The sequence below is a fragment of the Labrus bergylta genome, chromosome 1, assembly GCF_963930695.1.
Source record: "Labrus bergylta chromosome 1, fLabBer1.1, whole genome shotgun sequence".
Taxonomy (NCBI): Eukaryota; Metazoa; Chordata; class Actinopteri; order Labriformes; family Labridae; genus Labrus; species Labrus bergylta.
The window spans coordinates 34,251,910-34,396,088 of NC_089195.1; the positions used below are offsets into that span (position 1 = coordinate 34,251,910).

The 144,179-nt window shown below is 41.0% G+C and overlaps 7 protein-coding genes and 2 long non-coding RNA genes across 9 annotated transcripts; 5 read left to right on the forward strand and 4 right to left on the reverse strand.

Annotated features, from left to right (window-relative positions):
* Positions 1 to 21,128: 21,128 nt before the first annotated feature.
* On the forward strand, positions 21,129 to 24,519 carry LOC110005551 (mitochondrial glycine transporter B-like). Its single transcript, XM_065959772.1, has 4 exons — positions 21,129 to 21,356; positions 21,548 to 21,716; positions 22,572 to 22,735; positions 22,822 to 24,519. Exons 1-4 carry the CDS (start codon positions 21,144 to 21,146, stop codon positions 22,942 to 22,944), a joined length of 669 nt encoding a protein of 222 aa, XP_065815844.1. The 5' UTR covers positions 21,129 to 21,143; the 3' UTR covers positions 22,945 to 24,519.
* A 36,714-nt stretch (positions 24,520 to 61,233) lies between these two features.
* LOC136179136 (snaclec VP12 subunit B-like) lies at positions 61,234 to 61,749 on the reverse strand. Its single transcript, XM_065954499.1, has one exon. The coding sequence runs from the start codon at positions 61,747 to 61,749 to the stop codon at positions 61,234 to 61,236; it is 516 nt and encodes a 171-aa protein (XP_065810571.1).
* Positions 61,750 to 67,000: 5,251 nt separating this feature from the next.
* On the reverse strand, positions 67,001 to 67,516 carry LOC136179196 (snaclec VP12 subunit B-like). Its single transcript, XM_065954523.1, has one exon. It carries the CDS (start codon positions 67,514 to 67,516, stop codon positions 67,001 to 67,003), a length of 516 nt encoding a protein of 171 aa, XP_065810595.1.
* A 9,705-nt stretch (positions 67,517 to 77,221) lies between these two features.
* Positions 77,222 to 78,866, forward strand: LOC136179919 (uncharacterized). Its single transcript, XR_010666843.1, has 3 exons — positions 77,222 to 77,768; positions 77,944 to 77,993; positions 78,794 to 78,866. It is a non-coding gene; the product is annotated as an uncharacterized lncRNA (long non-coding RNA).
* A 12,348-nt stretch (positions 78,867 to 91,214) lies between these two features.
* LOC136180396 (mitochondrial glycine transporter B-like) lies at positions 91,215 to 94,587 on the forward strand. The gene is made up of 4 exons (XM_065959774.1): positions 91,215 to 91,442; positions 91,634 to 91,802; positions 92,658 to 92,821; positions 92,908 to 94,587. Exons 1-4 carry the CDS (start codon positions 91,230 to 91,232, stop codon positions 93,028 to 93,030), a joined length of 669 nt encoding a protein of 222 aa, XP_065815846.1. The 5' UTR covers positions 91,215 to 91,229; the 3' UTR covers positions 93,031 to 94,587.
* Positions 94,588 to 122,575: 27,988 nt separating this feature from the next.
* LOC136179922 (uncharacterized) lies at positions 122,576 to 124,540 on the forward strand. The gene is made up of 3 exons (XR_010666847.1): positions 122,576 to 123,380; positions 123,556 to 123,605; positions 124,406 to 124,540. It is a non-coding gene; the product is annotated as an uncharacterized lncRNA (long non-coding RNA).
* A 4,425-nt stretch (positions 124,541 to 128,965) lies between these two features.
* On the forward strand, positions 128,966 to 129,866 carry LOC109979553 (mitochondrial glycine transporter B-like). Its single transcript, XM_065958559.1, has 2 exons — positions 128,966 to 129,217; positions 129,409 to 129,866. The coding sequence occupies exons 1-2, from the start codon at positions 129,005 to 129,007 to the stop codon at positions 129,661 to 129,663; spliced, it is 468 nt and encodes a 155-aa protein (XP_065814631.1). The 5' UTR covers positions 128,966 to 129,004; the 3' UTR covers positions 129,664 to 129,866.
* Positions 129,867 to 137,916: 8,050 nt separating this feature from the next.
* On the reverse strand, positions 137,917 to 138,249 carry LOC136179201 (snaclec 5-like). Its single transcript, XM_065954568.1, has one exon. It carries the CDS (start codon positions 138,247 to 138,249, stop codon positions 137,917 to 137,919), a length of 333 nt encoding a protein of 110 aa, XP_065810640.1.
* A 3,326-nt stretch (positions 138,250 to 141,575) lies between these two features.
* LOC136179202 (snaclec VP12 subunit B-like) lies at positions 141,576 to 141,908 on the reverse strand. Its single transcript, XM_065954614.1, has one exon. It carries the CDS (start codon positions 141,906 to 141,908, stop codon positions 141,576 to 141,578), a length of 333 nt encoding a protein of 110 aa, XP_065810686.1.
* Between the last annotated feature and the right edge of the window lie 2,271 nt (positions 141,909 to 144,179).

The following is a 144,179-nucleotide window of genomic DNA, read 5'->3' on the forward strand; positions in this document are numbered from 1 at the left end:
TAAATAACTTTACTGAACTAAGAGACAGCTCACTCGTCGTCCTGTACTGCTTCTGACCAACTAAGATGATGCACAACCCACGTCTGCCGGGGAAGGATTGATTGAGAGGTGATTCGGCCAACAGCAATTCAGAGTAGGCGGGACTTAGCATCTGAAAGTCTGAACTAAACTAAGGCATATGTTAGAGCAATATAAAAAAACAGAAGTGGAGATACATGAAAGGATGTGAGATCTTCTTCACAGTAGCATATCTATAACTTTATATAATAATATATACACTTTGAGAGTAAGAAGTTGTACAAAAACAGTTGTTTACCTGGTTGCATAAAGACACAGATTGTCTTGTAAACAGGGGCGTGTCCAGACTTTTTTGACTGGGGTGGCCCGACTGGGACACTGACATATTTATTTTACAATTTGAAGTCCAAACAAAAGAAAATAAATTGCATTGATTTGAAACAATTACTACTAAAAGTCTTTGCAAAAAAGACCTAGAAGTTGGTGTTAAGATAAGCCCCGCCCCAAATAGCCAATTACAGTTTAGGATGTTTGAGGTGGCACCTGGGATGGCCTGTCAGATTTCTAAGGGGGGGGGGGGGGGGGCATGCCACTTCTGGCCGCCCCTCTACTTGTAAAGCAGTTTACATTGGCAGCATTTCTTATTTTATAACCTCTGATTGTCTGAGAAACAGAAACAGGCTAACGCGGATGAGTTTCCTTAAAGAGGCTTTTCACAAGAAAGGAACCTGAACTGTATTTTTAAAGTATGATCCTTTATTTAAATCACTAGGTCTGATTGATGTCATCTTCATAACCCATCAACATTGTCATCCTACTCTCACTGTTATTGACTTATCAGACTTTAACCAAAAAAACAACACATCACATCTGATTACATGATAGCGCTAAAGATATCATATTTGAGTATGTTAACGATATAAAGCTGGAAAACCAATCTGGAAAGTTTGAATCATTGAGGACATATCATTTTCTGAGATAGTATGTTTCAGCAATGACTTCCATAGACTTCCTTATTAAAAAAATAAAAAAAAAGTAATAACACACATTTTCAGTTCAATTTGATGTTGGAACCAAATTTCTACAAATCATTTGGGATAAGAAAAACACCAACAAAATAAAGAAAGAATATAATGAGTGAAGATAAGAGCTGTTTCTGGCTATGACGCTAATGACTGAGATTCAATAGCAGATGAAGTGGAGTTTTTCCTCACAGTCCCAGTTCTCCCAGTGTCCCTCTTTGGTTAGAGCTCCGCAGCGTTTCCTGAGAGGACACTGGTGCTCCTGGTCTCCTTCGGGCCAGGCCTCGTACACCAGAGGGTCACCGTCCACCCACAGCCAGCGATCACCAAGGAAACGCAGGCCGATCCACACCCGCTTGGTGATGCGGTCATGCTGGATCTCGCTCAGGGCCAGGAGCCGCTCGGTCTCAGAGTTCAGGCTGGTGAGGTTAGTGTGAGTCTCTCTGCAGTGCTCCAGAGCCTCCTCCCAGGTCTTCTTCACCTCATCCACCATCAGGTTGAAGCAGAAGAAACCGTAATCGAGAAGGGAAGAGTATAATCCATTTTCTTTCCAAATCATGTATCTGCCCACTGATGGGTTGAATGAGACATAATCTATTCTGGTAGCATTTGCTCCGCCTGACCACGACCACTGAGAAGGACTTTTCACATTCAGGTACAGGCCGATCCATCCCATGTTCAATCCTGGATTCTTCAAAAAATAAACGTCTGAACATTTGATACTCCACCTCATTGGAGATGGGAGACAGGTCGGTGTGGTGTTTCCTGCAGTATGTCTGAGCGTCCGGCCAGGTTTTGGAAAGATCTATGAAAACATGTTTTGCTGACAAACTGCTCACACTGATCAGAATGAGCGCTGTGAAGAGAATCCTCTCCATCCTGGTTCGGTGTGTTTCCGCGAGCAGTGAGAGCGGCGTTTTATCTTCTCTGTGTTGAACTCATAACAAGACAAAAGACAAAACATTTGCATGCATAATAAGATGACCTAAGACGTCCTCTCAAACGATTTAAATAATGTGCCTACAAAACAAATCTTCTCCAGGTCGATGTGACAAGGTGAACCTGAGAGACAAACAAGTCAGAACAATGAAGGACCTACAGACAATTTCAACGAAAATCTCAAGAAGTGTATGTAGAGAAAATGAGCAACCCCTCCTCCAAAAGTAGATATGATAAGTAAAGATAGAAAGGGTAAATAGATACAATTTATACATTTGTGTGTGCACACAAACTTTATGCCACCCTTGCATGAGTCAGAGCCCCGGTTGGTTCACCCCACTCAAAAGATTCTGGACACAGCCCTGCCATGGGGCATCAGTAAAAAATCTCCTGAGACGGATTTGTTTTCAAAGAACTTTATTTTCAACTTCACACACACAGCATTTATTATTCAGACAGGAAAATATTTGAGTGTCAGGTTCTCACTGTCCACATAATGCAGGAGTAAATAACTTTACTGAACTAAGAGACAGCTCACTCGTCGTCCTGTACTGCTTCTGACCAACTAAGATGATGCACAACCCACGTCTGCCGGGGAAGGATTGATTGAGAGGTGATTCGGCCAACAGGAATTCAGAGTAGGCGGGACTTAGCATCTGAAAGTCTGAACTAAACTAAGGCATATGTTAGAGCAATATGAAAAAACAGAAGCGGAGATACATGAAAGGATGTGAGATCTTCTTCACAGTAGCATATCTATAACCTTATATAATAATATATACACTTTGAGAGTAAGAAGTTGTACAAAAACAGTTGTTTACCTGGTTGCATAAAGACACAGATTGTCTTGTAAACAGGGGCGTGTCCAGACTTTTTTGACTGGGGTGGCCCGACTGGGACACTGACGTATTTATTTTACAATTTGAAGTCCAAACAAAAGAAAATAAATTGCATTGATTTGAAACAATTACTACTAAAAGTCTTTGCAAAAAAGACCTAAAAGTTGGTGTTAAGATAAGCCCCGCCCCTGACAGGGCAAATAGCCAATTACAGTTTAGGATGTTTGAGGTGGCACCTGGGATGGCCTGTCAGATTTCTAAGGCGGGGGGGGGGGGGGGGGGGGGAGGGGGCATGCCACTTCTGGCCGCCCCTCTACTTGTAAAGCAGTTTACATTGGCAGCATTTCTTATTTTATAACCTCTGATTGTCTGAGAAACAGAAACAGGCTAACAAGGATGAGTTTCCTTAAAGAGGCTTTTCATAAGAAAGGAACCTGAACTGTATTTTTAAAGTATGATCCTTTATTTAAATCACTAGGTCTGATTGATGTCATGCTGATGTCGTGCTCCTGGTCTCCTTCGGGCCAGGCCTCGTACACCAGAGGGTCACCGTTCACCCACAGCCAGTGATCACCAAGGAAACGCAGGCCGATCCACACCCGCTCTGTGATGTGGTCGTGCTGGATCTCGCTCAGGGCCAGGAGCCGCTCGGTCTCAGAGTTCAGGCTGGTGAGGTCAGTGTGAGTCTCTCTGCAGTGCTCCAGAGCCTCCTCCCAGGTCTTCTTCACGTCATCCACCATCAGGTTGAAGCAGAAAAAGGGAAAAAAATGGTTAGCTGATCTGACACCATGCCACCCTTTTTTGCCACAATGCCAGCAAGTCGCAGCAAATTTCTCATTGTCCTTAGGTTCTCCATCAGCCCATGTTTGTATATTTGTTGCGAGTTCTTCTCCAGTCCACCTCCACATTTGTTCCTTGTCTTTGTAGAGGCCGATCCAGACCAACTTTGTCATCTCCATTGTTGCATTTTTCAGTCTCTCTTGATCCAATGGTGTAGTGAAAGGGGAAAGATCAGTGTATTTATCTCTGCAGTAGTCTCGAGCTTCTTGCCATCGCTTTGGAATATCCACATATACATGCTTTCCAAACTGTGCTGACACAGTAACAATCAAAAGCATGCTCAGAACAACAATCTGCATGGTGCTGAATTTTACAGATAATTGCGAGGAAGCGTTCAAAGCGTCTTCTGTTACAGGTGAGGCTCGGGTTCCACTGCGACGGCTCCCTCCTCTGTTGCCTCCTCATATGTATGCTAGTGTGATGTCACTGTTGTCACCTTCACTCACATCCTCAACTTTGCTTTGCAAATGTATTTTCATTTTACCTTGATCTAGTTAATGTGATGCACCTGCTGTTGGAACTCAACACTTTATCCTCTCAACATGAAAGAAGTGATTAGATTGATTGTCAAGACATTTTCAAAAAACACGTATTTGGGATTCATTCTTGAGTGTGAGCTGTCATTTAAATCACATATTGCCAATTTGGCCTCTAAACTTTAGGTGAAGTTGGGATTTTATTACAGAAATAAATCCTGCTTTTCCCTCAGAGCAAGGAAACTTCTTGTTTCATCAACCTTTCTTCCTTTGTTGGATTATGGAGATGTACTGTATATGTGCGCCTCGGCCAAATGTTTACAGTCATTGGACACCGTGTATCACTGCGTTGAGATTTTTGACTGGTTGTAGACGCTTCACTCATCACTGTGACCTGTACACTAACTCAGATTGGCCATCTTTGAAGGTGCGCAGGCATATACACTGGCTGAAGCTTATTTATAAAGCTCTTCTTGGTTTGGTGCCTTCTTATTTATGTTCATATAAATAACCCTAACCCTAACCCTGGACCAAATAATACTTTTTTTGGAAGATTTTAAACTTGATGTGACCTTCATTTGTTCAACATTACTCAATATCAAAAAGCTCTGTTTAAGTAGGTATCTAGTTCTGAAGTGTGAAGATAAAAACATGTTCTCTCTCAGACTGTATAATGAAGAATAAAAAGAGGTCACACAGTAACCTGATCACGTGAAGCTCTTATATAAGCAGTACTGTGCTCCACATTTCAATTCTGCACTGCAAAGAAAATGGCAATCAGATGTAATACACTGTAAATGCCAAAAGACAATCCAAGAAAAATAAAACTCATAAAATGCAGTTACGTCTCAGTTAAAGTGCCATATAAGACCAATGGAAAATACAAAAAAGACCTTTTAAGGATGTGTGGGACCTCTGCTACATGTATTTTTTAGCAAATAACCATAGGACTCTGGACAAAACTTGTGTCATGTGCTAGCCAAGTTATGAACAAAACAAGCTAAGGTACAGCAAACAAAAAGCAAAACAACTGACCTGACAAAATCCTTCTCACCATTCACCTATTTTTCAATGAATGACTTCCATTCATCTATTGCTTTTTTATATGCAAACATGTGAACATGCTGTTCATCAAAACTGCTTAAAAGAGTATGTTCACTGAACACAGTCATTGATTGACTGATCAGGTTGCAACAAATGAATGGCATCAAGTGCACTATCAACAAAATGCTCAAACTAATGTATGTTGAAACAGAGGAAATTAACATGAATTAGTTCAAGTTGAGGACTGAAATTCATTGAAATTTTAAATTTATGAACTGTCAGCATGAATATTTTTATTTAATCTGTAGTGAACCTGAAGTTTTAAGTAGCTCTTGTTAGGTGTGAACATGCACAACAATGTGAGTAAATGAAGGACACATTACAGTGGCTGGTAAAGGACCAACATAATTCTCACCTTGAGGATATGAAGGAGAGCCTCACTGGCCGCTTTGGTGGTGGAGTTGGTGAGGGGAAAAGTAATGGGAGTGCATTGAAGAGGGCGATAGAGAAATCAACTATGGAACAGAGAAATGGCACTTAATAGAATGTTTTGAACTTAGATGACAAATTTGGTATATGGAACAGCAACTTACCTCCACGTACATCCAAGGGGAAAGGTGGTTTCAGGGCTTTCTTCCACACGCCATAGAACTGCACCTTAGCACAAAAGTCTGCCCAGCTCCCTTTCATTTCCTCTGTGTATTTGTGGTTGGTGCTATCAACGATGCGGCGCAGCTCATCCACACATGCATGGGCCACCAGCGCCCTAGCATGGAGGCTATGTTCCTCCAAGCAGGTGGACCAGGTTCAAATCCCACCTGTGGCTCCATCCAATGTCCTATCTCTACAATAAAGGCCCAAAAAGCCCAAAAATAAATCTTAAAAAAAAGAAAGAAACCTCAGGTGTTAGATAAAGACAATGTGCAAAAATTAGATGCAAAAAACTAGTGCAGGCCGGTCTTGAGAAAAAGACAGATTTCCAGTACTACAACACCACTGATAGGGTTTAAGTTTTAGGACACAATCAAACATATTACCTATTTACCTTTTACCTTTATCACACAACTGCTGGTTTTTGCGATTCGGATATTACACTTAGTTATATTGCATGTTTTTTTATTATTTTGAAAGTAATTGGGCAGCACAGTTATTGGTTCATGTGGACAGGGTGGTTTCAAACTCCAGAACTTGAATTATTTTCCCGGTCCACCCTAAAGTGATTTGTGTTATAATGAAGGGTTTTGTTACAAGAGGATAACTTCGCCTCAGTGCTTATGGTGAAACACAAACTGTGTCTAACTGTGCCCTACACGTACACGTGCCATAAATCACACCTGGAAGTCTCTTCACCCAAACACCACACTCTGTAGTCGTTGCTCCTGTGTTACTGCGATTTTATATTGTACGTGCTCATTGTTATTGTAGGTATTCGGTCTGTTCACGTGTTTACTCAGATGGATGCTGTTCCTGTTCCCGACTGGTTTTTAATGTCAATAAAGTTTCTAATTTAAGAAAAAACCATCTCATTTTGACTTTTTTCAAATTCAGATTCATTTTTGATTTATCTCTGTTTCTTGCCATGATACCAGATTTTACCCTTCATGACATCACAAAGGGCAGTAGCCCCTCCCCCAGGTGGGTGACACTCCCACAGCTAGGTGTTTGTTCTGCCCTCTAAGTCTGCCTTCTCACCGTAAACAATAGGACATGGAGCGAGAAAGACCAAGACACCCCTTCCAGAGAGGGGGCGTGGTCAGACACAGCTCATTTACATATTTAAAGGTACAGACACAGAAACAGCCTGTTCTGAGCAGGGCTGAAATAGAGGGGTTTATAGACATGATTAAATCGAAGAAGATAAACTTTATTAATCCTGTGAGGGGAAATTAAATTTTTACACTCTGTAATTAATTTGTTTATTTGGATCCCCATTAGCCACTACCTAAGTAGCAACTACTCTTCCTGGGGTCCACTCATACAAACATGAATTTTATAAACCACACAAATGAAATTATTGAAAGTCCAAGACGGAACATAAAAAGACAAAAATAGAATAAATGACAGCACACTAACAGGCAAAGTACAAATTTTGAATTGCCCCCCCGGGGACAAATAAAGTTTTTTGAATTGAATTGACTTGAAATATACTATTTATGGCTCTCTATGCCCTCTGCTGGTTTGTGTCCTACCTCTTTGGGAGATGTTTTAGAGTGTTGTGGAAAGGAGAAGTGTCCAAAGCGCACAGTTTATCCACAGGGGTACCCCAAGGGTCAATGCTTGGTCCCCTTCTTTTCTCCATAAACATAAGCTCACTTGGTTCAATAATCAGCTCTCAAAGTAAAAATTCAAAGTCTGCGTAAACGCGGTTTCTCCTACTTCCTCCTGTTAGCTGTAGCATTAGCTGCATGTAACGCTCGGTTCTAGCCCCGCTCGAAAAAAAATTGCCAGTGTGACGTCTTGTCAGTGTGAGATCACTGATCTAAGCCCATTGGCTCGTTGTGGCAAGCCCGTTAACTTCTGTGGCACGCCCACGATATGCCGCAGCCTCCGGTAGCACAGTAGTGCTAAGGTGCTAAGGTGCTAATTAGCGTGAGCAAAAAACGGACTTGGAAAGAAGTTTCAGCTCCTACTCTCTGTGACAGCTATGGAGATTCTGATGCTTCTGGAAGTTCACAACCACAACATGTAAGTACGCTTCATTAATTGTCTTATTTATTTGTTTGAAAACAACTTTTGAGCTGCTACGGATAGATTAGTTCTGTGATGACTGTCTGTAGCTGAACTGTAAGCCTTGGCTAACATGTTAAGTAATGCTATTTTTCCAAATTAGAGCAGTACTAAACTATTTATCAACTTTCACCTAAAGCGGTAACAGGTGTAGCAGTGTTAACCACCCCCAGATCAGCTTTTTACGGACTCAGAGCATTATTGGACTCTGCAAACGGCTGACATTGTTGTGGTTAGCCTCTCTCTACTCTGCTGTGTCTCCACTTCTGCATAAAATGGTTTTGTTACTTTGCATTGGTTTTTTGGTGTGAGAAGCTTGAACGGTGCTAAAGTTCGGGTTTATGACCATTGCTCGAGATGGTCTAATGCAGTGGTCGCCAACCCGTTGATCGCGATCGACTGGTAGATCTTTGAGACTTTCCCTGTAGCTCCTGAAAATAAATACAAAATTTGGACAACAACGTGCCTGATTAATGTTCTTACCGGCAAGTGCGCTCTCTCTTTCTCTCTTGCATTTTTACAGAGTAGCAGGTGCTGCATTTAAGTGACCAATGAGATAAGAGTGGGCGGAACGCAACGTTAGCTGTCGCAAATGTCAATAGAGCGACGGCACTCGCTAATAACAGTTTGCTAGCATGGTGGAGGCTCCGCGAAAGAAGGCGAAAACGTACAATTTCCATCCAGAATGGGAAGAGGAATTTATTTTTACCTTGGTGAAAGACAAGTGTGTTTGTATGCTGTGCCACCAAACACAAGCATTGTCTAAGAGAGGAAACCTGGAGCGGCACCACAATACCAACCACCAGAAATTCAAAGAAAGCTACCCCCGAAAGAGCGCCATCCGGGCAAGGAAAGTTGACGAATTAAAATTGGGGTTGAAGACCCAGCAATCGCTTTTCACAAAACCTGCTGCTCAAATTAAGGCCGCTGCTGAAGCATCGTTTCGTATAAGCTACCTGTTGGCTAAACACAAGAAGCCTTTTACAGATGGCGATTTATTCAAGGAAGCAATGGCCATTACTGCAGAGACTGTTTTCAATGACTTAAAAAACAAAGCTGACATCAAAAACGCACTGCGTGGTTCACCACTTGGCCCTGCAACAGTGACAAGGAGGGTCGAGTCACTGTCGGAGGACGTGGATCAACAAGTGTTAAAAGACTTGTCTCTCTGTGACAGGCCAGGATTCTACAACAAAGGAGGACTTTCTCACTCTTTTGCATTTAAAAGAGAGAACAAGGGGTGAGGATATTTACAATGAGTTAAAAAAATATGTCAGTGAAAACGACATCCCCATTCATAAACTGGTTACTATTACTACTGACGGGGCCCCGGCAATGTGCGGTGTGCGCGCTGGTTTCGTAGCACTGTGTCGTAATGACCCCGATTTCCCTGACTTTGTGAATTACCACTGTGTTATTCATCAGCAGGCCTTAGCTGGGAAGGTCCTGGACTTTTCTCATGTAATGGCACTGGTGGTCAAACTGATAAATTCGATTCGAGCAAAAGCGCTTCAGCACCGTTTATTCAAGGCGTTATTGGATGAGCTCGATGCCGCATATGGAGACCTAATTCTCCACGCTGATGTCCGGTGGTTGAGTCGCGGCAAAGTGCTACAGCGTTTTGTTGATTTGCTGCCAGAGATTAAGACTTTTCTGTTGACAAGGAACGAGGAGCACGAGCAACTGTCTGATGATGCGTGGCTACTGGACTTGGGGTTTCTGACAGACCTAACGGCAAAACTGAACGCATTAAACAACGAGCTCCAGGGTAAAGACCGACACCTGCCCCACATGATAAGCACTGTGAATGCGTTCAAGGCCAAGCTCGGTGTTTGGACCGCACATCTAAAGAACGGGACGCTGACACACTTTTCCAACCTGGAAAAAATGTCACAGGCCATCGAAGACAAGGATGCTTTTCACCCTGAGCAGTACTGTGCTCACCTGGACAAAGTGGCAACAGAGTTCAATAGAGTTCTCAAACCAATTCCTGCCCATTGATATAGAACAGTTATCAGCCAAATTCCAGCAAGTATTTTCTTTGCAATGTAGAGTTGACATGGAGATAGTTGATTTGCAAAATGACATAGAGCTGAAAGCCAGATCAAGGGACACTGACTTTTGGGGACATGTCAGCAGAGAGAAGTTTCCTCTTCTCACCGCAAGAGTGAGTGCCTACTTTGGAGCCACTTACCTCTGTGAAATGACATTTTCACAAATGAAAATAGTCAAAACAAAGTAGAGGAGCCGCCTAACTGACAGACACCTCACTGACTGTCACAGACTGGCTGTCTGTAGCTATGACAGAACTACAAGGCACTCACAGACAGTATTCAGTCACAGCCATCCCACTGAGTTGAGTGAGTAGCATGACTGCAACAGTTTTGCCTTCTGATGATGTGAAAAGTGATGCAGAGGATGGGAGGGGACACATAACTGCACTTATCTTAATCGCACTGACTAAGAATTTTGTTAGCACATGTTAGAGTTCTGCTTTCTAAAATGCACATGGTAGGCCAAATGTATTAACTTGCATGAAGCTTCAATTGATAAGCGAAACGTTCACAACAATGGCACTTATATGATCTGTTCAATGCAAGTGTGTTGATTTTTTCTTTGTCTACTATGAACAAAATAATTTCCTCATACAAATGGAAAATAAGCCTCAAGCCTTTATTTTTTGTTAGTGTTTCCTTAGTTGCTAAAATTCTCAAATTTGAACTAAAGCATGTCATGTAATTAGAAAGCAAAATGGTTTGATATGGCACTTAAAATGATCTGCTCACTGCAAGTGTGGAGATTTTTTTCTTTATTTATTTTGTGTTACTGTTTTCTTGGTAGCAACAAGTTGAAAGTTGGACCAACGCATTTCATGTAATTCAAATACAATTAGTTTAAGTAAAAGGCCTCAAGTTGGAAGTACAATCTGGGCTGTCTTTTTTTCCTCAATAGGTAGATCTTGCCTTTCACCAAAGCTGAGGTCAGGGATCTTGGGCTTAAAAAGGTTGGTGACCACTGGTCTAATGAATGTAAAATCCGTTTGGTTACAGCCTCTGAGCTTTATAAGACTCTGCTAACTTCCCGGCTAACACAGCTGTTCTTATCCTCTTTCTACTCTCTTATCCACTTCTGCGTAAAACTGCTTTGTTATGTGGTGATTTTTTATCGATGTAGTAAGCCAGACCATTGCTAAAGTATTGATAATTGATCTAAACAGCTCGGCAGTGTTCAGGTGGTGTTGTTTAATCATAGCACTGACTGCAATAGAACGGGTTAACCCATATGTGTATATATATGCTATTCAATAACAGGAGAAACGTAAAGATGTGTGCAGCAGGCACTTTGTTTTGAAAGATGTGTGGTCTAAATATCTAGCTATGAACAAGAAGACAGTGTATTTCTGAATCATGTTAGATTGTAAAGCTAAATTTGCTATTTATTGCTGTCTCTTTTTTCAGAGTACATCACAGCAGATTACACAGAACACAAGCTCTAGTATCCTAACAACTGTACCAATGTTCCATGATGAGGTTGGGTGGCAGACAGACTCCCCACAAGTCTCAGAGGCCACACAGACATACCTACCTCCTCATCAGTCCACACACAGTTGGCCTGGGGTACACTAAGGGACAAGCAAAGGTACGCACACACACCTAAAAAATTGTCCAACTGCTGAAATCTGAGCAAGAATATCAGAAAACTGTGATTTCATTACATGGTTGCTGATTTTAACAACGAACATGCTGAACGTGATGAAGCAACAACCTCTACAGGATAGCTGGTCTGTAAGGTGGCATTCCTCAAATCCTAAAAAAAACAGACACAACATACAGTGAGTTACAAATTATTTTATTTTTTAAACCCAAAAGCACAATCTATTTTTAAACCTTTAAAGTGATAAATAAAGTGATTTGGCCAACTTCAATTCAGAGTAGGCGGGGCGGGATACATGTGATAATATATAAATGTATAACGAGGTAGCAACACTGCGAAGAATCAAAGGAACACACTGTTCAATTATTGTTTTCTTACTCTAACTGTTATTGACTTATCAGACTTTAACCAAAAAAACAACACATCACATCTGACGACATGATAGTGCTAAAGATATCATATTTCATTTCATTTAAAACCTTTATTTATTCTCGAAAAGACATTGAGGTTTCCCTCATTTCAAATGCCGTCGAGATTACAAGCACAGTAAAACAAGCAACAACACATGAAACACTCAGAATCTGTGACAAAAACCACTGAGATCACTTAAAACAGGCTTTCTAATCTGAGGTCTCCACTCTGCCCAGCAGGGGCGCTCATGAGACAGAAAACAGCCTCAGTGTAAAGAGAGGAAGAATAGCTGATCATAAACAAAGGGTGCGTTCGAATTGTCCCTTCTGTCTCCTTTCACTATCCACTTCACCTTAACCCCGGGGAAAACGTCATGAGGTCAGGGAAAGATGTTAGGAGAATTCATAAAGGACTTAGGGAAAGGAGATCTCGTTGCTCTGACAATCTGACCACATGTTCCACTTGGTGACGTCATTAAATGTGACGGGCCGACGGGACTACAAAAAACGCATCTAAAAAACTCTTTCTGTGCCTTCTTACCGGTGAAATAATCCTAATCACCACAAGGTTGGGATTGAAATAAAAGAAATATAGAATACCAGGCTACAAGTAAGAAAAGTGAAACCATCAGCTTCCTGTCCACTCAGAAATCAACATCAACATAAATATGAAATTAATTGTTACATTTATGCAAGACAAGAATGTACAACTGAAGAAATGCACAAAACATTCTGAATTAAATGAAATCTGTTGAATAAAACATCATCTGGCTCAAGATGTCTCTGATCCCTTTTTACCTGAAAGACAGGGTGATGTTTTTTTATGGTGATTATAATCTGATTATATGGTTTTGCATAATATCTCAAGACCCTTAATCAAGGCGAGGGTTTCAGCATCTGTGACTGAAGGAAAGTTTAACCTGATTTATGATATCGCTTACGGCTGCCAAAACACTCAAAGTGGATAAATAACGACTGCAAACTGAGCACAGGCTGCAATAAAAGTTAAACTCACTTTGATCGTTTTACGACATCAGCATAACGTTCACAGTTCACCTACGGGTTAAAGATTGTTGAAAGTTGTTCAAGGCATATTATTGCACCGGTAACTTATGATCTCCCTTTTCTGTCATCGTTAATGTTCGTGAACGGTCGGATGCAGGGAATTGTGGGGCGTCAAATCTGGTCCAGTGTATCCTAAAGGAGGTTATAAAGGAAGCATTGACCCACCTTTACTTAACTTTTAGAGAATTCGAACGGCTCTTATCATGGCCTGATAAACTATGCTGGCTGTGCTTCATGATACTACAACTTAACTGTGCTCGAACACTCAGATCCGTAGTAAAATGCAGCATATAGTTGCGCATTACCGACAATAACTTTACTTTACGGTCTGTTAATGTAAAATAGAATATGTTCTGATGGTCAACATTCAAGATTCAACATTCAAGACTTTTATTTGTCACATGCTCATACAGATGTGCAGTGAAATGTAATGACTGTTCTGCAAGGCCATGTAATAAACACTCAAATTGCTAATACACATATATATACAGTAAAATAGAATATAATGTAAAATTTAAAAAAGAAATATTTGAATATACAAAATATAGAATAATGTAAACAGTGTAAAGTGTCCAGGGTGTCAAAGTGCAATGTGCAGATTGGAATGTGTGGTGTGTGTGCATCATGTAATCACAGTTCTGTTTTGTTTAGTTCTGTTTAGTTTTTATCTGAGGAGAGTGGAGTTAACAGTCCGGACGGCCTGAAGAAAGAAGCTCTTCCTGAGTCTTTCTGTGTTCTCCTTGATGTGTCGAGGGCGCCTGCCAGAGGGTAGCCACGTAAACAGTCCGTTACCTGGGTGGTGGGGATCACTCATGATCCTCTGTGCCCTGGCTGTGCTCCTCCTTGTGAAGATGTCCTGGAGGGTGGGGAGTGTTGTACCCATGGTGCGCTCTGCTGACTTCAGCACCCTCTACAGTGCTGTTCCCGTACCACTGAGTGATGTTTCCAGTCAGCACACTCTCCACCACTCCGGAATAAAAAGTCTTCAGGACCTTCACAGAGACTTTGAATTTCCTCAACATTCCCAGTCGTTCAGTCTGCTCAGTGTGCACAGACTGTAAGAATAACAGGCTCGTCTTTCTTCTGCTCCCCGTGATGCTGCTGCTGAAATGTAACATTGATAATTGGAAGAGGCAGAATATTTCTTCATGTGTTCAGATAACAATAAAGTTATTATCTGGTTCAATAATGTCTCTAACTGTTTAAAGAAAAGAAACAGAACGGACATGTTAACATCAGCAGCCGACAGTCAAATGTAATATGAACCAAACATGATTTGTATAAGTACTCAAAACGAGCTGATCATATTCTACTAAGACTTCAACAGGTTGACTTTAGTGTTCATTTACTTTAGTTAATATTTAAGACTTCAACAGGTTGACTTTAGTGTTAATTTACTTTAGTTAATATTTAAGACTTCAACAGGTTGACTTTAGTGTTAATTTACTTAAGTTAATATTTAAGACTTCAACAGGTTGACTTTAGTGTTAATTTACTTTAGTTAATATTTAAGACTTCAACAGGTTGACTTTAGTGTTAATTCACTTTAGTTAATATTTAAGACTTCAACAGGTTGACTTTAGTGTTAATTTACTTTAGTTAATATTTAAGACTTCAACAGGTTGACTTTAGTGTTATTTTACTTTAGTTAATATTTAAGACTTCAACAGGTTGACTTTAGTGTTATTTTACTTTAGTTAATATTTAAGACTTCAACAGGTTGACTTTAGTGTTATTTTACTTTAGTTAATATTTAAGACTTCAACAGGTTGACTTTAGTGTTAATTCACTTTAGTTAATATTTAAGACTTCAACAGGTTGACTTTAGTGTTAATTTACTTTAGTTAATATTTAAGACTTCAACAGGTTGACTTTAGTGTTATTTTACTTTAGTTAATATTTAAGACTTCAACAGGTTGACTTTAGTGTTAATTTACTTTAGTTAATATTTAAGACTTCAACAGGTTGACTTTAGTGTTAATTCACTTTAGTTAATATTTAAGACTTCAACAGGTTGACTTTAGTGTTAATTTACTTTAGTTAATATTTAAGACTTCAACAGGTTGACTTTAGTGTTAATTTACTTTAGTTAATATTTAAGACTTCAACAGGTTGACTTTAGTGTTAATTCACTTTAGTTAATATTCAAGACTTCAGCACACTACCAGGAGTCAATTCAATAGTTTACAGTTGATTTGTTGTGACTTTGGTTCAGATTATTCAGAATTAGTTCAGAATACTCTTCTTGCTTTGCTCCATGATTATGTGATTCATATGTCATATAATAACTTTCCTGTTTTTAACACTATTTCTGTTCAACGAGATTCATTTCTATTTAAAATGCTCTTTTGGTTATTTCATTATCATATTTGTTTGTTATAACTTTTTAGTTTTAGACTTAAATTTTAACCTCTCAAATAACAAAGCAGTGTCAAATCTTTTTGAGGAATTATAGCTAAAAAGATGAAATTCTTAAATAAAGTGAAGTACTTTGATTGCATTTCTGTGGTGTTCCTGTAGGTGACCATGATGAAGCCAGAAGACTGAAGCAGCACGTTGTGAAGGTGGACGCCATCATCTTGTCTTTGCAGAGCTGATTCTGAAGAGAACGTCTTCACATAGGACTCAAAGGTAAAATTATCTCTCATATGATTGGACCATTTTATTGTAACCGCTATCGGCATCAAAGTAATTTTAGTAGCAATTTATAATCCTGTAAAGCAGACTAGCAGAAGAGTTTAACAGCCTCTATGGTTCTGCAAGAAGTCTAGTTCATGTTTAAATTGTTCTTCTTTCTGTCTTCAAGGAAATCAATGCCCAAAGGAAACAACAGTCCAGACTCTGATTCCAGCTCCGGTGAGGTTCTGCACACAAATTGGCTGTCTGATTTGTTTAATGTGTAATTACCACACAACACCAAATCAGTACATTGAATTATTATTTTTTTAGCCAAATACTGAAGCTACTTCTGCATATTTGTCATGAAGCACAAGAATCCAACTGACTGCAGTTTCTGCTCACACTGCTGAAATCATGTCTCACTGTTTAAGTTTCACAGTTGTACAGTTGTACTGTGAGTATCTGTAACTTAAGAAATCAACAGGAGACACTGTGGTGCAGTGTGTGGTAAAATCATTACATTCATGTACAAATGAACACAATACTTTTCTGCAGGATTGTTTTCTTATTCCTTATCAGCAGTTGCAGTATCCTGTTTTACCACTTTAACTTCATCATCACACCTCATCATATTGGACCGCCTGCACTTGATGCTTTTGTGAATAAGAATGGTCAAAAGACGTTTCACACGCGCCCTTTCTGTGACACGCTGAGAGCCTTAAGCAGAACGCCTGAGTTAACAGACAAAGTTCATAATCAGCTCATGCTATCAGATATCTTTATCTGGGGCTTCTGGCTTTGCTGAACCAGCTTTCTCAAAGGAAGCCTGGATATGTTGAACTTGCTTCAGATACAACAACTGACCCAAATACTGATCAATAACTTAAACAACAGCCAAATACTGCCACCTAGTGTCTAAAGTGAGTTTTGTCTAAACTAAATGTGTTGAAGTGTTTGCGCTTCAGAAATAAAAGTTTTCATGGCTAACAAAAACCAGTATGAACCGGTTCTGCTCATCTGTCTGTCCCTGTCTATAGGTACACTGACTTGAAGAGAGAGGACAATTGGCTTCCATGTACAAGACACACAAGAATCACTCTATCAGGTAAAGTGATAGAAGGTGGAGTCCTACATACTCATACTAAGTAATCCACAGTCCTTTCTAACACGGAGTTAATATAAACTCTATGTATATTAAAATATACAAGCCTCTGATTTCTGCCTCTCAGGTTGATTCTGCTGTTTCAGTTTTCACCTGTTAGCTCACATCCCTGGCTACTAAGTCATAGGCAAAAGTTAATTATTGTAATTTATGTCATGAAAATATTTAACTTTAGTTTAATTTATCAGGCTGGCCCATGTGATGACAGTTTAAAATAATCTTCAATAGAAAGTGTCAGGAACACATAAATTCATAAAGCTGATCATATTATTGGATTCATCATGTCTTATTATATATTTGTTTTTCCTCTTAAATAGTTATCCTGTCTTTAATAGGAAAACAAAAAACATGATCAGCTACTTTTTTATAAAGGCAAACTTTAGAAGCTGAAGTTTAGCAGAACCTGAGGACAGATCTGATTTCAGGTCTGAAGCATAAACATCACAGTCAAATTCATTATACTTTACATTTAACTCCATGATTGTTTTTTGCCCTCAGATTCAGATCCATCAGCAACCCCTGACAACGTGGAGGACTCGTCCCCCGACAACGCGGAGGACTCGTCCCCCGACAACGCGGAGGACTCGTCCCCCCACAACGCGGAGGACTCGTCCCCCCACAACGTGGAGGACTCGTCCCCCGACAACATGGAGGACTCGTCCCCTGAGTGTTTCCTGTCCTCTCTCGATGGTCTTCTTCTCTTCAGTTATTAACTCTTGAAAACAGCAGCACAACATGCCAGACTGTTTGACAAGTGTGTGATTGAATAAATGGAAATGGAATCTCATGCGTATCTTGCTATGCTTATTGGCTTTAAATGTTTAATATGAAATAAGTTTGAAGGCCATTTATCTCAGACGAGTCCGGCTGTAACAAGCTGAGCTCGTCTGTTAGCTTTGCTGTTGCTAAATTATTTTACTGTGACCAACACGTTGTCGTGCTCCAGTTAATCAGAAACAGTCATATCAGATTTTTTAAAAGTTTATTTAAACATTTTATGAAAAAAAATTCTTCAATAAACAACTCCTGGCTTCATGAACCATGTGGAAAATAAGTAAGAGAGACCAACAGGTCGAACTGCTGGGACATAGGAGAAAGTATAAAAAATAATTTAACAAAGAAATCCAAACAAAAATCAAATAAAGTAAAGAGATCCTGGATGATTGTTTGACTGTTAAAATATGATGGAAAAGCAAATCCAACACAACCCTCCAGCATCTGGAAACACAGGGCAACATCATGTTAAGAAAAATAAATTGAATATTGACCTGGATCTCTGTGTTTTATCTGAGGATGACTATGGTAGCCTTCTCACTGTTCACTGTCACAAAGCTCCAGACTCTGTCCACCTTCTTCAGACGTCGATCAGCTCCTCTGGGTGATGGCAGAGAGGACTCTTCATCTGGGAGAGCTGCTGGTGTAAGGTCATTTCTCCCACAGTGGATGAGCAGGGCATCGGGCACAGGTGAAAAAAGGAGGAGGTTCCTTCAAACTCTGTGACCCCAGCCTGACCTCTGTAACAGGTGTGCAGATGAACAGGTGTGCAGATGAACAGGTGTGCAGATGAAGGTTGAAATGAGTCATTTTTAGGTTCAGTTCATTTTAAAATGGGAAAGAAAACATCACCTTTCTATTTAACATTTAGCTGGTGTATGACTCTGTGATTTTTATTTTATTTTGAAGACTGTATTGTTAACAATATCTTGTTTTGACAATCCTCTTTATGAAACTTAAAACGAAATCACAGGATATATAACTTTTAACAAATGATTTTAACTTACACTTGACCTCTGTGGAAGATGTCAGACCAGCTGCTTTTATCTCTTCTTTGCCTAAATGAAGACACAAAAAACAATTGATTTACTGTTCATTTAAATATATTAGAAAAGCAGACATGACTCACATTGCAGACTATCAGTTTCTAACAGAATACAACATATCTTACCACCTGTAGTCTACGGTCTGTGGTGCTAATATAGAACGATTTCAGCAAAAACAGAGGACCCAGCAGCCCTCGTATTTTCAATAATGATCAAAATAGAGGGATTTTTAAAAATACAGTGTGTTTAAATATTAGGCCTTGAATACGGTGGTTGGTTGTACTTACACATTTCTTCATAAGATGGCAGCACATCTTTACCTGTCAGTGCGTCTGTGTGTCATTTTGTGTATTAGACTTTTCATCTCTGTAAAGTCTATAGTAAAATATCGGTAAACTTTAAATCTGTCCACCACGTTGTGTCTACTGGGACTATCGGCTGTGTGAAATGTAGTTTATATAACCTACCTACTCAACCGTTCTGGAGGACCTAGATCGAATGAATGCAACATACCGAGGAACGTGTGCATCTGGCTGTGCGCTGGATAAATCGTTACCCCTACACCCTTTTTTTTTCATCTGACACTGTGGTCTTGTCCCGTCTCGCAGTATAATGGCTTTGCAATACAATTTTACCATTTCCATAAACTGTGCTTGTGATTTTGTATTGGAGGACTCTAAGAAAGATACCTCCTCCAAATCACTTAAACAGAGGTGTCTTATTGTTCTGTTACTGCTGATTTCAGGGAATGTGCAACCCAATCCAGGTCCAGATTCTGCTAGAAATTTTAACACTCCTGCTGACTTTAAATCAAGGTCTGGTCTTGGTTTCATCCATCTGAATGTACGCAGTTTAATAGCTAAAATGGACATGATTCGTATCTGGGCGAACTCAACAGATGCTGATGTAATTGTTCTATCTGAAACTTGGTTGAGTAAATCTGTTCTGAACAAGGATATTAGTATCGATGGTTATAATATATTTAGGACTGACCGGCCCAAAGGGGGAGGGGATATTGCGATTTATATAAAAAGCAAGTTTCATGCAAATGTGCTTCTCTCCAAGTCAGAGAGTAAGCCGTTTGAATTGTTGGCTCTTGATCTTGAGATATTGAAATCTCTCCATGTAACTGTTGTTGGTTGCTATAGGACACCTTCAGCTGTCAGCAGTGCACTATCCACCCTGATGCAGCTTTTAACAGAATTGAAGTTTAATGAAATTGTCATTATTGGAGATTTTAACTGGAACTGGTTAAAACCAGTATCTGATGATTTTAAAGCTTACTGTGACTCGCTAAACCTCTTTCAAATTGTCAATAGCCCCACTAGACCCAATCTTAAACGTCCAGAAAAATCATCTCTAATAGATCTTGTTCTAACAAACACTCCTCGTAAATACACAACCGCTTCTGTTTTTGCAAATGACATTAGTGACCATCGTGTTATTGCCTCAGTGAGAAATACAAAAGGGGTTTTTTCAAGACTTGTTTAATTTTAACTGGCAGAAAACGCATCATATTCCTGATGTTGAAAGTGCATGGAAATTCTTTTATGATGGTTTCACAAAAATTGTGGACAAGCACGCTCCCCTCAGAAAGTACAGAGTTAAAGGCCGAAATAATGTATGGTTCACTCCAGATTTATCTAACTCACTTCATGAGCAAAATATAGCATGGGCAAAAGCCAGGAGATCAGGTCTGGATTTGGACTGGCTGCTTTACAGGCAGATGCACAATGCTCTCACAGTTGCAATTAGGAAAGCCAAAGCTGATCATTTCCTCACAGAAACCTCAAGCAACCTAAACAATCCCTTGAAATTCTGGAAGACAATTAAATCCCTGGCTGGAAATAAAAATGGAATTGAGCTTCCTCCATGCATTGTTAAGGACTCACTTAAAGTCACTGATAAGTCCAAAATGCTTGGTGTCTTTAATGAACATTTTATAGCCTCTGGCTCCTTGTTTGACTCTTTTAGCAATAGGCATATAAATTCCCCTACTGTTTTTTCTGACTGTCATGTTACAGGTAGTCAATCCTTCAGTTTTCAAGTCATTAGTCGAGGAGTTTGAGGGCTGAGACTGCTCAGAAGTGCGTAAAAAAGTCTGAAATATACTTGGGCGACCCTCTCCAGTATTTTGAGAAACACTGACGTGGTATTGAAAATTGAATCGAATAGATTTTGACATCCTTCACTTCGTCTGTCAGATTAAATAAGTGTTTCTTCTCTTTTAGACTCTAAGAGCCGGACAGACACTCGGAAAATGTTGTACAGACTAGTGTTGCAGTACCTGAAATCAGTCTTGGTCTCGAGAAAACGTTTTTTTAAAGGTCTCAGAATCAGAATCAAAATCATTTTGACTCGGTCTCAGACTGGGCGGACTTTATTATGAAACCAAACAAATAGCTTCCCATCCGTATAAAGCTTAAAAATGATTTCGTTTTTTTAAGTGTTGAATATTTAAAGGTTTAATAAGACTTTGAATCATCACATTAAGCTGAAATTAGAGATATGTGTGCTTCTTCTTGTGTTTTTCTCTCACAGTCGTTTGTGCGCTGCATCCCCGGGGTGGGGATCTACTTCAGCACCTTCTACTCCCTGAAGCAGCACTTCTTCCTGGACCAGGCGCCCAACGCCGGGGAGGCCGTTCTGCTCGGAGCGGGCGCCAGAACCGTGGCCGGCGTCTCCATGCTGCCGTTCACTGTCATCAAGACCCGCTTTGAGGTGAGCCTGACTTTCTTTACACACATTTGTTTTCAGTATATTGATGATAAATGTCCGCTGTGTTGAGGACTATAACCTCCACACATCGACTGTGATAAACTTGTAGAATAATCACCACAAAAGGAGCATTTAAACCAAAGTATGTAGCTTTGTGTTTCGAGGTGAACTTGGCATGTTTGATGGCGTTTCAGAGCGGCTGTTACAACTACGTGAGCGTGGCCGGCGCCCTGAGGAGCGTGTACGAGACGGAGGGACTCAGGGCTCTGTTCTCGGGCCTGACCGCAACGCTGCTCCGGGACGCTCCGTTCTCCGGCATCTACGTCATGTTCTACAGCCAGGCCAAGAAGACGCTGCCTCAAGGTGAGAGACGCACCCACCTCAGCCAATCACAGCTGAGATCATCAAAATGTACAGGAAGCTTTTTTAAATTCATGACACGATCAAATATTGAGTAATTATCAGGAATTTAACTCTTTAAATGCCAGTTTGATAACATGATTCTGGCATTTAAAGAGTTAAATTTCTGATAATTATTCAATATTTGATATTTTTGAGCAGGGCTGGAGTTGTTTAAGAGATAAGAGAGAAAAGAAATATGAATCTCTTCTATTTTTATATCAGTTTTTTGTTCGCCCTCCAGTGTCCAAACAGGGAACTACATTTTAAATCTGATGCTACACAAAAACTAACAATGCATCAAAGTCAATATTTTTACTGATGACTGAAAATCCCCCAGACACCAAATATTTTTCGTATAGAAAATAACTAATTTTTGTGTTTTTTTTTTTCATAAATAACAACAGTGACATCATGTAATCAAACTGGCATTTAAAGAGTTAAATTCCTAAAAATGATTGAATGTTTGGTAGTTTTGAGCAGGGCTGAAGTTGTTTAAGAGATGTATGCAGAAAAAAGTAGGAAAATTTTCAATTTGTTCTATTTTTATATCAGATTTTTGGAAATGGACATTTTTGTCCTTAGTGACTTAAGAGGGTCGTAAATTAAACTGATGACTGAGGGTTAAACACAACGATTGGGAGGTCAAAGGTTAGGCTACATGTGACCAAAACAAAAGATGAGGAGAATACAAAATGCTTCAGCACTGTCTGAAATGTTGCCAAATTCTGCGGCACCTCCTGGTGACCAAACGGGCATCGAGGTCGTCTTTACACAATGAACAGGTGAATACTTGATTCCTGGTTTTCATTCTGTCAGAGGTCGCTTCGTCGGCCTACGCCCCGCTGGTCAACTTCGGCTGTGGGATGGTTGCCGGCGTCATGGCGTCATTGGTCACACAGCCTGCAGACGTGGTGAAGACCCACATTCAGATCAGCCCGTCCCACTGGAGCATGGCGGACGCTATCCGCTACATCTACAAGGTGAGTGTTGATTCCACACCGCATGTGATGCTCGTCGTAACATTCAAAAACAAATCTAACCCCTCTCTGTCCTCGCTCGCCCTCAGGAGAACGGCGTGGCTGGGTTTTTCCGCGGGGCCGTACCCAGGTCTCTGCGACGCACTCTCATGGCCGCCATGGCTTGGACTGTCTACGAACAGCTGATGGCTCGAATGGGCCTCAAATCCTGAAGAGCCGTGACGAGACCGAGACCGGATACGTCTGAGTTTGTGACTGACAGAAGTTTCTCACTGGAAGTCCTGAAAGTGAAAGTGAACGAGGGAGTCGAGGAGGAGCAGCAAAACCAAGAACTTAGAAAAGAGGAACCAGGTGTGTGTGTGTGTGTGTGTGTGTGTGTGTGTGTGTGTGTGTGTGTGTGTGTGTGTGTGTGTGTGTGTGTGTGTGTGTGTGTGTGTGTGTGTGTGTGTGTGTGTGTTGGTATTTAAATGTTTGTGTGTGTAAGTTTGCACCTGACACACACTCTTCTGTAAATCTTGGATTGGAGTGACGCCCCCTGCTGTGAAGTGATCTCATTCCTCCTCTCGTTTTTACATTTGGACGCTCTGACGTGTATCCAGCACTTTAAAAAAGGCCTTTCCCAGAGGGCCTGTAACCGTGACAACCCTGAGTTGTTTTTTTTTTTTTTAAATGCTGTGAAGAGAAATGGGACACTCTCCGAGCTGGTGTCCCGTCTGCTGAGGTAACCAAAAGGAGCTCTGCACATATTTATGATACGTGCTTTGGATTGAGCGATCTTTTCTTCAACGCCAACAACAAGCAGACTTTATTGTTTTCAGGCTCCGACAATCATGAGTGCTCACAGAGCGGCATTGTGGGTAGACAAAATCACAATAAAGCTGTTGTTGCCGTGCCAACTATGCTAATATAAAGTTTTTATGAAACTGGAGCAAGTTTAACTCTGCACAAGCACAACCAGATGTTCTTCTATTTGTGTTTTTATCGCTGTAAGGTCAGGGGGGTGTACTACGAAGCAGGTTGTTTGGGTTGTCAAGGTAACGTCAGGGTTAACTCTGGGCAACCGGTATGAAACTCTGCCTTCTGACGGGACGGGGCGCAGATGGCCTCAGATCATGCCTCATATTACAGAGGGTATAGTCCTCAAAGCGGGCGTCACGGGTTTGAATCCCACCTGCAGCTCCTCTCCCACATGTCATCTCTCTCTCTCTCTCTCTCCCTCTCTCGTGCTTATTATCCACTCTGTCCACTTTTCTTTCAAAATAAAGGCATGAATCGCCCCAAAATGTATTAATTAAACTGCCTTCTAATGGGGCGCAGATGGCCTAGCGATTAGATCGTGCCCCATGTTACAGAGGATAAAGTCCTCTAAGCGATCGACCCGGGTTTGAATCTGACCTGCAGCCAGTGTCTTTTTAAATGGCCGTAGTTTTTAAAATCATTTTTAATACCTTTTAATTCAATCGCTCATTAAATGAACAGAGATTATGTTGTTTTAAAACATGCACTCTTAAAAAGTGTTATTACTATTTTAACAACCGCAGTTCGTGATCCTGTATGCTTACAGGAAGCTGACTCCGCCTCTGATTTGTGAGCACGCTCATTAAGCTCCGAGTTAACTGACCACATTGATAACCAGCTCTGTGTGATCTCATTTTTCAGCGTTGGTGAAGCCAGGTGACCAGGGTTTGTTGAACTTGCTTCATACTATACCCCCCAGGAGTTTTTATGAGTTATGTCTTTTAAAGGCCTTTTTTTAAAATAAAATAAAATGTACGATGTCAAAAACAGCGATGCCACGTTCATTAGTTCCTGTGTTTTAACTTAACGGGTGTTCTACACATTCATCTTACTAACAGGGTGACATGCTGTCATTGAGTTACCGCCTGTGATTTATTTAGAACACTGTCGGTATGTTTCACCAACATTTACCTTGTTTTAGAATGATTCTCCTGTGTTTATAAAAAGTTTTACTGAGTCATTGTTGACACTGGATGGATCTCGAAAGCTGCTTGTAAATATTGAAGAAAAAAAAACAAAATTATCAGCCGTATTTTTGTTTTGCTTGTAAAGTGCTCCGTTTGGTGTAGATTGTATTTATTTTTTGGAGTTATATTGATAATAGTTATAATAAAAGAAAGTATTCATAGAGTAAATACCAAACACAAGATCTCAGTAGCAGTGAAGCTTTAAAGGAGCAATATGTAACTCTGACACCTAGTGGTTAAAATGGGTACTGCAGTCTAAATTGTAGAGAGCTGTCTCCTTTCCTCTCTAGAGTGGATGCTCACTCAGGTCACCATGTGGTGGACTCTGAAGCTTCAGTGTTTATCCAGCTCTGCATGGGTCTGTAAACCTTTCTGTGTTCTAACCTCTCTCCATTTTTCAAAAGCATCTCCAATATTGATCCTAGTTTGAGCACGTTTCTGCTCGTGGAGCTTATTAGAAACATGCAGAGGCTTTTTAGGTCGGGTACAATCACTTCTATCTGAACCACTTCTCTTGCCCGCTTCCATCGCTGCAACACCTGTTGGCCTGATAACTGCTCTCATATCTGGCAAACCGAGGGGTGTCCAAAACGGCCGTGTGGGGGCGCCTTAAAACCGCCTACCTTCTCTGGTCCAAACAAATCCAGAGCCTTCAGGAGCAGCAAGTTAGAAGGAGGACATACTGGCTGCTGCATTGTTGTCAGAGAAGCCAGCACTTCAACATAGCATGTTTCCTTAATGTCTGATCATATAGTAAGGTCACTTTAAAGTTCAGTAGATATCTTACATATTGCTCCTTTAAAGAAGTTAATGTCTGAAGAGAAACATCTCGTTCTCTGAAGTAAACACTATGAGGACAGTGTGCGCTCTAAAATGTGATTTGTGTTATAATGGAAGGTTTTATTACAAGAGGATAACTTGAGTTTTGTTTGCCTCAGTGCTTATGGTGAAACACAAACTGTGTCTAACTGTGCCCTACACGTACACGTGCCATAAATCACACCTGGAAGTCTCTTCACCCAAACACCACACTCCTGTAGTCGTTGCTCCTGTGTTACTGCGACTTTATATTGTACGTGCTCATTGTTATTGTAGGTATTCGGTCTGTTCAGGTGTTTGCTCAGACGGATGCTGTTCCTGTTCCCGCCTGGTTTTTAATGTCAATAAAGTTTGTGATTTAAAAAAAAAAACATCTAATTTTTGACTTTTTGAACGAGTTCAAATTCAGATTAGGTTTTGATTTATTTCTGTTAGAGTTACCATGATACCAGATTTTACCCTTCATGACATCACAAAGGGCAGTAGCCCCTCCCCCAGGTGGGTGACACTCCCACAGCTAGGTGTTTGTTCTGCCCTCTGAGTCTGCCTTCTCAATGTAAACAATAGGACATGGAGTGAGAAAGCCAGACACCCAAACCCTTCCAGAGAGGGGGCGTGGTCAGACACAGCTCATTTACATATTTAAAGGCACAGACACAGAAACAGCCTGTTCTGAGCAGGGCTGAAATAGAGGGGTTTATAGACATGATTAAATCGAAGAAGAAGAAGAAGATATACTTTATTAATCCTGTGAGGGGAAATTCAATTTTTACACTGTAATTTATTTGTTTATTTGGATCCCCATTAGCAACTACTCTTCCTGTGGTCCACTCATACAAACATGAATTTCATAAGCCACACAAATTAAATTATTGAAAGTCCAAGACGGAACATAAAAATACAAAAATAGAATAAATGACAGCACACTAACAGGCAAAGTACAAATCAAAAACATCAAGAACCTATTGCAAGTCAAAAAGGAAATCTCTCATATGTTCACGTTATATCTATGCAATCAATAAAATACAGTGTTGGACAAATCTTATAATTATTGTTCCTACTTAAAACAATGCAGAGTAAAGGCCCTGACACACCAAGGAGATCGTCTGCAAAATCTGATGGAAGATCATTCCACATCTTCATGCCTCGATGCATAACAGTACGTTGTCTTACGTTAGTGTTTGAGGGTGGAAGTGTAAAACAACTTCTTGAAGCATGCCTAGTGTTAAAATCATGACCATTACAACTAAAAAACAATTGACGAAACAAAATATTTGGCATTTTAGACGTTGAAATATTACTAAAGAAGCAAAGTTAACATCAAAAACCTGCTCACTCATGATGAACAAGAGCGTAGCGCCTGCTGCAGTTCAGAGAGCTTATTGGATAACGAGCCAAAATGCCCTTCTCTGCCCCGGTGCTTTTATTGTGAAGTGCTGCGTCACCTACATGAATTTCTGGAGTGATGCTCGAGTGAAGACGGTGATGACATGTCAAAAAAGTTTCTGTTAATTGTAGATTTTTATACAGACACGTGTGTAATTTTGAGATTTCTAATAAATCATCTTAAGAACTCGGCTCTATTGACATGGCAAAAATCTGATGGTTTAGTTTTTTTTCAATAAAATAGATTTTTTTTACGAATGAATGGAAGTTAAAACAAATTATTCACTGTGCCCACCTCTGTTAAAACATTAATAACATGACAGATTCAATAGCAGATGAAGTGGAGTTTTTCCACACAGTCCCAGTTCTCCCAGTGTCCCTCTTTGGTTAGAGCTCCGCAGCGTTTCCTGAGAGGACACTGGTGCTCCTGGTCTCCTTCGGGCCAGGCCTCGTACACCAGAGGGTCACCGTTCACCCACAGCCAGCGATCACCAAAGAAACGCAGGCCGATCCACACCCGCTCTGTGATGTGGTCGTGCTGGATCTCGCTCAGGGCCAGGCGCTGCTCGGTCTCAGAGTTCAGGCTGGTGAGGTCAGTGTGAGTTTCTCTGCAGTGCTCCAGAGCCTCCTCCCAGGTCTTCTTCACGTCATCCACCATCAGGTTGAAGCAGAAAAAGGGAATTTCTCTATCTGATCTGACACCATGCCACCCTTTTCGGTCACAATGCCAGTAAATCGCAGCAAATGTCTCATTGTCCAGAGGTTCTCCATCAGCCCATGTTTGTATATTTGTTGCGAGTTCTTCTCCAGTCCACCTCCACTTTTGTTCCTTGTCTCTGTAGAGGCCGATCCAGGCCAACTTTGTCATTTTGGAATTCAATTTGTCCATTGTTGCATTTTTCAGTCTCTCTTGATCCAATGGTGTAGTGAAAGGGGAAAGATCAGTGTATTTATCTTTGCAGTAGTCTCGAGCTTCTTGCCATCGCTTTGGAATATCCACATATACATGCTTTCCAAACAGTGCTGACACAGTAACAATCAAAAGCATGCTCAAAACGACAATCTGCATGGTGCTGAATTTTACAGATAATTGCGAGGAAGCGTTCAAAGCGTCTTCTGTTACAGGTGAGGCTCGGGTTCCACTGCGACGGCTCCCTCCTCTGTTGCCTCCTCATATATATGCTAGTGTACGTCTGTGATGTCACAGATGTCACCTTCACTCACATCCTCAACTTTGCTTTGCAAATGTATTTTCATTTTACCTTGATCTAGTTAATGTGATGCACCTGCTGTTAAAACTCAACACTTTATCCTCCCAACATGAAAGAAGTGATTAGATTGATTGTCAAGACATTTTCAAAGTGTAAAAGTTAAAAACAATATAAATTAGTTTTGCCCCGGGCTGCACAGTGGTGCGGTGGTTAGAGCTATTGCCTCACAGCAAGGCCTCATCTGCTGACAGGAGTCTCTCTGTGTGGAGTCTGCATTTTCTCCCCGGGCATGTGTGGGTTCCCTCCGAGTTCTCCAGCTTCCTCCCACAGTCCAAAGACATGCTCGTTATGTTAACTGGTGACTCTACATTACCCCTAGTGTGAATGTGAGTGTGGCTGGGAATAGCGCTATTGATAATGGATGGACAGTTTTTTCCCTTCTGAGGAGAACAAAGAGATTGGATTCCTCCTGATAGCAGGCCACTTTGTATAACTTTCTGAATATTATAAGGCGTTTCTGTTATTAATTCATTCAGAGTTGTGGTTTCTAATTCTTTACGATCTTCTCCTCACAATTAAGTTTTTAAGGGGCGCAACCCGTCTAGTCAACCCTGCTGCTTTTCCCAAGAATGCATGTTCCTTAAAAATGAGGCACCATTTAAAAGGGAAATAAACAGGCTTTCCAACAGTATATGATGTATTGCCAAGAAGCATTGTTACAACAAATTAATCTACCAAACACAAATGTCCTTACTTTTTGTGACATGTTGTAACGCTTTGTTCTGCACCTTGCGACTAAAAACCTCTGTGTGCTGCAATCACAAATCAGCTCATCCTGACTCCTTGCAGGTAAAAAGTTGGGGTTCAGTCTAGGTGAAATATTTGGACCTTCGTGTTCTCACATGCGGCTCAACTCAAGGAGTTTTGTGCATGTGTGGAAACATCATTAATGATGTAGTTTCGTGACCCAGGATGGTTTCAACAGAGTCACAGGTGGCGGCAACGTGATGGGATTATGGAGCCGCGCTTGACTTCCAAAAGTAAAATGAACCATGACGCTGGACTTACTAACTTTGCAAGTCTCCTACTGAAGTCAGTGAAGCCGTCAAGTATTTCCCTAAACAATTTTGCTTAGTTAAATTTCCATTTGACCTTCATAGGTGAAGAAAGTCTGATGTTTTTCTTCATATGCTCACAGGTCATGTTGAGGTTCCCTACAGACACACCTGGTATGAAAAACCCATCTGTGTTTGTGTCTCCTGTGTCTGGAGGTTATCTGGAGAAGAATAAATAATGCTTGCTGTGCAAATGCATCAAAACCTGACTCTGACCAGGGGCCTGAACTACGAAGCAGGATTTGGAGATAGCGAGGTCACTTTAGGGTTAACCCTTGGTTTTCAATCCTACGAAGGTCGTCCACTTCTTACCTAGTTATATCGCCATGGTAATTTATGCGTCACATCTAACCTGCTCCGGAACAGATTATGTTGGAGATTAGAGATCAACCTGTGAAAATCTCCGCCCACTGATTTATCAGCTCCCTTGATCGTGGAGCTCCCGGAACTGATTAAGAAGGTAGAAGGAGGGGGAGGGACCCTTCATATGTCCCGTATAATAACATTACAGTCCGTACAGTTAATGATTACTTTTTTTTACTGATATCATCCTTCATCCTTCAATAGAGATTAAAAAAAAGCACAGGAGCATTTTAGTTGTGTTTTCGTGTCCTACCTCTCTGGGCGATCTTTTAGAGTGTCGTGGAAGGGAGAAGTGTCCAAAGCGCACAGTTTATCCACAGGGGTACCCCAAGGGTCAATGCTTGGTCCCCTTCTCTTCTCCATATACTCAAGCTCACTTGGTTCAATAATCCACTCTCATAGCTTCTCATACCACTGCTATGCTGACGATACCCAGCTCTTCCTGTCATTCCCGCCAGACGATGTTACAGTCTCAGCAAGAATCTTGTCATGCCTTGCTGATATCTCTAAATGGATGAATGAACGCCACCTTCAACTCCTTGTCATCCCAGCCAGTCACTCTATATGACCACAGATCAATATCGAGCTTGGAACAACCAAACTCATGCCCACAAAGTCTGCCCAGAACCTGGGTGTCATGATTGATGACCAGCTAACTTTTAAGGTTCAAGTAGCCTCGATTGCCCGGTCATGTCGATTTGCCCTGTACAACATCAGGAAGATCAGACCTTACCTGTCAGAACATGCTACACAGCTCCTGGTACAGGCTCTTGTGATATCACGCATCGACTATTGCAACTCTCTACTGGCAGGTCTTCCTACATGTTGAGCCAGGATGTGTGAATATTTTGAGGGAATGCATTCAAACAATCAATGAAACTATCAATCAATCTTTATTTGTATAGACCCAAGTTATAACAAATTTGATCTCAAGACAAATTACAAAGAGCAGATAAAATACATTACTCATTGCTATATTATCTACAAAGACCCAACATCAATCCATCATGAGCATTTAGCAACATTTAGCAAAGTTAAAGTGGAGACCAAACCTTAATGCACTACTTGTACTGATGAATAAACTATCCATGTAACACGCTGACACAGCCACACTCTGCTCTAACCCCTGGCAGTGGTGTTCCTGGCCGTGGTGGTGAGGGGTTCACTAGGGCGCTGGTGGCCCATGTATGGAGACTGTGGTCCTCCAAGCAGGCAGACCAGGTTCAAATCCTACCTGTGGCTCCCTTCCCGCATGTCATTTCCAACTCTATCCACTGTCCTATCTCTACAATAAAGGCCCAAAAAGCCCCAAAATAAATCTTTAAAAAAAAGAAACCTCAGGTGTTAGATAAAGGCAATGTGAAAAAATTAGATGCAAAAAACAGGTGGAGGCCGGTCTTGAGACAAAGACAGATTTCCAGTACTACAACACCACTGATAGGGTGTAAGTACTAGGACACAATCAAACATGTTAACATCTTTACCTTTATCACACAACTGCTGGTTTTTGCGATTTGGATATTACACTTAGTTATATTGCATTTTTTAAATTATTTTTTAAGTAATTGTGCAGTACAGTTATTGGTTCATGTGGACAGGGTGGTTTCAAACTCCAGAACCTGAATTATTTTCCCGATCCGCCCTAAAGACGAAGTGATCGCGCGCATCTTCTGGATGAGGAGTTCAATTTGATGCTGGAGCAAAGTTTCTACAAACCATATGGAAGAAGAAAAACACCCAAAGAAAGAAAGACTATGTTGAGTGAAATAAGAGCTGTTGTCATGACGCTTATGACGGAGATTCAATAGCAGATGAAGTGGAGTTTTTCCTCACAGTCCCAGTTCTCCCAGTGTCCCTCTTTGGTTAGAGCTCCACAACGTTTCCTGAGAGGACACTGGTGCTCCTGGTCTCCTTCGGGCCAGGCCTCGTACACCAGAGGGTCACCGTTCACCCACAGCCAGCGATCACCAAAGAAACGCAGGCCGATCCACACCCACTCGGTGTGGATAAGAAACATTTGCATACAATTAAACATTACCTTATGCGTCGCCTCAAACTATTCAAATTATGTTCCAACAGAACAAACTATCTCAAGGTGGAGATTAAGAGATGCTGCAGCTTTGTCTATCTCGAGTGACAAACAAATCAGCAAAATAAAAAAAAGGCTGGTATAGTAACTTCATTTTGAAACTCACACTGACCATTTGTGTTCATTAATTCATTTTTATAGTTATATCACCTATTTTTGACATATGTTATATAAAGAGACTACAGGTGTTAAAACATTTAGCAAAGTAGCAGTGGCAAAGAAAAACTTCCTTTTAACAGGCAGGAACTTCGAGTAGAACCAGACTCATGTTGAGCAGCTTTCTGTCAGTCCGGGACTGCGATGAGCTTGGAAAAGTGGAAAAGATGGATATACAGAAATATAGAAATGGAAAGAGACAAACACATGCAGTCCAATTTTGGTGACATTCTGATCTTGTTTTGCAGAGATACATGTGATAAGTAGGAAGCGTTCCTTTCAGAGAAGCCTTCATTTTCACTATTTTCAGTTTTTGGTAAAATGACAAAGGAATAAAACCCAACTGACTTTCGGATGAAGGATTGATGTCGAAAGCCGTCAAGTTGTATTTTATAAGGTCGACAAGACCATGCCATGAAAATGACGGCATTTTATCAATTTAAAGGACAGATGGTGGAGTTCCTCTAATATTTACTTGACTGCTTGTATCTCTATCCAAAGAGAACCAACACTTTGAGTCCATGTAATGCTCCTTGCTACATTTCTTGAGTTGTACAAACATCTAGAGTTTCTACTTTAAACTGCTGCTAGAGTGAAGACGGTGATGATATGTCAAAAAAGTTTCTGTTAATTGTAGATTTTCATCCAGACACGTGTGTACTTTTGAGATTTCTAAATCATCATCTTAAGAACTCGGATCTATTGACATGGCGAAAAACTGATGGATTTTTTTTACGAATGAATGGAAGTTAAAACAAATTATTCACTGTGCCCACCTCTGTTAAAACATTAATAACATGACAGATTCAATAGCAGATGAAGTGGACTTTTTCCTCACAGTCCCAGTTCTCCCAGTGTCCCTCTTTGGTTAGAGCTCCGCAGCGTTTCCTGAGAGGACACTGGTGCTCCTGGTCTCCTTCGGGCCAGGCCTCGTACACCAGAGGGTCACCGTTCACCCACAGCCAGCGATCACCAAAGAAACGCAGGCCGATCCACACCCGCTCTGTGATGTGGTCATGCTGGATCTCGCTCAGGGCCAGGCGCTGCTCGGTCTCAGAGTTCAGGCTGGTGAGGTCAGTGTGAGTCTCTCTGCAGTGCTCCAGAGCCTCCTCCCAGGTCTTCTTCACCTCATCCACCATCAGGTTGAAGCAGAAGAAACCGTAATCGAGACGGGAAGAGTATAATCCATTTTCTTTCCAAATCATGTATCTGCCCACTGATGGGTTGAATGAGACATAATCTATTCTGGTAGCATTTGCTCCGCCTGACCACGACCACTTAGAAGGACTTTTCACATTCAGGTACAGGCCGATCCATCCCATGTTCAATCCTGGATTCTTCAAAAGAAAACGTTTGAACACCTCATGCTCCACCTCATTGGAGATGGGAGACAGGTCGGTGTGGTGTTTCCTGCAGTATGTCTGAGCGTCCGGCCAGGTTTTGGAAAGATCTATGAAAACATGTTTTGCTGACAAACTGCTCACACTGATCAGGATGAGCGCTGTGAAGAGAATCCTCTCCATCCTGGTTCGGTGTGTTTCCGCGAGCAGTGAGAGCGGCGTTTTATCTTCTCTGTGTTGAACTCATAACAAGACAAAAGACAAAACATTTGCATGCATAATAACATGACCTAAGACGTCCTCTCAAACGATTTAAATAATGTGCCTACAAAACAAATCTTCTCCAGGTCGATGTGACAAGGTGAACCTGAGAGACAAACAAGTCAGAACAATGAAGGACCTACAGACAATTTCAACCCAAATCTCAAGAAGTGTATGTGGAGAAAATGACCAACCCCTCCTCCAAAAGTAGATATGATAAGTAAAGATAGAAAGGGTAAATAGATACAATTTATACATTTGTGTGTGCACACAAACTTTATGCCACCCTTGCATGAGTCAGAGCCCCGGTTGGGTCACCCCACTCAAAAGATTCTGGACACAGCTCTGCCATGAGGCATCAGTAAAAAATCTCCTGAGACGGATTTGTTTTCAAAGAACTTTATTTTCAACTTCACACACACAGCATTTATTATTCAGACAGGAAAATATTTGAGTGTCAGGTTCTCACTGTCCACATAATGCAGGAGTAAATAACTTTACTGAACTAAGAGACAGCTCACTCGTCGTCCTGTACTGCTTCTGACCAACTAAGATGATGCACAACCCACGTCTGCCGGGGAAGGATTGATTGAGAGGTGATTCGGCCAACAGGAATTCAGAGTAGGCGGGACTTAGCATCTGAAAGTCTGAACTAAACTAAGGCATATGTTAGAGCAATATAAAAAAACAGAAGTGGAGATACATGAAAGGATGTGAGATCTTCTTCACAGTAGCATATCTATAACTTTATATAATAATATATACACTTTGAGAGTAAGAAGTTGTACAAAAACAGTTGTTTACCTGGTTGCATAAAGACACAGATTGTCTTGTAAACAGGGGCGTGTCCAGACTTTTTTGACTGGGGTGGCCCGACTGGGACACTGACGTATTTATTTTACAATTTGAAGTCCAAACAAAAGAAAATAAATTACATTGATTTGAAACAATTACTACTAAAAGTCTTTGCAAAAAAGACCTAGAAGTTGGTGTTAAGATAAGCCCCGCCCCTGACAGGGCAAATAGCCAATTACAGTTTAGGATGTTTGAGGTGGCACCTGGGATGGCCTGTCAGATTTCTAAGAAAGGGGGGGGGGGCATGCCACTTCTGGCCGCCCCTCTACTTGTAAAGCAGTTTACATTGGCAGCATTTCTTATTTTATAACCTCTGATTGTCTGAGAAACAGAAACAGGCTAACAAGGATGAGTTTCCTTAAAGAGGCTTTTCATAAGAAAGGAACCTGAACTGTATTTTTAAAGTATGATCCTTTATTTAAATCACTAGGTCTGATTGATGTCATGCTGATGTCGTGCTCCTGGTCTCCTTCGGGCCAGGCCTCGTACACCAGAGGGTCACCGTTCACCCACAGCCAGCGATCACCAAAGAAACGCAGGCCGATCCACACCCGCTCTGTGATGTGGTCGTGCTGGATCTCGCTTAGGGCCAGGAGCCGCTCAGTCTCAGAGTTCAGGCTGGTGATGTCAGTGTGAGTCTCTCTGCAGTGCTCCAGAGCCTCCTCCCAGGTCTTCTTCACGTCATCCACCATCAGGTTGAAGCAGAAAAAGGGAAAAAAACGGTTAGCTGATCTGACACCATGCCACCCTTTTTTGCCACAATGCCAGCAAGTCGCAGCAAATTTCTCATTGTCCTTAGGTTCTCCATCAGCCCATGTTTGTATATTTGTTGCGAGTTCTTCTCCAGTCCACCTCCACTTTTGTTCCTTGTCTCTGTAGAGGCCGATCCAGCCCAACTTTGTCATCTCCATTGTTGCATTTTTCAGTCTCTCTTGATCCAATGGTGTAGTGAAAGGGGAAAGATCAGTGTATTTATCTCTGCAGTAGTCTCGAGCTTCTTGCCATCGCTTTGGAATATCCACATATACATGCTTTCCAAACTGTGCTGACACAGTAACAATCAAAAGCATGCTCAAAACGACAATCTGCATGGTGCTGAATCTTACAGATAATTGCGAGGAAGCGTTCGAAGCGTCTTCTGTTACAGGTGAGGCTCGGGTTCCACTGCGACGGCTCCCTCCTCTGTTGCCTCCTCATATGTATGCTAGTGTGATGTCACTGTTGTCACCTTCACTCACATCCTCAACTTTGCTTTGCAAATGTATTTTCATTTTACCTTGATCTAGTTAATGTGATGCACCTGCTGTTGGAACTCAACACTTTATCCTCTCAACATGAAAGAAGTGATTAAATTGATTGTCAAGACATTTTCAAAAAACACGTATTTGGGATTTATTCTTGAGTGTGAGCTGTCATTTAAATCACATATTGCCAATTTGGCCTCTAAACTTTAGGTGAAGTTGGGATTTTATTACAGAAATAAATCCTGCTTTTCCCTCAGAGCAAGGAAACTTCTTGTTTCATCAACCTTTCTTCCTTTGTTGGATTATGGAGATGTACTGTATATGTGCGCCTCGGCCAAATGTTTACAGTCATTGGACACCGTGTATCACTGTGTTGAGATTTTTGACTGGTTGTAGACGCTTCACTCATCACTGTGACCTGTACACTAACTCAGATTGGCCATCTTTGAAGGTGCGCAGGCATATACACTGGCCGAAGCTTATTTATAAAGCTCTTCTTGGTTTGGTGCCTTCTTATTTATGTTCATATAAATAACCCTAACCCTAACCCTAACCCTAACCCTGGACCAAATAATACTTTTTTTGGACGATTTTAAACTTGATGTGACCTTCATTTGTTCAACATTACTCAATATCAAAAAGCTCTGTTTAAGTAGGTATCTAGTTCTGAAGTGTGAAGATAAAAACATGTTCTCTCTCAGACTGTATAATGAAGAATAAAAAGAGGTCACACAGTAACCTGATCACGTGAAGCTCTTATATAAGCAGTACTGTGCTCCACATTTCAATTCTGCACTGCAAAGAAAATGGCAATCAGATGTAATACACTGTAAATGCCAAAAGACAATCCAAGAAAAATAAAACTCATAAAATGCAGTTACGTCTCAGTTAAAGTGCCATATAAGACCAATGGAAAATACAAAAAAGACCTTTTAAGGATGTGTGGGACCTCTGCTACATGTATTTTTTAGCAAATAACCATAGGACTCTGGACAAAACTTGTGTCATGTGCTAGCCAAGTTATGAACAAAACAAGCTAAGGTACAGCAAACAAAAAGCAAAACAACTGACCTGACAAAATCCTTCTCACCATTCACCTATTTTTCAATGAATGACTTCCATTCATCTATTGCTTTTTTATATGCAAACATGTGAACATGCTGTTCATCAAAACTGCTTAAAAGAGTATGTTCACTGAACACAGTCATTGATTGACTGATCAGGTTGCAACAAATGAATGGCATCAAGTGCACTATCAACAAAATGCTCAAACTAATGTATGTTGAAACAAAGGAAATTAACATGAATTAGTTCAAGTTGAGGACTGAACTTCATTGAAATTTTAAATTTATGAACTGTCAGCATGAATATTTTTATTTAATCTGTAGTGAACCTGAAGTTTTAAGTAGCTCTTGTTAGGTGTGAACATGCACAACAATGTGAGTAAATGAAGGACACATTACAGTGGCTGGTAAAGGACCAACATAATTCTCACCTTGAGGATATGAAGGAGAGCCTCACTGGCCGCTTTGGTGGTGGAGTTGGTGAGGGGAAAAGTAATGGGAGTGCATTGAAGAGGGCGATAGAGGAATCAACTATGGAACCGAGAAATGGCACTTAATAGAATGTTTTGAACTTAGATGACAAATTTGGTATATGGAACAGCAACTTACCTCCACGTACATCCAAGGGGAAAGGTGGTTTCAGGGCTTTCTTCCACATGCCATAGAACTGCACCTTAGCACAAAAGTCTGCCCAGCTCCCTTTCATTTCCTCTGTGTATTTGCGGTTGGTGCTATCAACGATGCGGCGCAGCTCATGCGCAGCGCCCTAGCATGGAGGCTATGTTCCTCCAAGCAGGTGGACCAGGTTCAAATCCCACCTGTGGCTCCATCCAATGTCCTATCTCTACAATAAAGGCCCAAAAAGCCCAAAAATAAATCTTAAAAAAAAGAAAGAAACCTCAGGTGTTAGATAAAGACAATGTGCAAAAATTAGATGCAAAAAACTGGTGCAGGCCGGTCTTGAGAAAAAGACAGATTTCCAGTACTACAACACCACTGATAGGGTTTAAGTTTTAGGACACAATCAAACATATTACCTATTTACCTTTTACCTTTCTCACACAACTGCTGGTTTTTGCGATTCGGATATTACACTTAGTTATATTGCATGTTTTTTATTATTTTGAAAGTAATTGGGCAGCACAGTTATTGGTTCATGTGGACAGGGTGGTTTCAAACTCCAGAACTTGAATTATTTTCCCGGTCCACCCTAAAGTGATTTGTGTTATAATGAAGGGTTTTGTTACAAGAGGATAACTTCGCCTCAGTGCTTATGGTGAAACACAAACTGTGTCTAACTGTGCCCTACACGTACACGTGCCATAAATCACACCTGGAAGTCTCTTCACCCAAACACCACTCCTGTAGTCGTTGCTCCTGTGTTACTGCGATTTTATATTGTACGTGCTCATTGTTATTGTATGTATTCGGTCTGTTCACGTGTTTACTCAGATGGATGCTGTTCCTGTTCCCGACTGGTTTTTAATGTCAATAAAGTTTCTAATTTAAGAAAAAACCATCTCATTTTGACTTTTTTCAAATTCAGATTCATTTTTGATTTATCTCTGTTTCTTGCCATGATACCAGATTTTACCCTTCATGACATCACAAAGGGTAGTAGCCCCTCCCCCAGGTGGGTGACACTCCCACAGCTAGGTGTTTGTTCTGCCCTCTGAGTCTGCCTTCTCACCGTAAACAATAGGACATGGAGCATCGATGCATAACAGTACGTTGTCTTACGTTAGTGTTTAAGGGTGGAAGTGTAAAACAACTTCTTGAAGCATGCCTAGTGTTAAAATCATGACCATTACAACTAAAAAACAATTGACGAAACAAAATATTTGGCATTTTAGACGTTGAAATATTACTAAAGAAGCAAAGTTAACATCAAAAACCTGCTCACTCATGATGAACAAGAGCGTAGCGCCTGCTGCAGTTCAGAGAGCTTATTGGATAACGAGCCAAAATGCCCTTCTCTGCCCCGGTGCTTTTATTGTGAAGTGCTGCGTCACCTACATGAATTTCTGGAGTGATGCTCGAGTGAAGACGGTGATGACATGTCAGAAAAGTTTCTGTTAATTGTAGATTTTTATACAGACACGTGTGTAATTTTGAGATTTCTAATAAATCATCTTAAGAACTCGGATCTATTGACATGGCAAAAATCTGATGGTTTAGTTTTTTTTCAATAAAATAGATTTTTTTTACGAATGAATGGAAGTTAAAACAAATTATTCACTGTGCCCACCTCTGTTAAAACATTAATAACATGACAGATTCAATAGCAGATGAAGTGGAGTTTTTCCACACAGTCCCAGTTCTCCCAGTGTCCCTCTTTGGTTAGAGCTCCGCAGCGTTTCCTGAGAGGACACTGGTGCTCCTGGTCTCCTTCGGGCCAGGCCTCGTACACCAGAGGCTCACCGTTCACCCACAGCCAGTGATCACCAAGGAAACGCAGGCCGATCCACACCCGCTTGGTGATGCAGTTGTGCCGGATCTCGCTCAGGGCCAGGAGCCGCTCGGTCTCAGAGTTCAGGCTGGTGAGGTCAGTGTGAGTTTCTCTGCAGTGCTCCAGAGCCTCCTCCCAGGTCTTCTTCACGTCATCCACCATCAGGTTGAAGCAGAAAAAGGGAATTTCTGTATCTAATCTGACACCATGCCACCCTTTTCGGTCACAATGCCAGTAAGTCGCAGCAAATGTCTCATTGTCCAGAGGTTCTCCATCAGCCCATGTTTGTATATTTGTTGCGAGTTCTTCTCCAGTCCACCTCCACTTTTGTTCCTTGTCTCTGTGGAGGCCGATCCAGACCAACTTTGTCATCTCCATTGTTGCATTTTTCAGTCTCTCTTGATCCAATGGTGTAGTGAAAGGGGAAAGATCAGTGTATTTATCTTTGCAGTAGTCTCGAGCTTCTTGCCATCGCTTTGGAATATCCACATATACATGCTTTCCAAACTGTGCTGACACAGTAACAATTAAAAGCATGTTCAAAACGACAATCTGCATGGTGCTGAATTTTACAGATAATTGCGAGGAAGCGTTCAAAGCGTCTTCTGTTACAGGTGAGGCTCGGTTTCCACTGCGACGGCTCCCTCCTCTGTTGCCTCCTCATATATATGCTAGTGTACGTCTGTGATGTCACAGATGTCACCTTCACTCACATCCTCAACTTTGCTTTGCAAATGTATTTTCATTTTACCTTGATCTAGTTAATGTGATGCACCTGCTGTTAAAACTCAACACTTTATCCTCCCAACATGAAAGAAGTGATTAGATTGATTGTCAAGACATTTTCAAAGTGTAAAAGTTAAAAACAATATAAATTAGTTTTGCCCCGGGCTGCACAGTGGTGCGGTGGTTAGAGCTATTGCCTCACAGCAAGGCCTCATCTGCTGACAGGAGTCTCTCTGTGTGGAGTCTGCATTTTCTCCCCGGGCATGTGTGGGTTCCCTCCGAGTTCTCCAGCTTCCTCCCACAGTCCAAAGACATGCTCGTTATGTTAACTGGAGACTCTACTTTATCTGTAGTGTGAATGTGAGTTTGGCTGGGAATAGCGGTATTGATAATGGATGGACAGTTTCTCCCTTCTGAGGAGAACAAAGAGATTGGATTCCTCCTGATAGCAGGCCACTTTGTATAACTTTCTGAATATTATAAGGCGTTTCTGTTATTAATTCATTCAGAGTTGTGGTTTCTAATTCTTTACGATCTTCTCCTCACAATTAAGTTTTTAAGGGGCGCAACCCGTCTAGTCAACTCTGCTGCTTTTCCCAAGAATGCATGTTCCTTAAAAATGAGGCACCATTTAAAAGGGAAATAAACAGGCTTTCCAACAGTATAATATTTATTGCCAAGAAGCATTGTTACAACAAATTAATCTACCAAACACAAATGTCCTTACTTTTTGTGACATGTTGTAACGCTTTGTTCTGCACCTTGCGACTAAAAACCTCTGTGTGCTGCAATCACAAATCAGCTCATCCTGACTCCTTGCAGGTAAAAAGTTGGGGTTCAGTCTAGGTGAAATATTTGGACCTTCGTGTTCTCACATGCGGCTCAACTCAAGGAGTTTTGTGCATGTGTGGAAACATCATTAATGATGTAGTTTCGTGACCCAGGATGGTTTCAACAGAGTCACAGGTGGCGGCAACGTGATGGGATTATGGAGCCGCGCTTGACTTCCAAAAGTAAAATGAACCATGACGCTGGACTTACTAACTTTGCAAGTCTCCTACTGAAGTCAGTGAAGCCGTCAAGTATTTCCCTAAACAATTTTGCTTAGTTAAATTTCCATTTGACCTTCATAGGTGAAGAAAGTCTGATGTTTTTCTTCATATGCTCACAGGTCATGTTGAGGTTCCCTACAGACACACCTGGTATGAAAAACCCATCTGTGTTTGTGTCTCCTGTGTCTGGAGGTTATCTGGAGAAGAATAAATAATGCATGCTGTGCAAATGCATCAAAACCTGACTCTGACCAGGGGCCTGAACTACGAAGCAGGATTTGGAGATAGCGAGGTCACTTTAGGGTTAACCCTTGGTTTTCAATCCTACGAAGGTCGTCCACTTCTTACCTAGTTATATCGCCATGGTAATTTATGCGTCACATCTAACCTGCTCCGGAACAGATTATGTTGGAGATTAGAGCTCAACCTGTGAAAATCTCCGCCCACTGATTTATCAGCTCCCTTGATCGTGGAGCTCCCGGAGCTGATTGAGAATAATATAACAACATTAAAGTCCGTAAAGTTAATGATTACTTTTTTACTGATATCATCCTTCATCCTTCAATAGAGACTAAAAAAAAACACAGGAGCATTTTAGTTGTGTTTTTAAGATGTAAAATTACAAATATACTACTTATGGCTCTCTATGCCCTCTGCTGGTTCGTGTCCTACCTCTCTGGGCGATCTTTTAGAGTGTCGTGGAAGGGAGAAGTGTCCAAAGCGCACAGTTTATCCACAGGGGTACCCCAAGGGTCAATGCTTGGTCCCCTTCTTTTCTCCATATACTTAAGCTCACTTGGTTCAATAATCCTCTCTCATAGCTTCTCATACCACTGCTATGCTGACGATACCCAGCTCTTCCTGTCATTCCCGCCAGACAATGTTACAGTCGCTGCAAGAATCTCATCAATATCCAGCTTGGAACAATCTAACTCATGCCCACAAAGTCTACCTGGAACCTGGGTGTCATGATTGATGACCAGCTAACTTTTAAGGTTCAAGTAGCCTCGATTGCCCGGTCATGTCGATTTGCCCTGTACAACATCAGGAGGATCAGACCTTACCTGTCAGAACACGCTACACAGCTCCTGGTACAGGCTCTTATGATATCACGCATTGACTATTGCAACTCTCTACTGGCAGGTCTTCCTACATGTTGAGCCAGGATGTGTGAATATTTTGAGTGTAATTCTGATGCTGCCCACAAGGTGGAGCCTCCAAGGAATGCATTCAAACAATCAATGAAACTATCAATCAATCTTTATTTGTATAGCCCCAAGTTATAACAAATGTTGACACAGCCACACTCTGCTCTAACCCCTGGGAGGGGTGTTCCTGTTCGTGGTGGTGAGGGGTTCACTAGTCCTAAACAAGCAGAAACCTCAGGTGTGGGGCGCTGGTGGCCCATGTATGAAGGCTATGGTCCTCCGAGCAGGCGGACCAGGTTCAAATCCCACCTGTGGCTCCTTTCCCGCATGACATTCCCTACTCTCTCGTTTCCTGATTTCCAGCTCTATCCACTGTCCTATCTCTACAATAAAGGCACCAAAAGCCCAAGAATAAATCTTAAAAAAAAGAAACCTCAGGTGTTAGATAAAGGCAATATGCAAAAATTAGATGCAAAAAACTAGTGCAGGCCGGTCTTGAGACAAAGACGGATTTCCAGTACTACAACACCACTGATAGGGTTTAAGTTTTAGGACACAATCAAACATGTTAACATGTATACCTTTTACCTTTATCACACAACTGCTGGTTTTTGCGATTTGGATATTACACTTAGTTATATTGCATTTTTTAAATTATTTTTTAAGTAATTGTGCAGTACAGTTATTGGTTCATGTGGACAGGGTGGTTTCAAACTCCAGAACCTGAATTATTTTCCCGATCCGCCCTAAAGACGAAGTGATCGCGCGCATCTTCTGGATGAGGAGTTCAATTTGATGCTGGAGCAAAGTTTCTACAAACCATATGGAAGAAGAAAAACACCCAAAGAAAGAAAGACTATGTTGAGTGAAATAAGAGCTGTTGTCATGACGCTTATGACGGAGATTCAATAGCAGATGAAGTGGAGTTTTTCCTCACAGTCCCAGTTCTCCCAGTGTCCCTCTTTGGTTAGAGCTCCACAACGTTTCCTGAGAGGACACTGGTGCTCCTGGTCTCCTTCGGGCCAGGCCTCGTACACCAGAGGGTCACCGTTCACCCACAGCCAGCGATCACCAAAGAAACGCAGGCCGATCCACACCCACTCGGTGTGGATAAGAAACATTTGCATACAATTAAACATTACCTTATGCGTCGCCTCAAACTATTCAAATTATGTTCCAACAGAACAAACTATCTCAAGGTGGAGATTAAGAGATGCTGCAGCTTTGTCTATCTCGAGTGACAAACAAATCAGCAAAATAAAAAAAAGGCTGGTATAGTAACTTCATTTTGAAACTCACACTGACCATTTGTGTTCATTAATTCATTTTTATAGTTATATCACCTATTTTTGACATATGTTATATAAAGAGACTACAGGTGTTAAAACATTTAGCAAAGTAGCAGTGGCAAAGAAAAACTTCCTTTTAACAGGCAGGAACTTCGAGTAGAACCAGACTCATGTTGAGCAGCTTTCTGTCAGTCCGGGACTGCGATGAGCTTGGAAAAGTGGAAAAGATGGATAGACAGAAATATAGAAATGGAAAGAGACAAACACATGCAGTCCAATTTTGGTGACATTCTGATCTTGTTTTGCAGAGATACATGTGATAAGTAGGAAGCGTTCCTTTCAGAGAAGCCTTCATTTTCACTATTTTCAGTTTTTGGTAAAATGACAAAGGAATAAAACCCAACTGACTTTCGGATGAAGGATTGATGTCGAAAGCCGTCAAGTTGTATTTTATAAGGTCGACAAGACCATGCCATGAAAATGACGGCATTTTATCAATTTAAAGGACAGATGGTGGAGTTCCTCTAATATTTACTTGACTGCTTGTATCTCTATCCAAAGAGAACCAACACTTTGAGTCCATGTAATGCTCCTTGCTACATTTCTTGAGTTGTACAAACATCTAGAGTTTCTACTTTAAACTGCTGCTAGAGTGAAGACGGTGATGATATGTCAAAAAAGTTTCTGTTAATTGTAGATTTTCATCCAGACACGTGTGTACTTTTGAGATTTCTAAATCATCATCTTAAGAACTCGGATCTATTGACATGGCGAAAAACTGATGGATTTTTTTTACGAATGAATGGAAGTTAAAACAAATTATTCACTGTGCCCACCTCTGTTAAAACATTAATAACATGACAGATTCAATAGCAGATGAAGTGGACTTTTTCCTCACAGTCCCAGTTCTCCCAGTGTCCCTCTTTGGTTAGAGCTCCGCAGCGTTTCCTGAGAGGACACTGGTGCTCCTGGTCTCCTTCGGGCCAGGCCTCGTACACCAGAGGGTCACCGTTCACCCACAGCCAGCGATCACCAAAGAAACGCAGGCCGATCCACACCCGCTCTGTGATGTGGTCATGCTGGATCTCGCTCAGGGCCAGGCGCTGCTCGGTCTCAGAGTTCAGGCTGGTGAGGTCAGTGTGAGTCTCTCTGCAGTGCTCCAGAGCCTCCTCCCAGGTCTTCTTCACCTCATCCACCATCAGGTTGAAGCAGAAGAAACCGTAATCGAGACGGGAAGAGTATAATCCATTTTCTTTCCAAATCATGTATCTGCCCACTGATGGGTTGAATGAGACATAATCTATTCTGGTAGCATTTGCTCCGCCTGACCACGACCACTTAGAAGGACTTTTCACATTCAGGTACAGGCCGATCCATCCCATGTTCAATCCTGGATTCTTCAAAAGAAAACGTTTGAACACCTCATGCTCCACCTCATTGGAGATGGGAGACAGGTCGGTGTGGTGTTTCCTGCAGTATGTCTGAGCGTCCGGCCAGGTTTTGGAAAGATCTATGAAAACATGTTTTGCTGACAAACTGCTCACACTGATCAGGATGAGCGCTGTGAAGAGAATCCTCTCCATCCTGGTTCGGTGTGTTTCCGCGAGCAGTGAGAGCGGCGTTTTATCTTCTCTGTGTTGAACTCATAACAAGACAAAAGACAAAACATTTGCATGCATAATAACATGACCTAAGACGTCCTCTCAAACGATTTAAATAATGTGCCTACAAAACAAATCTTCTCCAGGTCGATGTGACAAGGTGAACCTGAGAGACAAACAAGTCAGAACAATGAAGGACCTACAGACAATTTCAACCCAAATCTCAAGAAGTGTATGTGGAGAAAATGAGCAACCCCTCCTCCAAAAGTAGATATGATAAGTAAAGATAGAAAGGGTAAATAGATACAATTTATACATTTGTGTGTGCACACAAACTTTATGCCACCCTTGCATGAGTCAGAGCCCCGGTTGGGTCACCCCACTCAAAAGATTCTGGACACAGCTCTGCCATGAGGCATCAGTAAAAAATCTCCTGAGACGGATTTGTTTTCAAAGAACTTTATTTTCAACTTCACACACACAGCATTTATTATTCAGACAGGAAAATATTTGAGTGTCAGGTTCTCACTGTCCACATAATGCAGGAGTAAATAACTTTACTGAACTAAGAGACAGCTCACTCGTCGTCCTGTACTGCTTCTGACCAACTAAGATGATGCACAACCCACGTCTGCCGGGGAAGGATTGATTGAGAGGTGATTCGGCCAACAGGAATTCAGAGTAGGCGGGACTTAGCATCTGAAAGTCTGAACTAAACTAAGGCATATGTTAGAGCAATATAAAAAAACAGAAGTGGAGATACATGAAAGGATGTGAGATCTTCTTCACAGTAGCATATCTATAACCTTATATAATAATATATACACTTTGAGAGTAAGAAGTTGTACAAAAACAGTTGTTTACCTGGTTGCATAAAGACACAGATTGTCTTGTAAACAGGGGCGTGTCCAGACTTTTTTGACTGGGGTGGCCCGACTGGGACACTGACGTATTTATTTTACAATTTGAAGTCCAAACAAAAGAAAATAAATTACATTGATTTGAAACAATTACTACTAAAAGTCTTTGCAAAAAAGACCTAGAAGTTGGTGTTAAGATAAGCCCCGCCCCTGACAGGGCAAATAGCCAATTACAGTTTAGGATGTTTGAGGTGGCACCTGGGATGGCCTGTCAGATTTCTAAGAAAGGGGGGGGGGGCATGCCACTTCTGGCCGCCCCTCTACTTGTAAAGCAGTTTACATTGGCAGCATTTCTTATTTTATAACCTCTGATTGTCTGAGAAACAGAAACAGGCTAACAAGGATGAGTTTCCTTAAAGAGGCTTTTCATAAGAAAGGAACCTGAACTGTATTTTTAAAGTATGATCCTTTATTTAAATCACTAGGTCTGATTGATGTCATGCTGATGTCGTGCTCCTGGTCTCCTTCGGGCCAGGCCTCGTACACCAGAGGGTCACCGTTCACCCACAGCCAGCGATCACCAAAGAAACGCAGGCCGATCCACACCCGCTCTGTGATGTGGTCGTGCTGGATCTCGCTTAGGGCCAGGAGCCGCTCAGTCTCAGAGTTCAGGCTGGTGATGTCAGTGTGAGTCTCTCTGCAGTGCTCCAGAGCCTCCTCCCAGGTCTTCTTCACGTCATCCACCATCAGGTTGAAGCAGAAAAAGGGAAAAAAACGGTTAGCTGATCTGACACCATGCCACCCTTTTTTGCCACAATGCCAGCAAGTCGCAGCAAATTTCTCATTGTCCTTAGGTTCTCCATCAGCCCATGTTTGTATATTTGTTGCGAGTTCTTCTCCAGTCCACCTCCACTTTTGTTCCTTGTCTCTGTAGAGGCCGATCCAGCCCAACTTTGTCATCTCCATTGTTGCATTTTTCAGTCTCTCTTGATCCAATGGTGTAGTGAAAGGGGAAAGATCAGTGTATTTATCTCTGCAGTAGTCTCGAGCTTCTTGCCATCGCTTTGGAATATCCACATATACATGCTTTCCAAACTGTGCTGACACAGTAACAATCAAAAGCATGCTCAAAACGACAATCTGCATGGTGCTGAATCTTACAGATAATTGCGAGGAAGCGTTCGAAGCGTCTTCTGTTACAGGTGAGGCTCGGGTTCCACTGCGACGGCTCCCTCCTCTGTTGCCTCCTCATATGTATGCTAGTGTGATGTCACTGTTGTCACCTTCACTCACATCCTCAACTTTGCTTTGCAAATGTATTTTCATTTTACCTTGATCTAGTTAATGTGATGCACCTGCTGTTGGAACTCAACACTTTATCCTCTCAACATGAAAGAAGTGATTAAATTGATTGTCAAGACATTTTCAAAAAACACGTATTTGGGATTTATTCTTGAGTGTGAGCTGTCATTTCAATCACATATTGCCAATTTGGCCTCTAAACTTTAGGTGAAGTTGGGATTTTATTACAGAAATAAATCCTGCTTTTCCCTCAGAGCAAGGAAACTTCTTGTTTCATCAACCTTTCTTCCTTTGTTGGATTATGGAGATGTACTGTATATGTGCGCCTCGGCCAAATGTTTACAGTCATTGGACACCGTGTATCACTGTGTTGAGATTTTTGACTGGTTGTAGACGCTTCACTCATCACTGTGACCTGTACACTAACTCAGATTGGCCATCTTTGAAGGTGCGCAGGCATATACACTGGCCGAAGCTTATTTATAAAGCTCTTCTTGGTTTGGTGCCTTCTTATTTATGTTCATATAAATAACCCTAACCCTAACCCTAACCCTAACCCTGGACCAAATAATACTTTTTTTGGACGATTTTAAACTTGATGTGACCTTCATTTGTTCAACATTACTCAATATCAAAAAGCTCTGTTTAAGTAGGTATCTAGTTCTGAAGTGTGAAGATAAAAACATGTTCTCTCTCAGACTGTATAATGAAGAATAAAAAGAGGTCACACAGTAACCTGATCACGTGAAGCTCTTATATAAGCAGTACTGTGCTCCACATTTCAATTCTGCACTGCAAAGAAAATGGCAATCAGATGTAATACACTGTAAATGCCAAAAGACAATCCAAGAAAAATAAAACTCATAAAATGCAGTTACGTCTCAGTTAAAGTGCCATATAAGACCAATGGAAAATACAAAAAAGACCTTTTAAGGATGTGTGGGACCTCTGCTACATGTATTTTTTAGCAAATAACCATAGGACTCTGGACAAAACTTGTGTCATGTGCTAGCCAAGTTATGAACAAAACAAGCTAAGGTACAGCAAACAAAAAGCAAAACAACTGACCTGACAAAATCCTTCTCACCATTCACCTATTTTTCAATGAATGACTTCCATTCATCTATTGCTTTTTTATATGCAAACATGTGAACATGCTGTTCATCAAAACTGCTTAAAAGAGTATGTTCACTGAACACAGTCATTGATTGACTGATCAGGTTGCAACAAATGAATGGCATCAAGTGCACTATCAACAAAATGCTCAAACTAATGTATGTTGAAACAAAGGAAATTAACATGAATTAGTTCAAGTTGAGGACTGAACTTCATTGAAATTTTAAATTTATGAACTGTCAGCATGAATATTTTTATTTAATCTGTAGTGAACCTGAAGTTTTAAGTAGCTCTTGTTAGGTGTGAACATGCACAACAATGTGAGTAAATGAAGGACACATTACAGTGGCTGGTAAAGGACCAACATAATTCTCACCTTGAGGATATGAAGGAGAGCCTCACTGGCCGCTTTGGTGGTGGAGTTGGTGAGGGGAAAAGTAATGGGAGTGCATTGAAGAGGGCGATAGAGGAATCAACTATGGAACCGAGAAATGGCACTTAATAGAATGTTTTGAACTTAGATGACAAATTTGGTATATGGAACAGCAACTTACCTCCACGTACATCCAAGGGGAAAGGTGGTTTCAGGGCTTTCTTCCACATGCCATAGAACTGCACCTTAGCACAAAAGTCTGCCCAGCTCCCTTTCATTTCCTCTGTGTATTTGCGGTTGGTGCTATCAACGATGCGGCGCAGCTCATGCGCAGCGCCCTAGCATGGAGGCTATGTTCCTCCAAGCAGGTGGACCAGGTTCAAATCCCACCTGTGGCTCCATCCAATGTCCTATCTCTACAATAAAGGCCCAAAAAGCCCAAAAATAAATCTTAAAAAAAAGAAAGAAACCTCAGGTGTTAGATAAAGACAATGTGCAAAAATTAGATGCAAAAAACTGGTGCAGGCCGGTCTTGAGAAAAAGACAGATTTCCAGTACTACAACACCACTGATAGGGTTTAAGTTTTAGGACACAATCAAACATATTACCTATTTACCTTTTACCTTTATCACACAACTGCTGGTTTTTGCGATTCGGATATTACACTTAGTTATATTGCATGTTTTTTATTATTTTGAAAGTAATTGGGCAGCACAGTTATTGGTTCATGTGGACAGGGTGGTTTCAAACTCCAGAACTTGAATTATTTTCCCGGTCCACCCTAAAGTGATTTGTGTTATAATGAAGGGTTTTGTTACAAGAGGATAACTTCGCCTCAGTGCTTATGGTGAAACACAAACTGTGTCTAACTGTGCCCTACACGTACACGTGCCATAAATCACACCTGGAAGTCTCTTCACCCAAACACCACTCCTGTAGTCGTTGCTCCTGTGTTACTGCGATTTTATATTGTACGTGCTCATTGTTATTGTAGGTATTCGGTCTGTTCACGTGTTTACTCAGATGGATGCTGTTCCTGTTCCCGACTGGTTTTTAATGTCAATAAAGTTTCTAATTTAAGAAAAAACCATCTCATTTTGACTTTTTTCAAATTCAGATTCATTTTTGATTTATCTCTGTTTCTTGCCATGATACCAGATTTTACCCTTCATGACATCACAAAGGGTAGTAGCCCCTCCCCCAGGTGGGTGACACTCCCACAGCTAGGTGTTTGTTCTGCCCTCTGAGTCTGCCTTCTCACCGTAAACAATAGGACATGGAGCATCGATGCATAACAGTACGTTGTCTTACGTTAGTGTTTAAGGGTGGAAGTGTAAAACAACTTCTTGAAGCATGCCTAGTGTTAAAATCATGACCATTACAACTAAAAAACAATTGACGAAACAAAATATTTGGCATTTTAGACGTTGAAATATTACTAAAGAAGCAAAGTTAACATCAAAAACCTGCTCACTCATGATGAACAAGAGCGTAGCGCCTGCTGCAGTTCAGAGAGCTTATTGGATAACGAGCCAAAATGCCCTTCTCTGCCCCGGTGCTTTTATTGTGAAGTGCTGCGTCACCTACATGAATTTCTGGAGTGATGCTCGAGTGAAGACGGTGATGACATGTCAGAAAAGTTTCTGTTAATTGTAGATTTTTATACAGACACGTGTGTAATTTTGAGATTTCTAATAAATCATCTTAAGAACTCGGATCTATTGACATGGCAAAAATCTGATGGTTTAGTTTTTTTTCAATAAAATAGATTTTTTTTACGAATGAATGGAAGTTAAAACAAATTATTCACTGTGCCCACCTCTGTTAAAACATTAATAACATGACAGATTCAATAGCAGATGAAGTGGAGTTTTTCCTCACAGTCCCAGTTCTCCCAGTGTCCCTCTTTGGTTAGAGCTCCGCAGCGTTTCCTGAGAGGACACTGGTGCTCCTGGTCTCCTTCGGGCCAGGCCTCGTACACCAGAGGCTCACCGTTCACCCACAGCCAGTGATCACCAAGGAAACGCAGGCCGATCCACACCCGCTTGGTGATGCAGTTGTGCCGGATCTCGCTCAGGGCCAGGAGCCGCTCAGTCTCAGAGTTCAGGCTGGTGAGGTCAGTGTGAGTTTCTCTGCAGTGCTCCAGAGCCTCCTCCCAGGTCTTCTTCACGTCATCCACCATCAGGTTGAAGCAGAAAAAGGGAATTTCTGTATCTAATCTGACACCATGCCACCCTTTTCGGTCACAATGCCAGTAAGTCGCAGCAAATGTCTCATTGTCCAGAGGTTCTCCATCAGCCCATGTTTGTATATTTGTTGCGAGTTCTTCTCCAGTCCACCTCCACTTTTGTTCCTTGTCTCTGTGGAGGCCGATCCAGACCAACTTTGTCATCTCCATTGTTGCATTTTTCAGTCTCTCTTGATCCAATGGTGTAGTGAAAGGGGAAAGATCAGTGTATTTATCTTTGCAGTAGTCTCGAGCTTCTTGCCATCGCTTTGGAATATCCACATATACATGCTTTCCAAACTGTGCTGACACAGTAACAATTAAAAGCATGTTCAAAACGACAATCTGCATGGTGCTGAATTTTACAGATAATTGCGAGGAAGCGTTCAAAGCGTCTTCTGTTACAGGTGAGGCTCGGTTTCCACTGCGACGGCTCCCTCCTCTGTTGCCTCCTCATATATATGCTAGTGTACGTCTGTGATGTCACAGATGTCACCTTCACTCACATCCTCAACTTTGCTTTGCAAATGTATTTTCATTTTACCTTGATCTAGTTAATGTGATGCACCTGCTGTTAAAACTCAACACTTTATCCTCCCAACATGAAAGAAGTGATTAGATTGATTGTCAAGACATTTTCAAAGTGTAAAAGTTAAAAACAATATAAATTAGTTTTGCCCCGGGCTGCACAGTGGTGCGGTGGTTAGAGCTATTGCCTCACAGCAAGGCCTCATCTGCTGACAGGAGTCTCTCTGTGTGGAGTCTGCATTTTCTCCCCGGGCATGTGTGGGTTCCCTCCGAGTTCTCCAGCTTCCTCCCACAGTCCAAAGACATGCTCGTTATGTTAACTGGAGACTCTACTTTATCTGTAGTGTGAATGTGAGTTTGGCTGGGAATAGCGGTATTGATAATGGATGGACAGTTTCTCCCTTCTGAGGAGAACAAAGAGATTGGATTCCTCCTGATAGCAGGCCACTTTGTATAACTTTCTGAATATTATAAGGCGTTTCTGTTATTAATTCATTCAGAGTTGTGGTTTCTAATTCTTTACGATCTTCTCCTCACAATTAAGTTTTTAAGGGGCGCAACCCGTCTAGTCAACTCTGCTGCTTTTCCCAAGAATGCATGTTCCTTAAAAATGAGGCACCATTTAAAAGGGAAATAAACAGGCTTTCCAACAGTATAATATTTATTGCCAAGAAGCATTGTTACAACAAATTAATCTACCAAACACAAATGTCCTTACTTTTTGTGACATGTTGTAACGCTTTGTTCTGCACCTTGCGACTAAAAACCTCTGTGTGCTGCAATCACAAATCAGCTCATCCTGACTCCTTGCAGGTAAAAAGTTGGGGTTCAGTCTAGGTGAAATATTTGGACCTTCGTGTTCTCACATGCGGCTCAACTCAAGGAGTTTTGTGCATGTGTGGAAACATCATTAATGATGTAGTTTTGTGACCCAGGATGGTTTCAACAGAGTCACAGGTGGCGGCAACGTGATGGGATTATGGAGCCGCGCTTGACTTCCAAAAGTAAAATGAACCATGACGCTGGACTTACTAACTTTGCAAGTCTCCTACTGAAGTCAGTGAAGCCGTCAAGTATTTCCCTAAACAATTTTGCTTAGTTAAATTTCCATTTGACCTTCATAGGTGAAGAAAGTCTGATGTTTTTCTTCATATGCTCACAGGTCATGTTGAGGTTCCCTACAGACACACCTGGTATGAAAAACCCATCTGTGTTTGTGTCTCCTGTGTCTGGAGGTTATCTGGAGAAGAATAAATAATGCATGCTGTGCAAATGCATCAAAACCTGACTCTGACCAGGGGCCTGAACTACGAAGCAGGATTTGGAGATAGCGAGGTCACTTTAGGGTTAACCCTTGGTTTTCAATCCTACGAAGGTCGTCCACTTCTTACCTAGTTATATCGCCATGGTAATTTATGCGTCACATCTAACCTGCTCCGGAACAGATTATGTTGGAGATTAGAGATCAACCTGTGAAAATCTCCGCCCACTGATTTATCAGCTCCCTTGATCGTGGAGCTCCCGGAACTGATTAAGAAGGTAGAAGGAGGGGGAGGGACCCTTCATATGTCCCGTATAATAACATTACAGTCCGTACAGTTAATGATTACTTTTTTTTACTGATATCATCCTTCATCCTTCAATAGAGACTAAAAAAAAGCACAGTAGCATTTTAGTTGTGTTTTCGTGTCCTACCTCTCTGGGCGATCTTTTAGAGTGTCGTGGAAGGGAGAAGTGTCCAAAGCGCACAGTTTATCCACAGGGGTACCCCAAGGGTCAATGCTTGGTCCCCTTCTCTTCTCCATATACTCAAGCTCACTTGGTTCAATAATCCACTCTCATAGCTTCTCATACCACTGCTATGCTGACGATACCCAGCTCTTCCTGTCATTCCCGCCAGACGATGTTACAGTCTCAGCAAGAATCTTGTCATGCCTTGCTGATATCTCTAAATGGATGAATGAACGCCACCTTCAACTCCTTGTCATCCCAGCCAGTCACTCTATACGACCACAGATCAATATCCAGCTTGGAACAATCTAACTCATGCCCACAAAGTCTGCCCAGAACCTGGGTGTCATGATTGATGACCAGCTAACTTTTAAGGTTCAAGTAGCCTCTATTGCCCGGTCATGTCGATTTGCCCTGTACAACATCAGGAGGATCAGACCTTACCTGTCAGAACATGCTACACAGCTCCTGGTACAGGCTCTTGTGATATCACGCATCGACTATTGCAACTCTCTACTGGCAGGTCTTCCTACATGTTGAGCCAGGATGTGTGAATATTTTGAGGGAATGCATTCAAACAATCAATGAAACTATCAATCAATCTTTATTTGTATAGACCCAAGTTATAACAAATTTGATCTCAAGACAAATTACAAAGAGCAGATAAAATACATTACTCATTGCTATATTATCTACAAAGACCCAACATCAATCCATCATGAGCATTTAGCAACATTTAGCAAAGTTAAAGTGGAGACCAAACCTTAATGCACTACTTGTACTGATGAATAAACTATCCATGTAACACGCTGACACAGCCACACTCTGCTCTAACCCCTGGCAGTGGTGTTCCTGGCCGTGGTGGTGAGGGGTTCACTAGGGCGCTGGTGGCCCATGTATGGAGACTGTGGTCCTCCAAGCAGGCAGACCAGGTTCAAATCCTACCTGTGGCTCCCTTCCCGCATGTCATTTCCAACTCTATCCACTGTCCTATCTCTACAATAAAGGCCCAAAAAGCCCCAAAATAAATCTTTAAAAAAAAGAAACCTCAGGTGTTAGATAAAGGCAATGTGAAAAAATTAGATGCAAAAAACAGGTGGAGGCCGGTCTTGAGACAAAGACAGATTTCCAGTACTACAACACCACTGATAGGGTGTAAGTACTAGGACACAATCAAACATGTTAACATCTTTACCTTTATCACACAACTGCTGGTTTTTGCGATTCGGATATTGCACTTATTTATATAGCATTTTTTAAATTATTTTGAAACTAATTGTGCAGGACAGTTATTGGTTCATGTGGACAGGGTGGTTTCAAACTCCAGAACCTGTATTATTTTCCCGGTCCGCCCTAAAGACGAAGTGATTGCTCACATCTTCTGGATGATGAGTTCAATTTGATGTTGGAGCAAAGTTTCTACAAACCATATGGAAGAAGAAAAACACCCAAAGAAAAAAAGAATATGTTGAGTGAAATAAGAGCTGTTGTTATGACGCTTATGACAGAGATTCAATAGCAGATGAAGTGGAGTTTTTCCTCACAGTCCCATTTCTCTCAGTGGCCCTCTTTAGTTATTTTCAAAGTGTAAAAGTTAAAAACAATATAAATTAGTTTTGCCCCGGGCTGAGCGGGAAAAGCGGTATAGATAATACACCAAGTCAAATTCCTTGTATGTGTAAATGTATTTGGCAATAAATCCCGATTTTGATTCTGATTCTGATAATGGATGGATAGTTAGTTTTTTCCCTTCTGAGGAAAACAAAGAGATTGGATTCCTCCTGATAGCAGGCCATTTCCTATAAATTTCTGAATATTATAAGGCGTTTTTTGTTATTAATTCATTCAGAGTTGTGGTTTCTAATTCTTTACGATCTTCTCCTCACAATTAAGTCTTTAACAGGTGCAACCCTTCTAGTAAACTCTGCTGCTTTTCCCAAGAATGCATGTTCCTTACAAATGTGGCACCATTTAAAAGGGAAATAAACAGGCTTTCCAACAGTATAATATTTATTGCCAAGAAGCATTGTTACAACAAATTAATCTACCAAACACAAATGTCCTTACTTTTTGTGACATGTTGTAACACTTTGTTCTGCACCTTGCGACTAAAAACCTCTGTGTGCTGCAATCACAAATCAGCTCATCCTGACACCTTGCAGGTAAAAAGTCGAGGTTCAGACTGGGTGAATTATTTGGACCTTTGTGTTCTCACATGCGGCTCAACTCAAGGAGTTTTGTGCATGTGTGGAAACATCATTAATGATGTAGTTTCGTGACCCAGGATGGTTTCAACAGAGTCACAGGTGGCGGCAACGTGATGGGATTATGGAGCCGCGCTTGACTTCCAAAAGTAAAATGAACCATGACGCTGGACTTCCTAACTTTGCAAGTCTCCTACTGAAGTCAGTGAAGCCGTCAAGTATTTCCCTAAACAATTTTGCTTAGTTAAATTTCCATTTGACCTTCATAGGTGAAGAAAGTCTGATGTTTTTCTTCATATGCTCACAGGTCATGTTGAGGTTCCCTACAGACACACCTGGTATGAAAAACCCATCTGTGTTTGTGTCTCCTGTGTCTGGAGGTTATCTGGAGAAAAATAAATAATGCATGCTGTGCAAATGCATCAAAACCTGACTCTGACCAGGGGCCTGAACTACGAAGCAGGATTTGGAGATAGCGAGGTCACTTTAGGGTTAACCCTTGGTTTTCAGTTCTACAAAGGTCGTCCACTTCTTACCTGGTTATATCGCCACGGTAATTTATGCTTCACACCTAACCTGCTCCGGAACAGATTATGTTGGAGATTAGAGCTCAACCTGTGAAAATCTCCGCCCACTGATTTATCAGATCCCTTGATCGTGGAGCTCCCGGAGCTGATTGAGAATAATATAATAACATTAAAGTCCGTAAAGTTAATGATTACTTTTTTACTGATATCATCCTTCATCCTTCAATAGAGACTAAAAAAAAACACAGGAGCATTTTAGTTGTGTTTTTAAGATGTAAAATTACAAATATACTACTTATGGCTCTCTATGCCCTCTGCTGGTTCGTGTCCTACCTCTCTGGGCGATCTTTTAGAGTGTCGTGGAAGGGAGAAGTGTCCAAAGCGCACAGTTTATCCACAGGGGTACCCCAAGGGTCAATGCTTGGTCCCCTTCTTTTCTCCATATACTTAAGCTCACTTGGTTCAATAATCCTCTCTCATAGCTTCTCATACCACTGCTATGCTGACGATACCCAGCTCTTCCTGTCATTCCCGCCAGACAATGTTACAGTCGCTGCAAGAATCTCATCAATATCCAGCTTGGAACAATCTAACTCATGCCCACAAAGTCTACCTGGAACCTGGGTGTCATGATTGATGACCAGCTAACTTTTAAGGTTCAAGTAGCCTCGATTGCCCGGTCATGTCGATTTGCCCTGTACAACATCAGGAGGATCAGACCTTACCTGTCAGAACACGCTACACAGCTCCTGGTACAGGCTCTTATGATATCACGCATTGACTATTGCAACTCTCTACTGGCAGGTCTTCCTACATGTTGAGCCAGGATGTGTGAATATTTTGAGTGTAATTCTGATGCTGCCCACAAGGTGGAGCCTCCAAGGAATGCATTCAAACAATCAATGAAACTATCAATCAATCTTTATTTGTATAGCCCCAAGTTATAACAAATGTTGACACAGCCACACTCTGCTCTAACCCCTGGGAGGGGTGTTCCTGTTCGTGGTGGTGAGGGGTTCACTAGTCCTAAACAAGCAGAAACCTCAGGTGTGGGGCGCTGGTGGCCCATGTATGAAGGCTATGGTCCTCCGAGCAGGCGGACCAGGTTCAAATCCCACCTGTGGCTCCTTTCCCGCATGACATTCCCTACTCTCTCGTTTCCTGATTTCCAGCTCTATCCACTGTCCTATCTCTACAATAAAGGCACCAAAAGCCCAAGAATAAATCTTAAAAAAAAGAAACCTCAGGTGTTAGATAAAGGCAATATGCAAAAATTAGATGCAAAAAACTAGTGCAGGCCGGTCTTGAGACAAAGACGGATTTCCAGTACTACAACACCACTGATAGGGTTTAAGTTTTAGGACACAATCAAACATGTTAACATGTATACCTTTTACCTTTATCACACAACTGCTGGTTTTTGCAATTTGGATATTACACTTAGTTATATTGCATTTTTTAAATTATTTTTTAAGTAATTGTGCAGTACAGTTATTGGTTCATGTGGACAGGGTGGTTTCAAACTCCAGAACCTGAATTATTTTCCCGATCCGCCCTAAAGACGAAGTGATCGCGCGCATCTTCTGGATGAGGAGTTCAATTTGATGCTGGAGCAAAGTTTCTACAAACCATATGGAAGAAGAAAAACACCCAAAGAAAGAAATACTATGTTGAGTGAAATAAGAGCTGTTGTCATGACGCTTATGACGGAGATTCAATAGCAGATGAAGTGGAGTTTTTCCTCACAGTCCCAGTTCTCCCAGTGTCCCTCTTTGGTTAGAGCTCCACAACGTTTCCTGAGAGGACACTGGTGCTCCTGGTCTCCTTCGGGCCAGGCCTCGTACACCAGAGGGTCACCGTTCACCCACAGCCAGCAATCACCAAAGAAACGCAGGCCGATCCACACCCACTCGGTGTGGATAAGAAACATTTGCATACAATTAAACATTACCTTATGCGTCGCCTCAAACTATTCAAATTATGTTCCAACAGAACAAACTATCTCAAGGTGGAGATTAAGAGATGCTGCAGCTTTGTCTATCTCGAGTGACAAACAAATCAGCAAAATAAAAAAAAGGCTGGTATAGTAACTTCATTTTGAAACTCACACTGACCATTTGTGTTCATTAATTCATTTTTATAGTTATATCACCTATTTTTGACATATGTTATATAAAGAGACTAAATGTGTTAAAACATTTAGCAAAGTAGCAGTGGCAAAGAAAAACTTCCTTTTAACAGGCAGGAACTTCGAGTAGAACCAGACTCATGTTGAGCAGCTTTCTGTCAGTCCGGGACTGCGATGAGCTTGGAAAAGTGGAAAAGATGGATATACAGAAATATAGAAATGGAAAGAGACAAACACATGCAGTCCAATTTTGGTGACATTCTGATCTTGTTTTGCAGAGATACATGTGATAAGTAGGAAGCGTTCCTTTCAGAGAAGCCTTCATTTTCACTATTTTCAGTTTTTGGTAAAATGACAAAGGAATAAAACCCAACTGACTTTCGGATGAAGGATTGATGTCGAAAGCCGTCAAGTTGTATTTTATAAGGTCGACAAGACCATGCCATGAAAATGACGGCATTTTATCAATTTAAAGGACAGATGGTGGAGTTCCTCTAATATTTACTTGACTGCTTGTATCTCTATCCAAAGAGAACCAACACTTTGAGTCCATGTAATGCTCCTTGCTACATTTCTTGAGTTGTACAAACATCTAGAGTTTCTACTTTAAACTGCTGCTAGAGTGAAGACGGTGATGATATGTCAAAAAAGTTTCTGTTAATTGTAGATTTTCATCCAGACACGTGTGTACTTTTGAGATTTCTAAATCATCGTCTTAAGAACTCGGATCTATTGACATGGCGAAAAACTGATGGATTTTTTTTTTTTCGATAAAATTGATTTTTTACGAATGAATGGAAGTTAAAACAAATTATTCACTGTGCCCACCTCTGTTAAAACATTAATAACATGACAGATTCAATAGCAGATGAAGTGGACTTTTTCCTCACAGTCCCAGTTCTCCCAGTGTCCCTCTTTGGTTAGAGCTCCGCAGCGTTTCCTGAGAGGACACTGGTGCTCCTGGTCTCCTTCGGGCCAGGCCTCGTACACCAGAGGGTCACCGTTCACCCACAGCCAGTGATCACCAAAGAAACGCAGGCCGATCCACACCCGCTCTGTGATGTGGTCGTGCTGGATCTCGCTCAGGGCCAGGCGCTGCTCGGTCTCAGAGTTCAGGCTGGTGAGGTCAGTGTGAGTCTCTCTGCAGTGCTCCAGAGCCTCCTCCCAGGTCTTCTTCCCGTCATCCACCATCAGGTTGAAGCAGAAGAAACGGGCATCTTGCCTATAGGTATGGTAAAAACCATTCTTGTGCCCAGCCGTGTATCTGCCATGTGAGTCGAATGGAAATCTATCAGTTTTGGTAGCATTTGCTCCTCCTGACCACGACCACTTAGTGGGGCTTTTCTCATTGAAGTACAGGCCGATCCATCCTTCAAACCAAAACGAACTTTCAAAAAATAAACATCTGAACATTTGATACTCCACCTCATTGGAGATGGGAGACAGGTCGGTGTGGTGTTTCCTGCAGTATGCCTGAGCGTCTGGCCAGGTTTTGGAAAGATCTATGAAAACATGTTTTGCTGACAAACTGCTCACACTGATCAGGATGAGCGCTGTGAAGAGAATCCTCTCCATCCTGGTTCGGTGTGTTTCCGCGAGCAGTGAGAGCGGCGTTTTATCTTCTCTGTGTTGAACTCATAACAAGACAAAAGACAAAACATTTGCATGCATAATAAGATGACCTAAGACGTCCTCTCAAACGATTTAAATAATGTGCCTACAAAACAAATCTTCTCCAGGTCGATGTGACAAGGTGAACCTGAGAGACAAACAAGTCAGAACAATGAAGGACCTACAGACAATTTCAACCCAAATCTCAAGAAGTGTATGTGGAGAAAATGACCAACCCCTCCTCCAAAAGTAGATATGATAAGTAAAGATAGAAAGGGTAAATAGATACAATTTATACATTTGTGTGTGCACACAAACTTTATGCCACCCTTGCATGAGTCAGAGCCCCGGTTGGGTCACCCCACTCAAAAGATTCTGGACACAGCTCTGCCATGAGGCATCAGTAAAAAATCTCCTGAGATGGATTTGTTTTCAAAGAACTTTATTTTCAACTTCACACACACAGCATTTATTATTCAGACAGGAAAATATTTGAGTGTCAGGTTCTCACTGTCCACATAATGCAGGAGTAAATAACTTTACTGAACTAAGAGACAGCTCACTCGTCGTCCTGTACTGCTTCTGACCAACTAAGATGATGCACAACCCACGTCTGCCGGGGAAGGATTGATTGAGAGGTGATTCGGCCAACAGGAATTCAGAGTAGGCGGGACTTAGCATCTGAAAGTCTGAACTAAACTAAGGCATATGTTAGAGCAATATGAAAAAACAGAAGCGGAGATACATGAAAGGATGTGAGATCTTCTTCACAGTAGCATATCTATAACCTTATATAATAATATATACACTTTGAGAGTAAGAAGTTGTACAAAAACAGTTGTTTACCTGGTTGCATAAAGACACAGATTGTCTTGTAAACAGGGGCGTGTCCAGACTTTTTTGACTGGGGTGGCCCGACTGGGACACTGACGTATATATTTTACAATATGAAGTCCAAACAAAAGAAAATAAATTGCATTGATTTGAAACAATTACTACTAAAAGTCTTTGCAAAAAAGACCTAGAAGTTGGTGTTAAGATAAGCCCCGCCCCTGACAGGGCAAATAGCCAATTACAGTTTAGGATGTTTGAGGTGGCACCTGGGATGGGCTGTCAGATTTCTAAGGGGGGGGGGGGGGGGGGGGCATGCCACTTCTGGCCGCCCCTCTACTTGTAAAGCAGTTTACATTGGCAGCATTTCTTATTTTATAACCTCTGATTGTCTGAGAAACAGAAACAGGCTAACGCGGATGAGTTTCCTTAAAGAGGCTTTTCATAAGAAAGGAACCTGAACTGTATTTTTAAAGTATGATCCTTTATTTAAATCACTAGGTCTGATTGATGTCATCTTCATAACCCATCAACATTGTCATCCTACTCTCACTGTTATTGACTTATCAGACTTTATCCAAAAAAACAACACATCACATCTGACGACATGATAGCGCTAAAGATATCATATTTGAGTATGTTAACGATATAAAGCTGGAAAACCAATCTGGAAAGTTTGAATCATTGAGGACATATCATTTTCTGAGATAGTATGTTTCAGCAATGACTTCCATAGACTTCCTTATTAAAAAAAAAAAAAAAGTAATAACACACATTTTCAGTTCAATTTGATGTTGGAACCAAATTCCTACAAATCATTTGCGATAAGAAAAACACCAACAAAATAAAGAAAGAATATAATGAGTGAAGATAAGAGCTGTTTCTGGCTATGACGCTAATGACTGAGATTCAATAGCAGATGAAGTGGAGTTTTTCCTCACAGTCCCAGTTCTCCCAGTGTCCCTCTTTGGTTAGAGCTCCACAGCGTTTCCTGAGAGGACACTGGTGTTCCTGGTCTCCTTCGGGCCAGGCCTCGTACACCAGAGGGTCACCGTTCACCCACAGCCAGTGATCACCAAGGAAACGCAGGCCGATCCACACCCACTTGGTGATGCGGTCGTGCTGGATCTCGCTCAGGGCCAGGAGCCGCTCGGTCTCAGAGTTCAGGCTGGTGAGGTTAGTGTGAGTCTCTCTGCAGTGCTCCAGAGCCTCCTCCCAGGTCTTCTTAACCTCATCCACCATCAGGTTGAAGCAGAAGAAACCGTAATCGAGAAGGGAAGAGTATAATCCATTTTCTTTCCAAATCATGTATCTGCCCACTGATGGGTTGAATGAGACATAATCTATTCTGGTAGCATTTGCTCCGCCTGACCACGACCACTGAGAAGGACTTTTCACATTCAGGTACAGGCCGATCCATCCCATGTTCAATCCTGGATTCTTCAAAAAATAAACGTCTGAACATTTGATACTCCACCTCATTGGAGATGGGAGACAGGTCGGTGTGGTGTTTCCTGCAGTATGTCTGAGCGTCCGGCCAGGTTTTGGAAAGATCTATGAAAACATGTTTTGCTGACAAACTGCTCACACTGATCAGAATGAGCGCTGTGAAGAGAATCCTCTCCATCCTGGTTCGGTGTGTTTCCGCGAGCAGTGAGAGCGGCGTTTTATCTTCTCTGTGTTGAACTCATAACAAGAAAAAAGACAAAACATTTGCATGCATAATAAGATGACCTAAGACGTCCTCTCAAACGATTTAAATAATGTGCCTACAAAACAAATCTTCTCAAGGTCGATGTGACAAGGTGAACCTGAGCGACAAACAAGTCAGAACAATGAAGGACCTACAGACAATTTCAACGAAAATCTCAAGAAGTGTATGTAGAGAAAATGAGCAACCCCTCCTCCAAAAGTAGATATGATAAGTAAAGATAGAAAGGGTAAATAGATACAATTTATACATTTGTGTGTGCACACAAACTTTATGCCACCCTTGCATGAGTCAGAGCCCCGGTTGGGTCACCCCACACAAAAGATTCTGGACACAGCCCTGCCATGAGGCATCAGTAAAAAATCTCCTGAGACGGATTTGTTTTCAAAGAACTTTATTTTCAACTTCACACACACAGCATTTATTATTCAGACAGGAAAATATTTGAGTGTCAGGTTCTCACTGTCCACATAATGCAGGAGTAAATAACTTTACTGAACTAAGAGACAGCTCACTCGTCGTCCTGTACTGCTTCTGACCAACTAAGATGATGCACAACCCACGTCTGCCGGGGAAGGATTGATTGAGAGGTGATTCGGCCAACAGCAATTCAGAGTAGGCGGGACTTAGCATCTGAAAGTCTGAACTAAACTAAGGCATATGTTAGAGCAATATACAAAAACAGAAGTGGAGATACATGAAAGGATGTGAGATCTTCTTCACAGTAGCATATCTATAACTTTATATAATAATATATACACTTTGAGAGTAAGAAGTTGTACAAAAACAGTTGTTTACCTGGTTGCATAAAGACACAGATTGTCTTGTAAACAGGGGCGTGTCCAGACTTTTTTGACTGGGGTGGCCCGACTGGGACACTGACGTATTTATTTTACAATTTCAAGTCCAAACAAAAGAAAATAAATTACATTGATTTGAAACAATTACTACTAAAAGTCTTTGCAAAAAAGACCTAAAAGTTGGTGTTAAGATAAGCCCCGCCCCTGACAGGGCAAATAGCCAATTACAGTTTAGGATGTTTGAGGTGGCACCTGGGATGGCCTGTCAGATTTCTAAGAAAGGGGGGGGGGGGCATGCCACTTCTAGCCGCCCCTCTACTTGTAAAGCAGTTTACATTGGCAGCATTTCTTATTTTATAACCTCTGATTGTCTGAGAAACAGAAACAGGCTAACATGGATGAGTTTCCTTAAAGAGGCTTTTCATAAGAAAGGAACCTGAACTGTATTTTTAAATTATGATCCTTTATTTAAATCACTAGGTCTGATTGATGTCATGCTGATGTCGTGCTCCTGGTCTCCTTTGGGCCAGGCCTCGTACACCAGAGGGTCACCGTTCACCCACAGCCAGTGATCACCAAGGAAACGCAGGCCGATCCACACCCACTCGGTGTGGATAAGAAACGTTTGCATACAATTAAACATTACCTTATGCGTCTCCTCAAACTATTCAAATTATGTTCCAACAGAACAAACTATCTCAAGGTGGAGATTAAGAGATGCTGCAGCTTTGTCTATCTCGAGTGACAAACAAATCAGCAAAATAAAAAAAAGGCTGGTATAGTAACTTCATTTTGAAACTCACACTGACCATTTGTGTTCATTAATTCATTTTTATAGTTATATCACCTATTTTTGACATATGTTATATAAAGAGACTACAGGTGTTAAAACATTTAACAAAGTAGCAGTGGCAAAGAAAAACTTCCTTTTAACAGGCAGGAACTTCGAGTAGAACCAGACTCATGTTGAGCAGCTTTCTGTCAGTCCGGGACTGCGATGAGCTTGGAAAAGTGGAAAAGATGGATATACAGAAATATAGAAATGGAAAGAGACAAACACATGCAGTCCAATTTTGGTGACATTCTGATCTTGTTTTGCAGAGATACATGTGATAAGTAGGAAGCGTTCCTTTCAGAGAAGCCTTCATTTTCACTATTTTCAGTTTTTGGTAAAATGACAAAGGAATAAAACCCAACTGACTTTCGGATGAAGGATTGATGTCGAAAGCCGTCAAGTTGTATTTTATAAGGTCGACAAGACCATGCCATGAAAATGACGGCATTTTATCAATTTAAAGGACAGATGGTGGAGTTCCTCTAATATTTACTTGACTGCTTGTATCTCTATCCAAAGAGAACCAACACTTTGAGTCCATGTAATGCTCCTTGCTACATTTCTTGAGTTGTACAAACATCTAGAGTTTCTACTTTAAACTGCTGCTAGAGTGAAGACGGTGATGATATGTCAAAAAAGTTTCTGTTAATTGTAGATTTTCATCCAGACACGTGTGTACTTTTGAGATTTCTAAATCATCATCTTAAGAACTCGGATCTATTGACATGGCGAAAAACTGATGGATTTTTTTTTTTTCGATAAAATTGATTTTTTACGAATGAATGGAAGTTAAAACAAATTATTCACTGTGCCCACCTCTGTTAAAACATTAATAACATGACAGATTCAATAGCAGATGAAGTGGACTTTTTCCTCACAGTCCCAGTTCTCCCAGTGTCCCTCTTTGGTTAGAGCTCCGCAGCGTTTCCTGAGAGGACACTGGTACTCCTGGTCTCCTTCGGGCCAGGCCTCGTACACCAGAGGGTCACCGTCCACCCACAGCCAGTGATCACCAAAGAAACGCAGGCCGATCCACACCCGCTCTGTGATGTGGTCGTGCTGGATCTCGCTCAGGGCCAGGCGCTGCTCGGTCTCAGAGTTCAGGCTGGTGAGGTCAGTGTGAGTCTCTCTGCAGTGCTCCAGAGCCTCCTCCCAGGTCTTCTTCCCATCATCCACCATCAGGTTGAAGCAGAAGAAACGGGCATCTTGCCTATAGGTATGGTAAAAACCATTCTTGTGCCCAGCCGTGTATCTGCCATGTGAGTCGAATGGAAATCTATCAGTTTTGGTAGCATTTGCTCCTCCTGACCACGACCACTTAGTGGGGCTTTTCTCATTGAAGTACAGGCCGATCCATCCTTCAAACCAAAACGAACTTTCAAAAAATAAACGTCTGAACATTTGATACTCCACCTCATTGGAGATGGGAGACAGGTCGGTGTGGTGTTTCCTGCAGTATGTCTGAGCGTCCGGCCAGGTTTTGGAAAGCTCTATGAAAACATGTTTTGCTGACAAACTGCTCACACTGATCAGAATGAGCGCTGTGAAGAGAATCCTCTCCATCCTGGTTCGGTGTGTTTCCGCGAGCAGTGAGAGCGGCGTTTTATCTTCTCTGTGTTGAACTCATAACAAGACAAAAGACAAAACATTTGCATGCATAATAAGATGACCTAAGACGTCCTCTCAAACGATTTAAATAATGTGCCTACAAAACAAATCTTCTCCAGGTCGATGTGACAAGGTGAACCTGAGCGACAAACAAGTCAGAACAATGAAGGACCTACAGACAATTTCAACCCAAATCTCAAGAAGTGTATGTGGAGAAAATGACCAACCCCTCCTCCAAAAGTAGATATGATAAGTAAAGATAGAAAGGGTAAATAGATACAATTTATACATTTGTGTGTGCACACAAACTTTATGCCACCCTTGCATGAGTCAGAGCCCCGGTTGGGTCACCCCACTAAAAAGATTCTGGACACAGCTCTGCCATGGGGCATCAGTAAAAAATCTCCTGAGACGGATTTGTTTTCAAAGAACTTTATTTTCAACTTCACACACACAGCATTTATTATTCAGACAGGAAAATATTTGAGTGTCAGGTTCTCACTGTCCACATAATGCAGGAGTAAATAACTTTACTGAACTAAGAGACAGCTCACTCGTCGTCCTGTACTGCTTCTGACCAACTAAGATGGTGCACAACCCACGTCTGCCGGGGAAGGATTGATTGAGAGGTGATTCGGCCAACAGCAATTCAGAGTAGGCGGGACTTAGCATCTGAAAGTCTGAACTAAACTAAGGCATATGTTAGAGCAATATAAAAAAACAGAAGCGGAGATACATGAAAGGATGTGAGATCTTCTTCACAGTAGCATATCTATAACCTTATATAATAATATATACACTTTGAGAGTAAGAAGTTGTACAAAAACAGTTGTTTACCTGGTTGCATAAAGACACAGATTGTCTTGTAAACAGGGGCGTGTCCAGACTTTTTTGACTGGGGTGGCCCGACTGGGACACTGACGTATTTATTTTACAATATGAAGTCCAAACAAAAGAAAATAAATTGCATTGATTTGAAACAATTACTACTAAAAGTCTTTGCAAAAAAGACCTAGAAGTTGGTGTTAAGATAAGCCCCGCCCCAAATAGCCAATTACAGTTTAGGATGTTTGAGGTGGCACCTGGAATGGCCTGTCAGATTTCTAAGGGGGGGGGGGGGGGGGGCATGCCACTTCTGGCCGCCCCTCTACTTGTAAAGCAGTTTACATTGGCAGCATTTCTTATTTTATAACCTCTGATTGTCTGAGAAACAGAAACAGGCTAACGCGGATGAGTTTCCTTAAAGAGGCTTTTCATAAGAAAGGAACCTGAACTGTATTTTTAAAGTATGATCCTTTATTTAAATCACTAGGTCTGATTGATGTCATCTTCATAACCCATCAACATTGTCATCCTACTCTCACTGTTATTGACTTATCAGACTTTAACCAAAAAAATAACACATCACATCTGATTACATGATAGCGCTAAAGATATCATATTTGAGTATGTTAACGATATAAAGCTGGAAAACCAATCTGGAAAGTTTGAATCATTGAGGACATATCATTTTCTGAGATAGTATGTTTCAGAAATGACTTCCATAGACTTCCTTATTAAAAAAAAAAAAAAAAAGTAATAACACACATTTTCAGTTCAATTTGATGTTGGAACCAAATTTCTACAAATCATTTGCGATAAGAAAAACACCAACAAAATAAAGAAAGAATATAATGAGTGAAGATAAGAGCTGTTTCTGGCTATGACGCTAATGACTGAGATTCAATAGCAGATGAAGTGGAGTTTTTCCTCACAGTCCCAGTTCTCCCAGTGTCCCTCTTTGGTTAGAGCTCCGCAGCGTTTCCTGAGAGGACACTGGTGCTCCTGGTCTCCTTCGGGCCAGGCCTCGTACACCAGAGGGTCACCGTTCACCCACAGCCAGCGATCACCAAGGAAACGCAGGCCGATCCACACCCGCTCTGTGATGCGGTTGTGCTGGATCTCGCTCAGGGCCAGGCGCTGCTCGGTCTCAGAGTTCAGGCTGGTGAGGTCAGTGTGAGTCTCTCTGCAGTGCTCCAGAGCCTCCTCCCAGGTCTTCTTCACCTCATCCACCATCAGGTTGAAGCAGAAGAAACCGTAATCGAGAAGGGAAGAGTATAATCCATTTTCTTTCCAAATCATGTATCTGCCCACTGATGGGTTGAATGAGACATAATCTATTCTGGTAGCATTTGCTCCGCCTGACCACGACCACTGAGAAGGACTTTTCACATTCAGGTACAGGCCGATCCATCCCATGTTCAATCCTGGATTCTTCAAAAAATAAACGTCTGAACATTTGATACTCCACCTCATTGGAGATGGGAGACAGGTCGGTGTGGTGTTTCCTGCAGTATGTCTGAGCGTCCGGCCAGGTTTTGGAAAGCTCTATGAAAACATGTTTTGCTGACAAACTGCTCACACTGATCAGGATGAGCGCTGTGAAGAGAATCCTCTCCATCCTGGTTCGGTGTGTTTCCGCGAGCAGTGAGAGCGGCGTTTTATCTTCTCTGTGTTGAACTCATAACAAGACAAAAGACAGAACATTTGCATGCATAATAAGATGACCTAAGACGTCCTCTCAAACGATTTAAATAATGTGCCTACAAAACAAATCTTCTCAAGGTCGATGTGACAAGGTGAACCTGAGCGACAAACAAGTCAGAACAATGAAGGACCTACAGACAATTTCAACCCAAATCTCAAGAAGTGTATGTAGAGAAAATGACCAACCCCTCCTCCAAAAGTAGATATGATAAGTAAAGATAGAAAGGGTAAATAGATACAATTTATACATTTGTGTGTGCACACAAACTTTATGCCACCCTTGCATGAGTCAGAGCCCCGGTTGGGTCACCCCACTCAAAAGATTCTGGACACAGCTCTGCCATGAGGCATCAGTAAAAAATCTCCTGAGATGGATTTGTTTTCAAAGAACTTTATTTTCAACTTCACACACACAGCATTTATTATTCAGACAGGAAAATATTTGAGTGTCAGGTTCTCACTGTCCACATAATGCAGGAGTAAATAACTTTACTGAACTAAGAGACAGCTCACTCGTCGTCCTGTACTGCTTCTGACCAACTAAGATGATGCACAACCCACGTCTGCCGGGGAAGGATTGATTGAGAGGTGATTCGGCCAACAGCAATTCAGAGTAGGCGGGACTTAGCATCTGAAAGTCTGAACTAAACTAAGGCATATGTTAGAGCAATATAAAAAAACAGAAGCGGAGATACATGAAAGGATGTGAGATCTTCTTCACAGTAGCATATCTATAACTTTATATAATAATATATACACTTTGAGAGTAAGAACTTGTACAAAAACAGTTGTTTACCTGGTTGCATAAAGACACAGATTGTCTTGTAAACAGGGGCGTGTCCAGACTTTTTTGACTGGGGTGGCCCGACTGGGACACTGACGTATTTATTTTACAATTTGAAGTCCAAACAAACGAAAATAAATTGCATTGATTTGAAACAATTACTACTAAAAGTCTTTGCAAAAAAGACCTAGAAGTTGGTGTTAAGATAAGCCCCGCCCCTGACAGGGCAAATAGCCAATTACAGTTTAGGATGTTTGAGGTGGCACCTGGGATGGCCTGTCAGATTTCTAAGAAAGGGGGGGGGGGGCATGCCACTTCTGGCCGCCCCTCTACTTGTAAAGCAGTTTACATTGGCAGCATTTCTTATTTTATAACCTCTGATTGTCTGAGAAACAGAAACAGGCTAACATGGATGAGTTTCCTTAAAGAGGCTTTTCATAAGAAAGGAACCTGAACTGTATTTTTTAAAGTATGATCCTTTATTTAAATCACTAGGTCTGATTGATGTCATGCTGATGTCATGCTGATGTCGTGCTCCTGGTCTCCTTCGGGCCAGGCCTCGTACACCAGAGGGTCACCGTTCACCCACAGCCAGTGATCACCAAGGAAACGCAGGCCGATCCACACCCACTCGGTGTGGATAAGAAACGTTTGCATACAATTAAACATTACCTTATGCGTCTCCTCAAACTATTCAAATTATGTTCCAACAGAACAAACTATCTCAAGGTGGAGATTAAGAGATGCTGCAGCTTTGTCTATCTCGAGTGACAAACAAATCAGCAAAATAAAAAAAAGGCTGGTATAGTAACTTCATTTTGAAACTCACACTGACCATTTGTGTTCATTAATTCATTTTTATAGTTATATCACCTATTTTTGACATATGTTATATAAAGAGACTACAGGTGTTAAAACATTTAGCAAAGTAGCAGTGGCAAAGAAAAACTTCCTTTTAACAGGCAGGAACTTCGAGTAGAACCAGACTCATGTTGAGCAGCTTTCTGTCAGTCCGGGACTGCGATGAGCTTGGAAAAGTGGAAAAGATGGATAGACAGAAATATAGAAATGGAAAGAGACAAACACATGCAGTCCAATTTTGGTGACATTCTGATCTTGTTTTGCAGAGATACATGTGATAAGTAGGAAGCGTTCCTTTCAGAGAAGCCTTCATTTTCACTATTTTCAGTTTTTGGTAAAATGACAAAGGAATAAAACCCAACTGACTTTCGGATGAAGGATTGATGTCAAAAGCCGTCAAGTTGTATTTTATAAGGTCGACAAGACCATGCCATGAAAATGACGGCATTTTATCAATTTAAAGGACAGATGGTGGAGTTCCTCTAATATTTACTTGACTGCTTGTATCTCTATCCAAAGAGAACCAACACTTTGAGTCCATGTAATGCTCCTTGCTACATTTCTTGAGTTGTACAAACATCTAGAGTTTCTACTTTAAACTGCTGCTAGAGTGAAGACGGTGATGATATGTCAAAAAAGTTTCTGTTAATTGTAGATTTTCATCCAGACACGTGTGTACTTTTGAGATTTCTAAATCATCATCTTAAGAACTCGGATCTATTGACATGGCGAAAAACTGATGGATTTTTTTTTTTTTCGATAAAATTGATTTTTTACGAATGAATGGAAGTTAAAACAAATTATTCACTGTGCCCACCTCTGTTAAAACATTAATAACATGACAGATTCAATAGCAGATGAAGTGGACTTTTTCCTCACAGTCCCAGTTCTCCCAGTGTCCCTCTTTGGTTAGAGCTGCACAGCGTTTCCTGAGAGGACACTGGTGCTCCTGGTCTCCTTCGGGCCAGGCCTCGTACACCAGAGGGTCACCGTCCACCCACAGCCAGTGATCACCAAGGAAACGCAGGCCGATCCACACCCGCTCTGTGATGTGGTCGTGCTGGATCTCGCTCAGGGCCAGGAGCCGCTCGGTCTCAGAGTTCAGGCTGGTGAGGTCAGTGTGAGTTTCTCTGCAGTGCTCCAGAGCCTCCTCCAAGGTCTTCTTCCCGTCATCCACCATCAGGTTGAAGCAGAAAAAGGGAAAAAAACGGTTAGCTGATCTGACACCATGCCACCCTTTTTTGCCACAATGCCAGCAAGTCGCAACAAATTTCTCATTGTCCTTAGGTTCTCCATCAGCCCATGTTTGTATATTTGTTGCGAGTTCTTCTCCAGTCCACCTCCACATTTGTTCATTGTCTCTGTAGAGGCCGATCCAGGCCAACTTTGTCATCTCCATTGTTGCATTTTTCAGTCTCTCTTGATCCAATGGTGTAGGGAAAGGGGAAAGATCAGTGTATTTATCTCTGCAGTAGTCTCGAGCTTCTTGCCATCGCTTTGGAATATCCACATATACATGCTTTCCAAACTGTGCTGACACAGTAACAATCAAAAGCATGCTCAAAACGACAATCTGCATGGTGCTGAATTTTACAGATAATTGCGAGGAAGCGTTCGAAGCGTCTTCTGTTACAGGTGAGGCTCGGGTTCCACTGTGACGGCTCCCTCCTCTGTTGCCTCCTCATATGTATGCTAGTGTGATGTCACTGTTGTCACCTTCACTCACATCCTCAACTTTGCTTTGCAAATGTATTTTCATTTTACCTTGATCTAGTTAATGTGATGCACCTGCTGTTGGAACTCAACACTTTATCCTCTCAACATGAAAGAAGTGATTAAATTGATTGTCAAGACATTTTCAAAAAACACGTATTTGGGATTTATTCTTGAGTGTGAGCTGTCATTTCAATCACATATTGCCAATTTGGCCTCTAAACTTTAGGTGAAGTTGGGATTTTATTACAGAAATAAATCCTGCTTTTTTCCTCAGAGCAAGGAAACTTCTTGTTTCATCAACCTTTCTTCCTTTGTTGGATTATGGAGATGTACTGTATATGTGCGCCTCGGCCAAATGTTTACAGTCATTGGACACCGTGTATCACTGTGTTGAGATTTTTGACTGGTTGTAGACGCTTCACTCATCACTGTGACCTGTACACTAACTCAGATTGGCCATCTTTGAAGGTGCGCAGGCATATACACGGGCTGAAGCTTATTTATAAAGCTCTTCTTGGTTTGGTGCCTTCTTATTTATGTTCATATAAATAACCCTAACCCTAACCCTAACCCTGGACCAAATAATACTTTTTTTGGACGATTTTAAACTTGATGTGACCTTCATTTGTTCAACATTACTCAATATCAAAAAGCTCTGTTTAAGTAGGTATCTAGTTCTGAAGTGTGAAGATAAAAACATGTTCTCTCTCAGACTGTATAATGAAGAATAAAAAGAGGTCACACAGTAACCTGATCACGTGAAGCTCTTATATAAGCAGTACTGTGCTCCACATTTCAATTCTGCACTGCAAAGAAAATGGCAATCAGATGTAATACACTGTAAATGCCAAAAGACAATCCAAGAAAAATAAAACTCTGAAACTGAACGCATTAAACAACGAGCTCCAGGGTAAAGACCGACACCTGCCCCACATGATAAGCGCTGTGAATGCATTCAAGGCCAAGCTCGGTGTTTGGACCGCACATCTAAAGAACGGGACGCTGACACACTTTTCCAACCTGGAAAAAATGTCACAGGCCATCGAAGACAAGGATGCTTTTCACCCTGAGCAGTACTGTGCTCACCTGGACAAAGTGGCAACAGAGTTCAATAGAGTTCTCAAACCAATTCCTGCCCATTGATATAGAACAGTTATCAGCCAAATTCCAGCAAGTATTTTCTTTGCAATGTCGAGTTGACATGGAGATAGTTGATTTGCAAAATGACATAGAGCTGAAAGCCAGATCAAGGGACACTGACTTTTGGGGACTTGTCAGCAGAGAGAAGTTTCCTCTTCTCACCGCAAGAGTGAGTGCCTACTTTGGAGCCACTTACCTCTGTGAAATGACATTTTCACAAATGAAAATAGTCAAAACAAAGTAGAGGAGCCGCCTAACTGACAGACACCTCACTGACTGTCACAGACTGGCTGTCTGTAGCTATGACAGAACTACAAGGCACTCACAGACAGTATTCAGTCACAGCCATCCCACTGAGTTGAGTGAGTAGCATGACTGCAACAGTTTTGCCTTCTGATGATGTGAAAAGTGATGCAGAGGATGGGAGGGGACACATAACTGCACTTATCTTAATCGCACTGACTAAGAATTTTGTTAGCACATGTTAGAGTTCTGCTTTCTAAAATGCACATGGTAGGCCAAATGTATTAACTTGCATGAAGCTTCAATTGATAAGCGAAACGTTCACAACAATGGCACTTATATGATCTGTTCAATGCAAGTGTGTTGATTTTTTCTTTGTCTACTATGAACAAAATAATTTCCTCATACAAATGGAAAATAAGCCTCAAGCCTTTATTTTTTGTTAGTGTTTCCTTAGTTGCTAAAATTCTCAAATTTGAACTAAAGCATGTCATGTAATTAGAAAGCAAAATGGTTTAATATGGCACTTAATATGATCTGCTCACTGCAAGTGTGGAGATTTTTTTCTTTATTTATTTTGTGTTACTGTTTTCTTGGTAGCAACAATTTGAAAGTTGGACCAACGCATTTCATGTAATTCAAATACAATTAGTTTAAGTAAAAGGCCTCAAGTTGGAAGTACAATCTGGGCTGTCTTTTTTTCCTCAATAGGTAGATCTTGCCTTTCACCAAAGCTGAGGTCAGGGATCTTGGGCTTAAAAAGGTTGGTGACCACTGGTCTAATGAATGTAAAATCCGTTTTGCTACAGCCTCTGAGCTTTATAAGACTCTGCTAACTTCCCGGCTAACACAGCTGTTCTTATCCTCTTTCTACTCTCTTATCCACTTCTGCGTAAAACTGCTTTGTTATGTGGTGATTTTTTATCGATGTAGTAAGCCAGACCATTGCTAAAGTATTGATAATTGATCTAAACAGCTCGGCAGTGTTCAGGTGGTGTTGTTTAATCATAGCACTGACTGCAATAGAACGGGTTAACCCATATGCTATTCAATAACAGGAGAAACGTAAAGATGTGTGCAGCAGGCACTTTGTTTTGAAAGATGTGTGGTCTAAATATCTAGCTATGAACAAGAAGACAGTGTATTTCTGAATCATGTTAGATTGTAAAGCTAAATTTGCTATTTATTGCTGTCTCTTTTTTCAGAGTACATCACAGCAGATTACACAGAACACAAGCTCTAGTATCCTAACAACTGTACCAATGTTCCATGATGAGGTTGGGTGGCAGACAGACTCCCCACAAGTCTCAGAGGCCACACAGACATACCTACCTCCTCATCAGTCCACACACAGTTGGCCTGGGGTACACTAAGGGACAAGCAAAGGTACGCACACACACCTAAAAAATTGTCCAACTGCGAGCAAGAATATCAGAAAACTGTGATTTCATTACATGGTTGCTGATTTTAACAACGAACATGCTGAACGTGATGAAGCAACAACCTCTACAGGATAGCTGGTCTGTAAGGTGGCATTCCTCAAATCCTAAAAAAAACAGACACAACATACAGTGAGTTACAAATTATTTTATTTTTTAAACCCAAAATCACAATCTATTTTTAAACCTTTAAAGTGATAAATAAAGTGATTTGGCCAACAGCAATTCAGAGTAGGCGGGGCAGGATACATGTGATAATATATAAATGTATAACGAGGTAGCAACACTGCGAAGAATCAAAGGAACACACTGTTCAATTATTGTTTTCTTACTCTAACTGTTATTGACTTATCAGACTTTAACCAAAAAAACAACACATCACATCTGACGACATGATAGCGCTAAAGATATCATATTTCATTTCATTTAAAACCTTTATTTATTCTCGAAAAGACATTGAGGTTTCCCTCATTTCAAATGCCGTTGAGATTACAAGCACAGTAAAACAAGCAACAACACATGAAACACTCAGAATCTGTGACAAAAACCACTGAGATCACTTAAAACAGGCTTTCTAATCTGAGGTCTCCACTCTGCCCAGCAGGGGCGCTCATGAGACAGAAAACAGCCTCAGTTTAAAGAGAAGAAGAATAGCTGATCATAAACAAAGGGTGCGTTCGAATTGTCCCTTCTGTCTCCTTTCACTATCCACTTCACCTTAACCCCGGGGAAAACGTCATGAGGTCAGGGAAAGATGTTAGGAGAATTCATAAAGGACTTAGGGAAAGGAGATCTCGTTGCTCTGACAATCCGACCACATGTTCCACTTGGTGACGTCATTAAATGTGACGGGCCGACGGGACTACAAAAAAACGCATCTAAAAAACTCTTTCTGTGCCTTCTTACCGGTGAAATAATCCTAATCACCACAAGGTTGGGATTGAAATAAAAGAAATATAGAATACCAGGCTACAAGTAAGAAAAGTGAAACCATCAGCTTCCTGTCCACTCAGAAATCAACATCAACATAAATATGAAATTAATTGTTACATTTATGCAAGACAAGAATGTACAACTGAAGAAATGCACAAAACATTCTGAATTAAATGAAATCTGTTGAATAAAACATCATCTGGCTCAAGATGTCTCTGATCCCTTTTTACCTGAAAGACAGGGTGATGTTTTTTTATGGTGATTATAATCTGATTATATGGTTTTGCATAATATCTCAAGACCCTTAATCAAGGCGAGGGTTTCAGCATCTGTGACTGAAGGAAAGTTTAACCTGATTTATGATATCGCTTACGGCTGCCAAAACACTCAAAGTGGATAAATAACGACTGCAAACTGAGCACAGGCTGCAATAAAAGTTAAACTCACTTTGATCGTTTTACGACATCAGCATAACGTTCACAGTTCACCTACGGGTTAAAGATTGTTGAAAGTTGTTCAAGGCATATTATTGCACCGGTAACTTATGATCTCCCTTTTCTGTCATCGTTAACGTTCGTGAACGGTCGGATGCAGGGAATTGTGGGGCGTCAAATCTGGTCCAGTGTATCCTAAAGGAGGTTATAAAGGAAGCATTGACCCACCTTTACTTAACTTTTAGAGAATTCAAACGGCTCTTATCATGGCCTGATAAACTATGCTGGCTGTGCTTCATGATACTACAACTTAACTGTGCTCGAACACTCAGATCCGTAGTAAAATGCAGCATATAGTTGCGCATCACCGACAATAACTTTACTTTACGGTCTGTTAAAGTAAAATAGAATATGTTCTGATGGTCAAGATTCAAGATTCAACATTCAAGATTCAACATTCAAGACTTTTATTTGTCACATGCTCATACAGATGTGCAGTGAAATGTAAAGACTGTTCCGCAAGGCCATGTAATAAACACTCAAATTGCTAATACACATATATATACAGTAAAATAGAATATAATGTAAAATTAAAAAAAGAAATATTTGAATATACAAAATATAGAATAATGTAAACAGTGTAAAGTGTCCAGGGTGTCAAAGTGCAATGTGCAGATTGGAATGTGTGGTGTGTGTGCATCATGTAATCACAGTTCTGTTTTGTTTAGTTCTGTTTAGTTTTTATCTGAGGAGAGTGGAGTTAACAGTCCGGACGGCCTGAAGAAAGAAGCTCTTCCTGAGTCTTTCTGTGTTCGCCTTGATGTGTCGAGGGCGCCTGCCAGAGGGTAGCCACGTAAACAGTCCGTTACCTGGGTGGTGGGGATCACTCATGATCCTCTGTGCCCTGGCTGTGCTCCTCCTTGTGAAGATGTCCTGGAGGGTGGGGAGTGTTGTACTCATGGTACGCTCTGCTGACTTCAGCACCCTCTACAGTGCTGTTCCCGTACCACTGGGTGATGTTTCCAGTCAGCACACTCTCCACCACTCCGGAATAAAAAGTCTTCAGGACCTTCACAGAGACTTTGAATTTCCTCAACATTCCCAGTCGTTCAGTCTGCTCAGTGTGCACAGACTGTAAGAATAACAGGCTCGTCTTTCTTCTGCTCCCCGTGATGCTGCTGCTGAAATGTAATATTAATATTTGGAAGAGGCAGAATATTTCTTCATGTGTTCAGATAACACTAAAGTTATTATCTGGTTCAATAATGTCTCTAACTGTTTAAAGAAAAGAAACAGAACGGACATGTTAACATCAGCAGCCGACAGTCAAATGTAATATGAACCAAACATGATTTGTATAAGTACTCAAAACGAGCTGATCATATTCTACTAAGACTTCAGCAGGTTGACTTTAGTGTTCATTTACTTTAGTTAATATTTAAGACTTCAACAGGTTGACTTTAGTGTTCATTTACTTTAGTTAATATTTAAGACTTCAACAGGTTGACTTTAGTGTTAATTCACTTTAGTTAATATTTAAGACTTCAACAGGTTGACTTTAGTGTTATTTTACTTTAGTTAATATTTAAGACTTCAACAGGTTGACTTTAGTGTTAATTCACTTTAGTTAATATTTAAGACTTCAACAGGTTGACTTTAGTGTTAATTTACTTTAGTTAATATTTAAGACTTCAACAGGTTGACTTTAGTGTTAATTTACTTTAGTTAATATTTAAGACTTCAACAGGTTGACTTTAGTGTTAATTTACTTTAGTTAATATTTAAGACTTCAACAGGTTGACTTTAGTGTTATTTTACTTTAGTTAATATTTAAGACTTCAACAGGTTGACTTTAGTGTTCATTTACTTTAGTTAATATTTAAGACTTCAACAGGTTGACTTTAGTGTTAATTTACTTTAGTTAATATTTAAGACTTCAGCACACTACCAGGAGTCAATTCAATAGTTTACAGTTGATTTGTTGTGACTTTGGTTCAGATTATTCAGAATTAGTTCAGAATACTCTTCTTGCTTTGCTCCATGATTATGTGATTCATATGTCATATAATAACTTTCCTGTTTTTAACACTATTTCTGTTCAACGAGATTCATTTCTATTTAAAATGCTCTTTTGGTTATTTCATTATCATATTTGTTTGTTATAACTTTTTAGTTTTAGACTTAAATTTTAACCTCTCAAATAACAAAGCAGTCTCAAATCTTTTTGAGGAATTATAGCTAAAAAGATGAAATTCTTAAATAAAGTGAAGTACTTTGATTGCATTTCTGTGGTGTTCCTGTAGGTGACCATGATGAAGCCAGAAGACTGAAGCAGCACGTTGTGAAGGTGGACGCCATCATCTTGTCTTTGCAGTGCTGATTCTGAAGAGAACGTCTTCACATAGGACTCAAAGGTAAAATTATCTCTCATATGATTGGACCATTTTATTGTAACCGCTATCGGCATCAAAGTAATTTTAGTAGCAATTTATAATCCTGTAAAGCAGACTAGCAGAAGAGTTTAACAGCCTCTATGGTTCTGCAAGAAGTCTAGTTCATGTTTAAATTGTTCTTCTTTCTGTCTTCAAGGAAATCAATGCCCAAAGGAAACAACAGTCCAGACTCTGATTCCAGCTCCGGTGAGGTTCTGCACACAAATTGGCTGTCTGATTTGTTTAATGTGTAATTACCACACAACACCAAATCAGTACATTGAATTATTATTTTTTTAGCCAAATACTGAAGCTACTTCTGCATATTTGTCATGAAGCACAAGAATCCAACTGACTGCAGTTTCTGCTCACACTGCTGAAATCATGTCTCACTGTTTAAGTTTCACAGTTGTACAGTTGTACTGTGAGTATCTGTAACTTAAGAAATCAACAGGAGACACTGTGGTGCAGTGTGTGGTAAAATCATTACATTCATGTACAAATGAACACAATACTTTTCTGCAGGATTGTTTTCTTATTCCTTATCAGCAGTTGCAGTATCCTGTTTTACCACTTTAACTTCATCATCACACCTCATCATATTGGACCGCCTGCACTTGATGCTTTTGTGAATAAGAATGGTCAAAAGACGTTTCACACGCGCCCTTTCTGTGACACGCTGAGAGCCTTAAGCAGAACGCCTGAGTTAACAGACAAAGTTCATAATCAGCTCATGCTATCAGATATCTTTATCTGGGGCTTCTGGCTTTGCTGAACCAGCTTTCTCAAAGGAAGCCTGGATATGTTGAACTTGCTTCAGATACAACAACTGACCCAAATACTGATCAATAACTTAAACAACAGCCAAATACTGCCACCTAGTGTCTAAAGTGAGTTTTGTCTAAACTAAATGTGTTGAAGTGTTTGCGCTTCAGAAATAAAAGTTTTCATGGCTAACAAAAACCAGTATGAACCGGTTCTGCTCATCTGTCTGTCCCTGTCTATAGGTACACTGACTTGAAGAGAGAGGACAATTGGCTTCCATGTACAAGACACACAAGAATCACTCTATCAGGTAAAGTGATAGAAGGTAGAGTCCTACATACTCATACTAAGTAATCCACAGTCCTTTCTAACACGGAGTTAATATAAACTCTATGTATATTAAAATATACAAGCCTCTGATTTCTGCCTCTCAGGTTGATTCTGCTGTTTCAGTTTTCACCTGTTAGCTCACATCCCTGGCTACTAAGTCATAGGCAAAAGTTAATTATTGTAATTTATGTCATGAGAATATTTAACATTAGTTTAATTTATCAGGCTGGCCCATGTGATGACAGTTTAAAATAATCTTCAATAGAAAGTGTCAGGAACACATATATTCATAAAGCTGATCATATTATTGGATTCATCATGTCTTATTATATATTTGTTTTTCCTCTTAAATAGTTATCCTGTCTTTAATAGGAAAACAAAAAACATGATCAGCTACTTTTTTATAAAGGCAAACTTTAGAAGCTGAAGTTTAGCAGAACCTGAGGACAGATCTGATTTCAGGTCTGAAGCATAAACATCACAGTCAAATTCATTATACTTTACATTTAACTCCATGATTGTTTTTTGCCCTCAGATTCAGATCCATCAGCAACCCCTGACAACATAGAGGACTCGTCCCCTGACAACGTGGAGGACTCGTCCCCCGACAACGTGGAGGACTCGTCCCCCGACAACGTGGAGGACTCGTCCCCCGACAACGTGGAGGACTCGTCCCCTGACAACATGGAGGACTCGTCCCCTGAGCGTTTCCTGTCCTCTCTCGATGGTCTTCTTCTCTTCAGTTATTAACTCTTGAAAACAGCAGCACAACATGCCAGACTGTTTGACAAGTGTGTGATTGAATAAATGGAAATGGAATCTCATGCGTATCTTGCTATGCTTATTGGCTTTAAATGTTTAATATTAAATAAGTTTGAAGGCCATTTATCTCAGACGAGTCCGGCTGTGACAAGCTGAGCTCGTCTGTTAGCTTTGCTGTTGCTAAATTATTTTACTGTGACCAACACGTTGTAGTGCTCCAGTTAATCAGAAACAGTCATATCAGATTTTTTAAAAGTTTATTTAAACATTTTATGAAAAAAAATTCTTCAATAAACAACTCCTGGCTTCATGAACCATGTGGAAAATAAGTAAGAGAGACCATCAGGTCAAACTGCTGGGACATAGGAGAAAGTATAAAACATAATTTAACAAAGGAATCCAAACAAAAATCAAATAAAGTAAAGAGATCCTGGATGATTGTTTGACTGTTAAAATATGATGGAAAAGCAAATCCAACACAACCCTCCAGCATCTGGAAACACAGGGCAACATCATGTAGAGAAAAATAAATTAAATATTGACCTGGATCTCTGTGTTTTATCTGAGGATGACTATGGTAGCCTTCTGACTGTTCACTGTCACAAAGCTCCAGACTCTGTCCACCTTCTTCAGACGTCGATCAGCTCCTCTGGGTGACGGCAGAGAGGACTCTTCATCTGGGAGAGCTGCTGGTGTAAGGTCATTTCTCCCACAGTGGATGAGCAGGGCATCGGGCACAGGTGAAAAAAGGAGGAGGTTCCTTCAAACTCTGTGACCCCAGCCTGACCTCTGTAACAGGTGTGCAGATGAACAGGTGTGCAGATGAACAGGTGTGCAGATGAACAGGTGTGCAGATGAAGGTTGAAATTAGTCATTTTTAGGTTCAGTTCATTTTAAAATGGGAAAGAAAACATCACCTTTCTATTTAACATTTAGCTGGTGTATGACTCTGTGATTTTTATTTTATTTTGAAGACTGTATTGTTAACAATATCTTGTTTTGACAATCCTCTTTATGAAACTTAAAACGAAATCACAGGATATATAACTTTTAACAAATGATTTTAACTTACACTTGACCTCTGTGGAAGATGTCAGACCACCTGCTTTTATCTCTTCTTTGCCTAAATGAAGACACAAAAAACAATTGATTTACTGTTCATTTAAATATATTAGAAAAGCAGACATGACTCACATTGCAGACTATCAGTTTCTAACAGAATACAACATATCTTACCACCTGTAGTCTACGGTCTGTGGTGCTAATATAGAACGATTTCAGCAAAAACAGAGGACCCAGCAGCCCTCGTATTTTCAATAATGATCAAAATAGAGGGATTTTTAAAAATACAGTGTGTTTAAATATTAGGCCTTGAATACGGTGGTTGGTTGTACTTACACATTTCTTCATAAGATGGCAGCACATCTTTACCTGTCAGTGCGTCTGTGTGTCATTTTGTGTATTAGACTTTTCATCTCTGTAAAGTCTATAGTAAAATATCGGTAAACTTTAAATCTGTCCACCACGTTGTGTCTACTGGGACTATCGGCTGTGTGAAATGTAGTTTATATAACCTACCTACTCAACCGTTCTGGAGGACCTAGATCGAATGAATGCAACATACCGAGGAACGTGTGCATCTGGCTGTGCGCTGGATAAATCGTTACCCCTACACCCTTTTTTTTTCATCTGACACTGTGGTCTTGTCCCGTCTCGCAGTATAATGGCTTTGCAAGACAATTTTACCATTTCCATAAACTGTGCTTGTGATTTTGTACTGGAGGACTCTAAGAAAGATACCTCCTCCAAATCACTTAAACAGAGGTGTCTTATTGTTCTGTTGCTGCTGATTTCAGGGAATGTGCAACCCAATCCAGGTCCAGATTCTGCTAGAAATTTTAACACTCCTGCTGACTTTAAATCAAGGTCTGGTCTTGGTTTCATCCATCTGAATGTACGCAGTTTAATAGCTAAAATGGACATGATTCGTATCTGGGCGAACTCAACAGATGCTGATGTAATTGTTCTATCTGAAACTTGGTTGAGTAAATCTGTTCTGAACAAGGATATTAGTATCGATGGTTATAATATATTTAGGACTGACCGGCCCAAAGGGGGAGGGGATATTGCGATTTATATAAAAAGCAAGTTTCATGCAAATGTGCTTCTCTCCAAGTCAGAGAGTAAGCCGTTTGAATTGTTGGCTCTTGATCTTGAGATATTGAAATCTCTCCATATAACTGTTGTTGGTTGCTATAGGACACCTTCAGCTGTCAGCAGTGCACTATCCACCCTGATGCAGCTTTTAACAGAATTGAAGTTTAATGAAATTGTCATTATTGGAGATTTTAACTGGAACTGGTTAAAACCAGTATCTGATGATTTTAAAGCTTACTGTGACTCGCTAAACCTCTTTCAAATTGTCAATAGCCCCACTAGACCCAATCTTAAACGTCCAGAAAAATCATCTCTAATAGATCTTGTTCTAACAAACACTCCTCGTAAATACACAACCGCTTCTGTTTTTGCAAATGACATTAGTGACCATTGTGTTATTGCCTCAGTGAGAAATACAAAAGGGGTTTTTTCAAGACTTGTTTAATTTTAACTGGCAGAAAACGCATCATATTCCTGATGTTGAAAGTGCATGGAAATTCTTTTATGATGGTTTCACAAAAATTGTGGACAAGCACGCTCACCTCAGAAAGTACAGAGTTAAAGGCCGAAATAATGTATGGTTCACTCCAGAGTTATCTAACTCACTTCATGAGCAAAATATAGCATGGGCAAAAGCCAGGAGATCAGGTCTGGATTTGGACTGGCTTCTTTACAGGCAGATGCACAATGCTCTCACAGTTGCAATTAGGAAAGCCAAAGCTGATCATTTCCTCACAGAAACCTCAAGCAACCTAAACAATCCCTTGAAATTCTGGAAGACAATTAAATCCCTGGCTGGAAATAAAAATGGAATTGAGCTTCCTCCATGCATTGTTAAGGACTCACTTAAAAGTCACTGATAAGTCCAAAATGCTTGGTGTCTTTAATGAACATTTTATAGCCTCTGGCTCCTTGTTTGACTCTTTTAGCAATAGGCATATAAATTCCCCTACTGTTTTTTCTGACTGTCATGTTACAGGTAGTCAATCCTTCAGTTTTCAAGTCATTAGTCGAGGATAAAACATCATCTGGCTCAAGATGTCTCTGATCCCTTTTTACCTGAAAGACAGGGTGATGTTTTTTTATGGTGATTATAATCTGATTATATGGTTTTGCATAATATCTCAAGACCCTTAATCAAGGCGAGGGTTTCAGCATCTGTGACTGAAGGAAAGTTTAACCTGATTTATGATATCGCTTACGGCTGCCAAAACACTCAAAGTGGATAAATAACGACTGCAAACTGAGCACAGGCTGCAATAAAAGTTAAACTCACTTTGATCGTTTTACGACATCAGCATAACGTTCACAGTTCACCTACGGGTTAAAGATTGTTGAAAGTTGTTCAAGGCATATTATTGCACCGGTAACTTATGATCTCCCTTTTCTGTCATCGTTAACGTTCGTGAACGGTCGGATGCAGGGAATTGTGGGGCGTCAAATCTGGTCCAGTGTATCCTAAAGGAGGTTATAAAGGAAGCATTGACCCACCTTTACTTAACTTTTAGAGAATTCGAACGGCTCTTATCATGGCCTGATAAACTATGCTGGCTGTGCTTCATGATACTACAACTTAACTGTGCTCGAACACTCAGATCCGTAGTAAAATGCAGCATATAGTTGCGCATTACCGACAATAACTTTACTTTACGGTCTGTTAAAGTAAAATAGAATATGTTCTGATGGTCAAGATTCAAGATTCAACATTCAACATTCAAGACTTTTATTTGTCACATGCTCATACAGATGTGCAGTGAAATGTAATGACTGTTCCGCAAGGCCATGTAATAAACACTCAAATTGCTAATACACATATATATACAGTAAAATAGAATATAATGTAAAATTTAAAAAAGAAATATTTGAATATACAAAATATAGAATAATGTAAACAGTGTAAAGTGTCCAGGGTGTCAAAGTGCAATGTGCAGATTGGAATGTGTGGTGTGTGTGCATCATGTAATCACAGTTCTGTTTTGTTTAGTTCTGTTTAGTTTTTATCTGAGGAGAGTGGAGTTAACAGTCCGGACGGCCTGAAGAAAGAAGCTCTTCCTGAGTCTTTCTGTGTTCGCCTTGATGTGTCGAAGGCGCCTGCCAGAGGGTAGCCACGTAAACAGTCCGTTACCTGGGTGGTGGGGATCACTCATGATCCTGTTTGCCCTGGCTGTGCTCCTCCTTGTGAAGATGTCCTGGAGGGTGGGGAGTGTTGTACCCATGGTACGCTCTGCTGACTTCAGCACCCTCTACAGTGCTGTTCCCGTACCACTGGGTGATGTTTCCAGTCAGCACACTCTCCACCACTCCGGAATAAAAAGTCTTCAGGACCTTCACAGAGACTTTGAATTTCCTCAACATTCCCAGTCGTTCAGTCTGCTCAGTGTGCACAGACTGTAAGAATAACAGGCTCGTCTTTCTTCTGCTCCCCGTGATGCTGCTGCTGAAATGTAACATTAATAATTGGAAGAGGCAGAATATTTCTTCATGTGTTCAGATAACACTAAAGTTATTATCTGGTTCAATAATGTCTCTTAACTGTTTAAAGAAAAGAAACAGAACGGACATGTTAACATCAGCAGCCGACAGTGAAATGTAATATGAACCAAACATGATTTGTATAAGTACTCAAAACGAGCTGATCATATTCTACTAAGACTTCAACAGGTTGACTTTAGTGTTAATTTACTTTATTTAATATTTAAGACTTCAACAGGTTGACTTTAGTGTTAATTTACTTTAGTTAATATTTAAGACTTCAACAGGTTGACTTTAGTGTTATTTTACTTTAGTTAATATTTAAGACTTCAACAGGTTGACTTTAGTGTTAATTTACTTTAGTTAATATTTAAGACTTCAACAGGTTGACTTTAGTGTTAATTTACTTTAGTTAATATTTAAGACTTCAACAGGTTGACTTTAGTGTTAATTTACTTTAGTTAATATTTAAGACTTCAACAGGTTGACTTTAGTGTTCATTTACTTTAGTTAATATTTAAGACTTCAACAGGTTGACTTTAGTGTTCATTTACTTTAGTTAATATTTAAGACTTCAACAGGTTGACTTTAGTGTTAATTTACTTTAGTTAATATTTAAGACTTCAACAGGTTGACTTTAGTGTTATTTTACTTTAGTTAATATTTAAGACTTCAACAGGTTGACTTTAGTGTTAATTTACTTTAGTTAATATTTAAGACTTCAACAGGTTGACTTTAGTGTTAATTTACTTTAGTTAATATTTAAGACTTCAACAGGTTGACTTTAGTGTTAATTTACTTTAGTTAATATTTAAGACTTCAACAGGTTGACTTTAGTGTTAATTCACTTTAGTTAATATTCAAGACTTCAGCACACTACCAGGAGTCAATTCAATAGTTTACAGTTGATTTGTTGTGACTTTGGTTCAGATTATTCAGAATTAGTTCAGAATACTCTTCTTGCTTTGCTCCATGATTATGTGATTCATATGTCATATAATAACTTTCCTGTTTTTAACACTATTTCTGTTCAACGAGATTCATTTCTATTTAAAATGCTCTTTTGGTTATTTCATTATCATATTTGTTTGTTATAACTTTTTAGTTTTAGACTTAAATTTTAACCTCTCAAATAACAAAGCAGTGTCAAATCTTTTTGAGGAATTATAGCTAAAAAGATGAAATTCTTAAATAAAGTGAAGTACTTTGATTGCATTTCTGTGGTGTTCCTGTAGGTGACCATGATGAAGCCAGAAGACTGAAGCAGCACGTTGTGAAGGTGGACGCCATCATCTTGTCTTTGCAGAGCTGATTCTGAAGAGAACGTCTTCACATAGGACTCAAAGGTAAAATTATCTCTCATATGATTGGACCATTTTATTGTAACCGCTATCGGCATCAAAGTAATTTTAGTAGCAATTTATAATCCTGTAAAGCAGACTAGCAGAAGAGTTTAACAGCCTCTATGGTTCTGCAAGAAGTCTAGTTCATGTTTATATTGTTCTTCTTTCTGTCTTCAAGGAAATCAATGCCCAAAGGAAACAACAGTCCAGACTCTGATTCCAGCTCCGGTGAGGTTCTGCACACAAATTGGCTGTCTGATTTGTTTAATGTGTAATTACCACACAACACCAAATCAGTACATTGAATTATTATTTTTTTAGCCAAATACTGAAGCTACTTCTGCATATTTGTCATGAAGCACAAGAATCCAACTGACTGCAGTTTCTGCTCACACTGCTGAAATCATGTCTCACTGTTTAAGTTTCACAGTTGTACAGTTGTACTGTGAGTATCTGTAACTTAAGAAATCAACAGGAGACACTGTGGTGCAGTGTGTGGTAAAATCATTACATTCATGTACAAATGAACACAATACTTTTCTGCAGGATTGTTTTCTTATTCCTTATCAGCAGTTGCAGTATCCTGTTTTACCACTTTAACTTCATCATCACACCTCATCATATTGGACCGCCTGCACTTGATGCTTTTGTGAATAAGAATGGTCAAAAGACGTTTCACACGCGCCCTTTCTGTGACACGCTGAGAGCCTTAAGCAGAACGCCTGAGTTAACAGACAAAGTTCATAATCAGCTCATGCTATCAGATATCTTTATCTGGGGCTTCTGGCTTTGCTGAACCAGCTTTCTCAAAGGAAGCCTGGATATGTTGAACTTGCTTCAGATACAACAACTGACCCAAATACTGATCAATAACTTAAACAACAGCCAAATACTGCCACCTAGTGTCTAAAGTGAGTTTTGTCTAAACTAAATGTGTTGAAGTGTTTGCGCTTCAGAAATAAAAGTTTTCATGGCTAACAAAAACCAGTATGAACCGGTTCTGCTCATCTGTCTGTCCCTGTCTATAGGTACACTGACTTGAAGAGAGAGGACAATTGGCTTCCATGTACAAGACACACAAGAATCACTCTATCAGGTAAAGTGATAGAAGGTGGAGTCCTACATACTCATACTAAGTAATCCACAGTCCTTTCTAACACGGAGTTAATATAAACTCTATGTATATTAAAATATACAAGCCTCTGATTTCTGCCTCTCAGGTTGATTCTGCTGTTTCAGTTTTCACCTGTTAGCTCACATCCCTGGCTACTAAGTCATAGGCAAAAGTTAATTATTGTAATTTATGTCATGAAAATATTTAACATTAGTTTAATTTATCAGGCTGGCCCATGTGATGACAGTTTAAAATAATCTTCAATAGAAAGTGTCAGGAACACATAAATTCATAAAGCTGATCATATTATTGGATTCATCATGTCTTATTATATATTTGTTTTTCCTCTTAAATAGTTATCCTGTCTTTAATAGGAAAACAAAAAACATGATCAGCTACTTTTTTATAAAGGCAAACTTTAGAAGCTGAAGTTTAGCAGAACCTGAGGACAGATCTGATTTCAGGTCTGAAGCATAAACATCACAGTCAAATTCATTATACTTTACATTTAACTCCATGATTGTTTTTTGCCCTCAGATTCAGATCCATCAGCAACCCCTGACAACATGGAGGACTCGTCCCCCGACAACGTGGAGGACTCGTCCCCCCACAACGTGGAGGACTCGTCCCCCCACAACGTGGAGGACTCGTCCCCCGACAACGTGGAGGACTCGTCCCCCGACAACGTGCAGGACTCGTCCCCCGACAACGTGGAGGACTCGTCCCCCGACAACGTGGAGGACTCGTCCCCCGACAACGTGCAGGACTCGTCCCCCGACAACGTGGAGGACTCGTCCCCCGACAACGTGGAGGACTCGTCCCCTGAGTGTTTCCTGTCCTCTCTCGATGGTCTTCTTCTCTTCAGTTATTAACTCTTGAAAACAGCAGCACAACATGCCAGACTGTTTGACAAGTGTGTGATTGAATAAATGGAAATGGAATCTCATGCGTATCTTGCTATGCTTATTGGCTTTAAATGTTTAATATTAAATAAGTTTGAAGGCCATTTATCTCAGACGAGTCCGGCTGTGACAAGCTGAGCTCGTCTGTTAGCTTTGCTGTTGCTAAATTATTTTACTGTGACCAACACGTTGTAGTGCTCCAGTTAATCAGAAACAGTCATATCAGATTTTTTAAAAGTTTATTTAAACATTTTATGAAAAAAAATTCTTCAATAAACAACTCCTGGCTTCATGAACCATGTGGAAAATAAGTAAGAGAGACCATCAGGTCAAACTGCTGGGACATAGGAGAAAGTATAAAACATAATTTAACAAAGGAATCCAAACAAAAATCAAATAAAGTAAAGAGATCCTGGATGATTGTTTGACTGTTAAAATATGATGGAAAAGCAAATCCAACACAACCCTCCAGCATCTGGAAACACAGGGCAACATCATGTAGAGAAAAATAAATTAAATATTGACCTGGATCTCTGTGTTTTATCTGAGGATGACTATGGTAGCCTTCTGACTGTTCACTGTCACAAAGCTCCAGACTCTGTCCACCTTCTTCAGACGTCGATCAGCTCCTCTGGGTGACGGCAGAGAGGACTCTTCATCTGGGAGAGCTGCTGGTGTAAGGTCATTTCTCCCACAGTGGATGAGCAGGGCATCGGGCACAGGTGAAAAAAGGAGGAGGTTCCTTCAAACTCTGTGACCCCAGCCTGACCTCTGTAACAGGTGTGCAGATGAACAGGTGTGCAGATGAACAGGTGTGCAGATGAACAGGTGTGCAGATGAAGGTTGAAATTAGTCATTTTTAGGTTCAGTTCATTTTAAAATGGGAAAGAAAACATCACCTTTCTATTTAACATTTAGCTGGTGTATGACTCTGTGATTTTTATTTTATTTTGAAGACTGTATTGTTAACAATATCTTGTTTTGACAATCCTCTTTATGAAACTTAAAACGAAATCACAGGATATATAACTTTTAACAGATGATTTTAACTTACACTTCACCTCTGTGGAAGATGTCAGACCAGCTGCTTTTATCTCTTCTTTGCCTAAATGAAGATACAAAAAACAATTGATTTACTGTTCATTTAAATATATTAGAAAAGCAGACATGACTCACATTGCAGACTATCAGTTTCTAACAGAATACAACATATCTTACCACCTGTAGTCTACGGTCTGTGGTGCTAATATAGAACGATTTCAGCAAAAACAGAGGACCCAGCAGCCCTTGTATTTTCAATAATGATCAAAATAAAGGGATTTTTAAAAATACAGTGTGTTTAAATATTAGGCCTTGAATACGGTGGTTGGTTGTACTTACACATTTCTTCATAAGATGGCAGCACATCTTTACCTGTCAGTGCGTCTGTGTGTCATTTTGTGTATTAGACTTTTCATCTCTGTAAAGTCTATAATAAAATATCGGTAAACTTTAAATCTGTCCACCACGTTGTGTCTACTGGGACTATCGGCTGTGTGAAATGTAGTTTATATAACCTACCTACTCAACCGTTCTGGAGGACCTAGATCGAATGAATGCAACATACCGAGGAACGTGTGCATCTGGCTGTGCGCTGGATAAATCGTTACCCCTACACCCTTTTTTTTTCATCTGACACTGTGGTCTTGTCCCGTCTCGCAGTATAATGGCTTTGCAAGACAATTTTACCATTTCCATAAACTGTGCTTGTGATTTTGTACTGGAGGACTCTAAGAAAGATACCTCCTCCAAATCACTTAAACAGAGGTGTCTTATTGTTCTGTTGCTGCTGATTTCAGGGAATGTGCAACCCAATCCAGGTCCAGATTCTGCTAGAAATTTTAACACTCCTGCTGACTTTAAATCAAGGTCTGGTCTTGGTTTCATCTATCTGAATGTACGCAGTTTAATAGCTAAAATGGACATGATTCGTATCTGGGCGAACTCAACAGATGCTGATGTAATTGTTCTATCTGAAACTTGGTTGAAATCTGTTCTGAACAAGGATATTAGTATCGATGGTTATAATATATTTAGGACTGACCGGCCCAAAGGGGGAGGGGATATTGCGATTTATATAAAAAGCAAGTTTCATGCAAATGTGCTTCTCTCCAAGTCAGAGAGTAAGCCGTTTGAATTGTTGGCTCTTGATCTTGAGATATTGAAATCTCTCCATATAACTGTTGTTGGTTGCTATAGGACACCTTCAGCTGTCAGCAGTGCACTATCCACCCTGATGCAGCTTTTAACAGAATTGAAGTTTAATGAAATTGTCATTATTGGAGATTTTAACTGGAACTGGTTAAAACCAGTATCTGATGATTTTAAAGCTTACTGTGACTCTCTAAACCTCTTTCAAATTGTCAATAGCCCCACTAGACCCAATCTTAAACATCTAGAAAAATCATCTCTAATAGATCTTGTTCTAACAAACACTCCTCGTAAATACACAACCGCTTCTGTTTTTGCAAATGACATTAGTGACCATCGTGTTATTGCCTCAGTGAGAAATACAAAAGGGGTTTTTTCAAGACTTGTTTAATTTTAACTGGCAGAAAACGCATCATATTCCTGATGTTGAAAGTGCATGGAAATTCTTTTATGATGGTTTCACAAAAATTGTGGACAAGCACGCTCCCCTCAGAAAGTACAGAGTTAAAGGCCGAAATAATGTATGGTTCACTCCAGATTTATCTAACTCACTTCATGAGCAAAATATAGCATGGGCAAAAGCCAGGAGATCAGGTCTGGATTTGGACTGGCTGCTTTACAGGCAGATGCACAATGCTCTCACAGTTGCAATTAGGAAAGCCAAAGCTGATCATTTCCTCACAGAAACCTCAAGCAACCTAAACAATCCCTTGAAATTCTGGAAGACAATTAAATCCCTGGCTGGAAATAAAAATGGAATTGAGCTTCCTCCATGCATTGTTAAGGACTCACTTAAAGTCACTGATAAGTCCAAAATGCTTGGTGTCTTTAATGAACATTTTATAGCCTCTGGCTCCTTGTTTGACTCTTTTAGCAATAGGCATATAAATTCCCCTACTGTTTTTTCTGACTGTCATGTTACAGGTAGTCAATCCTTCAGTTTTCAAGTCATTAGTCGAGGAGTTTGAGGGCTGAGACTGCTCAGAAGTGCGTAAAAAAGTCTGAAATATACTTGGGCGACCCTCTCCAGTATTTTGAGAAACACTGACGTGGTATTGAAAATTGAATCGAATAGATTTTGACATCCTTCACTTCGTCTGTCAGATTAAATAAGTGTTTCTTCTCTTTTAGACTCTAAGAGCCGGACAGACACTCGGAAAATGTTGTACAGACTAGTGTTGCAGTACCTGAAATCAGTCTTGGTCTCGAGAAAACGTTTTTTTAAAGGTCTCAGAATCAGAATCAAAATCATTTTGACTCGGTCTCAGACTGGGCGGACTTTATTATGAAACCAAACAAATAGCTTCCCATCCGTATAAAGCTTAAAAATGATTTCGTTTTTTTAAGTGTTGAATATTTAAAGGTTTAATAAGACTTTGAATCATCACATTAAGCTGAAATTAGAGATATGTGTGCTTCTTCTTGTGTTTTTCTCTCACAGTCGTTTGTGCGCTGCATCCCCGGGGTGGGGATCTACTTCAGCACCTTCTACTCCCTGAAGCAGCACTTCTTCCTGGACCAGGCGCCCAACGCCGGGGAGGCCGTTCTGCTCGGAGCGGGCGCCAGAACCGTGGCCGGCGTCTCCATGCTGCCGTTCACTGTCATCAAGACCCGCTTTGAGGTGAGCCTGACTTTCTTTACACACATTTGTTTTCAGTATATTGATGATAAATGTCCGCTGTGTTGAGGACTATAACCTCCACACATCGACTGTGATAAACTTGTAGAATAATCACCACAAAAGGAGCATTTAAACCAAAGTATGTAGCTTTGTGTTTCGAGGTGAACTTGGCATGTTTGATGGCGTTTCAGAGCGGCTGTTACAACTACGTGAGCGTGGCCGGCGCCCTGAGGAGCGTGTACGAGACGGAGGGACTCAGGGCTCTGTTCTCGGGCCTGACCGCAACGCTGCTCCGGGACGCTCCGTTCTCCGGCATCTACGTCATGTTCTACAGCCAGGCCAAGAAGACGCTGCCTCAAGGTGAGAGACGCACCCACCTCAGCCAATCACAGCTGAGATCATCAAAATGTACAGGAAGCTTTTTTAAATTCATGACACGATCAAATATTGAGTAATTATCAGGAATTTAACTCTTTAAATGCCAGTTTGATAACATGATTCTGGCATTTAAAGAGTTAAATTTCTGATAATTATTCAATATTTGATATTTTTGAGCAGGGCTGGAGTTGTTTAAGAGATAAGAGAGAAAAGAAATATGAATCTCTTCTATTTTTATATCAGTTTTTTGTTCGCCCTCCAGTGTCCAAACAGGGAACTACATTTTAAATCTGATGCTACACAAAAACTAACAATGCATCAAAGTCAATATTTTTACTGATGACTGAAAATCCCCCAGACACCAAATATTTTTCGTATAGAAAATAACTAATTTTTGTGTTTTTTTTTTTCATAAATAACAACAGTGACATCATGTAATCAAACTGGCATTTAAAGAGTTAAATTCCTAAAAATGATTGAATGTTTGGTAGTTTTGAGCAGGGCTGAAGTTGTTTAAGAGATGTATGCAGAAAAAAGTAGGAAAATTTTCAATTTGTTCTATTTTTATATCAGATTTTTGGAAATGGACATTTTTGTCCTTAGTGACTTAAGAGGGTCGTAAATTAAACTGATGACTGAGGGTTAAACACAACGATTGGGAGGTCAAAGGTTAGGCTACATGTGACCAAAACAAAAGATGAGGAGAATACAAAATGCTTCAGCACTGTCTGAAATGTTGCCAAATTCTGCGGCACCTCCTGGTGACCAAACGGGCATCGAGGTCGTCTTTACACAATGAACAGGTGAATACTTGATTCCTGGTTTTCATTCTGTCAGAGGTCGCTTCGTCGGCCTACGCCCCGCTGGTCAACTTCGGCTGTGGGATGGTTGCCGGCGTCATGGCGTCATTGGTCACACAGCCTGCAGACGTGGTGAAGACCCACATTCAGATCAGCCCGTCCCACTGGAGCATGGCGGACGCTATCCGCTACATCTACAAGGTGAGTGTTGATTCCACACCGCATGTGATGCTCGTCGTAACATTCAAAAACAAATCTAACCCCTCTCTGTCCTCGCTCGCCCTCAGGAGAACGGCGTGGCTGGGTTTTTCCGCGGGGCCGTACCCAGGTCTCTGCGACGCACTCTCATGGCCGCCATGGCTTGGACTGTCTACGAACAGCTGATGGCTCGAATGGGCCTCAAATCCTGAAGAGCCGTGACGAGACCGAGACCGGATACGTCTGAGTTTGTGACTGACAGAAGTTTCTCACTGGAAGTCCTGAAAGTGAAAGTGAACGAGGGAGTCGAGGAGGAGCAGCAAAACCAAGAACTTAGAAAAGAGGAACCAGGTGTGTGTGTGTGTGTGTGTGTGTGTGTGTGTGTGTGTGTGTGTGTGTGTGTGTGTGTGTGTGTGTGTGTGTGTGTGTGTGTGTGTTGGTATTTAAATGTTTGTGTGTGTAAGTTTGCACCTGACACACACTCTTCTGTAAATCTTGGATTGGAGTGACGCTCCCTGCTGTGAAGTGATCTCATTCCTCCTCTCGTTTTTACATTTGGACGCTCTGACGTGTATCCAGCACTTTAAAAAAGGCCTTTCCCAGAGGGCCTGTAACCGTGACAACCCTGAGTTGTTTTTTTTTTTTTTAAATGCTGTGAAGAGAAATGGGACACTCTCCGAGCTGGTGTCCCGTCTGCTGAAGTAACCAAAAGGAGCTCTGCACATATTTATGATACGTGCTTTGGATTGAGCGATCTTTTCTTTAACGCCAACAACAAGCAGACTTTATTGTTTTCAGGCTCCGACAATCATGAGTGCTCACAGAGCGGCATTGTGGGTAGACAAAATCACAATAAAGCTGTTGTTGCCGTGCCAACTATGCTAATATAAAGTTTTTATGAAACTGGAGCAAGTTTAACTCTGCACAAGCACAACCAGATGTTCTTCTATTTGTGTTTTTATCGCTGTAAGGTCAGGGGGGTGTACTACGAAGCAGGTTGTTTGGGTTGTCAAGGTAACGTCAGGGTTAACTCTGGGCAACCGGTATGAAACTCTGCCTTCTGACGGGACGGGGCGCAGATGGCCTCAGATCATGCTTCATATTACAGAGGGTATAGTCCTCAAAGCAGGCGTCACGGGTTTGAATCCCACCTGCAGCTCCTCTCCCACATGTCATCTCTCTCTCTCTCTCTCTCTCCCTCTCTCGTGCTTATTATCCACTCTGTCCACTTTTCTTTCAAAATAAAGGCATGAATCGCCCCAAAATGTATTAATTAAACTGCCTTCTAATGGGGCGCAGATGGCCTAGCGATTAGATCGTGCCCCATGTTACAGAGGATAAAGTCCTCTAAGCGATCGACCCGGGTTTGAATCTGACCTGCAGCCAGTGTCTTTTTAAATGGCCGTAGTTTTTAAAATCATTTTTAATACCTTTTAATTCAATCGCTCATTAAATGAACAGAGATTATGTTGTTTTAAAACATGCACTCTTAAAAAGTGTTATTACTATTTTAACAACCGCAGTTCGTGATCCTGTATGCTTACAGGAAGCTGACTCCGCCTCTGATTTGTGAGCACGCTCATTAAGCTCCGAGTTAACTGACCACGTTGATAACCAGCTCTGTGTGATCTCATTTTTCAGCGTTGGTGAAGCCAGGTGACCAGGGTTTGTTGAACTTGCTTCATACTATACCCCCCAGGAGTTTTTATGAGTTATGTCTTTTAAAGGCCTTTTTTTAAAATAAAATAAAATGTACGATGTCAAAAACAGCGATGCCACGTTCATTAGTTCCTGTGTTTTAACTTAACGGGTGTTCTACACATTCATCTTACTAACAGGGTGACATGCTGTCATTGAGTTACCGCCTGTGATTTATTTAGAACACTGTCGGTATGTTTCACCAACATTTACCTTGTTTTAGAATGATTCTCCTGTGTTTATAAAAAGTTTTACTGAGTCATTGTTGACACTGGATGGATCTCGAAAGCTGCTTGTAAATATTGAAGAAAAAAAAACAAAATTATCAGCTGTATTTTTGTTTTGCTTGTAAAGTGCTCCGTTTGGTGTAGATTGTATTTATTTTTTGGAGTTATATTGATAATAGTTATAATAAAAGAAAGTATTCATAGAGTAAATACCAAACACAAGATCTCAGTAGCAGTGAAGCTTTAAAGGAGCAGTATGTAACTCTGACACCTAGTGGTTAAAATGGGTACTGCAGTCTAAATTGTAGAGAGCTGTCTCCTTTCCTCTCTAGAGTGGATGCTCACTCAGGTCACCATGTGGTGGACTCTGAAGCTTCAGTGTTTATCCAGCTCTGCATGGGTCTGTAAACCTTTCTGTGTTCTAACCTCTCTCCATTTTTCAAAAGCATCTCCAATATTGATCCTAGTTTGAGCACGTTTCTGCTCGTGGAGCTTATTAGAAACATGCAGAGGCTTTTTAGGTCGGGTACAATCACTTCTATCTGAACCACTTCTCTTGCCCGCTTCCATCGCTGCAACACCTGTTGGCCTGATAACTGCTCTCATATCTGGCAAACCGAGGGGTGTCCAAAACGGCCGTGTGGGGGCGCCTTAAAACCGCCTACCTTCTCTGGTCCAAACAAATCCAGAGCCTTCAGGAGCAGCAAGTTAGAAGGAGGACATACTGGCTGCTGCATTGTTGTCAGAGAAGCCAGCACTTCAACATAGCATGTTTCCTTAATGTCTGATCATATAGTAAGGTCACTTTAAAGTTCAGTAGATATCTTACATATTGCTCCTTTAAAGAAGTTAATGTCTGAAGAGAAACATCTCGTTCTCTGAAGTAAACACTATGAGGACAGTGTGCGCTCTAAAATGTGATTTGTGTTATAATGGAAGGTTTTATTACAAGAGGATAACTTGAGTTTTGTTTGCCTCAGTGTTTATGGTGAAACACAAACTGTGTCTAACTGTGCCCTACACGTACACGTGCCATAAATCACACCTGGAAGTCTCTTCACCCAAACACCACACTCCTGTAGTCGTTGCTCCTGTGTTACTGCGACTTTATATTGTACGTGCTCATTGTTATTGTAGGTATTCGGTCTGTTCAGGTGTTTGCTCAGACGGATGCTGTTCCTGTTCCCGCCTGGTTTTTAATGTCAATAAAGTTTGTGATTTAAAAAAAAAAACATCTAATTTTTGACTTTTTGAACGAGTTCAAATTCAGATTAGGTTTTGATTTATTTCTGTTAGAGTTACCATGATACCAGATTTTACCCTTCATGACATCACAAAGGGCAGTAGCCCCTCCCCCAGGTGGGTGACACTCCCACAGCTAGGTGTTTGTTCTGCCCTCTGAGTCTGCCTTCTCAATGTAAACAATAGGACATGGAGTGAGAAAGCCAGACACCCAAACCCTTCCAGAGAGGGGGCGTGGTCAGACACAGCTCATTTACATATTTAAAGGCACAGACACAGAAACAGCCTGTTCTGAGCAGGGCTGAAATAGAGGGGTTTATAGACATGATTAAATCGAAGAAGAAGAAGAAGATATACTTTATTAATCCTGTGAGGGGAAATTCAATTTTTACACTGTAATTTATTTGTTTATTTGGATCCCCATTAGCAACTACTCTTCCTGTGGTCCACTCATACAAACATGAATTTCATAAGCCACACAAATTAAATTATTGAAAGTCCAAGACGGAACATAAAAATACAAAAATAGAATAAATGACAGCACACTAACAGGCAAAGTACAAATCAAAAACATCAAGAACCTATTGCAAGTCAAAAAGGAAATCTCTCATATGTTCACGTTATATCTATGCAATCAATAAAATACAGTGTTGGACAAATCTTATAATTATTGTTCCTACTTAAACAATGCAGAGTAAAGGCCCTGACACACCAAGGAGATCGTCTGCAAAATCTGATGGAAGATCATTCCACATCTTCATGCCTCGATGCATAACAGTACGTTGTCTTACGTTAGTGTTTGAGGGTGGAAGTGTAAAACAACTTCTTGAAGCATGCCTAGTGTTAAAATCATGACCATTACAACTAAAAAACAATTGACGAAACAAAATATTTGGCATTTTAGACGTTGAAATATTACTAAAGAAGCAAAGTTAACATCAAAAACCTGCTCACTCATGATGAACAAGAGCGTAGCGCCTGCTGCAGTTCAGAGAGCTTATTGGATAACGAGCCAAAATGCCCTTCTCTGCCCCGGTGCTTTTATTGTGAAGTGCTGCGTCACCTACATGAATTTCTGGAGTGATGCTCGAGTGAAGACGGTGATGACATGTCAAAAAAGTTTCTGTTAATTGTAGATTTTTATACAGACACGTGTGTAATTTTGAGATTTCTAATAAATCATCTTAAGAACTCGGCTCTATTGACATGGCAAAAATCTGATGGTTTAGTTTTTTTTCAATAAAATAGATTTTTTTTACGAATGAATGGAAGTTAAAACAAATTATTCACTGTGCCCACCTCTGTTAAAACATTAATAACATGACAGATTCAATAGCAGATGAAGTGGAGTTTTTCCACACAGTCCCAGTTCTCCCAGTGTCCCTCTTTGGTTAGAGCTCCGCAGCGTTTCCTGAGAGGACACTGGTGCTCCTGGTCTCCTTCGGGCCAGGCCTCGTACACCAGAGGGTCACCGTTCACCCACAGCCAGCGATCACCAAAGAAACGCAGGCCGATCCACACCCGCTCTGTGATGTGGTCGTGCTGGATCTCGCTCAGGGCCAGGCGCTGCTCGGTCTCAGAGTTCAGGCTGGTGAGGTCAGTGTGAGTTTCTCTGCAGTGCTCCAGAGCCTCCTCCCAGGTCTTCTTCACGTCATCCACCATCAGGTTGAAGCAGAAAAAGGGAATTTCTCTATCTGATCTGACACCATGCCACCCTTTTCGGTCACAATGCCAGTAAGTCGCAGCAAATGTCTCATTGTCCAGAGGTTCTCCATCAGCCCATGTTTGTATATTTGTTGCGAGTTCTTCTCCAGTCCACCTCCACTTTTGTTCCTTGTCTCTGTAGAGGCCGATCCAGGCCAACTTTGTCATTTTGGAATTCAATTTGTCCATTGTTGCATTTTTCAGTCTCTCTTGATCCAATGGTGTAGTGAAAGGGGAAAGATCAGTGTATTTATCTTTGCAGTAGTCTCGAGCTTCTTGCCATCGCTTTGGAATATCCACATATACATGCTTTCCAAACTGTGCTGACACAGTAACAATTAAAAGCATGCTCAAAACGACAATCTGCATGGTGCTGAATTTTACAGATAATTGCGAGGAAGCGTTCAAAGCGTCTTCTGTTACAGGTGAGGCTCGGGTTCCACTGCGACGGCTCCCTCCTCTGTTGCCTCCTCATATATATGCTAGTGTACGTCTGTGATGTCACAGATGTCACCTTCACTCACATCCTCAACTTTGCTTTGCAAATGTATTTTCATTTCACCTTGATCTAGTTAATGTGATGCACCTGCTGTTAAAACTCAACACTTTATCCTCCCAACATGAAAGAAGTGATTAGATTGATTGTCAAGACATTTTTAAAGTGTAAAAGTTAAAAACAATATAAATTAGTTTTGCCCCGGGCTGCACAGTGGTGCGGTGGTTAGAGTTATTGCCTCACAGCAAGGCCTCATCTGCTGACAGGAGTCTCTCTGTGTGGAGTCTGCATTTTCTCCCCGGGCATGTGTGGGTTCCCTCCGAGTACTCCAGCTTCCTCCCACAGTCCAAAGACATGCTCGTTATGTTAACTGGTGACTCTACATTACCCCTAGTGTGAATGTGAGTGTGGCTGGGAATAGCGCTATTGATAATGGATGGACAGTTTTTCCCTTCTGAGGAGAACAAAGAGATTGGATTCCTCCTGATAGCAGGCCACTTTGTATAACTTTCTGAATATTATAAGGCGTTTCTGTTATTAATTCATTCAGAGTTGTGGTTTCTAATTCTTTACGATCTTCTCCTCACAATTAAGTTTTTAAGGGGCGCAACCCGTCTAGTCAACTCTGCTGCTTTTCCCAAGAATGCATGTTCCTTAAAAATGAGGCACCATTTAAAAGGGAAATAAACAGGCTTTCCAACAGTATATGATGTATTGCCAAGAAGCATTGTTACAACAAATTAATCTACCAAACACAAATGTCCTTACTTTTTGTGACATGTTGTAACGCTTTGTTCTGCACCTTGCGACTAAAAACCTCTGTGTGCTGCAATCACAAATCAGCTCATCCTGACTCCTTGCAGGTAAAAAGTTGGGGTTCAGTCTAGGTGAAATATTTGGACCTTCGTGTTCTCACATGCGGCTCAACTCAAGGAGTTTTGTGCATGTGTGGAAACATCATTAATGATGTAGTTTCGTGACCCAGGATGGTTTCAACAGAGTCACAGGTGGCGGCAACGTGATGGGATTATGGAGCCGCGCTTGACTTCCAAAAGTAAAATGAACCATGACGCTGGACTTACTAACTTTGCAAGTCTCCTACTGAAGTCAGTGAAGCCGTCAAGTATTTCCCTAAACAATTTTGCTTAGTTAAATTTCCATTTGACCTTCATAGGTGAAGAAAGTCTGATGTTTTTCTTCATATGCTCACAGGTCATGTTGAGGTTCCCTACAGACACACCTGGTATGAAAAACCCATCTGTGTTTGTGTCTCCTGTGTCTGGAGGTTATCTGGAGAAGAATAAATAATGCTTGCTGTGCAAATGCATCAAAACCTGACTCTGACCAGGGGCCTGAACTACGAAGCAGGATTTGGAGATAGCGAGGTCACTTTAGGGTTAACCCTTGGTTTTCAATCCTACGAAGGTCGTCCACTTCTTACCTAGTTATATCGCCATGGTAACTTATGCGTCACATCTAACCTGCTCCGGAACAGATTATGTTGGAGATTAGAGATCAACCTGTGAAAATCTCCGCCCACTGATTTATCAGCTCCCTTGATCGTGGAGCTCCCGGAGCTGATTGAGAATAATATAATAACATTAAAGTCCGTAAAGTTAATGATTACTTTTTTACTGATATCATCCTTCAATAGAGACTAAAAAAAAGCACAGTAGCATTTTAGTTGTGTTTTCGTGTCCTACCTCTCTGGGCGATCTTTTAGAGTGTCGTGGAAGGGAGAAGTGTCCAAAGCGCACAGTTTATCCACAGGGGTACCCCAAGGGTCAATGCTTGGTCCCCTTCTTTTCTCCATATACTTAAGCTCACTTGGTTCAATAATCCTCTCTCATAGCTTCTCATACCACTGCTATGCTGACGATACCCAGCTCTTCCTGTCATTCCCGCCAGACAATGTTACAGTCGCTGCAAGAATCTCATCAATATCCAGCTTGGAACAATCTAACTCATGCCCACAAAGTCTACCTGGAACCTGGGTGTCATGATTGATGACCAGCTAACTTTTAAGGTTCAAGTAGCCTCGATTGCCCGGTCATGTCGATTTGCCCTGTACAACATCAGGAGGATCAGACCTTACCTGTCAGAACACGCTACACAGCTCCTGGTACAGGCTCTTATGATATCACGCATTGACTATTGCAACTCTCTACTGGCAGGTCTTCCTACATGTTGAGCCAGGATGTGTGAATATTTTGAGTGTAATTCTGATGCTGCCCACAAGGTGGAGCCTCCAGGGAATGCATTCAAACAATCAATGAAACTATCAATCAATCTTTATTTGTATAGCCCCAAGTTATAACAAATGTTGACACAGCCACACTCTGCTCTAACCCCTGGGAGGGGTGTTCCTGTTCGTGGTGGTGAGGGGTTCACTAGTCCTAAACAAGCAGAAACCTCAGGTGTGGGGCGCTGGTGGCCCATGTATGAAGGCTATGGTCCTCCGAGCAGGCGGACCAGGTTCAAATCCCATCTGTGGCTCCTTTCCCGCATGACATTCCCTACTCTCTCGTTTCCTGATTTCCAGCTCTATCCAATGTCCTATCTCTATAATAAAGGCACAAAAAGCCCAAGAATAAATCTTAAAAAAAAGAAACCTCAGGTGTTAGATAAAGGCAATATGCAAAAATTAGATGCAAAAAACAGGTGGAGGCCGGTCTTGAGACAAAGACGGATTTCCAGTACTACAACACCACTGATAGGGTTTAAGTTTTAGGACACAATCAAACATGTTAACATGTATACCTTTTACCTTTATCACACAACTGCTGGTTTTTGCGATTTGGATATTACACTTAGTTATATTGCATTTTTTAAATTATTTTTTAAGTAATTGTGCAGTACAGTTATTGGTTCATGTGGACAGGGTGGTTTCAAACTCCAGAACCTGAATTATTTTCCCGATCCGCCCTAAAGACGAAGTGATCGCGCGCATCTTCTGGATGAGGAGTTCAATTTGATGCTGGAGCAAAGTTTCTACAAACCATATGGAAGAAGAAAAACACCCAAAGAAAGAAAGACTATGTTGAGTGAAATAAGAGCTGTTGTCATGACGCTTATGACGGAGATTCAATAGCAGATGAAGTGGAGTTTTTCCTCACAGTCCCAGTTCCCCCAGTGTCCCTCTTTGGTTAGAGCTCCACAACGTTTCCTGAGAGGACACTGGTGCTCCTGGTCTCCTTCGGGCCAGGCCTCGTACACCAGAGGGTCACCGTTCACCCACAGCCAGCAATCACCAAGGAAACGCAGGCCGATCCACACCCACTCGGTGTGGATAAGAAACATTTGCATACAATTAAACATTACCTTATGCGTCGCCTCAAACTATTCAAATTATGTTCCAACAGAACAAACTATCTCAAGGTGGAGATTAAGAGATGCTGCAGCTTTGTCTATCTCGAGTGACAAACAAATCAGCAAAATAAAAAAAAGGCTGGTATAGTAACTTCATTTTGAAACTCACACTGACCATTTGTGTTCATTAATTCATTTTTATAGTTATATCACCTATTTTTGACATATGTTATATAAAGAGACTACAGGTGTTAAAACATTTAGCAAAGTAGCAGTGGCAAAGAAAAACTTCCTTTTAACAGGCAGGAACTTCGAGTAGAACCAGACTCATGTTGAGCAGCTTTCTGTCAGTCCGGGACTGCGATGAGCTTGGAAAAGTGGAAAAGATGGATATACAGAAATATAGAAATGGAAAGAGACAAACACATGCAGTCCAATTTTGGTGACATTCTGATCTTGTTTTGCAGAGATACATGTGATAAGTAGGAAGCGTTCCTTTCAGAGAAGCCTTCATTTTCACTATTTTCAGTTTTTGGTAAAATGACAAAGGAATAAAACCCAACTGACTTTCGGATGAAGGATTGATGTCGAAAGCCATCAAGTTGTATTTTATAAGGTCGACAAGACCATGCCATGAAAATGACGCCATTTTATCAATTTAAAGGACAGATGGTGGAGTTCCTCTAATATTTACTTGACTGCTTGTATCTCTATCCAAAGAGAACCAACACTTTGAGTCCATGTAATGCTCCTTGCTACATTTCTTGAGTTGTACAAACATCTAGAGTTTCTACTTTAAACTGCTGCTAGAGTGAAGACGGTGATGATATGTCAAAAAGTTTCTGTTAATTGTAGATTTTCATCCAGACACATGTGTACTTTTGAGATTTCTAATTCATCATCTTAAGAACTCGGATCTATTGACATGGCGAAAAACTGATGGATTATTTTTTTTTCCATAGAATAGATGTTTTTTACGAATGAATGGAAGTTAAAACAAATTATTCACTGTGCCCACCTCTGTTAAAACATTAATAACATGACAGATTCAATAGCAGATGAAGTGGACTTTTTCCTCACAGTCCCAGTTCTCCCAGTGTCCCTCTTTGGTTAGAGCTCCGCAGCGTTTCCTGAGAGGACACTGGTGCTCCTGGTCTCCTTCGGGCCAGGCCTCGTACACCAGAGGGTCACCGTTCACCCACAGCCAGTGATCACCAAGGAAACGCAGGCCGATCCACACCCGCTCTGTGATGTGGTCGTGCTGGATCTCGCTCAGGGCCAGGAGCCGCTCGGTCTCAGAGTTCAGGCTGGTGAGGTCAGTGTGAGTCTCTCTGCAGTGCTCCAGAGCCTCCTCCCAGGTCTTCTTCCCGTCATCCACCATCAGGTTGAAGCAGAAGAAACCGTAATCGAGAAGGGAAGAGTATAATCCATTTTCTTTCCAAATCATGTATCTGCCCACTGATGGGTTGAATGAGACATAATCTATTCTGGTAGCATTTGCTCCGCCTGACCACGACCACTTAGAAGGACTTTTCACATTCAGGTACAGGCCGATCCATCCCATGTTCAATCCTGGATTCTTCAAAAAATAAACGTCTGAACATTTGATACTCCACCTCATTGGAGATGGGAGACAGGTCGGTGTGGTGTTTCCTGCAGTATGCCTGAGCGTCCGGCCAGGTTTTGGAAAGATCTATGAAAACATGTTTTGCTGACAAACTGCTCACACTGATCAGAATGAGCGCTGTGAAGAGAATCCTCTCCATCCTGGTTCGGTGTGTTTCCGCGAGCAGTGAGAGCGGCGTTTTATCTTCTCTGTGTTGAACTCATAACAAGACAAAAGACAAAACATTTGCATGCATAATAAGATGACCTAAGACGTCCTCTCAAACGATTTAAATAATGTGCCTACAAAACAAATCTTCTCAAGGTCGATGTGACAAGGTGAACCTGAGCGACAAACAAGTCAGAACAATGAAGGACCTACAGACAATTTCAACGAAAATCTCAAGAAGTGTATGTGGAGAAAATGAGCAACCCCTCCTCCAAAAGTAGATATGATAAGTAAAGATAGAAAGGGTAAATAGATACAATTTATACATTTGTGTGTGCACACAAACTTTATGCCACCCTTGCATGAGTCAGAGCCCCGGTTGGGTCACCCCACTCAAAAGATTCTGGACACAGCCCTGCCATGAGGCATCAGTAAAAAATCTCCTGAGACGGATTTGTTTTCAAAGAACTTTATTTTCAACTTCACACACACAGCATTTATTATTCAGACAGGAAAATATTTGAGTGTCAGGTTCTCACTGTCCACATAATGCAGGAGTAAATAACTTTACTGAACTAAGAGACAGCTCACTCGTCGTCCTGTACTGCTTCTGACCAACTAAGATGATGCACAACCCACGTCTGCCGGGGAAGGATTGATTGAGAGGTGATTCGGCCAACAGCAATTCAGAGTAGGCGGGACTTAGCATCTGAAAGTCTGAACTAAACTAAGGCATATGTTAGAGCAATATACAAAAACAGAAGTGGAGATACATGAAAGGATGTGAGATCTTCTTCACAGTAGCATATCTATAACCTTATATAATAATATATACACTTTGAGAGTAAGAACTTGTACAAAAACAGTTGTTTACCTGGTTGCATAAAGACACAGATTGTCTTGTAAACAGGGGCGTGTCCAGACTTTTTTGACTGGGGTGGCCCGACTGGGACACTGACGTATTTATTTTACAATTTGAAGTCCAAACAAAAGAAAATAAATTACATTGATTTGAAACAATTACTACTAAAAGTCTTTGCAAAAAAGACCTAAAAGTTGGTGTTAAGATAAGCCCCGCCCCTGACAGGGCAAATAGCCAATTACAGTTTAGGATGTTTGAGGTGGCACCTGGGATGGCCTGTCAGATTTCTAAGAAAGGGCGGGGGGGGGGGGGGCATGCCACTTCTGGCCGCCCCTCTACTTGTAAAGCAGTTTACATTGGAAGCATTTCTTATTTTATAACCTCTGATTGTCTGAGAAACAGAAACAGGCTAACATGGATGAGTTTCCTTAAAGAGGCTTTTCATAAGAAAGGAACCTGAACTGTATTTTTAAATTATGATCCTTTATTTAAATCACTAGGTCTGATTGATGTCATGCTGATGTCGTGCTCCTGGTCTCCTTTGGGCCAGGCCTCGTACACCAGAGGGTCACCGTTCACCCACAGCCAGTGATCACCAAGGAAACGCAGGCCGATCCACACCCACTCGGTGTGGATAAGAAACGTTTGCATACAATTAAACATTACCTTACGCGTCTCCTCAAACTATTCAAATTATGTTCCAACAGAACAAACTATCTCAAGGTGGAGATTAAGAGATGCTGCAGCTTTGTCTATCTCGAGTGACAAACAAATCAGCAAAATAAAAAAAAGGCTGGTATAGTAACTTCATTTTGAAACTCACACTGACCATTTGTGTTCATTAATTCATTTTTATAGTTATATCACCTATTTTTGACATATGTTATATAAAGAGACTACATGTGTTAAAACATTTAGCAAAGTAGCAGTGGCAAAGAAAAACTTTCTTTTAACAGGCAGGAACTTCGAGTAGAACCAGACTCATGTTGAGCAGCTTTCTGTCAGTCCGGGACTGCGATGAGCTTGGAAAAGTGGAAAAGATGGATATACAGAAATATAGAAATGGAAAGAGACAAACACAAGCAGTCCAATTTTGGTGACATTCTGATCTTGTTTTGCAGAGATACATGTGATAAGTAGGAAGTGTTCCTTTCAGAGAAGCCTTCATTTTCACTATTTTCAGTTTTTGGTAAAATGACAAAGGAATAAAACCCAACTGACTTTCGGATGAAGGATTGATGTCGAAAGCCGTCAAGTTGTATTTTATAAGGTCGACAAGACCATGCCATGAAAATGACGGCATTTTATCAATTTAAAGGACAGATGGTGGAGTTCCTCTAATATTTACTTGACTGCTTGTATCTCTATCCAAAGAGAACCAACACTTTGAGTCCATGTAATGCTCCTTGCTCCATTTCTTGAGTTGTACAAACATCTAGAGTTTCTACTTTAAACTGCTGCTAGAGTGAAGACGGTGATGATATGTCAAAAAAGTTTCTGTTAATTGTAGATTTTCATCCAGACACGTGTGTACTTTTGAGATTTCTAAATCATCATCTTAAGAACTCGGATCTATTGACATGGCGAAAAACTGATGGATTTTTTTTTTTTTCGATAAAATTGATTTTTTACGAATGAATGGAAGTTAAAACAAATTATTCACTGTGCCCACCTCTGTTAAAACATTAATAACATGACAGATTCAATAGCAGATGAAGTGGACTTTTTCCTCACAGTCCCAGTTCTCCCAGTGTCCCTCTTTGGTTAGAGCTCCGCAGCGTTTCCTGAGAGGACACTGGTGCTCCTGGTCTCCTTCGGGCCAGGCCTCGTACACCAGAGGGTCACCGTTCACCCACAGCCAGTGATCACCAAAGAAACGCAGGCCGATCCACACCCGCTCTGTGATGTGGTCGTGCTGGATCTCGCTCAGGGCCAGGAGCCGCTCGGTCTCAGAGTTCAGGCTGGTGAGGTCAGTGTGAGTCTCTCTGCAGTGCTCCAGAGCCTCCTCCCAGGTCTTCTTCCCGTCATCCACCATCAGGTTGAAGCAGAAGAAACGGGCATCTTGCCTATAGGTATGGTAAAAACCATTCTTGTGCCCAGCCGTGTATCTGCCATGTGAGTCGAATGGAAATCTATCAGTTTTGGTAGCATTTGCTCCTCCTGACCACGACCACTTAGTGGGGCTTTTCTCATTGAAGTACAGGCCGATCCATCCTTCAAACCAAAACGAACTTTCAAAAAATAAACGTCTGAACATTTGATACTCCACCTCATTGGAGATGGGAGACAGGTCGGTGTGGTGTTTCCTGCAGTATGTCTGAGCGTCCGGCCAGGTTTTGGAAAGCTCTATGAAAACATGTTTTGCTGACAAACTGCTCACACTGATCAGAATGAGCGCTGTGAAGAGAATCCTCTCCATCCTGGTTCGGTGTGTTTCCGCGAGCAGTGAGAGCGGCGTTTTATCTTCTCTGTGTTGAACTCATAACAAGACAAAAGACAAAACATTTGCATGCATAATAAGATGACCTAAGACGTCCTCTCAAACGATTTAAATAATGTGCCTACAAAACAAATCTTCTCCAGGTCGATGTGACAAGGTGAACCTGAGAGACAAACAAGTCAGAACAATGAAGGACCTACAGACAATTTCAACGAAAATCTCAAGAAGTGTATGTGGAGAAAATGAGCAACCCCTCCTCCAAAAGTAGATATGATAAGTAAAGATAGAAAGGGTAAATAGATACAATTTATACATTTGTGTGTGCACACAAACTTTATGCCACCCTTGCATGAGTCAGAGCCCCGGTTGGGTCACCCCACTCAAAAGATTCTGGACACAGCCCTGCCATGGGGCATCAGTAAAAAATCTCCTGAGACGGATTTGTTTTCAAAGAACTTTATTTTCAACTTCACACACACAGCATTTATTATTCAGACAGGAAAATATTTGAGTGTCAGGTTCTCACTGTCCACATAATGCAGGAGTAAATAACTTTACTGAACTAAGAGACAGCTCACTCGTCGTCCTGTACTGCTTCTGACCAACTAAGATGATGCACAACCCACGTCTGCCGGGGAAGGATTGATTGAGAGGTGATTCGGCCAACAGCAATTCAGAGTAGGCGGGACTTAGCATCTGAAAGTCTGAACTAAACTAAGGCATATGTTAGAGCAATATAAAAAAACAGAAGTGGAGATACATGAAAGGATGTGAGATCTTCTTCACAGTAGCATATCTATAACTTTATATAATAATATATACACTTTGAGAGTAAGAAGTTGTACAAAAACAGTTGTTTACCTGGTTGCATAAAGACACAGATTGTCTTGTAAACAGGGGCGTGTCCAGACTTTTTTGACTGGGGTGGCCCGACTGGGACACTGACATATTTATTTTACAATTTGAAGTCCAAACAAAAGAAAATAAATTGCATTGATTTGAAACAATTACTACTAAAAGTCTTTGCAAAAAAGACCTAGAAGTTGGTGTTAAGATAAGCCCCGCCCCAAATAGCCAATTACAGTTTAGGATGTTTGAGGTGGCACCTGGGATGGCCTGTCAGATTTCTAAGGGGGGGGGGGGGGGCATGCCACTTCTGGCCGCCCCTCTACTTGTAAAGCAGTTTACATTGGCAGCATTTCTTATTTTATAACCTCTGATTGTCTGAGAAACAGAAACAGGCTAACGCGGATGAGTTTCCTTAAAGAGGCTTTTCACAAGAAAGGAACCTGAACTGTATTTTTAAAGTATGATCCTTTATTTAAATCACTAGGTCTGATTGATGTCATCTTCATAACCCATCAACATTGTCATCCTACTCTCACTGTTATTGACTTATCAGACTTTAACCAAAAAAACAACACATCACATCTGATTACATGATAGCGCTAAAGATATCATATTTGAGTATGTTAACGATATAAAGCTGGAAAACCAATCTGGAAAGTTTGAATCATTGAGGACATATCATTTTCTGAGATAGTATGTTTCAGCAATGACTTCCATAGACTTCCTTATTAAAAAAAAAAAAAAAAAGTAATAACACACATTTTCAGTTCAATTTGATGTTGGAACCAAATTTCTACAAATCATTTGGGATAAGAAAAACACCAACAAAATAAAGAAAGAATATAATGAGTGAAGATAAGAGCTGTTTCTGGCTATGACGCTAATGACTGAGATTCAATAGCAGATGAAGTGGAGTTTTTCCTCACAGTCCCAGTTCTCCCAGTGTCCCTCTTTGGTTAGAGCTCCGCAGCGTTTCCTGAGAGGACACTGGTGCTCCTGGTCTCCTTCGGGCCAGGCCTCGTACACCAGAGGGTCACCGTCCACCCACAGCCAGCGATCACCAAGGAAACGCAGGCCGATCCACACCCGCTTGGTGATGCGGTCATGCTGGATCTCGCTCAGGGCCAGGAGCCGCTCGGTCTCAGAGTTCAGGCTGGTGAGGTTAGTGTGAGTCTCTCTGCAGTGCTCCAGAGCCTCCTCCCAGGTCTTCTTCACCTCATCCACCATCAGGTTGAAGCAGAAGAAACCGTAATCGAGAAGGGAAGAGTATAATCCATTTTCTTTCCAAATCATGTATCTGCCCACTGATGGGTTGAATGAGACATAATCTATTCTGGTAGCATTTGCTCCGCCTGACCACGACCACTGAGAAGGACTTTTCACATTCAGGTACAGGCCGATCCATCCCATGTTCAATCCTGGATTCTTCAAAAAATAAACGTCTGAACATTTGATACTCCACCTCATTGGAGATGGGAGACAGGTCGGTGTGGTGTTTCCTGCAGTATGTCTGAGCGTCCGGCCAGGTTTTGGAAAGATCTATGAAAACATGTTTTGCTGACAAACTGCTCACACTGATCAGAATGAGCGCTGTGAAGAGAATCCTCTCCATCCTGGTTCGGTGTGTTTCCGCGAGCAGTGAGAGCGGCGTTTTATCTTCTCTGTGTTGAACTCATAACAAGACAAAAGACAAAACATTTGCATGCATAATAAGATGACCTAAGACGTCCTCTCAAACGATTTAAATAATGTGCCTACAAAACAAATCTTCTCAAGGTCGATGTGACAAGGTGAACCTGAGCGACAAACAAGTCAGAACAATGAAGGACCTACAGACAATTTCAACGAAAATCTCAAGAAGTGTATGTAGAGAAAATGAGCAACCCCTCCTCCAAAAGTAGATATGATAAGTAAAGATAGAAAGGGTAAATAGATACAATTTATACATTTGTGTGTGCACACAAACTTTATGCCACCCTTGCATGAGTCAGAGCCCCGGTTGGTTCACCCCACTCAAAAGATTCTGGACACAGCCCTGCCATGAGGCATCAGTAAAAAATCTCCTGAGACGGATTTGTTTTCAAAGAACTTTATTTTCAACTTCACACACACAGCATTTATTATTCAGACAGGAAAATATTTGAGTGTCAGGTTCTCACTGTCCACATAATGCAGGAGTAAATAACTTTACTGAACTAAGAGACAGCTCACTCGTCGTCCTGTACTGCTTCTGACCAACTAAGATGATGCACAACCCACGTCTGCCGGGGAAGGATTGATTGAGAGGTGATTCGGCCAACAGGAATTCAGAGTAGGCGGGACTTAGCATCTGAAAGTCTGAACTAAACTAAGGCATATGTTAGAGCAATATGAAAAAACAGAAGCGGAGATACATGAAAGGATGTGAGATCTTCTTCACAGTAGCATATCTATAACCTTATATAATAATATATACACTTTGAGAGTAAGAAGTTGTACAAAAACAGTTGTTTACCTGGTTGCATAAAGACACAGATTGTCTTGTAAACAGGGGCGTGTCCAGACTTTTTTGACTGGGGTGGCCCGACTGGGACACTGACGTATTTATTTTACAATTTGAAGTCCAAACAAAAGAAAATAAATTACATTGATTTGAAACAATTACTACTAAAAGTCTTTGCAAAAAAGACCTAAAAGTTGGTGTTAAGATAAGCCCCGCCCCTGACAGGGCAAATAGCCAATTACAGTTTAGGATGTTTGAGGTGGCACCTGGGATGGCCTGTCAGATTTCTAAGGCGGGGGGGGGGGGGGGGGGGGGGGGAGGGGGCATGCCACTTCTGGCCGCCCCTCTACTTGTAAAGCAGTTTACATTGGCAGCATTTCTTATTTTATAACCTCTGATTGTCTGAGAAACAGAAACAGGCTAACAAGGATGAGTTTCCTTAAAGAGGCTTTTCATAAGAAAGGAACCTGAACTGTATTTTTAAAGTATGATCCTTTATTTAAATCACTAGGTCTGATTGATGTCATGCTGATGTCGTGCTCCTGGTCTCCTTCGGGCCAGGCCTCGTACACCAGAGGGTCACCGTTCACCCACAGCCAGTGATCACCAAGGAAACGCAGGCCGATCCACACCCACTCGGTGTGGATAAGAAACGTTTGCATACAATTAAACATTACCTTACGCGTCTCCTCAAACTATTCAAATTATGTTCCAACAGAACAAACTATCTCAAGGTGGAGATTAAGAGATGCTGCAGCTTTGTCTATCTCGAGTGACAAACAAATCAGCAAAATAAAAAAAAGGCTGGTATAGTAACTTCATTTTGAAACTCACACTGACCATTTGTGTTCATTAATTCATTTTTATAGTTATATCACCTATTTATGACATATGTTATATAAAGAGACTACAGGTGTTAAAACATTTAGCAAAGTAGCAGTGGCAAAGAAAAACTTCCTTTTAACAGGCAGGAACTTCGAGTAGAACCAGACTCATGTTGAGCAGCTTTCTGTCAGTCCGGGACTGCGATGAGCTTGGAAAAGTGGAAAAGATGGATAGACAGAAATATAGAAATGGAAAGAGACAAACACATGCAGTCCAATTTTGGTGACACTCTGATCTTGTTTTGCAGAGATACATGTGATAAGTAGGAAGCGTTCCTTTCAGAGAAGCCTTCATTTTCACTATTTTCAGTTTTTGGTAAAATGACAAAGGAATAAAACCCAACTGACTTTCGGATGAAGGATTGATGTCGAAAGCCGTCAAGTTGTATTTTATAAGGTCGACAAGACCATGCCATGAAAATGACGGCATTTTATCAATTTAAAGGACAGATGGTGGAGTTCCTCTAATATTTACTTGACTGCTTGTATCTCTATCCAAAGAGAACCAACACTTTGAGTCCATGTAATGCTCCTTGCTACATTTCTTGAGTTGTACAAACATCTAGAGTTTCTACTTTAAACTGCTGCTAGAGTGAAGACGGTGATGATATGTCAAAAAAGTTTCTGTTAATTGTAGATTTTCATCCAGACACGTGTGTACTTTTGAGATTTCTAAATCATCATCTTAAGAACTCGGATCTATTGACATGGCGAAAAACTGATGGATTTTTTTTTTTTCGATAAAATTGATTTTTTACGAATGAATGGAAGTTAAAACAAATTATTCACTGTGCCCACCTCTGTTAAAACATTAATAACATGACAGATTCAATAGCAGATGAAGTGGACTTTTTCTTCACAGTCCCAGTTCTCCCAGTGTCCCTCTTTGGTTAGAGCTCCGCAGCGTTTCCTGAGAGGACACTGGTGCTCCTGGTCTCCTTCGGGCCAGGCCTCGTACACCAGAGGGTCACCGTTCACCCACAGCCAGCGATCACCAAGGAAACGCAGGCCGATCCACACCCGCTCTGTGATGTGGTCGTGCTGGATCTCGCTCAGGGCCAGGAGCCGCTCGGTCTCAGAGTTCAGGCTGGTGAGGTCAGTGTGAGTCTCTCTGCAGTGCTCCAGAGCCTCCTCCCAGGTCTTCTTCACGTCATCCACCATCAGGTTGAAGCAGAAAAAGGGAAAAAAATGGTTAGCTGATCTGACACCATGCCACCCTTTTTTGCCACAATGCCAGCAAGTCGCAGCAAATTTCTCATTGTCCTTAGGTTCTCCATCAGCCCATGTTTGTATATTTGTTGCGAGTTCTTCTCCAGTCCACCTCCACATTTGTTCCTTGTCTTTGTAGAGGCCGATCCAGACCAACTTTGTCATCTCCATTGTTGCATTTTTCAGTCTCTCTTGATCCAATGGTGTAGTGAAAGGGGAAAGATCAGTGTATTTATCTCTGCAGTAGTCTCGAGCTTCTTGCCATCGCTTTGGAATATCCACATATACATGCTTTCCAAACTGTGCTGACACAGTAACAATCAAAAGCATGCTCAGAACAACAATCTGCATGGTGCTGAATTTTACAGATAATTGCGAGGAAGCGTTCAAAGCGTCTTCTGTTACAGGTGAGGCTCGGGTTCCACTGCGACGGCTCCCTCCTCTGTTGCCTCCTCATATGTATGCTAGTGTGATGTCACTGTTGTCACCTTCACTCACATCCTCAACTTTGCTTTGCAAATGTATTTTCATTTTACCTTGATCTAGTTAATGTGATGCACCTGCTGTTGGAACTCAACACTTTATCCTCTCAACATGAAAGAAGTGATTAGATTGATTGTCAAGACATTTTCAAAAAACACGTATTTGGGATTCATTCTTGAGTGTGAGCTGTCATTTAAATCACATATTGCCAATTTGGCCTCTAAACTTTAGGTGAAGTTGGGATTTTATTACAGAAATAAATCCTGCTTTTCCCTCAGAGCAAGGAAACTTCTTGTTTCATCAACCTTTCTTCCTTTGTTGGATTATGGAGATGTACTGTATATGTGCGCCTCGGCCAAATGTTTACAGTCATTGGACACCGTGTATCACTGCGTTGAGATTTTTGACTGGTTGTAGACGCTTCACTCATCACTGTGACCTGTACACTAACTCAGATTGGCCATCTTTGAAGGTGCGCAGGCATATACACTGGCTGAAGCTTATTTATAAAGCTCTTCTTGGTTTGGTGCCTTCTTATTTATGTTCATATAAATAACCCTAACCCTAACCCTGGACCAAATAATACTTTTTTTGGAAGATTTTAAACTTGATGTGACCTTCATTTGTTCAACATTACTCAATATCAAAAAGCTCTGTTTAAGTAGGTATCTAGTTCTGAAGTGTGAAGATAAAAACATGTTCTCTCTCAGACTGTATAATGAAGAATAAAAAGAGGTCACACAGTAACCTGATCACGTGAAGCTCTTATATAAGCAGTACTGTGCTCCACATTTCAATTCTGCACTGCAAAGAAAATGGCAATCAGATGTAATACACTGTAAATGCCAAAAGACAATCCAAGAAAAATAAAACTCATAAAATGCAGTTACGTCTCAGTTAAAGTGCCATATAAGACCAATGGAAAATACAAAAAAGACCTTTTAAGGATGTGTGGGACCTCTGCTACATGTATTTTTTAGCAAATAACCATAGGACTCTGGACAAAACTTGTGTCATGTGCTAGCCAAGTTATGAACAAAACAAGCTAAGGTACAGCAAACAAAAAGCAAAACAACTGACCTGACAAAATCCTTCTCACCATTCACCTATTTTTCAATGAATGACTTCCATTCATCTATTGCTTTTTTATATGCAAACATGTGAACATGCTGTTCATCAAAACTGCTTAAAAGAGTATGTTCACTGAACACAGTCATTGATTGACTGATCAGGTTGCAACAAATGAATGGCATCAAGTGCACTATCAACAAAATGCTCAAACTAATGTATGTTGAAACAGAGGAAATTAACATGAATTAGTTCAAGTTGAGGACTGAAATTCATTGAAATTTTAAATTTATGAACTGTCAGCATGAATATTTTTATTTAATCTGTAGTGAACCTGAAGTTTTAAGTAGCTCTTGTTAGGTGTGAACATGCACAACAATGTGAGTAAATGAAGGACACATTACAGTGGCTGGTAAAGGACCAACATAATTCTCACCTTGAGGATATGAAGGAGAGCCTCACTGGCCGCTTTGGTGGTGGAGTTGGTGAGGGGAAAAGTAATGGGAGTGCATTGAAGAGGGCGATAGAGAAATCAACTATGGAACAGAGAAATGGCACTTAATAGAATGTTTTGAACTTAGATGACAAATTTGGTATATGGAACAGCAACTTACCTCCACGTACATCCAAGGGGAAAGGTGGTTTCAGGGCTTTCTTCCACACGCCATAGAACTGCACCTTAGCACAAAAGTCTGCCCAGCTCCCTTTCATTTCCTCTGTGTATTTGTGGTTGGTGCTATCAACGATGCGGCGCAGCTCATCCACACATGCATGGGCCACCAGCGCCCTAGCATGGAGGCTATGTTCCTCCAAGCAGGTGGACCAGGTTCAAATCCCACCTGTGGCTCCATCCAATGTCCTATCTCTACAATAAAGGCCCAAAAAGCCCAAAAATAAATCTTAAAAAAAAGAAAGAAACCTCAGGTGTTAGATAAAGACAATGTGCAAAAATTAGATGCAAAAAACTAGTGCAGGCCGGTCTTGAGAAAAAGACAGATTTCCAGTACTACAACACCACTGATAGGGTTTAAGTTTTAGGACACAATCAAACATATTACCTATTTACCTTTTACCTTTATCACACAACTGCTGGTTTTTGCGATTCGGATATTACACTTAGTTATATTGCATGTTTTTTTATTATTTTGAAAGTAATTGGGCAGCACAGTTATTGGTTCATGTGGACAGGGTGGTTTCAAACTCCAGAACTTGAATTATTTTCCCGGTCCACCCTAAAGTGATTTGTGTTATAATGAAGGGTTTTGTTACAAGAGGATAACTTCGCCTCAGTGCTTATGGTGAAACACAAACTGTGTCTAACTGTGCCCTACACGTACACGTGCCATAAATCACACCTGGAAGTCTCTTCACCCAAACACCACTCCTGTAGTCGTTGCTCCTGTGTTACTGCGATTTTATATTGTACGTGCTCATTGTTATTGTAGGTATTCGGTCTGTTCACGTGTTTACTCAGATGGATGCTGTTCCTGTTCCCGACTGGTTTTTAATGTCAATAAAGTTTCTAATTTAAGAAAAAACCATCTCATTTTGACTTTTTTCAAATTCAGATTCATTTTTGATTTATCTCTGTTTCTTGCCATGATACCAGATTTTACCCTTCATGACATCACAAAGGGCAGTAGCCCCTCCCCCAGGTGGGTGACACTCCCACAGCTAGGTGTTTGTTCTGCCCTCTAAGTCTGCCTTCTCACCGTAAACAATAGGACATGGAGCGAGAAAGACCAAGACACCCCTTCCAGAGAGGGGGCGTGGTCAGACACAGCTCATTTACATATTTAAAGGTACAGACACAGAAACAGCCTGTTCTGAGCAGGGCTGAAATAGAGGGGTTTATAGACATGATTAAATCGAAGAAGATAAACTTTATTAATCCTGTGAGGGGAAATTAAATTTTTACACTCTGTAATTAATTTGTTTATTTGGATCCCCATTAGCCACTACCTAAGTAGCAACTACTCTTCCTGGGGTCCACTCATACAAACATGAATTTTATAAACCACACAAATGAAATTATTGAAAGTCCAAGACGGAACATAAAAAGACAAAAATAGAATAAATGACAGCACACTAACAGGCAAAGTACAAATTTTGAATTGCCCCCCCGGGGACAAATAAAGTTTTTTGAATTGAATTGACTTGAAATATACTATTTATGGCTCTCTATGCCCTCTGCTGGTTTGTGTCCTACCTCTTTGGGAGATGTTTTAGAGTGTTGTGGAAAGGAGAAGTGTCCAAAGCGCACAGTTTATCCACAGGGGTACCCCAAGGGTCAATGCTTGGTCCCCTTCTTTTCTCCATAAACATAAGCTCACTTGGTTCAATAATCAGCTCTCAAAGTAAAAATTCAAAGTCTGCGTAAACGCGGTTTCTCCTACTTCCTCCTGTTAGCTGTAGCATTAGCTGCATGTAACGCTCGGTTCTAGCCCCGCTCGAAAAAAAATTGCCAGTGTGACGTCTTGTCAGTGTGAGATCACTGATCTAAGCCCATTGGCTCGTTGTGGCAAGCCCGTTAACTTCTGTGGCACGCCCACGATATGCCGCAGCCTCCGGTAGCACAGTAGTGCTAAGGTGCTAAGGTGCTAATTAGCGTGAGCAAAAAACGGACTTGGAAAGAAGTTTCAGCTCCTACTCTCTGTGACAGCTATGGAGATTCTGATGCTTCTGGAAGTTCACAACCACAACATGTAAGTACGCTTCATTAATTGTCTTATTTATTTGTTTGAAAACAACTTTTGAGCTGCTACGGATAGATTAGTTCTGTGATGACTGTCTGTAGCTGAACTGTAAGCCTTGGCTAACATGTTAAGTAATGCTATTTTTCCAAATTAGAGCAGTACTAAACTATTTATCAACTTTCACCTAAAGCGGTAACAGGTGTAGCAGTGTTAACCACCCCCAGATCAGCTTTTTACGGACTCAGAGCATTATTGGACTCTGCAAACGGCTGACATTGTTGTGGTTAGCCTCTCTCTACTCTGCTGTGTCTCCACTTCTGCATAAAATGGTTTTGTTACTTTGCATTGGTTTTTTGGTGTGAGAAGCTTGAACGGTGCTAAAGTTCGGGTTTATGACCATTGCTCGAGATGGTCTAATGCAGTGGTCGCCAACCCGTTGATCGCGATCGACTGGTAGATCTTTGAGACTTTCCCTGTAGCTCCTGAAAATAAATACAAAATTTGGACAACAACGTGCCTGATTAATGTTCTTACCGGCAAGTGCGCTCTCTCTTTCTCTCTTGCATTTTTACAGAGTAGCAGGTGCTGCATTTAAGTGACCAATGAGATAAGAGTGGGCGGAACGCAACGTTAGCTGTCGCAAATGTCAATAGAGCGACGGCACTCGCTAATAACAGTTTGCTAGCATGGTGGAGGCTCCGCGAAAGAAGGCGAAAACGTACAATTTCCATCCAGAATGGGAAGAGGAATTTATTTTTACCTTGGTGAAAGACAAGTGTGTTTGTATGCTGTGCCACCAAACACAAGCATTGTCTAAGAGAGGAAACCTGGAGCGGCACCACAATACCAACCACCAGAAATTCAAAGAAAGCTACCCCCGAAAGAGCGCCATCCGGGCAAGGAAAGTTGACGAATTAAAATTGGGGTTGAAGACCCAGCAATCGCTTTTCACAAAACCTGCTGCTCAAATTAAGGCCGCTGCTGAAGCATCGTTTCGTATAAGCTACCTGTTGGCTAAACACAAGAAGCCTTTTACAGATGGCGATTTATTCAAGGAAGCAATGGCCATTACTGCAGAGACTGTTTTCAATGACTTAAAAAACAAAGCTGACATCAAAAACGCACTGCGTGGTTCACCACTTGGCCCTGCAACAGTGACAAGGAGGGTCGAGTCACTGTCGGAGGACGTGGATCAACAAGTGTTAAAAGACTTGTCTCTCTGTGACAGGCCAGGATTCTACAACAAAGGAGGACTTTCTCACTCTTTTGCATTTAAAAGAGAGAACAAGGGGTGAGGATATTTACAATGAGTTAAAAAAATATGTCAGTGAAAACGACATCCCCATTCATAAACTGGTTACTATTACTACTGACGGGGCCCCGGCAATGTGCGGTGTGCGCGCTGGTTTCGTAGCACTGTGTCGTAATGACCCCGATTTCCCTGACTTTGTGAATTACCACTGTGTTATTCATCAGCAGGCCTTAGCTGGGAAGGTCCTGGACTTTTCTCATGTAATGGCACTGGTGGTCAAACTGATAAATTCGATTCGAGCAAAAGCGCTTCAGCACCGTTTATTCAAGGCGTTATTGGATGAGCTCGATGCCGCATATGGAGACCTAATTCTCCACGCTGATGTCCGGTGGTTGAGTCGCGGCAAAGTGCTACAGCGTTTTGTTGATTTGCTGCCAGAGATTAAGACTTTTCTGTTGACAAGGAACGAGGAGCACGAGCAACTGTCTGATGATGCGTGGCTACTGGACTTGGGGTTTCTGACAGACCTAACGGCAAAACTGAACGCATTAAACAACGAGCTCCAGGGTAAAGACCGACACCTGCCCCACATGATAAGCACTGTGAATGCGTTCAAGGCCAAGCTCGGTGTTTGGACCGCACATCTAAAGAACGGGACGCTGACACACTTTTCCAACCTGGAAAAAATGTCACAGGCCATCGAAGACAAGGATGCTTTTCACCCTGAGCAGTACTGTGCTCACCTGGACAAAGTGGCAACAGAGTTCAATAGAGTTCTCAAACCAATTCCTGCCCATTGATATAGAACAGTTATCAGCCAAATTCCAGCAAGTATTTTCTTTGCAATGTAGAGTTGACATGGAGATAGTTGATTTGCAAAATGACATAGAGCTGAAAGCCAGATCAAGGGACACTGACTTTTGGGGACATGTCAGCAGAGAGAAGTTTCCTCTTCTCACCGCAAGAGTGAGTGCCTACTTTGGAGCCACTTACCTCTGTGAAATGACATTTTCACAAATGAAAATAGTCAAAACAAAGTAGAGGAGCCGCCTAACTGACAGACACCTCACTGACTGTCACAGACTGGCTGTCTGTAGCTATGACAGAACTACAAGGCACTCACAGACAGTATTCAGTCACAGCCATCCCACTGAGTTGAGTGAGTAGCATGACTGCAACAGTTTTGCCTTCTGATGATGTGAAAAGTGATGCAGAGGATGGGAGGGGACACATAACTGCACTTATCTTAATCGCACTGACTAAGAATTTTGTTAGCACATGTTAGAGTTCTGCTTTCTAAAATGCACATGGTAGGCTAAATGTATTAACTTGCATGAAGCTTCAATTGATAAGCGAAACGTTCACAACAATGGCACTTATATGATCTGTTCAATGCAAGTGTGTTGATTTTTTCTTTGTCTACTATGAACAAAATAATTTCCTCATACAAATGGAAAATAAGCCTCAAGCCTTTATTTTTTGTTAGTGTTTCCTTAGTTGCTAAAATTCTCAAATTTGAACTAAAGCATGTCATGTAATTAGAAAGCAAAATGGTTTAATATGGCACTTAATATGATCTGCTCACTGCAAGTGTGGAGATTTTTTTCTTTATTTATTTTGTGTTACTGTTTTCTTGGTAGCAACAATTTGAAAGTTGGACCAACGCTTTTCATGTAATTCAAATACAATTAGTTTAAGTAAAAGGCCTCAAGTTGGAAGTACAATCTGGGCTGTCTTTTTTTCCTCAATAGGTAGATCTTGCCTTTCACCAAAGCTGAGGTCAGGGATCTTGGGCTTAAAAAGGTTGGTGACCACTGGTCTAATGAATGTAAAATCCGTTTTGTTACAGCCTCTGAGCTTTATAAGACTCTGCTAACTTCCCGGCTAACACAGCTGTTGTTATCCTCTTTCTACTCTCTTATCCACTTCTGCGTAAAACTGCTTTGTTATGTGGTGATTTTTTATCGATGTAGTAAGCCAGACCATTGCTAAAGTATTGATAATTGATCTAAACAGCTCGGCAGTGTTCAGGTGGTGTTGTTTAATCATAGCACTGACTGCAATAGAACGGGTTAACCCATATGTGTATATATATGCTATTCAATAACAGGAGAAACGTAAAGATGTGTGCAGCGGGCACTTTGTTTTGAAAGATGTGTGGTCTAAATATCTAGCTATGAACAAGAAGACAGTGTATTTCTGAATCATGTTAGATTGTAAAGCTAAATTTGCTATTTATTGCTGTCTCTTTTTTCAGAGTACATCACAGCAGATTACACAGAACACAAGCTCTAGTATCCTAACAACTGTACCAATGTTCCATGATGAGGTTGGGTGGCAGACAGACTCCCCACAAGTCTCAGAGGCCACACAGACATACCTACCTCCTTATCAGTCCACACACAGTTGGCCTGGGGTACACTAAGGGACAAGCAAAGGTACGCACACACACCTAAAAAATTGTCCAACTGCTGAAATCTGAGCAAGAATATCAGAAAACTGTGATTTCATTACATGGTTGCTGATTTTAACAACGAACATGCTGAACGTGATGAAGCAACAACCTCTACAGGATAGCTGGTCTGTAAGGTGGCATTCCTCAAATCCTAAAAAAAACAGACACAACATACAGTGAGTTACAAATTATTTTATTTTTTAAACCCAAAAGCACAATCTATTTTTAAACCTTTAAAGTGATAAATAAAGTGATTTGGCCAACAGCAATTCAGAGTAGGCGGGGCGGGATACATGTGATAATATATAAATGTATAACGAGGTAGCAACACTGCGAAGAATCAAAGGAACACACTGTTCAATTATTGTTTTCTTACTCTAACTGTTATTGACTTATCAGACTTTAACCAAAAAAACAACACATCACATCTGACGAAATGATAGCGCTAAAGATATCATATTTCATTTCATTTAAAACCTTTATTTATTCTCGAAAAGACATTGAGGTTTCCCTCATTTCAAATGCCGTCGAGATTACAAGCACAGTAAAACAAGCAACAACACATGAAACACTCAGAATCTGTGACAAAAACCACTGAGATCACTTAAAACAGGCTTTCTAATCTGAGGTCTCCACTCTGCCCAGCAGGGGCGCTCATGAGACAGAAAACAGCCTCAGTTTAAAGAGAAGAAGAATAGCTGATCATAAACAAAGGGTGCGTTCGAATTGTCCCTTCTGTCTCCTTTCACTATCCACTTCACCTTAACCCCGGGGAAAACGTCATGAGGTCAGGGAAAGATGTTAGGAGAATTCATAAAGGACTTAGGGAAAGACGATCTCGTTGCTCTGACAATCTGACCACATGTTCCACTTGGTGACGTCATTAAATGTGACGGGCCGACGGGACTACAAAAAACGCATCTAAAAAACTCTTTCTGTGCCTTCTTACCGGTGAAATAATCCTAATCACCACAAGGTTGGGATTGAAATAAAAGAAATATAGAATACCAGGCTACAAGTAAGAAAAGTGAAACCATCAGCTTCCTGTCCACTCAGAAATCAACATCAACATAAATATGAAATTAATTGTTACATTTATGCAAGACAAGAATGTACAACTGAAGAAATGCACAAAACATTCTGAATTAAATGAAATCTGTTGAATAAAACATCATCTGGCTCAAGATGTCTCTGATCCCTTTTTACCTGAAAGACAGGGTGATGTTTTTTTATGGTGATTATAATCTGATTATATGGTTTTGCATAATATCTCAAGACCCTTAATCAAGGCGAGGGTTTCAGCATCTGTGACTGAAGGAAAGTTTAACCTGATTTATGATATCGCTTACGGCTGCCAAAACACTCAAAGTGGATAAATAACAACTGCAAACTGAGCACAGGCTGCAATAAAAGTTAAATTCACTTTGATCGTTTTAGGACATCAGCATAACGTTCACAGTTCACCTACGGGTTAAAGATTGTTGAAAGTTGTTCAAGGCATATTATTGCACTGGTAACTTATGATCTCCCTTTTCTGTCATCGTTAACGTTCGTGAACGGTCGGATGCAGGGAATTGTGGGGCGTCAAATCTGTTCCAGTGTATCCTAAAGGAGGTTATAAAGGAAGCATTGACCCACCTTTACTTAACTTTTAGAGAATTCGAACGGCTCTTATCATGGCCTGATAAACTATGCTGGCTGTGCTTCATGATACTACAACTTAACTGTGCTCGAACACTCAGATCCGTAGTAAAATGCAGCATATAGTTGCGCATTACCGACAATAACTTTACTTTACGGTCTGTTAAAGTAAAATAGAATATGTTCTGATGGTCAAGATTCAAGATTCAACATTCAACATTCAACATTCAAGACTTTTATTTGTCACATGCTCATACAGATGTGCAGTGAAATGTAATGACTGTTCCGCAAGGCCATGTAATAAACACTCAAATTGCTAATACACATATATATACAGTAAAATAGAATATAATGTAAAATTTAAAAAAGAAATATTTGAATATACAAAATATAGAATAATGTAAACAGTGTAAAGTGTCCAGGGTGTCAAAGTGCAATGTGCAGATTGGAATGTGTGGTGTGTGTGCATCATGTAATCACAGTTCTGTTTTGTTTAGTTCTGTTTAGTTTTTATCTGAGGAGAGTGGAGTTAACAGTCAGGACGGCCTGAAGAAAGAAGCTCTTCCTGAGTCTTTCTGTGTTCTCCTTGATGTGTCGAAGGCGCCTGCCAGAGGGTAGCCACATAAACAGTCCGTTACCTGGGTGGTGGGGATCACTCATGATCCTCTGTGCCCTGGCTGTGCTCCTCCTTGTGAAGATGTCCTGGAGGGTGGGGAGTGTTGTACCCATGGTGCGCTCTGCTGACTTCAGCACCCTCTACAGTGCTGTTCCCGTACCACTGGGTGATGTTTCCAGTCAGCACACTCTCCACCACTCCGGAATAAAAAGTCTTCAGGACCTTCACAGAGACTTTGAATTTCCTCAACATTCCCAGTCGTTCAGTCTGCTCAGTGTGCACAGACTGTAAGAATAACAGGCTCGTCTTTCTTCTGCTCCCCGTGATGCTGCTGCTGAAATGTAACATTAATAATTGGAAGAGGCAGAATATTTCTTCATGTGTTCAGATAACACTAAAGTTATTATCTGGTTCAATAATGTCTCTAACTGTTTAAAGAAAAGAAACAGAACGGACATGTTAACATCAGCAGCCGACAGTGAAATGTAATATGAACCAAACATGATTTGTATAAGTACTCAAAACGAGCTGATCATATTCTACTAAGACTTCAACAGGTTGACTTTAGTGTTAATTTACTTTAGTTAATATTTAAGACTTCAACAGGTTGACTTTAGTGTTAATTTACTTTAGTTAATATTTAAGACTTCAACAGGTTGACTTTAGTGTTAATTCACTTTAGTTAATATTCAAGACTTCAGCACACTACCAGGAGTCAATTCAATAGTTTACAGTTGATTTGTTGTGACTTTGGTTCAGATTATTCAGAATTAGTTCAGAATACTCTTCTTGCTTTGCTCCATGATTATGTGATTCATATGTCATATAATAACTTTCCTGTTTTTAACACTATTTCTGTTCAACGAGATTCATTTCTATTTAAAATGCTCTTTTGGTTATTTCATTATCATATTTGTCTGTTATAACTTTTTAGTTTTAGACTTAAATTTTAACCTCTCAAATAACAAAGCAGTCTCAAATCTTTTTGAGGAATTATAACTAAAAAGATGAAATTCTTAAATAAAGTGAAGTACTTTGATTGCATTTCTGTGGTGTTCCTGTAGGTGACCATGATGAAGCCAGAAGACTGAAGCAGCACGTTGTGAAGGTGGACGCCATCATCTTGTCTTTGCAGTGCTGATTCTGAAGAGAACGTCTTCACATAGGACTCAAAGGTAAAATTATCTCTCATATGATTGGACCATTTTATTGTAACCGCTATCGGCATCAAAGTAATTTTAGTAACAATTTATAATCCTGTAAAGCAGACTAGCAGAAGAGTTTAACAGCCTCTATGGTTCTGCAAGAAGTCTAGTTCATGTTTATATTGTTCTTCTTTCTGTCTTCAAGGAAATCAATGCCCAAAGGAAACAACAGTCCAGACTCTGATTCCAGCTCCGGTGAGGTTCTGCACACAAATTGGCTGTCTGATTTGTTTAATGTGTAATTACCACACAACACCAAATCAGTACATTGAATTATTATTTTTTTAGCCAAATACTGAAGCTACTTCTGCATATTTGTCATGAAGCACAAGAATCCAACTGACTGCAGTTTCTGCTCACACTGCTGAAATCATGTCTCACTGTTTAAGTTTCACAGTTGTACAGTTGTACTGTGAGTATCTGTAACTTAAGAAATCAACAGGAGACACTGTGGTGCAGTGTGTGGTAAAATCATTACATTCATGTACAAATGAACACAATACTTTTCTGCAGGATTGTTTTCTTATTCCTTATCAGCAGTTGCAGTATCCTGTTCTACCACTTTAACTTCATCATCACACCTCATCATATTGGACCGCCTGCACTTGATGCTTTTGTGAATAAGAATGGTCAAAAGACGTTTCACACGCGCCCTTTCTGTGACACGCTGAGAGCCTTAAGCAGAACGCCTGAGTTAACAGACAAAGTTCATAATCAGCTCATGCTATCAGATATCTTTATCTGGGGCTTCTGGCTTTGCTGAACCAGCTTTCTCAAAGGAAGCCTGGATATGTTGAACTTGCTTCAGATACAACAACTGACCCAAATACTGATCAATAACTTAAACAACTGCCAAATACTGCCACCTAGTGTCTAAAGTGAGTTTTGTCTAAACTAAATGTGTTGAAGTGTTTGCGCTTCAGAAATAAAAGTTTTCATGGCTAACAAAAACCAGTATGAACCGGTTCTGCTCATCTGTCTGTCCCTGTCTATAGGTACACTGACTTGAAGAGAGAGGACAATTGGCTTCCATGTACAAGACACACAAGAATCACTCTATCAGGTAAAGTGATAGAAGGTGGAGTCCTACATACTCATACTAAGTAATCCACAGTCCTTTCTAACACGGAGTTAATATAAACTCTATGTATATTAAAATATACAAGCCTCTGATTTCTGCCTCTCAGGTTGATTCTGCTGTTTCAGTTTTCACCTGTTAGCTCACATCCCTGGCTACTAAGTCATAGGCAAAAGTTAATTATTGTAATTTATGTCATGAAAATATTTAACATTAGTTTAATTTCTCAGGCTGGCCCATGTGATGACAGTTTAAAATAATCTTCAATAGAAAGTGTCAGGAACACATAAATTCATAAAGCTGATCATATTATTGGATTCATCATGTCTTATTATATATTTGTTTTTCCTCTTAAATAGTTATCCTGTCTTTAATAGGAAAACAAAAAACATGATCAGCTACTTTTTTATAAAGGCAAACTTTAGAAGCTGAAGTTTAGCAGAACCTGAGGACAGATCTGATTTCAGGTCTGAAGCATAAACATCACAGTCAAATTCATTATACTTTACATTTAACTCCATGATTGTTTTTTGCCCTCAGATTCAGATCCATCAGCAACCCCTGACAACGTGGAGGACTCGTCCCCTGACAACATGGAGGACTCGTCCCCTGACAACATGGAGGACTCGTCCCCTGACAACGTGGAGGACTCGTCCCCTGACAACGTGGAGGACTCGTCCCCTCACAACGTGGAGGACTCGTCCCCTGACAACGTGGAGGACTCGTCCCCCCACAACGTGGAGGACTCGTCCCCCCACAACGTGGAGGACTCGTCCCCCGACAACGTGGAGGACTCGTCCCCCCACAACGTGGAGGACTCGTCCCCCGACAACGTGGAGGACTCGTCCCCTGAGTGTTTCCTGTCCTCTCTCGATGGTCTTCTTCTCTTCAGTTATTAACTCTTGAAAACAGCAGCACAACATGCCAGACTGTTTGACAAGTCTGTGATTGAATAAATGGAAATGGAATCTCATGCGTATCTTGCTATGCTTATTGGCTTTAAATGTTTAATATTAAATAAGTTTGAAGGCCATTTATCTCAGACGAGCCCGGCTGTAACAAGCTGAGCTCGTCTGTTAGCTTTGCTGTTGCTAAATTATTTTACTGTGACCAACACGTTGTTGTACTCCAGTTAATCAGAAACAGTCATATCAGATTTTTTAAAAGTTTATTTAAACATTTTATGAAAAAAAATTCTTCAATAAACAACTCCTGGCTTCATGAACCATGTGGAAAAGTAAGAGAGACCATCAGGTCAAACTGCTGGAACATAGGAGAAAGTATAAAACATAATTTAACAAAGGAATCCAAACAAAAATCAAATAAAGTAAAGAGATCCTGGATGATTGTTTGACTGTTAAAATATGATGGAAAAGCAAATCCAACACAACCCTCCAGCATCTGGAAACACAGGGCAACATCATGTTAAGAAAAATAAATTAAATATTGACCTGGATCTCTGTGTTTTATCTGAGGATGACTATGGTAGCCTTCTCACTGTTCACTGTCACAAAGCTCCAGACTCTGTCCACCTTCTTCAGACGTCGATCAGCTCCTCTGGGTGATGGCAGAGAGGACTCTTCATCTGGGAGAGCTGCTGGTGTAAGGTCATTTCTCCCACAGTGGATGAGCAGGGCATCTGGCACAGGTGATAAAAGGAGGAGGTTCATTCAAACTAAGAGACCCCAGCCTGACCTCTGTAACAGGTGTGCAGATGAAGGTTGAAATGAGTCATTTTTAGGTTCAGTTCATTTTAAAATGGGAAAGAAAACATCACCTTTCTATTTAACATTTAGCTGGTGTATGACTCTGTGATTTTTATTTTATTTTGAAGACTGTATTGTTAACAATATCTTGTTTTGACAATCCTCTTTATGAAACTTAAAACGAAATCACAGGATATATAACTTTTAACAGATGATTTTAACTTACACTTCACCTCTGTGGAAGATGTCAGACCAGCTGCTTTTATCTCTTCTTTGCCTAAATGAAGACACAAAAAACAATTGATTTACTGTTCATTTAAATATATTAGAAAAGCAGACATGACTCACATTGCAGACTATCAGTTTCTAACAGAATACAACATATCTTACCACCTGTAGTCTACGGTCTGTGGTGCTAATATAGAACGATTTCAGCAAAAACAGAGGACCCAGCAGCCCTCGTATTTTCAATAATGATCAAAATAGAGGGATTTTTAAAAATACAGTGTGTTTAAATATTAGGCCTTGAATACGGTGGTTGGTTGTACTTACACATTTCTTCATAAGATGGCAGCACATCTTTACCTGTCAGTGCGTCTGTGTGTCATTTTGTGTATTAGACTTTTCATCTCTGTAAAGTCTATAGTAAAATATCGGTAAACTTTAAATCTGTCCACCACGTTGTGTCTACTGGGACTATCGGCTGTGTGAAATGTAGTTTATATAACCTACCTACTCAACCGTTCTGGAGGACCTAGATCGAATGAATGCAACATACCGAGGAACGTGTGCATCTGGCTGTGCGCTGGATAAATCGTTACCCCTACACCCTTTTTTTTTCATCTGACACTGTGGTCTTGTCCCGTCTCGCAGTATAATGGCTTTGCAAGACAATTTTACCGTTTCCATAAACTGTGCTTGTGATTTTGTATTGGAGGACTCTAAGAAAGATACCTCCTCCAAATCACTTAAACAGAGGTGTCTTATTGTTCTGTTGCTGCTGATTTCAGGGAATGTGCAACCCAATCCAGGTCCAGATTCTGCTAGAAATTTTAACACTCCTGCTGACTTTAAATCAAGGTCTGGTCTTGGTTTCATCTATCTGAATGTACGCAGTTTAATAGCTAAAATGGACATGATTCGTATCTGAGCGAACTCAACAGATGCTGATGTAATTGTTCTATCTGAAACTTGGTTGAGTAAATCTGTTCTGAACAAGGATATTAGTATCGATGGTTATAATATATTTAGGACTGACCGGCCCAAAGGGGGAGGGGATATTGCGATTTATATAAAAAGCAAGTTTCATGCAAATGTGCTTCTCTCCAAGTCAGAGAGTAAGCCGTTTGAATTGTTGGCTCTTGATCTTGAGATATTGAAATCTCTCCATATAACTGTTGTTGGTTGCTATAGGACACCTTCAGCTGTTAGCAGTGCACTATCCACCCTGACGCAGCTTTTAACAGAATTTAAGTTTAATGAAATTGTCATTATTGGAGATTTTAACTGGAACTGGTTAAAACCAGTATCTGATGATTTTAAAACTTACTGTGACTCTCTAAACCTCTTTCAAATTGCCAATAGCCCCACTAGACCCAATCTTAAACGTCTAGAAAAATCATCTCTAATAGATCTTGTTCTAACAAACACTCCTCGTAAATACACAACCGCTTCTGTTTTTGCAAATGACATTAGTGACCATCGTGTTATTGCCTCAGTGAGAAATACAAAAGGGGTTTTTTCAAGACTTGTTTAATTTGAACTGGCAGAAAACGCATCATATTCCTGATGTTGAAAGTGCATGGAAATTCTTTTATGATGGTTTCACAAAAATTGTGGACAAGCACGCTCACCTCAGAAAGTACAGAGTTAAAGGCCGAAATAATGTATGGTTCACTCCAGATTTATCTAACTCACTTCATGAGCAAAATATAGCATGGGCAAAAGCCAGGAGATCAGGTCTGGATTTGGACTGGCTGCTTTACAGGCAGATGCACAATGCTCTCACAGTTGCAATTAGGAAAGCCAAAGCTGATCATTTCCTCACAGAAACCTCAAGCAACCTAAACAATCCCTTGAAATTCTGGAAGACAATTAAATCCCTGGCTGGAAATAAAAATGGAATTGAGCTTCCTCCATGCATTGTTAAGGACTCACTTAAAGTCACTGATAAGTCCAAAATGCTTGGTGTCTTTAATGAACATTTTATAGCCTCTGGCTCCTTGTTTGACTCTTTTAGCAATAGGCATATAAATTCCCCTACTGTTTTTTCTGACTGTCATGTTACAGGTAGTCAATCCTTCAGTTTTCAAGTCATTAGTCGAGGAGTTTGAGGGCTGAGACTGCTCAGAAGTGCGTAAAAAAGTCTGAAATATACTTGGGCGACCCTCTCCAGTATTTTGAGAAACACTGACGTGGTATTGAAAATTGAATCGAATAGATTTTGACATCCTTCACTTCCTCTGTCAGATTAAATAAGTGTTTCTTCTCTTTTAGACTCTAAGAGCCGGACAGACACTCGGAAAATGTTGTACAGACTAGTGTTGCAGTACCTGAAATCAGTCTTGGTCTCGAGAAAACGTTTTTTTAAAGGTCTCAGAATCGGAATCAAAATCATTTTGACTCGGCCTCGTCTCGGTCTCAGACTGGGCGGACTTTATTATGAAACCAAACAAATAGCTTCCCATCCGTATAAAGCTTAAAATGATTTAGTTCTCTAATGCATGAAATATGAAATCCTGTTTTTAAGTGTTGAATATTTAAAGGTTTAATAAGACTTTGAATCATCACATTAAGCTGAAATTAGAGATATGTGTGCTTCTTCTTGTGTTTTTCTCTCACAGTCGTTTGTGCGCTGCATCCCCGGGGTGGGGATCTACTTCAGCACCTTCTACTCCCTGAAGCAGCACTTCTTCCTGGACCAGGCGCCCAACGCCGGGGAGGCCGTTCTGCTCGGAGCGGGCGCCAGAACCGTGGCCGGCGTCTCCATGCTGCCGTTCACTGTCATCAAGACCCGCTTTGAGGTGAGCCTGACTTTCTTTACACACATTTGTTTTCAGTATGTTGATGATAAATGTCCGCTGTGTGGAGGACTATAACCTCCACACATCGACTGTGATAAACTTGTAGAATAATCACCACAAAAGGAGCATTTAAACCAAAGTATGTAGCTTTGTGTTTCGAGGTGAACTTGGCATGTTTGATGGCGTTTCAGAGCGGCTGTTACAACTACGTGAGCGTGGCCGGCGCCCTGAGGAGCGTGTACGAGACGGAGGGACTCAGGGCTCTGTTCTCGGGCCTGACCGCAACGCTGCTCCGGGACGCTCCGTTCTCCGGCATCTACGTCATGTTCTACAGCCAGGCCAAGAAGACGCTGCCTCAAGGTGAGAGACGCACCCACCTCAGCCAATCACAGCTGAGATCATCAAAATGTGCAGGAAGCTTTTTTTTCCCAAATGATGACATCTGATCATCAAATCAGAATCTGAAAATCACTAACATTCGGGCTTATAGATTCTGCTTTCCAGTCTTATAAAATCAAGTGTCGAGTTTTGTCTACTGCACTTAAACCTCTTGCATCATTATGGACATTTTTGTTACAATCAAGCTGAACAAAAAACTGCTATAAAAATAGAACAGATTGATATATTTTTCTACTTTTCTCTCTTATCTCTTAAACAACTCCAGCCCTGCTCAAAACTATCAAATATTGAATAATTATCAGTAATTTAACCCCTTTAAATGCCATAATCATATTATCAAACTGGCATTTAAAGAGTTAAATTCCTGATAATTACTCAATATTTGATAGTTTTTAGCAGGGCTGAAGTTGTTTAAGAGATTTATGCAAAAAAAAAAAAAGTAGAAAAAAAACATGAATCTGTTCTATTTTTATAGCAGTTTTTTGTAAATTGGACATTTTCGCCCTCCAGTGTCCAAACAGGGAACTACATTTCAAATCTGATGCTACACAAAAACTAACAATGCATCAAAGTCAATATTTTGGATAATCTTTGACATATCCAAAACTGATTAAAAAAAAATCCCCCAGCCACCAAATATTTGTTATATGAAAAATAACTTCTTCTTTTTTTTCATAAATAACAATATCAAGTAATCAAACTGGCATTTAAAGGGTTAAATTCCTAAAAAATGATTGAATGTTTGGTAGTTTTGAGCAGGGCTGAAGTTGTTTAAGAGATGTATGCAGAAAAAAGTAGGAACATTTTCAATTTGTTCTATTTTTATATCAGATTTTTGGAAATGGACATTTTTGTCCTTAGTGACTTAAGAGGGTCGTAAATTAAACTGATGACTGAGGGTTAAACACAACGATTGGGAGGTCAAAGGTTAGGCTACATGTGACCAAAACAAAAGATGAGGAGGAAACAAAATGCTTTTTATGTTGCACAATCGTTTCATCGCCGAGCGCATCAGCACTGTCTGAAATGTTGTCAAATTCTTCTCCGGAACAGATTTATAATAAAATAGCAGCAGCAATAAAAAAAAAAGGTAGCAGCAGTTATGTTGTTTTGTATTTGTCCTTTGTGTTTTTAAAAAGATAATTAACAATAAATAATGAATAATGCAAGCTGTTAGGATTGTGTTGTGGTCAGTTCAGGCCTATTTCAGGCTCGTAACATTCAAAAACAAATCTAACCCCTCTCTGTCCTCGCTCGCCCTCAGGAGAACGGCGTGGCTGGGTTTTTCCGCGGGGCCGTACCCAGGTCTCTGCGACGCACTCTCATGGCCGCCATGGCTTGGACTGTCTACGAACAGCTGATGGCTCGAATGGGCCTCAAATCCTGAAGAGCCGTGACGAGACCGAGACCGGATACGTCTGAGTTTGTGACTGACAGAAGTTTCTCACTGGAAGTCCTGAAAGTGAAAGTGAACGAGGGAGTCGAGGAGGAGCAGCAAAACCAAGAACTTAGAAAAGAGGAACCAGGTGTGTGTGTGTGTGTGTGTGTGTATGTGTGTGTGTGTGTGTGTGTGTGTGTGTGTGTGTGTGTGTGTGTGTGTGTGTGTGTGTGTGTGTGTGTGTGTGTGTGTGTGTGTGTGTGTGTGTTGGTATTTAAATGTTTGTGTGTGTAAGTTTGCACCTGACACACACTCTTCTGTAAATCTTGGATTGGAGTGACGCTCCCTGCTGTGACGTGATCTCATTCCTCCTCTCGTTTTTACATTTGGACGCTCTGACGTGTATCCAGCACTTTAAAAAGGCCTTTCCCAGAGGGCCTGTAACCCTGAGCTTTTTTTTAAATGTTGCGAAGAGAAATGGGACACTGTCTCGTCTGCTGAAGTAACCAAAAGGAGCTCTGCACATATTTATGATACGTGCTTTGGATTGAGCGATCTTTTCTTTAACGTCAACAACAAGCAGACTTTATTGTTTTTAGGCTCCGACAATCACAAGTGCTCACAGAGCTCATAAATCGCCCCAAAATGTATTAATTAAACTGCCTTCTGATGGGGCGCAGATGGCCTAGTGATTAGATTGTACTCCATGTTACAGAGGATAAAACCGCCTACCTTCTCTGGTCCAAACAAATCCAGAGCCTTCAGGAGCAGAATCTAAAGTTAGAAGGAGGACATACTGGCTGCTGCATTGTTGTCAGAGAAGCCAGCACTTCAACATAGCATGTTTCCTTAATGATCAGATAGTAAGGTCACTTTAAAGTTCAGTAGATATCTTACATATTGCTCCTTTAAAGAAGTTAATGTCTGAAGAGAAACATCTCGTTCTCTGAAGTAAACACTATGAGGACAGTGTGCGCTCTAAAATGTGATTTGTGTTATAATGGAAGGTTTTATTACAAGAGGATAACTTCAGTTTGTTTCTAAACGCCTCAGTGTTTATGGTGAAACACAAACTGTGAAAGAATTCTGACTTTTTATCTTACAACTGCGTTACACTTATAAAAAGTCTTCAACATATCCACATGGCTGAACTCACAGACACACTTTAAGTAAAAAATATATTCTAATCCAGACATCATATGTGCACATCCTTGACCTCAGTTATCTGTTTTGTTTTTTTCAAATTCAGTCAAAATACATTCCTGTTTGACCTGTTCCGGCTCAGGAGAGAACTATCCTATCCCGACGGTCCAAAAAAACTGTGCCATAAATCACACCTGGAAGTCTCTTCACCCAAACACCACTCCTGTAGTCGTTGCTCCTGTGTTACTGCGACTTTATATTGTACGTGCTCATTGTTATTGTAGGTATTCGGTCTGTTCAGGTGTTTGCTCAGACGGATGCTGTTCCTGTTCCCGCCTGGTTTTTAATGTCAATAAAGTTTCTCATTTTTTTTAAAACTAATCTCATTTTGACTTTTTGAACAAGTTCAAATTCAGATGAGGTTTTGATTTATTTCTGTTAGAGTTGCCATGATACCAGATTTTACCCTTCATGACATCACAAAGGGCAGTAGCCCCTCCCCCAGGTGGGTGACACTCCCACAGCTAGGTGTTTGTTCTGCCCTCTGAGTCTGCCTTCTCACCGTAAACAATAGGACATGGAGTGAGAAAGCCAGACACCCAAACCCTTCCAGAGAGGGGGCGTGGTCAGACACAGCTCATTTACATATTTAAAGTTACAGACACAGAAACAGCCTGTTCTGAGCAGGGCTGAAATAGAGGGGTTTATAGACATGATTAAATCGAAGAAGAAGAAGAAGATATACTTTATTAATCCTGTGAGGGGAAATTCAATTTTTACACTGTAATTTATTTGTTTATTTGGATCCCCATTAGCAACTACTCTTCCTGTGGTCCACTCATAAAAACATGAATTTTATAAACAACACAAATTAAATTATTGAAAGTCCAAGACGGAACATAAAAATACAAAAATAGAATAAATGACAGCACACTAACAGGCAAAGTACAAATCAAGAACACTAAGATAAACCTATTGCAAGTCAAAAAGGAAATCTCTCATATGTTCACGTTATATCTATGCAATCAATAAAATACAGTGTTGGATAAATCTTATAATTATTGTTCCTACTTAAACAATGCAGAGTAAAGGCCCTGACACACCAAGGAGATCGTCTGCAAAATCTGATGGAAGATCATTCCACATCTTCATGCCTCGATGCATAACAGTACGTTGTCTTACGTTAGTGTTTAAGGGTGGAAGTGTAAAACAACTTCTTGAAGCATGCCTAGTGTTAAAATCATGACCATTACAACTAAAAAAACAATTGACTAAACAAAATATTTTTCATTTTAGACGTTGAAATGTCACTAAAAAAGCAAAGAAGCAAAGTTAACATCAAAAACCTGCTCACTCATGATGAACCAGAGCGTAGCACCTGCTGCAGTTCAGAGAGCTTATTGGATAACGAACCAAAATGCCCTTCTCTGCCCCGGTGCTTTTATTGTGAAGTGCTGCGTCACCTACATGAATTTCTGGAGTGATGCTCGAGTGAAGACGGTGATGACATGTCAGAAAAGTTTCTGTTAATTGTAGATTTTCATACAGACACGTGTGTAATTTTGAGATTTCTAATTCATCATCTTAAGAACTCGGATCTATTGACATGGCAAAAATCTGATGGTTTAGTTTTTTTTTCCATAGAATAGATGTTTTTTACAAATGAATGGAAGTTAAAACAAATTATTCACTGTGCCCACCTCTGTTAAAACATCAATAACATGACAGATTCAATAGCAGATGAAGTGGAGTTTTTCCTCACAGTCCCAGTTCTCCCAGTGTCCCTCTTTGGTTAGAGCTCCGCAGCGTTTCCTGAGAAGACACTGGTGCTCCTGGTCTCCTTCGGGCCAGGCCTCGTACACCAGAGGGTCACCGTCCACCCACAGCCAGCGATCACCAAGGAAACGCAGGCCGATCCACACCCGCTCTGTGATGCGGTCGTGCTGGATCTCGCTCAGGGCCAGGCGCTGCTCGGTCTCAGAGTTCAGGCTGGTGAGGTCAGTGTGAGTCTCTCTGCAGTGCTCCAGAGCCTCCTCCCAGGTCTTCTTCACGTCATCCACCATCAGGTTGAAGCAGAAAAAGGGAATTTCTGTATCTGATCTGACACCATGCCACCCTTTTCGGTCACAATGCCAGCAAGTCACAGCAAATGTCTCATTGTCCAGAGGTTCTCCATCAGCCCATGTTTGTATATTTGTTGCGAGTTCTTCTCCAGTCCACCTCCACATTTGTTCCTTGTCTTTGTAGAGGCCGATCCAGGCCAACTTTGTCATCTCCATTGTTGCATTTTTCAGTCTCTCTTGATCCAATGGTGTAGTGAAAGGGGAAAGATCAGTGTATTTATCTCTGCAGTAGTCTCGAGCTTCTTGCCATCGCTTTGAAATATTCACATATACATGCTTTCCAAACTGTGCTGACACATTAACAATCAAAAGCATGCTCAAAACGACAATCTGCATGGTGCTGAATCTTACAGATAATTGCGAGGAAGCGTTCAAAGTGTCTTCTATTACAGGTGAGGCTCGGGTTCCACTGCGACGGCTCCCTCCTCTGTTGCCTCCTCATATATATGCTAGTGTACGTCTGTGATGTCACAGATGTCACCTTCACTCACATCCTCAACTTTGCTTTGCAAATGTATTTTCATTTCACCTTGATCTAGTTAATGTGATTCACCTGCTGTTGGAACTCAACTCTTTATCCTCCCAACATGAAAGAAGTGATTAGATTGATTGTCAAGACATTTTCAAAGTGTAAAAGTTAAAAACAATATAAATTAGTTTTGCCCCGGGCTGCACAGTGGTGCGGTGGTTAGAGCTATTGCCTCACAGCAAGGCCTCATCTGCTGACAGGAGTCTCTCTGTGTGGAGTCTGCATTTTCCCCCCGGGCATGTGTGGGTTCCCTCCGAGTTCTCCAGCTTCCTCCCACAGTCCAAAGACATGCTCGTTATGTTAACTGGAGACTCTACTTTATCTGTAGTGTGAATGTGAGTTTGGCTGGGAATAGCGGTATTGATAATGGATGGATAGTTTTTCCCTTCTGAGGAGAACAAAGAGATTGGATTCCTCCTGATAGCAGGCCACTTTGTATAACTTTCTGAATATTATAAGGCGTTTCTGTTATTAATTCATTCAGAGTTGTGGTTTCTAATTCTTTACGATCTTCTCCTCACAATGAAGTTTTTAACGGGCGCAACCCGTCTAGTCAACTCTGCTGCTTTTCCCAAGAATGCATGTTCCTTACAAATGTGGCACCATTTAAAAGGGAAATAAACAGGCTTTCCAACAGTATAATATTTATTGCCAAGAAGCATTGTTACAACAAAGTAATCTACCAAACACAAATGTCCTTACTTTTTGTGACATGTTGTAACGCTTTGTTCTGCACCTTGCGACTAAAAACCTCTGTGTGCTGCAATCACAAATCAGCTCATCCTGACACCTTGCAGGTAAAAAGTTGGGGTTCAGTCTAGGTGAAATATTTGAACCTTTGTGTTCTCACATGCGGCTCAACTCAAGGAGTTTTGTGCATGTGTGGAAACATCATTAATGATGTAGTTTCGTGACCCAGGATGGTTTCCACAGAGTTACAGGTGGCGGCAACATGATGGGATTATGGAGCCGCGCTTGACTTCCAAAAGTAAAATGAACCATGACGCTGGACTTCCTAACTTTGCAAGTCTCCTACTGAAGTCAGTGAGGCCGTCAAGTATTTCCCTATACAATTTTGCTTAGTTGAATTTCCATTTGACCGTCATCGGAAAAGAAAGTCTGATGTTTTTCTTCATATGCTCACAGGTCATGTTGAGGTTCCCTACAGACACACCTGGTATGAAAAACCCATCTGTGTTTGTGTCTCCTGTGTCTGGAGGTTATCTGGAGAAGAATAAATAATGCATGCTGTGCAAATGCATCAAAACCTGACTCTGACCAGGGGCCTGAACTACGAAGCAGGATTTGGAGATAGCGAGGTCACTTTAGGGTTAACCCTTGGTTTTCAGTTCTACATTATGTCTATAATGTAGATTATGTTGGAGATTAGAGATCAACCTGTGAAAATCTCCGCCCACTGATTTATCAGATCCCTTGATCGTGGAGCTCCCGGAGCTGATTGAGAAGGTGGAAGGAGGGGGAGGGACCCTTCATATGTCTCGTATAATAACATTACAGTCCGTACAGTTAATGATTACATTTTTACTGATATCATCCTTCACCCTTCAACAGAGACTAAAAAAAAGCACAGGAGCATTTTAGTTGTATTTTTAAGATGTCAAATTACAAAGACACTACTTATGGCCTCTACGGGTTCATGTCCTACCTCTCTGGGCGATCTTTTGTGTGAGTGTCGTGGAAGGGAGAAGTGTCCAAAGCGCACAGTTTATCCACAGGGGTACCCCAAGGGTCAATGCTTGGTCCCCTTCTCTTCTCCATATACACAAGCTCACTTGGTTCAATAATCCACTCTCATAGCTTCTCATACCACTGCTATGCTGACGATACCCAGCTCTTCCTGTCATTCCCGCCAGACGATGTTACAGTCTCTGCAAGAATCTCATCATGCCTTGCTGATATCTCTAAATGGACAAATGAACGCCACCTTCAACTCAATCTTTCAAAGACTGAGCTCCTTGTTGTCCTAGCCAGTCCCTCTATGCAACCACAGATCAATATCCAGCTTGGAACAATCTAACTCATGCCCACAAAGTCTTCCTGGAACCTGGGTGTCATGATTGATGACCAGCTAACTTTTAAGGTTCAAGTAGCCTCGATTGCCCGGTCATGTCGATTTGCCCTGTACAACATCAGGAGGATCAGACCTTACCTGTCAGATTATGCTACACAGCTCCTGGTACAGGCTCTTATGATATCACACATTGACTATTGCAACTCTCTACTGGCAGGTCTTCCTACATGTTGAGCCAGGATGTGTGAATATTTTGAGTGTAATTCTGATGCTGCCCACAAGGTGGAGCCTCCAGGGAATGCATTCAAACAATCAATGAAACTATCAATCAATCTTTATTTGTATAGCCCCAAGTTATAACAAATGTTGACACAGCCACACTCTGCTCTAACCCCTGGGAGGGGTGTTTCTGTTCGTGGTGGTGAGGGGTTCACTAGTCCTAAACAAGCAGAAACCTCAGGTGTGGGGCGCTGGTGGCCCATGTATGAAGGCTATGGTCCTCCGAGCAGGCGGACCAGGTTCAAATCCCACCTGTGGCTCCTTTCCCGCATGACATTCCCTACTCTCTCGTTTCCTGATTTCCAGCTCTATCCACTGTCCTATCTCTACAATAAAGGCACAAAAAGCCCAAGAATAAATCTTTAAAAAAAAGAAACCTCAGGTGTTAGATAAAGGCAATATGCAAAAATTAGATGCAAAAAACTAGTGCAGGCCGGTCTTGAGACAAAGACGGATTTCCAGTACTACAACACAAGTTTTAGGACACAATCAAACATGTTAACATGTATACCTTTTACCTTTATCACACAACTGCTGGTTTTTTCGATTCGGATATTACACTTAGTTATATTGCATTTTTTAAATTATTTTTTAAGTAATTGTGCAGGACGGGGTTGGTTTCAAACTCCAGAACCTGAATTATTTTCCCGGTCCGCCCTAAAGACGAAGTGATCGCGCGCATCTTCTGGATGAGGAGTTCAATTTGATGCTGGAGCAAAGTTTCTACAAACCATATGGAAGAAGAAAAACACCCAAAGAAAGAAAGACTATGTTGAGTGAAATAAGAGCTGTTGTCATGACGCTTATGACTGAGATTCAATAGCAGATGAAGTTGAGTCTTTCCTCACAGTCCCAGTTCTCCCAGTGTCCCTCTTTGGTTAGAGCTCCGCAGCGTTTCCTGAGAGGACACTGGTGCTCCTGGTCTCCATTGCGCCAGGCCTTGTACACCATTGGGTCACCGTTCAACCACAGCCAGCGATCAGCAAGGAAACGCAGGCCAATCCACACCCGCTTGGTGATGTGGTTGTGCTGGATCTCGCTCAGGGCCAGGCGCCGCTCGGTCTCAGAGTTCAGGTTGGTGAGGTCAGTGTGAGTCTCTCTGCAGTGCTCCAGAGCCTCCTCCCAGGTCTTCTTCACCTCATCCACCATCAGGTTGAAGCAGAAGAAACCGTAAGCGATTCTTCAAAAGAAAACGTTTGAACACCTCATACTCCACCTCATTGGAGATGGGAGACAGGTCGGTGTGGTGTTTCCTGCAGTATGTCTGAGCGTCCGGCCAGGTTACGGACGAACTGATGAAAACATGTTTTGCTGACAAACTGCTCACACTGATCAGAATGAGCGCTGTGAAGAGAATCCTCTCCATCCTGGTTCGGTGTGTTTCCGCGAGCAGTGAGAGCGGCGTTTTATCCTCTCTGTGTTGAACTCATAACAAGACAAAAGACAGAACATTTGCATACATAATAAGATGACCTAAGACGTCCTCTCAAACGATTTAAATAATGTGCCTACAAAACAAATCTTCTCAAGGTCACAAGGTGCATCTGAGTGACAAACAAATCAGAGCAATGAAAAAGTGATCTGCATGGTTAGGCCTACTTAATATGAAACGCTCACTGTTACCATTCTTCTTCTTTTTAAAGATTTATTTTTGTGCCTTTAGTGGAGAGATAGGACAGTGGATAGAGCTGGAAACCAGAGAGAGAGCGGGGAATGACATGTGGGAGGGGAGCCACAGGCTGGATTTGAGCCTGGGCCGCCCGCTTTGGGGACTTTGGCCTCCATACATGGGGCATGCACACAAACCACTGCGCCACCAGCGCCCCACTGTTACCATTCTTTAAAGCTGTTAAATTGGACAAGGTGATACATTTTTGAATACCACTAACAGTTTCCTGGTCAGTTAGTGTAGACACCGTGGGGCAGGGGCGTGGCAAGAGGGGGTGGCAAGGGCCCCCCTTGAAATCTGATTGGCCACCCCAAGTGCCAACTCAAAATCCTAAACTATGATTGGCTTTTTCAGAGACGTGGGGCTTCAGACATTGTTGCCAATCTCTTGTTACTTAAAGGCAGGGTTGGTAATTTCAAAAACTAGCATGATTTTGAAAGTAGCATTCCCTCAGTGCTCTATCTGCACCCACCCCCTCCCCTCTGTGCTCCTTCTAATGCCACGCCCCCTCACTTACATATACAAGCACCGTTGCTCTAGAAGTGGACCTCAGCTCATCTCTTGCATTGTGTAGAAACTACATCGTAGTACTCTACGGATAAAGTTTTTGTGACAAAAGACCGGCCTGTCGGCAGCAACCGTCTCGCGGCTATAATGCTTCCCTCGGCGGTGAGGACGAGGAGCCGGGGCCTGGAAGAAATCTCTGAATCAGTTGTGGAAACGTCCTGATGTGTTGAAGTAAATATGTCAGTAAATGTTTTTATTACTAGATTTCTACTGCTATACTGTATATAATATTGTTTATTTTAGAGAAACTGTAACGATCGAATTTCCCTCTGGGATTAATAAAGTATTTCTGATACTGAAATCGAGGACCTTAGTGGTAGTGGCCTACGATGCTGTGCATTCTGGGATTTGGTGTCTTTTATCCACATGAGCCAAAAAGACACTTTCTGCCTTTTCTCGGCCAAGAAGGTACCAACTTGAAAATGTATTTCACATTTCTACATATATGACCCAATGTCAATACAGATTCATGTTTCAATGGGTGAAGTATCCCTTTAAGGACTTTTACATACATGCCTTTTGAATTTTTGTTTCACTACACGTTTTGCCTATGCAACGTGTGTTTTAGTGTGTAAATAAAACAAAAACTTGAAAAGGCATTGATATAAACTTTGCTTTATTACAATGAGTAACTGTCTGCGAACATCCAGTCCAACTTTGGTGACATTCTGATCTTGTTTTGCAGAGATACATGTGATAAGTCAGATGCGCTCCCTTTCAGAGAAGCCTTAAATTTCACTATTTTAAGTTTTTGTAAAATAGAAAAGAAAAAACCCAACTGACTTTCGGATGAAGGTTTGATGTTGTCTTTCCAGAAGTGGACTTCAGCTCATCTCTTACATTGTGTAAAAACTACGTCGTCTCATGTCTCATTCAGCGGTCAGTAAACTCACAGTATAAACTCCTAAAGTCATCGGTGACGTGCTTTGAGTGTGAGCTAGAGCACGCAAGAGGTAGAGAGCGAGCAGGGAGACAGGGAGGCGTCTGATTGGTCCATCAGATTGTTACCTCGTGGCAGACATTGGTCAAAGTTTTTACAGACTTACAACTGATACAGATGACGGATTTTCTTTGTTCCTTTTTCAGAGAACATGAGTTATTAATTTCTGCCAGGACCTAAAGACAATTTCAACCCAAATCTCAAGAAGTGTATGTGGAGAAAATGAGCAACCCCTCCTCCAAAAGTAGATATGATAAGTAAAGATAGAAAGGGTAAATAGATACAATTTATACATTTGTGTGTGCACACAAACTTTATGCCACCCTTGCATGAGTCAGAGCCCCGGTTGGGTCACCCCACTCAAAAGATTCTGGACACAGCCCTGCCATGGGGCATCAGTAAAAAATCTCCTGAGACGGATTTGTTTTCAAAGAACTTTATTTTCAACTTCACACACACAGCATTTATTATTCAGACAGGAAAATATTTGTGTGTCAGGTTCTCACTGTCCACATAATGCAGGAGTAAATAACTTTACTGAACTAAGAGACAGCTCACTCGTCGTCCTGTACTGCTTCTGACCAACTAAGATGGTGCACAACCCACGTCTGCCGGGGAAGGATTGATTGAGAGGTGATTCGGCCAACAGCAATTCAGAGTAGGCGGGACGGGATACATGTGATAATATATAAATGTATAACGAGGTAGCAACACTGCGAAGAATCAAAGGAACACACTGTTCAATTATTGTTTTCTTACTCTAACTGTTATTGACCTATCAGACTTTAACCAAAAAAACAACACATCACATCTGACGACATGATAGTGCTAAAGATATCATATTTCATTTCATTTCAAACCTTTTTTTATTCTCGAAAAGACATTGAGGTTTCCCTCATTTCAAATGCTGTCGAGATTACAAGCACAGTAAAACAAGCAACAACACATGAAACACTCAGAATCTGTGACAAAAACCACTGAGATCACTTAAAACAGTTACAATTTGAAACAGTTGTTCTAAATCAAATTCCTAAACGTTTGAAGATTGAAAACCAATCTGGAAAGTTTGAATCATTGAGGACATATCATTTTCTGAAATAGTATGTTTCAGAAATGACTTCCATAGACTTCCTTATTAAAAAAAAAAAAAAAGTAATAAGACACGTCGTCAGTTCAAATTGATATTGGAACCAAATTTCTACAAATCATTTGGGATAAGAAAAACACCAACAAAATAAAGAAAGAAAATAATGAGTGAAGATAAGAGCTGTTTCTGGCTATGACGCTAATGACTGAGATTCAATAGCAGATGAAGTGGAGTTTTTCCTCACAGTCCCAGTTCTCCCAGTGTCCCTCTTTGGTTAGAGCTCCGCAGCGTTTCCTGAGAGGACACTGGTGCTCCTGGTCTCCTTCGGGCCAGGCCTTGTACACCAGAGGGTCACCATTCACCCACAGCCAGCGATCACCAAGGAAACGCAGGCCGATCCACACCCGCTCTGTGATGTGGTCGTGCTGGATCTCGCTCAGGGCCAGGAGCCGCTCGGTCTCAGAGTTCAGGCTGGTGAGGTCAGTGTGAGTCTCTCTGCAGTGCTCCAGAGCCTCCTCCCAGGTCTTCTTCACCTCATCCACCATCAGGTTGAAGCAGAAGAAACGGGCATCTTGCCTATAGGTATGGTAAAAACCATTCTTGTGCCCAGCCGTGTATCTGCCATGTGAATCAAATGAAAATCTATCAGTTTTGGTAGCATTTGCTCCTCCTGACCACGACCACTTAGTGGGGCTTTTCTCATTGAAGTACAGGCCGATCCATCCTTCAAACCAAAACGAACTTTCAAAAAATAAACGTCTGAACATTTGATACTCCACCTCATTGGAGATGGGAGACAGGTCGGTGTGGTGTTTCCTGCAGTATGCCTGAGCGTCCGGCCAGGTTTTGAAAAAATGGATGAAAACATGTTTTGCTGAGAAACTGCTCACACTGATGAGAATGAGCGCTGTAAAGAGAATCCTCTCCATCATGTTTCGGTCTGTTTCTTCAAAGAGTGAGTGAAGTTTTGTCCTCTCTGTGTTGAACCTGATATGCTTAAGACAGAATAAGAAACGTTTGCATACAAATAAACATAACCTTACGCGTCTCCTCAAACTATTCAAATTATGTTCCAACTGAACAAACTATCTCAAGGTGGAGATTAAAATGTGCTGCAGCTTTGTCTATCCACCTATTTATGACATATGTTATATAAAGAGACTACATGCAAAACATTTAGCAAAGTAGCAGCAACTTCGAGTAGAACCAGACACACCTCAGTTGTCTACATTTGAAAAACAAAAAGACGTCTACAGGACAGACTAGTGATAATTTGTGATTGGTGCCCTTAAAGGGATACTTCACCCGTTTGCATTAAGCTTTGTATCATTAGAAACCTGGTAGTATTTTTGAATGGTCGTGCATCCAGCCCTCATTTCCGCCTGAGACTGGAAAGTTCTGTATTTCTGAGTCTGAAAAGAAGCTTCCAGTGACGCAAATATCGTCATTTTGCGTCACTGGAAGCTGTTGCGGTTAGCGGGGTGAAACTGCAACGCTAGTGCCTCATATTTTCGACTACTGAAGCTACAGACCAATCACAGATCAGTGGGTGGGAACTCACTCCCAGAATCTAAACTTAACATCCGCCATATTGCTTGGAAGCTATGCTAACAGGCTCTATGGAGAAAGCTGATAATGGCGAAAAAATAAATATAGTGGCGAGACGGCTGCTGCCGACAGGCCGGTCTTGTGTTTTGGCTGCTGCGGCCGGTAGCCGTCGGGGGCCATCGCTGGCCGCCAGGGCCGACGCAACAAAAGATTGTCCTGTCGGCAGCAACCATCTTGCGGCTATATTGCTGGCCTCGGCGGTGAAGACAAGGAGCCGGGGCCGGCTCGAGCTGGGGCGGACTGGTAGTGTTGGTGCTCTCACTGTTTGTCTATAGACACAGACATAGAGTCTGTTTTCTGCCAGGATTATCCAAGATCAATTCTGGAAGAAATCTCTGAATCAGTTGAGGAAATGGCCTTATGTGTTGAAGTAAATATGTCTGTAAATGTTTTTCTTACTAGATTTCTACTGCTATATTGTATATTTTAGAGAAACTGTAACCGCTTTGAGTGTGGGCTAGAGCACGCAAGAGGTAGAGAGCAAGCGGGGAGACAGGGAGGCGTCTGATTGGTCCATCAGATTGTTACCTCGTGGCAGACATTGGTCAAAGTTTTTACAGACTCACAAACTGATACAGATGACGGATTTTCTTTGTTCCTTTTTCAGAGAACATGAGTTATTAATTTCTGTCAGGACCTAAAGACAATTTCAACCCAAATCTCAAGAAGTGTATGTAGAGAAAATGAGCAACCCCTCCTCCAAAAGTAGATATGATAAGTAAAGATAGAAAGGGTAAATAGATACAATTTATACATTTGTGTGTGCACACAAACTTTATGCCACCCTTGCATGAGTCAGAGCCCCGGTTGGGTCACCCCACTCAAAAGATTCTGGACACAGCTCTGCCATGAGGCATCAGTAAAAAATCTCCTGAGACGGATTTGTTTTCAAAGAACTTTATTTTCAACTTCACACACACAGCATTTATTATTCAGACAGGAAAATATTTGAGTGTCAGGTTCTCACTGTCCACATAATGCAGGAGTAAATAACTTTACTGAACTAAGAGACAGCTCACTCGTCGTCCTGTACTGCTTCTGACCAACTAAGATGATGCACAACCCACGTCTGCCGGGGAAGGATTGATTGAGAGGTGATTCGGCCAACAGCAATTCAGAGTAGGCGGGACGGGATACATGTTATAATATATAAATGTATAACGAGGTAGCAACACTGCGAAGAAACAAAGGAACACACTGTTCAATTA

What these genes read in the sequence shown, in the direction of transcription:
- LOC110005551 (XM_065959772.1), top strand. Translation starts at nt 21,144, where the DNA reads ATGTGTGCTTCTTCTTGTGTTTTTCTCTCACAGTCGTTTGTGCGCTGC. An exon ending in TCATCAAGACCCGCTTTGAG is followed by an intron (nt 21,357 to 21,547) that starts GTGAGCCTGACT and finishes ATGGCGTTTCAG; the next exon opens with AGCGGCTGTTACAACTACGT. An exon ending in CTATCCGCTACATCTACAAG is followed by an intron (nt 22,736 to 22,821) that starts GTGAGTGTTGAT and finishes GCTCGCCCTCAG; the next exon opens with GAGAACGGCGTGGCTGGGTT.
- LOC136179136 (XM_065954499.1), bottom strand. Translation starts at nt 61,749, where the DNA reads ATGGGATGGATCGGCCTGTACCTGAATGTGAAAAGTCCTTCTCAGTGG.
- LOC136179196 (XM_065954523.1), bottom strand. Translation starts at nt 67,516, where the DNA reads ATGGGATGGATCGGCCTGTACCTGAATGTGAAAAGTCCTTCTCAGTGG.
- LOC136180396 (XM_065959774.1), top strand. Translation starts at nt 91,230, where the DNA reads ATGTGTGCTTCTTCTTGTGTTTTTCTCTCACAGTCGTTTGTGCGCTGC. An exon ending in TCATCAAGACCCGCTTTGAG is followed by an intron (nt 91,443 to 91,633) that starts GTGAGCCTGACT and finishes ATGGCGTTTCAG; the next exon opens with AGCGGCTGTTACAACTACGT. An exon ending in CAAGAAGACGCTGCCTCAAG is followed by an intron (nt 91,803 to 92,657) that starts GTGAGAGACGCA and finishes TCATTCTGTCAG; the next exon opens with AGGTCGCTTCGTCGGCCTAC.
- LOC109979553 (XM_065958559.1), top strand. Translation starts at nt 129,005, where the DNA reads ATGTGTGCTTCTTCTTGTGTTTTTCTCTCACAGTCGTTTGTGCGCTGC. An exon ending in TCATCAAGACCCGCTTTGAG is followed by an intron (nt 129,218 to 129,408) that starts GTGAGCCTGACT and finishes ATGGCGTTTCAG; the next exon opens with AGCGGCTGTTACAACTACGT.
- LOC136179201 (XM_065954568.1), bottom strand. Translation starts at nt 138,249, where the DNA reads ATGGTGGATGAGGTGAAGAAGACCTGGGAGGAGGCTCTGGAGCACTGC.
- LOC136179202 (XM_065954614.1), bottom strand. Translation starts at nt 141,908, where the DNA reads ATGGTGGATGAGGTGAAGAAGACCTGGGAGGAGGCTCTGGAGCACTGC.